The 144,179-nt window shown below is 41.2% G+C and overlaps 2 protein-coding genes and 2 non-coding genes across 10 annotated transcripts; 2 read left to right on the top strand and 2 right to left on the bottom strand.

Annotated features, from left to right (window-relative positions):
* The first annotated feature begins 36,312 nt into the window (after window positions 1-36,312).
* On the top strand, window positions 36,313-67,313 carry POC5 (POC5 centriolar protein). Of its 7 annotated transcripts, none has more exons than XM_005211205.4 (13): window positions 36,313-36,428; window positions 36,910-36,962; window positions 40,330-40,425; window positions 45,156-45,297; window positions 47,733-47,816; window positions 48,098-48,294; window positions 49,834-50,010; window positions 51,710-51,814; window positions 53,449-53,628; window positions 54,941-55,094; window positions 59,716-60,002; window positions 63,950-64,126; window positions 66,936-67,313. In XM_005211205.4, the coding sequence occupies exons 3-13, from the start codon at window positions 40,342-40,344 to the stop codon at window positions 67,077-67,079; spliced, it is 1,731 nt and encodes a 576-aa protein (XP_005211262.1). In that variant the 5' UTR covers window positions 36,313-36,428; window positions 36,910-36,962; window positions 40,330-40,341; the 3' UTR covers window positions 67,080-67,313.
* Window positions 67,314-69,929: 2,616 nt separating this feature from the next.
* Window positions 69,930-143,849, bottom strand: ANKDD1B (ankyrin repeat and death domain containing 1B). Its single transcript, XM_059890726.1, is given in 23 exon segments — window positions 69,930-70,167; window positions 70,541-70,609; window positions 71,133-71,304; window positions 72,787-73,002; window positions 74,430-74,535; window positions 92,932-93,031; window positions 93,928-94,089; window positions 94,251-94,317; window positions 96,999-97,085; window positions 99,568-99,656; window positions 99,659-99,677; window positions 104,453-104,551; window positions 109,580-109,622; window positions 109,624-109,668; window positions 110,382-110,389; window positions 110,427-110,525; window positions 125,993-126,097; window positions 126,195-126,293; window positions 130,995-131,093; window positions 133,529-133,632; window positions 138,328-138,405; window positions 138,408-138,620; window positions 143,795-143,849. Coding segments are annotated over 23 exon segments (2,196 nt in total). The 3' UTR covers window positions 69,930-70,105.
* Window positions 94,280-94,395, top strand: LOC112448639 (U5 spliceosomal RNA). The gene has a single exon (XR_003037015.1). It is a non-coding gene; the product is annotated as a U5 spliceosomal RNA (small nuclear RNA).
* Window positions 121,393-121,508, bottom strand: LOC112448640 (U5 spliceosomal RNA). Its single transcript, XR_003037016.1, has one exon. It is a non-coding gene; the product is annotated as a U5 spliceosomal RNA (small nuclear RNA).
* Window positions 143,850-144,179: the final 330 nt, after the last annotated feature.

The following is a 144,179-nucleotide window of genomic DNA, read 5'->3' as shown; positions in this document are numbered from 1 at the left end:
AGACAGTGGCATAGCATCATTAAGTAATTCCAGAAGCACCGAGGACTTCCCACATATAAATCAATCACTTGATGATAAAAGGATCTGCAATGTTCTATTTCCATTGCCAAGAAATGGATTCCGAAAGTATTTCCAAATTATTTATAAGAAACCTTTTTCAGTAAATCTTGTTTTCATCACTGTCCGCTGGCAGCCACTCACGCTGCACTAGCCTTGTTCAACTGGCAGCCACAAGTATTGCAAAGGTGAAAAATAAAGAGGAAACACTTTTTAATTCTGTGTAACCGTCCAGCTGCACTTCCACACAGTTTGTTCAGAATGCTTCTGGGTGAAGTATAATAAATACACTGTTCTCTTGTGCTTCCAGATATGCTCCCAGAGGATAGCTTTCCAAATAGCTTAGAACATCAGTGTGGCTCATGACACATCAGCATTACCCAGGAGCATGCAAGAAATGCAGAATCTCAGGCCCTACCCCTGCTATGCTCAACCAGAATCTGCATTTCAACAAGATCCCAGGTGATTCATATGTTCATTCACATTTCAGAAGCACTGCCTCAAAGTATCACATTCCTTTTCTGCTGGACAATTTCTGCTTCAAAGGTAAACTTCTCACCTAACAGTCTTTGGGGTCTTCTAATTTAGGTATACTGCCTTGGAATTGATCATTAAATGTAGAAGGGAACCAGGAAAACATCACCTGGAAGGTTTCTCTGAATAGACCAGCAAATGTGTGTTCCTCTCCATTGAGCTGAACCAAGAAGCCTTGATGAAAAAATAAATCTATTTCACAGGAACAATCTAGACTTTTGGAGTTTTTCTTAAAGTTCCAATCCTACCTACTTTACTGTAACCATCAAGACTCTGAACAGACATTGGCAACATCAAATCATTACTAGACACAGTTGTTTCTGACCATGGAATCATAATTTCTTAGCTAAGTTTAAAGAACCTATGGTCAGCACCAAAGAATTGATGCTTTGGAATTGTGGTGTTGGAGAAGACTCTTGAGAGTCCCTTGGATGGCAAGGAGATCAAATCAATCAATTCTAAAGGAAATCAACCCTGACTATTCATTGGAAGGACTGATGCTGAAGCTGAAGCTGCAGTACTTTGGCCACCTGATGCAAAGAGCCAACTCATTGGAAAAGACTCTGATGCTGGGAAAGATTGAAGGCAGGAGGAAAAGGGGATGACAGGATGAGACAGTTGGATGGCATCACCGATTCAATGGACATGAGTCTGAGCAAACCCCAGGAGACAGTGAAGGACAGGGAAGCCAGGCATGCTGCAGTCCATGGGGTGGCAAAGAGTTGGACATGACTCAGTGACTGAACAACAACCACAACCTTATGAGAACCATCACCATTCACGCTTCATCACCTTCAAGTAAACAGTCAAGCTAAGCCCTAAGGATGGTGCAGACGTCTACGGAAGAGCCTCAGGAGCAGACTGTTGGAGTAGATTCTGCAAGAAAGGTGGCCAGGTTTCTCTCCACTCAACTGTCACTCCATGTACAATCAGTGTCATTTCTACCAAAATACTAAAAGGGTAGTTTAGTCTGTTTATTTCCCTAGATTAAATCCTTCTATACTTGAATTGCAGATTCATAAAATTATTCTGTATGCTATCCTGTCATCTACCTTTCATTAAATTCCTTAAATAGCATTGTTTTTATTTAAAAATAAAAGGTAACACATTCAGAAAAACTAACTTTGTTAAAGTAGAAATCTGGAAGAAGAAAAATTACTGGGTTTTGCTTGCCTTGGGCACCAGAATTTGGGCTCTGAAGTACAGGTAGACTATATTCAGTTCAGTAAGTGAACAGCAGCAGCATATATAACACTACCTACATGGATTATCTGAGTTGATCTTCACAGAGCCAGCAAAAGCTTAACTGGAACACCCTGAGCCCATGGTGTCTAAAGGCTGATCCATAGAATGCTTCTGGACTGGCTCATAATTACTACCAGGGAAACATTTTCAAAGTACAGATCATAAGACCTGATCATCTGGATTCAGATTTCTTAGATTAAGGATGAGATCTGAAATGGGCATTTTTTACAAATTTCCAGATGACCCTGATGCACTAGAGTTGAGTACATTTATCGGAATTCTGGATTCTGATATCCAGTTCTCACGGCTCTACATTATATGGTGATAACCACTACCGTGGCATTTCCATAATGTATTCAACAGGACACACTTTCCATTAGATATAAACAGTCAATATCTAAATAAGGTTTTATATTCAAAAAGTTTGAGAAACACTGGGTTTAAATGAAGTTAGAATGCTTTTTTACTTCACACAACTCTACAGTGTATTATACACCTCCACCTGGGAGGGTATGATAGGAGGTATCTCCTAATTTATTTGATCATGGAATCCTCTTTTTGGTGTGTCCTATCTAAACAGAACTGGTATTCTGTAGAACACAGGAAACTACCTTAACCAGAGTGATCAGGAAATAGTATCTGGGATGCAGCTGTCTAGATCCTCTACTATGAGCCCAGTTGTTCCTGTCCCTTCTCCCCTCTTTCTCTTCAGTGTTGTGCTGTCTCCTTTCCCCAGAGCCCCTTGTGTCTGATCACAGACAGCCCTCATTCTTGTTCCATGGACTTCATGGTGAGGATTAAATCCACACCATTGATTAGCATGAAAGCATGAAAGTCTCTCTTCCTTCTAGTCAGCTCTGCAGTACTGCTGTGGCCATGATGGTTAGAGCTCACTGCATGTATGTGTGTGTCTATCTGTCCATCTCTGTCTCTCTTTCTGTGTGTGTGTGTGTGTGTGTGTGTGTGTGTGTTCCTGTTTCTCTGTGTGTCTCTCTCTCACTGGAGGGCACATTCTTTCTTCAGGTATCAGCATTCTTGCTGAAAGAGTAGTTGGAAAGGGGTCCTCCAGTTGAGATTCTCCATTGCAATTCTTGCTTGATACCATTAACACCCTCAAACAACCACAGGACATTACAGTTTTCCTTCTTCGTGGCAAATGTATGAGTAAAACTAAAACAGCATTACAAATGCAAGAACATATTCCCCATCAGCCACAATCTCTAAAGTCCTGAGAGGATGCAAAGGGACTTTTTTAGAAGATGGTATTCTTCACAGTTACAATAGGAATCAGCCAATGTCCAAGTCAGAAATAAATTTCACGTGGATTTTATAAGTTCTGGTCCTTTCCCAATTCTACTCCCTTCCTATCACCATGGCAATTCATGAAACAGAGATTAGAGAGGTTTCTGATCCTATCTTGACCAGCGGTCCTTATATTACTTTGATGATGAAAACAGGTGGTCACTATACATGAAAAATGTATATTCCTTGTATTTCCTAATCCTAATACTCTACAAGTATCTAATGTAAAGAATCAGAAGAGAAGAAAAAAAAATAAAGCGACCCAGAAAAACCACCATGAAAGTATACAGCCACTCAAAACCAAGTTGCCCTGGGGAGGGAAGGTCAGATAATGAGAGAGAGGAAATTTGAAAGCTTTTTACCCCTCAATGCTATTTCAATATCAGACCTCTGTATTATGACTATTAGTGCTCTATGTGATTGATTCATAATTACATATAAAGAGAGTACAAGCCTGGCCTAAAATCAAGGTCTGTGAAGTCTGGGTCACCTCAGAGTGAGAGTGAGTATTTACCCATGTGGCATCACCATGGTGACCACGCTTGAAACTGTTCCTCCAAGGGTGTCTTGACAAGGATAGCAACAGTGCCATTAACAAAACTCCTCTAGGGGAGAATGGAATTGATGATTTAATTGTAACTGCTGAGGACAGATGAAACTCCAAGGAGAAAACAGGAATTGATCTTCTCCAGCCTTTACAAGTGCTTATTATCCCTAGGTCTTTACATTTCTCCAAAGTAGAACTCACTGCCAAGTAATAGTGATTAGCCACTGGAACTGGAGGTGCTTTTATGATTAAATATTTCTGAATTTCTGTTCCTTTGAATTCTTACATGTTGCAATATTTTGGAAGTGGCTGTGCCTAAGAACTTTAACAACAGTGAGGACGGTTCACTAAAGTCCTATCTCTATTCCTCATTTTTTTAATTGTTCTTTAATCCAACATTGGAATAACCAAAGACCAACCTGTCAGTTCCAAGCAGTAAATGCTCATGAAGAAGTGAGATCCGTATTGTCTGGAATATTCAGTAAGCTGATGGCAAACACAAGTTAGGCCAAGAAGTTTGGTAGCATTATTGAATGAACTCAGTCAAATTCATGGAGGAACATATATGTCATTAATTACAAACTAGTCAATAAAAATAAAAAAATATGGGCCCTGCCCCCAGCACTGTGTATAGATAAACTACAGTATGTTGGACAGATGATACACTTCTAGATTTCTGGGTGTGAATGCCATGTGAATGCACCACTCAGCTCTCCTGCTGGCATGAGCACAATGGATCAACAGCCTCAACTGCATCCCTTGGGATCCACCACCATGTTTGCACCAAGGTCTCGCTTTCTTTCCCCTGGGCCCTCCCCAGTCTTGGTTCCACATGGCAGTGGTCCTAGTGTAGGTCCATCTTGCAGGATATGAAACTCCTCTAATGGGTAGCAGGCTGGAGAACTCTTCATTGATTTGCTTGGCACATTCTTAGACACATAATGAAGTCAGAGACTTTTCTGTCAAATTCTCCTTCCTTTTCGCTGTCCTTCAAAAGTGTCCTAATTGCCTCACAGTCTGAAGAATTCCCCACCTACTCCAGCTTTCTCCCCTTTATATTTAATATACATTTTCCTCAAAAAAATCTCCTGCAAATCTGAACCCATTCTGGTGACTGCATCTCAGAGAATTCAAAGTGTTGCAGAGAATTTACACGGACTAGCCAACATCTGAGTAATTATTTTAACACCTTGCAAGTCTCTTTATGTATGTAATCTTTATTGGATCCATGGAACTATTTGTGAAGTTTTCTTGAGATCTTTCATGAATATAGAATTTCTTCTTCCTTAAATGAGTAATAATACTCTACCAGTATCTGTGACACATGCAGATATTAAGAATAAGCTGTTGTTATTCAACAAATATTCACTTCAATAAACACTGAGTCACTTCTATGCACCCACTGACACAGAGTCTTTGCTTGACCAAACTTTAGTCAGGCTTCTAAACACTTCTCAAAGGCTCATCTGTGTACTCCTTGTAAAATTCAGTTTTAAGAAGAACTCTGCTAAGTCACTGAAACAAGAACACCCCACCCACCCAATATTTGATGATGCTCCTCATCGTCTGCCAACCACCAGGTGGTAACTGATCACCCTGGCCTATCTTCCATAAGACCCCTGTTATACAGGTGTAGCCAGAATTCCACCTTGCTCTTGGCATTTTCCTTAGGGATTTTTCATCCACTGACCCCCATCCTAAATTCCCACTTGCCCATGCTCTATTCAGAGCTGAGCCCAATCTCTGTTCCCACTGAAAAAGTCTATCAATGTGGTCCCTATATTTGTCACAACAAAACTAAATAAAATCTGCCTTATCATCTTTAACAAAAGCCATAAATAATTTCTTTTCACTGTCTTTAACACCATCTCTGTGCTGGACTCTCTTGGCAATACAGCAGTGAGCAAGATGGAACTGGTACTTGCCCTAAAGGACTCACAATAAATAAATAAATATATATATATTCAAATTTTAAAGTTCTAACTGGCATAAGAGATACTCAGGAAAAGATTAAGGTGTTAAGCTATTAAAGAGAAGTCTAGGGAACCTACTTTTGAGAAATGACTTAGAGAAGGCTTCTGTAAGACCTTACACTGGAGTTTGGTTCAGAAGGATGAGTGGACATCATCTGGCTAAGGGTAGTTGAATTAGTATTGGGGGCAGAGTGGTGCCATTAAGTAGATAAGGAAGGAGGAAAAATCCTTAGGCAGGAAGCAACTTGAAGCATCCAGAGAACTAAAAAAGAATCAGTGAGCTTTGGAAGAAGAAAGTAAACAAGAGGAAAGCACCTGATAAGGCTGGAGACAGGCAAATGCTATGACAGTCAGTGCTTCTTAGCCAGAGGAGTTTCCAAGATTTACTTATATTTCCCTTCAAAATAATTATGAAAAACTATGTACCATTCACCAGGTGTTAATTCACACCTAAGTTATTTCATTTTAAGTTTGCATGGTTGCTGTAATAGGGTAGTCAGGTATAGATTTTTTTAATATTATTTTAGCAAGAAATTGAGGTCAGAACACTTCAAATACTGGAGAATGAAATGGCAACCCACTCCAGTATTCTTGCCTGGGAAATCCCATGGACAGAGGAGTCTGGCAGGCTACGTCCATGAGGAGGTCACAAGAGTCAGGCATGACAGCAACTAAACCACCCCCATCACACATCAAATATAGACTTCTTCATCTTCTATATCTCCACAAAATGTATGTAATGAACTTTATAATTTAATCATTTAGAATAATGATGCAGAATTTCTACAGGATCTTAAATTATCAAACATTTCACCATGTTCACTTAAAGTGAATATAAACTTCAATTGAGAATTTCAGTCAAGACTGTAATAAAACAGAGTTTCTGGACAAAAAAAATTTACATGGTTGCAAAGGATTTGATTTTTGGTATGTTGTAAAGTTGACATTTTAAAATAATTGAATAATTAATATATCAAAAACATATAAATACCAAAGCTGCTGTATTAATACCCAAATACCATGCATTGAAATATATATATTTATATGAACAATCTGATCATCAACACTTGTTGATATTGTAGAAATGTTGTATCATTCTTTATTCTCCTTGAACTTGTGTTTCCATTCCAGCTTTCCTACAGAGTATCTTTATGTAAAATATTTTCATTCTTGAAAATCTTTTCCTGATGTGGTTTCATCTTTCCAGAATCTTTCCTCCTAGATTGAATCATAATTATCATTATTACTAATATAGAGTTTAACAAAAGCAATATAATATAGATTTTAAACATAAAAGAATTTAGAAATTCTTTCATTAATGGAGTAGATGAGGATTTTTTTTATCTCAATACACGTTTTAGTGGGTGAATATTACTTATTGCTACAATGAGACTGGGTTCAGTAACAATTATAAAGTGTTTTTTGTGAGCTCTGAGAATCTTTGTTCACATGTATAAATAAATGGAATTGGAGAAAAATTTGTTATGGAAATGTCATTCATCTCTGAACATCTTTTACTTTATATTCCAAAACCACACAATGGCACATCTTCAAATATTACTTTTGTGATCCACGAGTTAACAACTCAATTAGACATTCCTCAGTTTTGTTGAAAGCAAAGAAACAGAAATCATCCTGAATTGTGAAGAGATTTGTTACCTATCATTAGAGACACCAAAAAGTTTTTTCTAAGACTGATCAAATAACTATTAACTATATCTCTTAAGCTTTCATTTAGCATCATTTCCTATAGCCTAAGAACAAACTGGGAAAACTAAGACATTGTTAATTATATTCAATATTGTCAGTATTGTTAATATATATTGCTTTTGTTAAACTTTCAATAAACTGACTTAAGTCTTCAGCTTGCATATTTTTAAGAAAGGTATTAACAAAGTATATCAAAAATACTCATCACATAACCTAATTATCAAAACTATTTGTCATTGTCAAGCCAATAATCAATAAGCATCTGACTCTATTTTTCATTTCATAGAACTCTGCCTTCTGAATTTTAATTGTAGGTGTATAGGTAAACAAGTCCTGGAGTCCTGCCTGAGTCTGTCATCTGGATATGAGAGAGGTGTGGACAGCCTCTGCTCTAGGAGCAAATACGGCTTTTGATGTGAATCTTAATTTTTGAACAGGTATCATATTTATTGTACTATGTAAGTATAAAGACATTTACTGAGAACTTTTAAAATTGGCATTTGCAATAAAATATTTACATTATTACTGACATGTTATATTCAACTAGGAATGCTTAATGATTAGGTTGATGGCATAGTTACAGAGTATGATCAAATAGAAAATCTTTTTAGATTCAATTTTTTAAAGTGGGAAAGGACAAAGGATGAAATGGATGAAATATTTATCATCTGCTACATGAAAAAGGCTGCAGTAGATTCCTGTGTGGTGATCAAGAGCAGGGAGAATTTTTCATCACCTCAGTTCAATTTAATTCACTCATAAAATATAGTTGGTTCTCACCCAGCACTGCACCAGTATTGCATACAGAATAAGCTATGGTCCATGTCCTAGCAGAACTTACATTTTTACTGACTGGACAATACATATCCTTATCAATTTGAATTTTAAAAGCCAAAATAATGGTACAGAATACATGCTATCCTCCAAAAAAACAAAAGGAGTAACTATAAACCTGTATAGTTAGGACAGGCTTCAGGGATCTTGATCTGTGCCTTGAATGTTCAGTGGAAAGTCAGCATTCCAGGCAGAAGGGAATATATTAAAAAAAAAAAAAAAAAGACTTGGAGATAGTTCAATGATCAGTGAAGAAAGCAAACAGGCTGGCATTGTGGCTTTTGATTGGGAAACAATGTAAGTGGCTTATGAGAAGCCTGAAGTGAACCCATAAAGACTGGGGCTTGCTTGTATAGGCAGTGGAGAGCCATAGGAGCTTGCTGTACCAAGGAACACAAAATACCTTCTGTTCCGTAGATGAGGCTGTACAAGGGGAGAAATCAAAGACAGCTAAGAATGTATTGCAATAAGCCAGGTCTCTGGCGGCAATGGCACCCCACTCCAGTACTCTTGCCTGGAAAATCCCATGGATGGAGGAGGCTGGTAGACTGCAGTCCATGGGTGGCTAAGAGTCAGGTACGACTGAGCGACTTCACTTTCACTTTTCACTTTCATTCACTGAAGAAGGAAATGGCAATCCACCCCAGTGTTCTTGCCTGGAGAATCCCAGGGACGGGGGAGCCTGGTGGGCTGCCGTCTATGGGGTCGCACAGAGTCGGACACGACTGAAGTGACTTAGCAGCAGCTGGTGGTGATAGCAATAGTTATGGGTGATGGATCCAAAGGGCTCTAAATTGTAGCAACTTCTAGTCTCAGCTCTGCACTAGCTGTCTTAATGATCTTGGACAAGACACTTAATCTCTGGACCTTTGTTTAATAAAGTATCTTTGAAGGTGACAGCAAGCCAAGAAAAATGGACCAAACAGATAGAGGTCTATGACCTTCCTGTCTACCCTTACTTCAACCAAATCAGACTTAGCAGTAGTAACAGTGGTAACAGTAAATTGGGGGCTTCTAGGTATCATTCAGAGAAAAGGTTCTGTTACTTTAAACAAGTCTTGAAAAAACTGGACTACAGAAACTTCCTTCTAAGACATAAAAATCTGTGATTCTTTGAAGGTTTTTCTTTTTAAAAGAAAAAACTTAGAAAAAAATTAAAAAAAAAAGAGAAAACGTAGAACTATATTCAATATCTTGTAATAAACTATAATGGAAAAGAATCTGAAAAGAGCATATAAAAATATATTCATGTACATATAAATATATGAATCACTTTGCTGTATACCTGAAACTAACACAACACTGTAAACCAACTATACTTTTAAAAAAATAAAAAGACGACGACTTGGTAGGACATGGTAACTGATTACATAGAGAAGGAAAGTATAAAAGGTCTCAAAGAAGATCCAATAACCGGAATATATTAAGTAATAATGATCAAAAGGAGCAGGAGTCTGTTCCTGGGAGAAAACATTCAGTTTTGCTTAGAGCTTGAAGGAATAAACTAATATAAAAATATGTGTTTTCCCTTCAAATATGTTACATCTCAAAGTAGGTCTTTCTCTATAATATTCAACATCCAAAAAGAGAAAACTTATATTCTAAACATACTTTAATATACTAGATATGATGCATTTTATTATTAATTAAAAATCAATACAATCTCCAATTAAAGATAAATTTTCTTTATTGTGTATAGAGGCAAAATGCTTTTGCTTCAGTAATATAGGTATTTGCAGTAAACCTTTCGGGCTTAAATTATTGGCTCTGTTTCCCACATTTAAACAAACTCACACTCTCACAAAGTATTTTTCTCTTAAGATAATTCTGTTAACAAAGAAGGAATATTAATTTGCCATATCCTTTTTTGAAATGTTACCTTTGCCCTGGGTTTTCATACTATATTCTAGAAGGTATAATATAGTCAAGAATGCTTTGAACAAGTGAAACTATAATCCTTCCAAATGTAAAGTCAGCATATATTTTAAATTTTCTTTCATAATCAACAGTGTCACACGCAACTGGGAACAAAAGCTGCAGGGAACAAAGTGTAATGGATCGTGATGACTGTTTTAGAACAGCTTGAACCTCCTTACAGCCTACAAGACGGCTATGTGAGCTGAATTCTGAAGTGCTCAAAATGGATTTTACTGCAAGCTACACAGTTTCAGGGGCAAATATGCTTTTTTTCAAATATGCTTTTTTATAACTTATAACTATAGAAAGATTCTCAAGCAAAAGGATCATATCATGCCAACGAAAACATGTTTTATTCCCTCACATCCTTCCATTTTATGTATTTTTCCCTTAACACAAAGCACACACATAATTACTCACAGAATGATTTCTAAATCAATGTTTTGTTCCAATTGCTCACCATTAATGCAATAAATTGCATTTTACGTGCTATTGTTCCTGAGTCTTGTGAAGGGAATTATTACTGTTACAGCAAATAAATTAGATTTCAATGCTTTGAGGCAAAAGAGAGGTCAAAGAGTGATTTTTGATTCATTGTCTCCATCTTCTAAATGTATCATACTTACATTTGAAATAACTGTATTAAGCACAGAAAGAAGGAGGAAAGAAGAGAAATGTACCACACTTCCATCCTATTCCAGCTTTCAATATCCTCAAGGTATACTGCCCTTGTCCTATATCCTGGGAAGTGACTCCCACTGAGTTCAGGGTCATTATGTTCAGATTAAACTCATCAAGGTACACTCAGCTTCAGCTTAATGAACAGAAGGCTCCCACATCCTGGAAAATCATGTCTTTTCAGTGAGACTGGATGACATCCTTCAACTCCCCACTGAGGGATTAGACGAATATGTATATGGGGAAGACTATTGACCAAGGAGATGTGACATTTGGTAATGCTGTTCTGCCACTAAGGTGATCCTTCCCCCAGCCTACATCGCCTGCCTAAGAACCTGGTATGCTCGAACGGAATCTTCCATCAGGAGAGAATGCCACTGTTAAAAGCTATTTGGTTGTTTGAGAATTTTGACACACAGAGATTTCACAAACATTAGTTCATTATTTTTTTTCCTAGGAAAACAATGAAAAACTCTCTTAGTTAATCTCATTTCTACTAATCCAGCCTTTTCAGGCAGAATCCTCATACTCCCATTTTTCCCCCTGTGTCATGACTCTCCAAACTATTTCTTATAGGAAGACTCAAGCAAGCGTTTAATGGTGCAGAACAAGCAAGGCAGCTCTCTCTGCAGTGTACCCCATCACAGTGAGAGTGTGCTCCCCATGACTCAGAATGAATCAGATGGGGAGGGAAAAACAGCAGCACAAAACTGCAGCTTAAGAAATAAAGGGCAACCTGTGATCTTAAGAAAGAAGCCTGCACTGCCGATCACAGTTACCCAAGAGCTAGTTGCCCAGGCTTCGACATTCTTCAAAGAACAGGTCGAACATAGAGCAGGTTTCTCTTCCAGAGGAAATCAAAACTTCCTGTTGTTTTAAACACACTCTGGAAAAATCAATCATTTATCTCTGTTCTCCCCAACTATGTTGTATCAAGAGCAGAGATACATGTCAAAAACCTGTTCTTTACATTTGTATTTTTTATTGCCTCAATGTTCTGCTCTTTGTACTAGAAGTTTATTATGTATACACAGACATATACACACACTCAAATACAAAATGCATGTGTGTGTTGTATATATGTGTGTGTGTGTGTGTGTATTTGCATTTCAAAATATTGGAAAGGGTAAGTTCCTCAGGTTTTACACCTACTTTCCTTTTCATTATTTCTTTTTTTTAATTTTTTGTATTATTATTTTTTTTACTTTACAATATTGTATTGTATTAATACAATATAATATAATACAATACAATATTGTATTATTTCTAATTGAAACACATTATTTCTAATTGAAACACAGAAAGTTCTTCACCAGGAAGAGCCGGCAAATTTGCTTACGTGCAAAGCCTTTGACTGTGTGGATCACAATAAACTGTGGAAAATTCTGAAAGAGACGGGAAAACCAGACCACCTGACCTGCCTCTTGAGAAACCTATATGCAGGTCAGGAAGCAAAAGTTAGAACCGGACATGGAACAAAAGACTGGTTCCAAATAGGAAAAGGAGTACGTCAAGGCTATATATTGTCACCCTGCTTATTTAACTTATATGCAAAGTACATCATGCAAAATGCTGGGCTGAATGAAGCAACAAGCTGGAATCCAGATTCTGGAGAGAGATATCAACAACCTCAGATATGCAGATGACACTACCCTTATGGCAGAAACTGAAGAGGAATTAAAGAGCCTCTTGATAAAGGTGAAAGTGGAGAGTGAAAAAACTGGCTTAAAACTCAATATTCAAAAAACGAAGATCATAGCATGTGGTCCCATCACTTCACGGCAAATAGATGGGGAAACAATGGAAACAGTGACAGATTTTATTTTCTTGGGCTCCAAAATCACTGCAGATCCAAAATCACTGCAGATAGTCACTGGAGCCATGAAATTAAAAAATGCTTGCTCGCTGGAAGAAAAACTATGATAAACCTAGACAGCATATTAAAAAGTAGAGACGTCACTTTGCTGACAAAGGTCCATATAGTCAAAGCTATGGTTTTCCAGCTGTCATGTATGGATGTGAGAGCTGGACAATAAAAAAGGCTAAATGATGAAGAACTGATGCCTTCAAAATGTGCTGTTGGAGATGACACTTGAGAGTCCCTTGGAGTGCAAGGAGATCAAACCAGTCAAACCTAAAGGAAATCAGTTCTGAATATTTATTGGAAGGACTGATGTTGAAGCTGAAACTCCAATATTCTGGCCACATGATGCAAAGAACTGACTCACTGGAGAAGACCCTGATGCTGGGAAAGATTGAAGGCAGGAGGAGAAGTGGACGACAGAAGATGTGATGGTTCGATGGCATCACTGACTCAATGGACATGAGTTTGAGAAAACTAAGGGAGATGGTGAAGGACAGGAAAGCCTGGCATGCTGCAGTCCATGGGTTTGCAAAGAATCGGACATGACTGAGCAACTGAACAACAACAACAATCTCAAAATAAATTAGAATATTGGAAACTCATATTCTCTACCATGAGCTTGTCAGCTTCCCAATACTTAGATTTTTTTCTTATTTTACTTCTCAAATGGTAAATATAAATAGATATAACACACATAAGCAAAAGCTCTTTGGTTTGTTCGATAATTTTTTTTTTTTTAGTTTTAGTTTTTTAGTTTTTTTTTTTTAATTTTATTTTATTTTTAAACTTTACATAATTGTATTAGTTTTGCCAAATATCAAAACGAATCCACCACAGGTATACATGTGTTCCCCATCCTGAACCCTCCTCCCTCCTCCCTCCCCATACCATCCCTCTGGGTCGTCCCAGTGTACTAGCCCCAAGCATCCAGTATCGTGCATCCAACCTGGACTGGCATCTCGTTTCATACATGATATTTTACATGTTTCAATGCCATTCTCCCAAATCTTCCCACCCTCTCCCTCTCCCATAGAGTCCATAAGACTGTTCTATAATTTTTAAGAGGGTAAGGGGTCCTAAAAACAAAAAGTTTGAAAATGGATGATTTGTCCCAATTATTTTGTTACCGTTCTTCTGCTGTACAACCTTAACTACTCCCAAGAGTATGTGACACAAGAGAATACACTTAACCCTTGCACTTTCACACTAGGACCCACTGGCACTCTAAATCATTTATTTTTGTTGTACAACTAAGGGTTGTTTTTAAGGTAGGGCCTCTATAACTGAGATCATTGCTCAGTGGGAGGGGGAGGGGCTGGTGATCAGGAGAGACCAGGGATTTGCTCTAAGACTCACCAACCCCAAATGAACTTCTGAGGTTTCTAAGGCCAGACATTATCTGATACCTCATGATTTTCAGACAAATTCCCAAGGGAATACCAAGAACCACTTGATTTACTGTACAGAGTAAATATAGCAGATCAACAAGTGCTTTTCAAGCTTGAAGTTCACCTCAGACCCTAATTCCCCAACCCATGGAAGTAAAGTTGCATGTACAAAATAAAACAATAAAATTTTATATATATATATATATATCACACACATGTATATATACATTCGCAAACTAATTTCGAATTGGAGGCTAGGAGACAAAAATATCTGAATATCTGTCACCACTGAGCCCACTGAGTTTCCCTGGAAAAACAAGATGAAATCTAGATGATAAAGTTTAACCTCTTCTTTTGTGCTTAGACTAGTTCCACATACCTCTAGGGAGCCATATGCAGAGGCCTTAAGAGTTTCCGGTACAGAACTGCCACACCAACACCCCAAGTCCACGAACAGTGTGCTGAAGAGTTGCTGCCCGCACCTCAATACAACATGGCTGCGCCCGGCACCTCCGTCGGAAGTGCAGAGAGCAAAGCGCCTGCGCAGCAAGGGCAAAGGCCACGGCCCTCTCCGCTCCCGCCACCACAAGAGCGCCGCAGAGCAGCCCTGCGGAGGGCTTGTGTGGAGAGGCTGTGCTCAGGTACCAAGCTCCTGCCTCGCCAATACTAGAACTTTTCTTTGCTTCTGAACCAGACTCGATCTTATCTTACTGGAGTGAGTGACAATGGGCAGGAGGATTCTTGCTGGACTTCGACTCAAAACAGTCAGTGACATCCAGGAGTAATTTTCTTTCCTGAGTGCTTAGTCGCTCAGTCTTATCTGACTCTTGCAACTCATTGGACTGTAGCCAGCCAGGCTCTTCTGAACCTGGGGTTTTTCAGGCAAGAATACTGGTGTGGGTTGCCATTTCATTTTCCACGGGATTTTTCTGTCCCAGGGATCAAGCCCGCATCTTCTGTGTCTCCTGCATTGCAGGTGGATTCTTTACCTGCTGAGCCATCCAGTTAGTTAGCATAAATATTAACTATCCTTTCCTCTCAGGGGTGTTGTAATGCAAGAGCCATTGAAAGCATCTGTTATAAAAAGATGCGCCGACAAAAAGCTTCCCACCTCAACATGAGACAGAATTCCTGCTTATCTGTACTCACTGTTCCCACAGTTGAACATCATCTTATAAAGACAATAATGAAGTTTTTGTAAATCTAATGTGAAGAACTGACTCATTGGAAAAGACCCTGATGCTGGGAAAGATTAAAGGCGGGAGGAGAAGGGGATGACAGAGGATGAGATGGTTGGATGGCATCACCGACTCAATGGACATGAGTTAGAGCAAGCTCTGGGGAGTTGGTGATGGACAGGGAAGCCTGGCATCCTGCTCTCCATGGGGTTTCCAGGAGTCGGACACGATTAAGCAACTGAACTGAACTGAGTGTTTGACTTATAATATTTTTCAGAATTATTACTCTATAATTTTAAAAGTTGTCTGATTTGAAGAACTGGAGTAAACTCACACTAGAAAATAAATTTCCTCTTGCTTATCCTATCCTATCTGACTATTCAAAAGAGAAGAAATTCAAACTGGCAGTAAACTGTTACAAAAATGGAGACAAGGTTGAGTTAGACAATTCACTGGATAACTTATGTGAGAAATAAACCATAGGTAAGTAGAATGTAAGGGTTTCCCAGGTGGCACTAGTGGTAAAGAACCCACCTGCCAATGCAGGAAATGTAAGAAATGAGGGTTCGGTCCCTGGTTAGGAAAATCCTCTGGAGGAGGGCGTGGAAACCTACTCCAGTATTCTTGCCTGGAGAATCCTATGGACAGAGGAACCTGGTAGGCTATAGTCCATGTGTTTGCAAAGAGTGGGACACAACTGAAACGACTTAGCATGCACACACACAGGTGGAATGGGAATAGCAATTAGGTTTTTTTCCTCCAGAAACATTGTAGACTAATGTTTCCAGATGTTAGTATAGTTAAAGTCATAATTGTCTCTTAATTTTGTGAAAGGATTTCAATCCAAACTGGAACCAGAGTATGTGAAACGGAAAATCTCACGCATGGACCCTCAGGAAAATGAAACTTAATAACAGGAATAATGATTTCCCCTAGAAGCCTGATTTACAGAAGAATGGAAACTTATTTTCTGACCAATAAACATGCGCCACGAGTCTCTCCTCATACTTAAGCCAATGGACTTACTGCTTGGACTTTGGCTGGATGACCTGCTCTTTATATACCTTTTCCATAAATACAGTCTGTCCCAAATCCTCAACAGACATGCTTAAAGCTAGCTACAATTTGCATTTCCTAAATTACAATTCCTCTTCTATTCCAGAGTAAACTCTTTGGCCATTTAAACTTGCCTTGGTTTACCTCTTTATTTAGGTTGACAATTTGTTCTCAAATGCAAGTCTACAGATCATAGCATTCCCGTGTGATGGTCTCCAGCTGCAGTGGACACTGCTGGTGGCCCACCCACATCCCCCTGCCAGCGTCACTTCAGTGCATACAACCTGTTAAATTGATTAAGCAAGGAGGCCATTAGACTAAGGCTTTAATGCCATGGCAGCCGGCATAGGCAAACCAAAATCTAAGCCTGTAACCATCTCAAGGTTACGAAGTGGAAACCTACAGACAGCAGATCACAAACAGCTGAAAATGCTTTAAGCCATAGCCAATCAATAATGTCCTTAGTTAGCTTCTGCCTTTCTCCATAAAGGTCTCTCCTCCAGCTCCAGCTGGAGTGGTTAGAAAACCACTTGCATTGTCATTGCCATATCAATTTTTCGCTCAAACTCTTTAATTTTAACAGGGCTCAGTTTCTCTTTTAACATGACTTACTTCCACCTTACCAGGACCCCCATTTCTGTCCCTAAGGGCCTTCTCCCGCCACTTATGCACACAGTGCCCCACGTGGGCAAGTAGAAAGTACAGAGATGCTAGCATTTCATCAACTTCATCAGTAATGCTCGAGATTGCGGGGACTTTGCTGGCATGGGGTCAGCTGTGGACTGAAATTCAGCTGCCCAGGGCAGGGATGGGGAGGGTAACCAACTCAATAAACACACGCTCTTTTGATCACCTTCAGCTCCTTCTCTCAAGCCCATGTGGCCCTGCCTTCACCTGCCAATTAAACCGCAGTAAGTCCTCCTTCAATATGAGGGGATTGGTTTTAGGACCCTTGCAGATTCCAAAGTCCACAGATGCTCAAGTCCTTATGTAAAATGGCATAGTATTTGCATATAACCTATGCACACCCTCCTGAGTACTTTAATTCATCTTTAGACCACTTATAGTATCTAAAACAATGTGGGGGCTTCCCTTGTGGCTCAGCTGGTAAAGAATCTGCCTGCAATGCGGGAGACCTGGGTTCGATCCCTGGGTCGGGAAGATCCCCTGGAGAAGAAAATGGCTACCCACTCCAGTATTCTGGCCTAGAGAATTCCATGGGGGTCACAAAGAGTCGGACACAACTGAGCAACTTTCATACAAAAACTAAACTAAACAAACTTTTGGGGCTTCCCTAGTAGCTCAGATGGTAAAGCATCTGCCTGCAATGCAGGAGACCCAGGTTCAATCCCTAGGTGGTGAAGATCCCTGGAGAAGGAAATGGCAACCCACTCCAGTATCCTTGCCTGGAAATTCCCATGGACAGAGGAACCTGGTGGGCTACAGTCCACGGGGTCAGAAAGAGTCAGACACGACTGAGTGGCTGACACACAATACAGTGTGAATGGTATGTACGTCATTGGTGACCTGCAGCAGATTCAAGTTTTGCTCTTGGGAAGTATCTGAAATTTTTTTCACATATTTTCTATCTGAATCCATGGATACAGAGGACCAACTGTACTTTTATTGAGTCCTTAAATCTCAGGATCGGCTTCAAATACAAGAGACAAAAAGAAAAGAAATAAAATGCCAAATTTTGAGTTGGCCAACTAGGTTTTTCCTACACTTTTAAGTACACAGAACATGCCCCCACATCTTTATGAGGTATAGTTGAGAAACAAGTATATAAGGCGTGCAACATGATGATTTAATATTTGTACACACTGTGAGTTAATTACCAGAATCAAGTTATTTAACACATCCATCACCTCACACAGTTACCATTTATGTGTGTCTGTGTGGTGAGACCATGTAAGATCTACAGGTTCATCAAATTTCAAGTTTATAATACAGTATTATTAACTATTAGGGGCTTCCCAGTTGGCATGATGGGAAAGAATCTACCTGCCAATGCAGGAGACACAAGAGATGCAGGTTTGATCCCTGAGTTGGGAAGATCCCCTGGAGAAGGAAATGGCAACCCACTCCAGTATTCTTCCCTGAAAAATTTCACGGACCGAAGAGCCTGGCCAGCTACAATCCATGGGGGTGCAAAGAGTCGGACACAACTGAGCAACTGAGCACACACACATTATTAACTATAGTCACCATGTCACCATACTGTACATTCAGATCAGATCAGATCAGTCGCTCAGTCGTGTCCGACTCTTTGCAACCCCATGAATCACAGCACGCCAGGCCTCCCTGTCCATCACCAACTCCCAGAGTTCACTGAGACTCACATCCATAGAGTCAGTGATGCCATCCAGCCATCTCATCCTCTGTCATCCCCTTCTCCTCCTGCCCCCAATCCCTCCCAGCATCAGAGTCTTTTCCAATGAGTCAACTCTTTGCATGAGGTGGCCAAAATACTGGAGTTTCAGCTTCAGCATCATTCCTTCCAAAGAAATCCCAGGGCTGATGTCCTTCAGAATGGACTGGTTGGATCTCCTTGCAGTCCAAGGGACTCTCAAGAGTCTTCTCCAACACCACACTTCAAAAGCATCAATTCTTCGGCGCTCAGCCTTCTTCACAGTCCAACTCTCACATCCATATGTGACCACAGGAAAAACCATAGCCTTGACTAGACGAACCTTTGTTGGCAAAGTAATGTCTCTGCTTTTTAATATACTATCTAGGTTGGTCATAACTTTCCTTCCAAGGTTCCCAGAATTTATTCATCTCATAACTGCAAAAGTTTAAAGTACACAGATCTAATCCAGTAATGTACCCTGTCTCCAGCAGCTAGGCTTTTGCTATGTTTAATTAACTGGGAGACCTATAGGAACAAAATTGAGAAAACCTGTGATTATTATCACTTGACTCCTACATGAAAGCATTTAGGGTCTCCCTTGAGCCCCTCTTCAAAACCAAAATGTCAAAGAACGTAAAGTGAAGCTAGTAATGGGGTCACCAAGTCTATCAGGTTCCCTGAATCAACCCTCAATCTAACCTCAATGGATAGGTTAGAAGCAAATGGCTGTGGGAGGGCGGAGGACAGGAGGAAAAAGGAAGATTCGCCATTGAGAGTAGGGCCCTAAGTTACTATGTTGCTCCCTCCTCTGATCACCTTGGTCTCCATGAATTTTAACAAATTTCAAGGACAACATCTCTGGGTGAACTGATGTGCATGATTATCACTTGTAGGACATGTAGATTATATTCTATATGTTCTACTAAGATGGCAGGAAATCTAATATTACATTTTTGATTGAAGAATAATTGATTTATAATATTAGTTTCAAGTGTACTGGGCTGCCCGGTGGCTCAGACGATAAAGAATCCGCCTGCAATGCAGGAGACCTGAGTATGATCCTTGGCTTGGGAAGATCGTCTGGAAGAGGGCATGGCAACCCACTCCAGTATTCTTGCCTGGAGAATCCCTACAGACAGAGGTGGCTGGTGGGCTACAGTTCATGGGGTTGCAAAGAGTCAGACTTGACTAAGCAACTAAGTATATCAAGGGTACTACATAGTGATTCAATACTTTCATAGATTATACTCCATTTAAAGTTATTATAAAATATTGGCTATATTCTTTGTGCTGTGCAGTACCTCCCTCTAGCTTTTTAAATTTTATACATAGTAATTTGTACCTCTTAATCCCCTCCCCGATCTGGTCTCTCTCCCCAAGTTTTAAGTTTAAAAAGAGTATTGTATCACTTGTTAAAAGAAAAAAGGCAGCTCTTGAAGATATAACCTTGAGGTGTTCAGAAAACTTATTCTAACAGATTCTTCCCCCCAAAGTCATAGAAGATATTTATATTGTGCTCTAAGATCATATTCCCTCCATTTTTTATTTCCTCTTCTCAATTAAATATTTTAAAGCAAGTCATTAAAGCCCTTGTGTTTTACATATAATGTTACATCTAAGTGATGTTTGGCAAGTACTATTCTAAATGAGCTGTTCTAAAACAGAAGGTATTTTACTCACAGTTGCTCATAGATAATCAGTATAAATATACAAACAAAAGCCTAAAAATATTGTACCCCTGCCACAAATAATCACAGACTTTAAAATACCAATTTACCTTAATTGTCCAAGCAACTCATGAAAATTCATTGTTGGGGAGAAATGAAATGAGCCAAGAGAACAATGTGTTCTTTGTCTTTTACTTCAATTATCTTTATGTAATTTCTAATTTTGTTATGAGACATTTTGGAATCTTGATTGCTTTCTTAAAAATTTGCTGATTGACTCAGTACAGCTGAGTATTTAAGTATACAGGAAAGAGCGGTTCCAGTAAATTAATTATAAATCTTAACTCGGAAAGATGGCAATCTTCTATATCTTAATTTTGATTGTAATTACGTAAGCATTGTGTGTTCAGTCACTCTGTCATGTCCAACTTTTTGCAGCCCCGTGGACTATGGCCCATCTTCTGTCCATGGGATTCTCCAGGCAAGAATACTGGAGGAGGTTGCCATTTCCTCCTCCAGGGGATCTTCCCAACCCAGGGGTAGAACCCATGTCTCCTGCATCTCCTGCATTGGCAGGTGGATTCCTTACCACTGAGCCACTTGGCAATTACATAGGTGTATATATTGGCCAAGTCATCAACCCACATACTTAAGATATGTGAATTTTATTATAAGTTATATATATATATATTATTTAAAGAAAGAGTATTATTGAAAATGGATGAATAATATCTTTTTTTTACCAAAAAGCCTTTTTTTCATCTCAATGCCAGTGATTCCATTCTCTGACGACCACTTTCTCCCATTCACTTTGTATACTACCTGTGCACTGACACCAGTGGGCTTTCCAGCTTTTCATTCTCCCTCACCTACCTCGTGTCCTGCTTTTCTCCCTTATCACACTAAGAGTCCATTGTCTGTCTTTAGAATCCCTCTCTCGCATCCTTCACTATATTTGCCCTGCACTTCAACTGGCTAAACAGTATCCCACACTAAATTATTCTACCTGCTTCACACCCACACCTAATCAGCTGAGCATGATTGGACAGAAACCACATAACTAGAAGGACTGAATTCATTTTAAATTCATGACACTGTGCTGGCCCATGGTACTGCCTCATGGCCTTGGGTAATCCTTTGCCTCACTTTCTTCAACAGTTATTTCTTATCTTCTCATAAATAATCCCATGCCAAGCCTTTCCTATAATAAAGAGGGATTCTGTAACTAGAAGAAAAACGGGGTACTGGTCAAACAAAAGCAAGTCTTCTATTTTGCTCTGCTAAAAGACTGGTACTTTGCTAAATTACTCTTTGATATCAAGTTAGAGTGTTTCCTAGTACGAACATTAAAATTCTTAGTTCTGAACATTAGGGTTATTTCCCCCTTATTTTCTTTTCTTCAGGTAAATTTCTATTTGTTCAACTCCTCCCAAATCTACACTGAAACATCAGAAAAGAACATTTTTAAAGGACGCAAAACCACAAGGACAAAGAAAAAAAGGGACAATTGCAGCATAATTTTGAAAGCTAGATAAATGGGAAAGAATCTAAAGAAAGCTCAATCCTAAACCAGTCGTGGAGGAAGCCAGGAAGAAACTGAATAGATTTGCAGAATCCACAAAGATTCTGGAATTGGCAACATTAGGTCCTCTATTTCCTTCTTATTTATAAAAAGCATTTTACTTATAATTATAAATATTAAAATGACCTCTTGTTAACTCAGTTTTGGTTGCTCTATCTCACTTGTTAGATCTTTATCAGTTCCAGATTATAATATTATATTGTATTATATCATGATATTGTAGTCTTTCTGTTTTCCTTTCTTGGTTTCATATAAAACTTTCCCTGGACTTACAAAACAGTAAAGTTTTTACAACTTTTCCCAAAATTTATGTCTAGGAAAAAAATGAAAGTGTTGTCGTTCAGCCATGTCCGACTTTTTGCAACCCCATGAACTGTAGCCCACCAGGCTTCTCTGTCCATGGGATTTCCCAGGCAAAAATATAGGAGTGGGTTGCTATGCCCTCCTCCAGGGGATCTTCCTAACTCGGGATTGAACCCATGTCTCTTACATCTCCTGCATTAGCAGACAGGTTCTTTAAGACTAGTACCACCTGGCAAACCCCAAGAAAAAAAGAGTATGTTCTATCATTCCTTGTTTCTATCAGGATTTTTTAAGTGACAAACAACTTAAAAAAGGTCACCCTTTTTTAAGGGCCCTTAAAAAAAGCCCCTTCCAGGGTCCACCTTGGAAGGTTTAAGTGGAAAAAAATTAATTAAAGGCTGTATGAATCTCTCAGGCTTCGCAGGTGCTGCTAGTGGTAAAGAACACGCCTGCAATACAGGAGACATAATGAGACATGGGTTCAGTCCTTGGATTGGGACAATCTCCTGGAAGAAGGCATGGCAACCCACTCCAGTATTCTTGCCTGGAGAAGCCCATGGACAGAGGAGCCTGACAGGCTACAGTCCATAGGGTTGCAAAGAGTCGAACACAACTGAAACAACTCAGCACTCATGCATGTGAGCACAGGTAGCTCACAGAAGTGTCAAGAGGGTTTGAGAACCAAGTCTGGATGCTGAGCAGACAGGAACGATGTCCAGTTACTCTGCAGTGGCCCCTGCAGCTCAGACACCCCTGGTACCACTGGTTGGTGCCTCCACCTTGACTTGCACAGATGTCCAACTCATGCTGGTGATGCTCAGTAGATGCCAGAAATGGCAGCGATGCCCCTGTAGAACCCAATACTACTGTTGCCATACTTGCCAGATGACAAGTTCTACAAGCCTCCTTCTCCATTGCTTGCTGCTGATCAAAGTCATGTGCGAGACCATCCGATTGTTGGAATCCAGGCCATACGCACCAGTGCCGTTACAGCAAAGGAACCTGGCAAAGTTAGTTTTCTACTTCAACCTGGGCAAGGGGAACTCATAAGACAGGACGTTTTCCTAACATTAGAAGAATGCTCATAAGTGAAAGTGAAGTCACTCAGTCGTGTCCGACTCTTTGCAACCCCATGGACTGTAGCCTACCAGGCTCCTCTGTCCATGGGATTTTCCAGGCAATAGTACTGGAGTGGATCGCCATTTCCTTCTCCAGCGGATCTTCCCGACCCAGGGATAGAACACAGGTCTCCCGCATCGTAGACAGACGCTTTACCGTCTGAGCCACCAGATAGGTAATCTGAAATGCCCTACATAACAAATGTCCACGATAACACCTAATAACAAATGTCCACAATAACATCTAAAGGAGAGACTTCTCTCTGTTGGTGTGGCTTCCTATATCTTATAGTTGCAAAGAGTACTCAGAAAACCAACCGAAATGTAGACATGATAATAACTTGCCAAGCATTGCACACTCTGCTACTACATGGAGGAATATGGTAGATACCAAAATAATCCAATTATCCCTTATCCCACTATATCCCACATTCAGAGGGACTTCAGTTATAATCCCAACTTTAAGACAATAATACATGCATGGAAAACATTTTGCAGAAATCATTAACCTGCACCAGAACTCAACCATTTTATAACTTAAAAAAAAAAGACTTCTTGACAATCAGATTAATCTCTTAATTTTTGATAGGTAGCATAGTCCTGACAACTTGAATCCCAAAGAATAACTGTGCCTTTAACAGCTACTCTCATATTTAAAAAACCATAAAATAGCAATAAATTTCAATATGATCACTTTTATTCCCTTATGTAATACAAATATTTACTCTTGTTTGCTAGGATACATATTTATTAATTCTCTGTGTACCTGTTGGCAGCACAAATAACAAACTTCCTTTTTTCACTTTTCCCTGTCAGCAGCTATCATATAAATCACACACATCTTGGAAGCTCTGATAAAAATATAGAAAGTTGAGTTCAATTATCCCTTTTGTGTTATATTATTTTCAAACGTTTTCTTTGTGAAATCACTGCATTGTTTTTCCTCGTACATGAACCCTGATGGCCATGCAGCCGTGGCCCACACTGCCACCTGGCGTGGCTGGGACAAACTTCCTTCCGCTTTGTAGAAGCTACCAAGCCTGGACAGCTTTGCTGAGTCATGTCAAGCTACCAAGCCGGAACAGCTTTGCTGAGTCATGTCACAGGCTGAACTTCGCTCTGGAGTTTGTGGGTCTACATGAAATGAGGAGAGAGGTTTACATCAGTAGACACCACAAATCCTTTTATAGAGGAGGGGAAAACTGTACATATTCAGCATTTTTGATTCAGCAAGTGTTTATTTAGGTAAGATAAGGTATTTACGCAGGTAAGGTCTGTGCTTAATCCCACAGGTGACACAAAATTGAGGAAGGCACAAACACTCTTCCAGAGGATTTAGCAGCATATGACAGAATACAATATGAGTTAAGCGTACAAAGTGCACAAGTTGGGAAGAGATCACAAGAAATAATACAAAAACAAAAATGGACTTCTTAAAGAAGTGGTGTTTGGCATAGGCATTGAAAGAAATTTGGGTGTTTACGGGCTGCGACAGGAAACTGAGGAGAAAGGAAAAACACATACCCAAAGTAACAAAATGATAAATTAAAAGCCCTTTTTATGTATTCATTTTTTAAAAAAGACTCACTTAACTTTTATTTTGACATTCTATCATAGGCAAAGTATAGAAGACAAAATTTATAGTTTTCACAGACACTTGTGATTAGAATTTTATTATTAGAAGAGTGAGTTATTTAAATAGAAATACTGAAATATTTTGCTTTCCCTGAAAAGTAATTCTTAAATGATAGTGTTGGATAACAATACTTCCATTAAGTTTTCTTCAAATCTATTTTACATCAAAAAAAAAAAAAAGACAAAACCCTTCCCATACAAATGTTCCATAATTTTAAGACAAGGTTATTTAAAAAAATTTTTTTTAATTTAAATTATATACTTATCATATTTATAATATTATATATTCACTGACCATAAATGAATTAATAGTTATTTACTTTTAAAGCTTTTTAAGAAAACAGTGCTTAGGGGAATGACTTCCCTGGAGGTCCAGTGGTTAGGATTCAGTGTTTTCACTGGTGGGGTCCAGGTTCAATCTCTGGTCAGGGAGTTAAGATCCCACAAATCCAGCAGCTGTGGGGGGTTGTACTGGGTGGGGGTCAGGAGGCCTAGAAGATGTTTGAGTAGTCAATGTTACTTGACTTAAAATTCAGCATAACCATTTCATTCCCTCATTTACTTACATGGTAAAATTAATACTTTTATACTTCACACATTTCTTTCCACAGCTTCAGCTGAATTTCAATTATAAATTAGGCAGATCTATCATGATATTTAGCAATCTCGAATTTAAATTTTGATTTTATAGAACAGCATTTTCTTAACATTTTCCTTTTAGAATTCTGAGGTGTTTACAGAAATTTTGTAACTGTTCAGTGTCATAAAAATAAAAAATGACTTGAATTTTTACTAGAATAGTCTCTAAAGTCATGTCCTCTAATCTTGAAAAAAATGATTGAATAAAGTTGAATAATAACTAAAGCAAAATGATTTTAAATATAAAATTCTATCAACCATAACTTTTAATGTTTTATTTTATTATTTGTTTTATTTATTATTAATTTGGCTGCACTGGGTCTTCATTGCTGCCACCAGGCTTTCTCTAGTTGCAGCCCCAAGCAGGGGCAACTCTTTGTTTCCCCACGCGGGCTTCTCATTGCAGTGGCTTTTCTCATTGCAGAGCATGGGCTCCAGACACAGGGGCTTCAGCAGTTGCAGCACATGGGCTTCAGTAATTGTGGTTCATGAGCTTAGTTGATCAGCAGCATGTAGAATCTTCCCAGACCAGGGATCAAACCTCTTTCCCCTGCCCTGGCAGGCAGATTCTTATCCACTGTACCATCAGGGAAATTCCTCAACTCATAATTTTTAAAATGAACTTTCCATTTTTATATTAGCAGAATTATATATATATGTGTGTGTGTATATATATATGTATACACACATATTTTAAGGTATATGATAGAGCATGCTTTATATAATATTAGGATTACGTATCTTACATATCTCAAGTGGGTAAAAATGACACTTGAAGAATATTATAAAATCTCAGTTTTCAATATCATTTCTCTTCTAGGAAATAAACAATCTTTAATTGACCTGGTTTTATTCGTTTGCTTTTTTTTCTTACTAATAAAAATTCTAAAATGCAAATAGCATTCTAAAAAATAATTCTATACTTTAGGGATAAATATACAATACAATACTGTAAAATGTAATAGTGGTTAATATTGCATCACATTTCCCCATATATAATCAAATTAAATTTTCGGTTCTTCTCCCATGGCTTAATTATGCAGAATTTTATAACAACTAATAGCAAAATATACATTACATGGTCCAGCAAATTGCTTGATACATAACAATTACTCAAGTACTTTGGGGGTTGAGTACTCCAAAAGATAAGAATCTGCCCTTACTGTTTGAGTGGAAATTACATCTGTTATTAATGTAACATTTTCTATTTTGTAGTAAGAAGCTCATCTCAAACTTAAATTATCTACCCAAGAGTCGTCTATATGTGGGTAGGACTGGAGGTGCTATGAGGTATACTATCAGTAGTATCAGAGTTAAAACTTAGGTAGCAGCGATGTGTGCTCTAGCCAGGTGTGTGTACTGTCTCTTTTGGTCTACAGAACCCTCATAAGAACCTTTGAAAGTAAGTAATGCTATTGCCCCATTTAGAGGTTAAGACAACCAAGACACACAAAGGTTAAGTAACTTGCCCAAGGTGACACAGCTAGTAAGAGGAAGAGCTGGGTTCAAATCCAGGCACCTTGTCCTGGAGTCTTTGAGCCAAATCACTATTCCAGAATAACAGGAGTGTTTCTAGAAAGGTCTTTGAAGATGTGCTAAGGGAGTCCAGGCACAGAAAAACTTGCCAAGGACAAAAGGCCAATGTGAAAAAAGAAGTGAAACTTGGAGTGTTGCCCCTGATACATTCTGTGCGAGAGTTATACCACGGTTCTAGGAAATGAAGTCTCAAATAAAACAACTTTAGGGAGTTGAGAGTCAATTTGGGTAATGGTAGCTGCTGTACAAGTAAACATCAAATTTTCAATAACTTATCACAGTAGTAATGTATTTTTTAAATTGTGGTAAACTATGCATAACATGCAGTTTACCATTTTAAATGTTTTTATGTGTACAGAAAATATTGGGCTGGCCAAAAAGTTGGTTTGGATTTTTCTGTAACATCTCATGGAAAACTATTTTTCTTGCTTACAGCAGAGTCTGAGGCGGATGTCCTGTTTCCTTCCATCCTACACTGTGACATTCCCTGAGGTCTTAGAGCCAGCCCGAGGGAAAAGAAAGAAGAGAAAGGAGGCACGCCTACTTCTTAAACTCCTGGGCCTGAAAATGATGTACATCACACTCTGTTCACATTGTGGGCAACCAGTTCCATAACTCCACTGAATACAAAGGCGGAGCAGGGAGTTCAGGAAAGTTTTAAATTTCTATGCAGAGACTTCTTGGCACTAATTCTACACAGTGGAATTCTGGGAGGCGGACAGCCATCTCTTCCAAAGGCTCCTTCACTGAATTCTCTCCTGTCACAGGGCAACATCAGGAAGCACTACCTGGGAACCCAGGTAAAAGGCACTGGGCGATAGATACAAAAGGATCCTTCCCACTTTATGGGGACTTCCCTGGTTGTCCAGTGGCTGAGACTCTGAGCTCCCAATGCATGGGGACTGGGTTTGATCCTTTGTCAGGAAACTAGATCCTACAGGCCTGCCGCAACTCAGAGTTCTCATGCCACAACTAAAAAGGATCCGAAAGGACTCAGTGAAGATGCAAAATCCTGAGTGCTGCAGCTAAGACTGCAGCCGAATAAGCTAATTAAGAAATAATAAATATTAAGGCTCCTTTCCACTTTAGCAGAGAACCTATCGTCTTTATCACATGAAAGCCACCATCTTTTTTCGCATCAAAAAAGCAACTCTGGCCGCAAGAGGGCCAGTGCATTCAGCAGAGACGTTGGCAGTTTTGACCAGCGCTGTTTTGCCCCTGCTGTAGCAGAATGGCCAGCAGTGCCTCAGGGGTCTGAGAGAGCAGAGCCACCGTGGGAACAGATGGGTGTGGGGGGTGATGGCATGCTGGGCTGCAGCAGTGTCTCTGGGAAATGGGAGGTCTCAGCTGCAGGCCATTTGAGGACAGGGATGGTGGAGGCACGGGGAGAAATCCTGAGTGAGAAAGGAAGAAAATGGCAAAACCCTTCACAGGACCTGATGGGAGGCTGTTTGTGACTCACAGAAGGCAACTAAGAAGAAGGTTTTGTCATCAGGTTTGTGGGGACCAAACAAAAGTAATATTATTGAGATTTTGGCTTTACTCCAAGGCTGCTGTGGGCTTGAAACTACAGCTCTGAAAAACCACTTCTCTGAGAGAAAGGTCAACGAGTGAGTGATGAGACGTGGGAAGTATTTGAACTTATCAGGGAACCAAAGCTGTAGAACTAGTCTCCCCAGAAGCCAGTTCACAGCTTCTATTACAGCAGCTCTGAGGCAAGGGACAGAAGTCTGGCTAAAAGCTATTGGAGGGAAAAGAGGTGACATAAGCTGGCTTTCAGGATCACATATCTGTCACAGACAGGATGAATTAAGACCTGGTGCTACTTAGAAGAGGTGGCAAAAAGCTGCACTTCAGCAGAGCAGATTTGCTAGGGGTTGGATGTGCCACAGACAACTGAAAAGAGCAGAGGAAACTGGGGTGAAGAGAGAGTGAAACTTCCAAGATTCAGGACACCAGAGATCTCCTAGGTGAACAGCTATCAGAACTGGGGCTCCACAGTCTTTAGTCTGGAAAGGTATCTTTGGGACTTGGGAAGAAAATGACCTTCAACCTGCAGAGGATCAGATACAAAGCTTGGAAGGTCCAGGGCAGAGCCAAAGAAATGTCTGACTGTGACAGGCTGGGAAGGCTGAAACTTGTACCCAGAGAGCATGCGGCTCACAGGGAGGGGCAGGACAGGTCTGACCCAGGGCAAAGTGTGGCCCCCAGATCCGCAGCATCACGTCGTCACCTGCAAATGTGTTTGAAATGTGAATTCTTGCCTCCCCGCCCCCCTGCCCCTTAGCCCACTTAATCAGAAAATCTGAGAGTTAAAGCCCAGCAAACTGTGTTTAAGGAAACCATCAAGTGATTTTGATGCAGGCTAGGAGAAGGCAATGGCACCCCACTCCAGTACTCTTGTCTGGAAAATCCCATGGACGGAGGAGGCTAGCAGGCTACAGTCCTGGGGTTGCTGGGAGTTGGACATGACTGAGTGACTTCACTTTCACTTTTCACTTTCATGCATTGGAGAAGGAAGTGGCAACCCACTCCAGTGTTCTTGCCTGGAGAATCCCAGGGATGGGGGAGCCTGGTGAGCTGCCATCTATGGGGTCAACTCACGAAGTATTTTGTATGAGACCAGCACTCACAGATGCTCACAAGGGCTAGGAGCAGGGAAGCTTCCGGTATTATCTTAGAGCAGAAAACATACATCTGTTTCATGCTAATTTCACCATGTCTTCTCCTCTCCTGCCATCCCCCATCAATTCCCCAGGCCTTCAATAATATTTTCCTGTGGCCGTCTTCAAAAAAAGTGCATCCTCACATCCACCATATCACCCTTTTTCTTTCTCATCAGCATTCAATATAAGAACACAATAAAATTGTCATTTGGTATTATTTCTCCTCTTTATTACATCTACTAGTGTTGCAAAAATGTTGTTTTCTACTCTTTTTTTTTTTTGACTTCTGAACATTTCAGCCCTATTATGGACTCAAAATGGAGCTGACCTTGAAGTTAAAAAACAGTTTCATTTTTTTGGTAGAAAAATGCATTTCAACTACAAACAATAAATTTGCAGTTGAACTTTAGAACGTGTACATAGATAGAGGTGGACTGATTGGCATGACCCATCACATACAAACTGGAACAACAACAAAAATCTATTCAAATGGTACTATCAAGGAGATGAAACAAAGTCTATGACAACAGTGTTCAAATCTGCTTCGAAATGCTGGCTCTAGCTTCTCTCCCCTTCCCTTCATAAAAAAAAGGGGGGGTGGACAGGAAAGAAGGAAGGCAGGAGAGAGGGACAAAAGGAGAGAGTCATAATTTAGAATTGCATAGATTTTCATAAGATCTAAATAGACATATCTCCAAAGAAGACATACAGATAGCCAAGAGTAACATGAAAAGATGCTCAACATCACTGATTATTACAGAAATGCAAATCAAAACTGCGAGGTGTCACACCAGTCAAAATGGCCATTATCAAAAAGTCTACAGATAATAAATGCTGGAGAGGGCATGGAGCAAAGGGAACCCTTCTACATTGTTGGTATGAATGTAAATTGGTGCAGTCACTATGGAAAATAATATTGAGGTTACTTAACTACCAAAATAGAACTACCATATAATCCAGCAATCCCACTCCTGGGTATATATCAGCAAAAGATGAAAACTTTAATTTGCAAAGACATAGGGGCACTATTTACAATAGCCAAGACGTGGAAACAGCCAAAGTGTCCATTGACAGATGAATGGATAAAAAAGGTGTGATAGATACAGATTAAAATGGAATATTACTTACCATAAAAAAGAATGAAATAATTCCATTTGTAGCAATGTGGATGAACCTAGAGATTATCACACTAAGTGAAGTAGTCAAACACAAATGCTATATACACTTATATATGGAATCTAAAAAATAGTATAAATGAACTTATTTACAAAATAGAAACAGACTCACAGACACAGAAAACAAACATGGTTACCAAAGGTGTTGGGGGGTGGAAATTAAGAATATGGGATTAACAGGTACACACGACTATATATAAAATAGGTAAATAGTAAGAACCTACTGTATAGCACAGGGAGCTACATTCAATGTCTTATAATAACCTATGATGGAAAAGAATTTTAAATAAGAACATATATGTATAACCTTATCATTTTGCTGTATACCTAAAACTAACACAATACTGTGAATCACCAGAAGGTGAAAATGAACGTCGCTCAGTTGTGTCTGACCCTTTGAGACCCCATGGACTATACAGTCCATGGAATTCTCCAGGCCAGAATACTGCGGTGGGTAGTCATTCCCTTCTCCAGGGGATCTTCCCAACCCAGGGATCGAATCCGGATCTCCTGCATTATGCACTAACAAAAAAATTATGGATTGAAAAAAATAATTGCACAGATTCCTATCACTGAGCTGAATTACTCTCATCTGCAAACCTACCCTCAGAAGCCCTAATGACTCAAGAATACAGCATCTGTATAGTACTCAAAATACCAGTGGGACTCAGTAATACTGTGCTCTGAAAAACTAATTAATCTACCTCTCGCAGCTAGTTCTAGATTGTTTTATCAGAAGAAAGAAATGCTAAGGATAAAGAAGTTTTTATTTGACTAGAGAATGCTAACTGAGAGGTTCAAGGGCATGTCTTCATAATTAGGAAAAACAGAAGGCAGATAATGAGGGCTAAGAAACAAAAGGCCATTAAAAGGCCATGGAATGCTGTGTTGCAAAATGCAACTATGGATTCCAGGAAATAAGATATTCTGAATAAGCTCTTATTGCACTACAAATACCTGCCTTGCACAGCGCTGCCACAATGCCTCGTCGGCGCCCATGATGCCCACCACCTCCCTTCATCTTCGCTTATTGACAGTCTTTCTCCCTCTTCTCTCTCTCAGTTAAATGTGTTCAATAAATCCATCTTTTCGGCTTTCAGTGTGCACAGGCATTCTAAACAGATTGTGTAGTCCAACTACAGAACTTCTATGTGGGGACACGCACTGTAAGCCAACTGCCCAAAAATAGTCTACCATGTTTTTTGCAAACCTTCCTGAGGAAACTCAGATTTCACCAAGTCACGGTGTTTTAGAGCATTGTTTCCAGAAGGCCAGTACTCATAGTTCATAAGGAATGGACCTCTCTGGAGACGCCACAGATGGCCTCTCACATCTGTGGAAGTTAATTTGCTATGCCAGCCACTTATAACCTGAAGAAACAAAGCCCAGCCTGAGAGGCTGTGACAAAAGCAGGTTCATTTGAATGGAGGAGTAGATGATGAAAAAGAAGGGAGGGAAAATCTGTGAGCCAGCAGTCTTGTTGGAAAAAACATCCATTGGGCTATCTGTGATACATCAAGATCTCGGGGCACACCATGGCACTCTCACCCAGTATAACCCTAGCAAAGGTTCTAACCCTGAAACCTCTCCCATCTCCACCCCCTATTCGTTTTCCCTGGACTTCTCTTTATTTGCCTCTTTCTCCCTCTCTCTAGATTTGCAACTCAAAGAAAGCAATTCTTTAAATACTCATCCTTCAGGTCTCAGCTAAAATGTACTTTATCACACAGGCATTTCCTGATTTCTCCTCACTTCAAACATAATTCATAATTATTTATGCATTTGTGAGGGAGGTTTGTCGTTGTTAACTTTGTTTTTTCCAGTTAGACTAAGTTCCATGACAGCAGAGTATGTCTATTTTGCTTACCATTATATTCCTAGTACCAACAGAATGCTTTGTACATGATGACTGTTAGATAAATATTTGTTGAATGAATAAGCATACAGGGTTCAAGCTGGCAATTCAATTTTTATGGATTTGTGGGAGTACTAGTCTCCTCTCTTTGGCTCCCCCTGTAGGAACCTTGGAAAAGAGTCTGTTCTAAATTAATAACATAGAGACAGGTTTGTTCTCTTTTAAATGTGGCTTCATGGAAGAGTGGTGATGGCTTACCCATCAATTTTCTATGAAAATCTGCCCCTCAAAGAGATAGAGAAGAGAAACATGGAGCCAAGTACAAGAAGGCACAGGGATAATGAATCAGAAACAATTACCTTGTAAGGGGTCACCATATGGCAATCCAATTTAAAAACAGATTTTTGAACCAGTTGTGAATTTTTATCTATCAATAGGAATTTGTCCTTATAATAAGCATGGAAAAGATGGAGGGCGGGGAACAAATATAGCTTGTGCCAAAGAAACTGCTGGTGCTCTTCTTATTTCATTGCTTGCATAAATAGAAGTCTGGCTCTACTCACAGGTAAGTAGGTGAGATCCAGGTTATGCCACTTCTATCTACAGAAAAAGAAACGGATACTTCATCCTCTAGGTACCACAGGGAGCCTGAAAATTCACCAAGATCTCTTTACTTGCTCTTCAGCCTGGAACATTCCCTTTGCAATGTGGATCCTAACGTACCTCTAGCAGTTATGCCAATACAAGCTGAAAGGCTAGTTTTTTGATGTTTGTGTGATAGGTATTTTTAAATATAGTAAGTCATTTAATCCCCCTACAACCCTATATGTGGATAGCATTATCCAAGGTGACAGTAAGTAGGTGATACAACCAGGATGTACTTAACAATGACTCTACGGGCAACACTCGCTTCACCAGAAGGGCTTGCCTTGCAATCTGACACGTCTGAAGTCATTAATATAACCTAGTCTAGCAGTTTCGTAAAGTGTGGTCCGCAGACCCCTGCAATCATAATCACTGTTCAGTTCAGTTCAGTTGCTCAGTCGTGTCCGACTCTTTGCAACCCCATGAATTGCAGGACGCCAGGCCTCCCTGTCCATCACCAACTCCCAGAGTTCACTCAGACTCATGTCCATCGAGTCAGTGATGCCATCCAGCCATCTCATCCTCTGCTGTCCCTTTCTCCTCCTGCACCCAATCCCTCCCAGCGTCAGAGTCTTTTCCAATGAGTCCACTCTTCACATGAGGTGGCCAAAGTACTGGAGTTTCAGCCTTAGCATCATTCCTTCCAAAGAAATCCCAGGGCTGATCTCCTTCAGAATGGACTGGTTGGATCTTGCAGTCCAAGGGACTCTCAAGAGTCTTCTCCAACACCACACTTCAAAAGCATCAATTCTACATTTGAATCAGTTCTAATGAGGTGGATGAAACTGGAGCCTATTATACAGAGTGAAGTAAGCCAGAAAGAAAAACACCAATACAGTATACTAACGCATATATATGGAATTTAGAAAGATGCTAACAATAACCGTGTGTACAAGACAGCAAAAGAGACACTGATGTATAGAACAGTCTTGTGGACTCTGTTGCAGAGGGAGAGGGTGGGAAGATTTGGGAGAATGGCATTGAAACATGTATAATATCATGTATGAAATGAGTTGCCAGTCCAGGTTCGATGCACAATACTGGATGCTTGGGGCCAGTGCACTGGGACGACCCAGAGGGATGGTATGGGGAGGGAGGAGGGAGGAGGGTTCAGGATGGGTAACACATGTATACCTGTGGCGGATTCATTTTGATATTTGGCAAAACTAATACAATTTGTAAAGTTTAAAAATAAAATTTAAAAAAAGCATCAATTCTTTGGCACTCAGCCTTCTTCATAGTCCAACTCTCACAGCCATACATGACCACTGGAAAAACCATAGTCTTGACTAGACGAACCTTTGTTGGCAAAGTAATGTCTCTGCTTTTCAATATGCTATCTAGGTTGGTCATAATTTTCCTTCCAAGGAGTAAGCGTCTTTTAATTTCATGGCTGCAGTCACCATCTGCAGTGATTTTGGAGCCCCAAAAAATAAAGTCTGACACTGTTTCCACTGTTTCCCCATCTATTTGCCATGAAGTGATGGGACCAGATGCCATGATCTTCGTTTTCTGAATGTTGAGCTTTAAGCCAACTTTTTCACTCTCCACTTTCACTTTCATCAAGAGGCTTTTGAGTTCCTCTTCACTTTCTGCCATAAGGGTGGTATCATCTGCATATCTGAGATTATTGATATTTCTCCCAGCAATCTTGGTTCCAGCTTGTGCTTCTTCCAGCCCAGCGTTTCTCATGATGTACTCTGCATATAAGTTAAATAAGCAGGGTGACAATAAACAGCCTTGACGTACTCCTTTTCCTATTTGGAACCAGTCTGTTGTTCCATGTCCAGTTCTAACTGTTGCTTCCTAACCTGCATACAGATTTCTCAAGAGGCAGGTGAGGTGGTCTGGTATTCCCATCTCTTTCAGAATTTTCCACAGTTTATTGTGATCCACACAGTCAAAGGCTTTGGCATAGTCAATAAAGCAGAAATAGATGTTTTTCTGGAACTTGCTTTTTCCATGATCCAGCGGATGTTGGAAATTTGATCTCTGGTTCCTCTGCCTTTTCTAAAACCAGCTTGAACATCTGGAAGTTCATGGTTCATGTATTGCTGAAGCCTGGCTTGGAGAATTTTGAGCATTACTTTACTAGCATGTGAGATGAGTGCAATCATGCGGTAGTTTGAGCATTCTTTGGCATTGCCTTTCTTTGGGATTGGAATGAAAACTGACCTTTTCCAGTCCTGTGGCCACTGCTGAGTTTTCCAAATTTGCTGGCATATTGAGTGCAGCATTTTCACAGCATCATCTTTCAGGATTTGAAGTAGCTCAACTGGAATTCCATCACCTCCAATAGCTTTGTTCGTAGTGATGCTTTTTTTTTTTTTTTTTTTTTGTAGTGATGCTTTCTAAGGCCCACTTGACTTTACGTTCCAGGATGTCTGGCTCTAGGTGAATCACTGTTGGTCTTTGTTAAAAATTCAGTCTTGCCCAAGATTGAAGTAATCAGCAGGTGGCGGGGGTAGTGATTCTGTCGTGGTGCACCGGAGGGAGACAACTCATATGCCTGAGGACCACACGCATAGACTACGGGCATTTTCGAAAAGACAACAGTATTCCACTCTAGCTGACTTCAGTCCTGCTTGGCAGTCTAACCAAATCGGTTCTCAGGGTTGCCCGGTAACCCTCAGGCCAGAACCGCACTGATTTCGGGCTTCTGACAGCGGGGCGGAGCTACCTAAGACTGCGCCCTCTCCGAACCAGCCATAGCCAGGCTGCTTCTCTCCGGAAGCAACTTCACTCCGGCTTCACTCTCCCCCGGTCCGGAGCCCCGCCCCCGACGCCCGGACCAATCAGACGGCAGGTTGCTGAAGCTCGCGGCCAATGCCCAGGGCCGTCTTTACTTCCTCTTTGCAGTTTGAAACTGTCAGGTTGCTGCTGGGGAAGCTGTTGGACTCGCTGTTGTTGTAGCGGCGACGAGGGGAGAAGACACGGAGCGTGGAGTTGGGGTTTGCAGAGAGCCTCGGAGGTGGGTAAGCGGCGCCCCTGGCGGAGGCTCTGGAGTGGGATTTAAATAGCCTCGGCCGGGGTTGCAGCCCCTGGGGATCGGACACGACGGGGTTGGGGGCGTCTTCCTCAAAGTAGGGCCCTTGAGCTGCTGCGGGAGGGCAAGATCGAGAGATTTCCCCTCCTCCGCGTCGGGGAAGAGAGGGCAGGAAGGAAAGTTGCCTGAAGTGTAATAACGGTATTGCAGCTGTAGGTTCGGGTCATTTAAGACGTATGGGGTAAAATGACCGTGTGTGACACTTCATTGTATTTAAATAACAATTTGATGTGACACAGCGGTAAGAGAACTTGTAGCCCTGTGCTTGCTCGCAGCTGCCTTTTCCTCTGCCTGTAGTCCGTGGCGTGGGGAGGGGCTGGCGCACCCCCTTGCCTGCTTTTAGGACCGGTCAAGGCCGCAGAAACCTCACTCAGCTGCCAGCTTGCACGTTAATTCACTCTTCCAGTGCCTCCTGGGGATTAATTTGAATTCCTGGACCCCGCTTCCAGTAACAGCCAGGTAATTACCAAGATCTAATTTGATTTCTTTGGCCTTAGACAAATGCTCAGAACTTTTTATCTCGTGATTTCTGAGCTCTTGGGTTAGAGAATTCTGAAAATTTGATTGTCTGATGTCCATCTGCTTTCCATCAAAGCAAGTTTGATTTTCTCTTTTGTCTCAGAACTAGAAACAATAAGGAAATACTACTGTTGTAGGGTTTTAGATAAATTGTCATACTTTTGATGTCATCAAAGCAGGACAGATGGAAGATTTATAGCATATTTTCTAAAAGTATACTGTTTTGCATCTGCAGGATATATATATATATAAAGAAGCTCTTTTTGAGATGTGACCATGATTTTCAGCTTATTTGTGTACCCCCAATCCCAGCCCCCTTATTACCAGTCTTCAGACACATCCTAAAGGAAGACGTGAATGGAAATAGAAAGGACAAAGTTACCACAGTGGTGGATTTGAGTCCCTTAAAGCAGCCTTCCTTGCTGCAGATGCATGTGCTTATTTTATCCTCCCTAATTGGCTTAACTAAAGTCAGTCATGCTGAGATTTAGTTTACTTATCTTGTGTCTACACAGTAATGCTCATTGAATACAGTTAATATTTCCTTTCCATAGTCTAGCCTCAATCTGTATTTCCATTCTAATACTGCACTTCTACCTGGATCTGCCCTTTCTCCTTCAGTTTCTTCATCTGGTAATTTTCAGCCTACTTGATTAAGATTTGTTCTACTTTCCACTGAAATTGTTCAGGCAAATGCCCCAGCGACTTCTGATTACCAAACTCAAGGGATTCTGCCAGATTCTCATCTTCCTTTGGCATCTGTCTCTGACCATTCCCTCCTGGAAGTTTTTGTGATGCTGTTCTCAATGTTCTATTGTTCTGACTTCCTTTTCCATCATTTTTGGTTCCTCTTCACTTATCCTTTAAATATTAGCAGTTCTGATTTTAATTTTGCTCTTGTTAAAGTGGTGGTGGTGTAATCACTAAGTCATGTCCCACTCTTGCGACCCCATGGACTGTAGCCTGCCAGGCTCCTCTGTCCATGGAATTTTCCAGACAAGAATACTGGAGTGGGTTGCCATTTCCTTCTCCAGGCATCTTCCCGACCCAGAGATTGAACCAGTGTCTTCTGCATTTCAGGTGGATTCTTTACCTAGTGAACCACAAGGGAAGCCCATCCCAGCTACAGTAGTGGTCCTTAACTTTACTAAGGCTTTAGTACCCTCCGGACACATACTGGAAGATGAGGAGCCTCTTTCTAGAAAAAATGTGCATGCGCTAAAAAATACTGCACATGGTTTGGGTCTAGGGACCTCAGAATAAGAACTCACACTTCTTTTCCTAGGTGATCTTAACATCTACCTTTTATCAGCAGTTCCCATTATGCTGATTCCTCAAAATGAATTTCCAAACCTTTACCTCCAGTGTAAGGCTCCCACTTTGCTTAACTCCATGAAGCACCTTTCACCTTGTAGCCATTGTGAGTGGCAGTACTTGGAGTTGTGCGTCAAATAACTGGCATGGCCAGATACTGCATACATGCAGCCTCACTTCAGTGCCTTAGAGTCACCTCACCCCAGTAAGTCTGATAATGAGACCATATTACCCTTCCCCCAGCCTACTCATTCCTGTATTCCTTGCCTTGGAGAGTATCACTACCAACCATCGTTGCCAGCCAGAAATCTGGGCCAGACCAGCAATTCTTCCCTTTAACCCCTTAATCGATTATTGATCACAGTCTCGAATTTCCACTGCCACGACGCAACTTAGAGTCATACCTCTGACCCCGTTTATCTCCTCGGATTACTACCAGAAGGAACATATATGTCTTGGACTACTGCAGTTGGCTCTCAGTTGCTCTCTCTTTAGTATCCCACCTCTCAAATCCATCCTGAAAGCTGCCAGAGTGATCTTTCTAAAAGACAAGCCTGATCATGTTATCACTTGTTTAATTAAGAGTTTAATAACTTCTCCTAGAAAAAAGGCGAAACTTTTTAACATGATGTAATTGTGATCTTCCATGATCTGGCAGCTCCTCACCTTGCCTGTTTCATCCTTAGCCAAACCCTGATCTGTGCCCTTTGCTCCAGCCTCACAAAATAGTTGAAGTTCCTGGCATATATGTCTACATCTCTTTGTCTTTGCTTATGCTGCACTGTTGCCGCACATATCCTTTAATCTTTTATCTGTCTTTCAGGTCTCAACACCCCAGTCGGCTCTTCCCATTTCTTCACACCCTCACTGTCCTACCCCATGAAACAGGCTACTCCAACCTTTCTACTTTGTGCTTCTGTTGTTTTAGTATTTAACAGCACTTTTTTCAAAAGTAATTAAATTTACAACATCCTTAAAATCATACTGCTGCTCAAAGCAGAGAAGGCAGTGGCACCCCACTCCAGTACTCTTGCCTGGAAAATCCCATGGACAGAGGAGCCTGGTAGGCTGCAGTCCATGGGGTCACTAAGAGTCGGACACGACTGAGCGACTTCACTTTCACTTTTCACTTTCATGCATTGGAGAAGGAAATGGCAGCCCACTCCAGTGTTCTTACCTGGAGACTCCCAAGGACAGAGGAGCCTGTTGGGCTGCTGTCTATGGGGTCACACAGAGTCGGACATGACTGACGCGACTTAGCAGCAGCAGCAGTATATGCATGTCTAGCCCTTCTTCTAGATTGCAAAGTCCTTGAGGACAAGGACTTCTTCATCTTACCTTTCTCCCCAAGTCTTACATATAACTGGTATTCAGATCATTCTGAATAGTCATTATTTGCCTTTTAAATAATTTATGTACTTGTCACTAATAGTACTTATATCATTACTTATTTTTTGGTTAAGATCTTAAACAGTGTTTCTTTGCATGGTATTAGAATTTGTTGTTCTGTATAATCTTGCTTTTCTTAAAAGAGTATTCCCCAAAGGTCAGTTCCCCAAGCAGAGAATTTACACAAATCGTTCATTCTCTCTGGGTTCAGTGTCTCGTAGGAGAAGACACAGCATCTAGGTGCTCATGCGTTGTTCAACATCAGTCATACTCTATGATGATCCACAGCCCCCGCTGTGGCTGTTTCTGAGGAGCTTCCATTTTCCTTTAGTCTTTTCATGTGTTTACCTCATCTCCTTGACCACATCATAAGCTCCCTACTTGGGAGCTGAGTATTTTTTTCTTACCCAGTGATTTTTGCCTGTGGGTGTTCAGTATGTTGAATGATTTTAACATGTTGAATGATTATTGTTTCCAGGATAGGATGTTATTACACACAATACACACACACACACACACACACACACTCATATTTAGAAAGCATTTTATTTTAGTTTAAATATTGCAAAAAAATAAACTAAAGTTAGCTTTTACTGTTTTATAGTATTTATACAGAATGTCATCAGACGGGGAGATGTGCTCACCTCCGGTTTTGCAAAAAGAGTCCGACCGAGGCAGTTCTGTCTCCTCAGATCTTCAGGTAGGAAGACATGTCTAAATTTACTATGACTTTCTTATTTCAAATACATGACAGTATGAGGAAAAACTAAGAATACATTTCTCATTCGTTCATGCCATTTACATTCATAACTATAATATGTTTATAATGTGTGTAAAATTATAATGATATCAAAAGTTGGGAATTATTTTACACACTTGGAAAAATACCTTGCATTGTTTTAATTAACCTTTCAGAAAATAATCATGAACTCTTTTAGCATTCTCTGTACCAAAGCTCCAAAAAATAAAATGAGAGGAGAAGCTGAAAATCTGAAGAAACACTTTTTTGGTTGAAATTTTCTCTTTGTAGCTCTCTCTCATGAGTGTTGCTTTCACTTTAATGCAAATCAGCCTGATGTGGAAACTGTCCAGAGTTCTGGGGCCCTAGACTCCCCAGTGTTCCACTCTTGGTTCTGGCCCCTGTTGCCGCACCATCGAGCACCCGCTGGTGCCCAGGACCTGGGCAGTGACAGGTACACCGACTATGCAAGGTGTGGCTTTTATACGAAATGTTTTAAATTCCTGTTAATTCTAAACGTTTTACCATCAAAAATATGGATTAAGATTTCTAGAGTAGATTTTAAATGGGAGAATACTGACATGGTCTATCTTGGGTTTTCTCCCTCTTAAGAGGGGAAAAGCTGGATGGTATGTTTATGCCTAAGTAGAATAAGTGGCATTTGACACCATGGAAGATGACAGAAGCTTTAGGGAAATATTTTATGAAACAAATGTGTTCCTTTAATTGAAATTACAGGTTGAGGAATTGGGAAGCTATTGGAAAAGTATCCGTGAGTTTTTACTAGGGTAAAAGTGGTCTGAAATTGTGACATAGATGTTTCATCCTTGCCTTCCCTTTGAATGGTATCTCCCCCATTTCATGCTTTCTTTTTAGGTGACAGTGCTTTACTGCATCCTTCATCTTTTCTGTATTCCAACTTCTTCAAAAGAGAATGGTTTAACTTAGGCATACCAGTGATACTGTGATTTATAATAAAAATATTTGGTCATCCTCACATTTCTGGCACAGAGCTCCTAAAAATATTGGCATTTCCTAACTAGTGAGGAAATGAAGGTATTTTTTGTTACGTTGATGACATGACTTTTGGACTTCAGCCAAGGATGAAGACTGGTTGCCAGGAGAAGGCCAACCACATGATTAGCTGGTTGGAAATTGCCATCACACACACTCCCCCACTGTGAGGGAGGGGAGAGGGCCTGGAAGTTGAATCAGTCGCCAGTGGTCAGTGATTTAATCAGTTGTGCCTATTAATAAAGACCCATAAAAACCCAAAAGGACTGGATTTGGGGAACTTCACATTGGAGAACACGTGGAGGTGCGGAGTGACTGGCCTGTCAGGAGAGGGCATGGAAGCGCCACACCCCTTCCTCGTACCTTGCCCTATATATCCTTTCCCTCGGGCTGTTCCTGGAGTACAGCCTTTTATAATAAACTGGCGGTCTAGTATTATGTTTCTCTGTGTTCTGTGAACCCTCTAGCAAATGAGTCAAACCCACTCTGGTCCATAGCTGGTTGGTCTGAAGCACAGATGATAATCTGGCCTTGGACTGGCATCTGAAGTGTGGGGCAGGGAGGGCAGTCATGGGACTAACCCTCAACCTGTGGAATCTGATGCCGCCTCTGCTGGAAAGTGTCAGAATTGAGACACCCAAGTGGTGTCGGAGAATTGCTTACAAATCACACTTTGTAATTGTTGGGTCCAGAACCCTTATAAGACCTTATAATGTGAACACCTTGTAAGATCTCGTGTTGTCATTTTTGTCGAGAAACAAAGCTTTATGTCAAAAGAAATCTCTAGAGTAGAATTTTAAGAGATGGAGGGGGAAGAATCTTCTAGACATGCCAGAAATCATTTTGTGTTATTGGTTACCTGTGCTTAGAATGCTACCCTAACTGAGATTCTGTTTTTAGTAACCCTCAACTTATGACTCTACTGGTCCTTGACAACAATTGAAAGCCTTCCCATATTCCATTACTGGAAACATTTAAAAATATAAATGCCAAAAATAATGTTTAAAATAACATAAAGTAACTATATACTTTGACATATATAGTAAATATTTAACACCAGACACTTAGTACAAAAGCCCCTCATAAATCAGTATTCCCCGTAAGGGCATTTTCATTACTGTTTCCAACATGTGAATGCTTCATAAGACCGATGATGATAAATGCTGAAGGATGGGCAGCATCCGTAGTACTTATTGACTTATCATTTCCTCTAATCACAACTTTGAAGTGTCAGCCAGTTGCCCTGACCACACTTGGTAGGCATGGGTTTAGCTCTATTATAGGGTCACATCAGTCCAGCGATTGAGGGGGGAGGCAGAATTACAATTTTTGGTCATTAGGGTTCTTTTTTACCTTAAGGCAGGTTATCTTTGACAGTTAAGGAGAGATTATTAAGCTCAGCTCAGTGCTCTGTGATGACCTAGAGGTGTGGAACAGAGGGGTGGGTGGGAGGGAGGCTCCAGAGGGAAGGGATGTATGTATACCTATGGCTGATCCACGTTTCTGTACAGCGGAAACTAACACAGCATTGTAAAGCAGTTGTACTCCAATCTTAGACACAGACTTAGGGACATGGGGTTGGGGCAGGGAGGGAAGGAGAGGGTGGGTTGTATGAAAGAGTAACATGGAAATATACGTTACCACATGTAAAGCAGATAGCCAAATGGGAGTTTGCTGTATGACTCAGGAGCTCAGACTGGGGCTCTGTAACAACCTCGAGAGGTGGGATGGGGAGGGAGGTGGGAAGGAGGTATACGAGGGAGGGGACATGGGTATACCTGTGGCTCATTCCTGTTGATGTTTGGCAGAAACCAACACAATACTGTAAAGCAATTAACCTTCAATTAAAAATAAATAAATTCATAAAAATAAATTATACTCCAATTTTTTTTAAAGGTACGAAAAAGGAAGATGATATTATTTATATTTATCCTAAACTAAAAAATAACCCATTTGGCCTGTGTCTGCATATATGAAATGTAAATAATTGTTTAAATGACTAATTTTTCCATTTTTTCCCTTAAAGGCAGTTAAAATATATATGTATATTAAACATTATTAATGTATACGTATTTACATTCCCTTTAACTCATACTGATTGTTGTGGGAACTTAGAAATATGTGTTTGGATCTTTCTCCCTTTTCTGAGGTCAAACTAGGGAAGCCTCAAGTTAAAGTCATTGACTGTCCCTTCCCCTCCATTCCTTGAGGCACAGTTTATTCCTGTGGTAATAAGCTAACTGAGCAGAGCTGATGTGGCTGGCTAGTTGTTACTGCCTCCAGAGGAAGTAGATTCTAAAAAGTTAAAGATAGCAAAATACTTGGGTGTGTTTAGTTAAGTATTCTTACTCACAGAAACCCATAGGGAAACAATAAGGGTTACTAATTTTCAAACACCCATACTGTATCCTAATGTTCTTATTAAAGGTGGGGCTCTTTCTTTGATGTAGACAATCTCTGTTAATTCAATTCAGCACGTAGTTACTGTGACATTTCAAGGAGGTAATTTGGAGCATCACTTAACTCTTCATCCTGATGGTGAATCAAATAATAAGACACTTATGACTAATGATGATAATGGAATTTTCTGTATCTGAACTTTTTATGGAGAAAAATTAATATTAAATAATAGAGTAAGACACTTGATAGCTTTTAAACCTTCCCCCAATTCCTAATGCAAAGACGTTCTCTAGGTCCGTGCCATAAGACCCTTAGAGGGACTTCAGCTAGCTGCATGTGCAACTAAAAATCCTGCATGCCACAACTAAGACCCAACGCAGCCAAAATAAAGAAATTAATTAAAAAAAAAGACTCTTAGAAGTCCTTAATAGGAATATATGTGGCCTCAGTGACCAGCCCCTTTTGAACAGAGACTAAGTTCCAGTACTGAGAGAATTTTTTTTGACTTGGCTAAACAAATATCTATCTATCTGTATCAGGAAATTCCTTTTTGCTTTAACCTTGAGGAATATTCCTGTAGTGCCTACCCTTGGTGACCTGCCATTTTTTAATCCTCTTTTCTCATGTGCCATGATGTTGCCAGCAGGTAGAACTGAACAGGTTGGCATTCGTGTTCTCTTTTTCACCTTATTATTCTTTCTCTACCAGTATTTCTCTTAGACTCTTTCCATGCTTATATATGAAAAGAGACTCAGGGTGGTTGTAGAATTGGGTGGGGCAGGAGGCGATAAGAGCCAAAACTACTTTTCATCCCTAGACCCTCCCACTGTAGAGTCTTTGGGAACAGCATCATGGAACTAAATTCCAAACAGGCATGACTGGGTCTTTTTCTCCCCTGCAAGCAGTTGCCAGTTGAGAGAAGGTTCTTGTGTGTTGTAGCTGCTGATAGGCTTCAGGAAAATGCCCCAGTAATCTTTGTGTCACTGCTTTAAATTGACATGCTGAAAGCATATGGGTGCTAAAGCATTATCACCAGAAGAAATTGGGGTAGGTCTATTTGTTGAATTTCTTGCTTGTTTTTAAGAAATTTCACTTACTACAAGAGAGTAAGTAAATGATGAATGAAAAACATAAATCCCAAGTACACATTTCTTTCTGTTGTTTGGGCATACTGTTTTGGAAACTGGAGTAGAAAACACCTTTGTGACCATTCCTTTACCAGAATGTCCATTGTGACAGGGGTATAATGCATTTTTGTTGTTGCTGGCTTTTCATAGGAAGAGTATGAAGAACTGCTTCGTTACGCTATAGTGACTCCAAATATTGAAGCAGGTGTTTCACAGCCGTCTCATTCAAAGGCAGAAGCAGTGCCAGATATTAAAATTCCTGCTATAATTGATGATATTCTTCAAAATTCAGGTTATGTATATTTTTCAAGATGTCCCTTAATTTAAGATGTTTACTGAGCTTTTTAATTCTGTTGATTTATGATAGTGAAAATACTTCTGTAGTGCTTCTTCTCAATCAACAGTATATGTCTGTCATCTGGGGGAGAGTTTACATTTTAATATGTTTTTCTTGGCTCTTACATGACAGTTGAATTTTTATTTGAACTTCGTTTGACTGTCTTATGAAAAATCATAAAATTAAAGCAAACACTGTAGCAATTACATGTCTCTTAGTGTAGGGTGTTGCATCTCTTTCAATACAATGGTTTTATGCCGAGAAACACTGGAAATGAAATGCCCAAGCCCCCAAACTGGAGATAGTCCATAGATAGCCCGCAGAACCCCTTAAGTTCATGACCACGTGATCGGACTTTGTCAGCAGCATTTATCTGGGCCTGGAGGACTGTCTGGATTGTCACCACGAGGATGAACCCACTTGGGAACTGTGTTACTGAAAGAACTGAGAACTAATACAAACCAGGATGTGTGTTGATAGATGAGTGAGTGAAAGGTGGAGAAAGGAGGATGAAGCTCCTTTTACTGTCTGTTCCTTATTCAATACAAGATCCCAAACAGCTCACTCAAAATGAGTGTTTTTCAAGGGGCACAGACTACCCTCCTGAATCGGCCCTGATAATGATCAGTTATTAGCAGTAGGTAAACCCCAAAGACCCTCCTCCAAGCGCACAGCACAGCCAGCTCAGCCACAGGCTCTCGGGCGCCTCGGGGGCCACAGCCCTGCTGTCTGCCATTCCTCTCCCTCCGTAGTCGTGGAGTCTCATTGCTTCTCATCCTACAGCACAAGATCAACGAACAGGACCAGAACCTCAAAACATGTATTTCTTCTAACACTGAAACATACTAGCACTGAACAGTTTCTGCCCAAATTTTGTTGGTCTTCAAGAGATATGACCCTTGGATTTATTCATTCTCTATGAGTGATCTTGACCGTGTTTTAATTACGTGCATTTTCTACTGAGCAAACCCAAACCCAAATACTCTCCTACAGCAATCACTTGGGGCTTTCCAGGTGGCTCAGTGGCAAAAGAATTCGCCTGCCCATGCAGGAGACATGAGTTCAATCCCTGGGTCGGGAAATCCCCTGGAGGTGGGAATGACAACCCACTCCCATATTCTTGCTTGAAAAATCCCACGGACAGAGGACCCTTGCAGGCTGCAGTGCATGGGCTTGCAAAGAGTCAGACATAACTGAGTCCACATGCACATACACAGAGTCTTTGGGACCTAAGAATGCTGGTCTTTTCTAGCATCTACAATATAGTCAAAGCTATGGTTTTTCCAGTAGTCATGATGGATGTAAGAGTTGGACTGTAAAGAAAGCTGAATGCCAAAGAATTGATGCTTTTTACTGTGGTGTTGGAGAAGACTCTTGAGAGTCCCTTGGACTTCCAAGGAGACCAAACCAGTCAATCCTAAAAGAAATCAATCCTGAATATTCATTAGAAGGACTGATGCCAAAACTGAAGCTCCAGTACTTTGGCCACCTGATGTGAAGAGCCGACTCATTAGAAAAGACCCTGATGCTGAGAAAGATTGAAGGCAGGAGGAAAGGGGATGACAGAGGATGAGATGGTTGGATGGCATCACTGACTCAATGAACATGAGTTTCAGCACGCTCTGGGAGATGGTGAAGGACAGGGAAGCCTGGTGTGCTGCAGTCCATGAGGTTGCAAAGAGTTGGATGGGACTGAGTGACTGAGCAACAATGATAGTATTTGTATTTGCTCTGCCCTTTCCAAAAAGTATTTGAGATCAAAATGCATAAATTCAGTGAATTTAGACATTCTTATTCATACATAGACTTAGTTAGAGTGAACTTTGTAAATTTATCACCCCATTCTCTTTACTCTTGGTATTGCCATTGCTTGGTGTAAAGAAGGTTGTGTTGAAGCTGGCAAAGTATCTAAGCGTCTGACAAAGCCATCCTTGTGAGGTTCTTTTCCAGTTTCCTTTTTGCCATGTATTGACTAAAGGTTTCTGAGGTAGAAGTGAAGAAGTCCCTATTTGGAGGGAACCAGTGTCACTTAGGTTTTAGTAGAGCTAGTGAAAAGCAGCAGACCCTAGAAATGTCCAGTGTTGTAGGACATGACACTTACACTATATCAGTATGAACTGAATGCCACTAGTAAACTGAATTCTTTTTCATCCATATTTGTTGGGTGAATTAAACTTATTAATGATGCAATAAGACTTTTTTAAGTCTCACAGTTTTTCCTTCCTTCTTATTCTTTGTCTTAGTGTTCCTGTCCCTAACCTACTGTATTTTCCTTGTTCTAAAATCTTACTTACGCACAGCTACCTTCTTCTATTAGGTATGTGTGATTAGGTATTTTATATAAGACTGATTAGGTTTAATTAAAAGAAAAACCTCTTTCTTTTCATCAGGAAATAGCCCTGCAGTGAGAGAAACAAGGATGGAAGTTGGAAAAGGATGTGATTTAAATACTTCAAGTCATTCAAAGACAGATGGTATGACTTTTCCTTAGCTTGTTTTTGTTAATATACAACATTTTGTGCTTTGGTGAATATTATCCAGGTAGTGAGGGGAATAATTTCAGCATATTACTTACTGCAAGGATTTTTAAATGCTACTATGGATAATTTGTTAAGCAGTACTTTTAAAAATAATTATATAAGATGCACAGTACACTTAAGACAGATTTAATGCATTATAATGTGTGGCGTTTTTTCTTAAAACTGCTGGATTAGAACGCAGATTAGATTACTCCAACTTTCCTTTTCTTCACCAGCAGCAGCATCCCCAAGGAAGCCGCCTCACCCGGTCATGGATTTTTTCAGCTCAAATCTTTTAGTTGACTCTTCCTCACCAGGGTCTAATTCCAGTCCTGTCGATGCCCATGAAATAATTGTGACCGATTTTCTTATTTCTGATGAAAACCTTCAAAAGATGGAAAATGTGCTTGATCTCTGGAGTTCAGGTCTTAAGGTATTACAGTTGTTTAATATGTAATGTAGCAGTTTTGCTCGAGACCACTGTTTATTCTTCATTTCTTTGAATTAAAAAGTTCAAAACGTAACAAACTGTAGCTGCCAAAGGTCAGTCCAGTGTTGTAAATCTGTGCTTCTCAGTCGTTACTGTCCATATGAGTCACCTGGGGATTCTGATAAACTGCAACTTCTTAGTCAGTCCTGGTTCAAGATGGAGCACTGCCTAACAAGCTCCCGGGTGACAGTTCAGAAGCCATACTTGGAATAGCACAGTTTTAAATAGTTGCTGGAACAGCTCTGCATATTCCCCTGAACTTCTCCAATATTTTGAATGGCTCAGCCTATGTGTGACTGAGAGAGACACTTGTTGAACCTTTCCCACGTCATACCTATGACTAATGGAATTGTCTCGTTTTATATGAAGCACAAGACCCAATCTTAGCAACATATATTCATTTTATAGCCACTTACAGCAACCACAAGGTATAACTGATAAATTGATAAGAACTTATTTTTATTTTGGTGATGTTAGTAATCCCTAAGTAAAACAAAGTATTCCAGAAATGGCAGTTTTTCTGCAGCTTAAAATATAGTGGAGAAAATGACAGTTTTTTCTGAAACATAGTTTGAGAAAACTAAACTGAGTATTCACATACATGGAGAAATTATGATCATCAGAGTTTTGTGGCATCTATATTTTCTCCAATATTTGAAACCTTAAATTCTAGAAGTAAAATTTTGGTATAATTTTTCTCCATGGAACAGGTTTCATGCTTCTAACCATGGTGTAAGTCCACTGAGGTAGTACACCACCAACCATTTCAAGACTGTCACATGTTCAGTTAACCCTACTGTTATCCCTACTGTTTTTTGATAACATGATTATTTGGTCTTTTTACTTATGCCAGTCAGTAGGGTAAAAAGCGATCAGTCTTAGCAATTCATTGTAAGGTGCCCATTGTGATGAATGATTTGCAGGAAGAAAACATCAACTCTGATGGTCTCCACTGTTCATCTCTGTCTAAATACCATCCCAGTCCAGTGGCTTGACCTCAGCCATGGTCCTGCATTTCCTTTTTCTCTCATTCACCTAAATATGGATATTTAAGTCCTTGACTTTATTTGTCCTAGTTATTAATGAATGAGACCTAAAAAATTTTAATGACAGTTGAGTTCAGTCGCTCAGTCGTGTCCAACTCTTTGCGACCCCATGGGCCGCAGCACGCCAGGCCTCCCTGTCCATCACCAACTCCCGGAGTTTACCCAAACTCATGTCCATTGAGTCAGTGATGCCATCCAAGATTTCATAAAAGTAACTTAAAATGGGAGAAAAAAGTATGTACTTAGTATGGTGTGTGAACTAAGAAGAGCTGTGGCTTGTTGAACATGCAAACGTTTTCATTAGTGGATTTTTTTTTAATAGCTCTTATGTTGAATGCTTGTTTTGAGTTTTTTAACTTTTTTCCTAATTTCAGTGTCATTTTATGAGGAGCATTAAGGAGCAAACTACTTAATTGTCAGCATATTTATTTTTCAGACAAACATCATATCTGAACTAAGTAAATGGAGACTGAATTTTATTGACTGGCACCGAATGGAAATGAAAAAAGAGAGAGAGAAACATGCAGCAGATTTAAAACAACTGTACAGCCAGATCAACAGCTTGAAGGAGCTGCAGAAAACCTATGAGGTCTCCATTGGAAGAAAAGATGAGGTCTTCTTTTTCATACTGCTTTTTAAGTGAGAGTCAGTAAATGTCTTGTTAGGTAATAAATGCCAGGAACTGAGTGTTTAGATTGTACAAGATACAAAGGGAAGATCACTTCAGAAACTAGTAGAAAAGTAGATACATAAAAATAAGATTTATTCTTCATATTAAATGTGCTAGGATCATGTCATTTTATCTTGGCCACCACATTCAGTGTGCTCAAAGAGTGCTATATTGAGTGTGGGAACACTATTTTTTTCTTCCCCATCTTTTCTTCCTAACTGCCCTAAAGAGAATGTCAGGGACCCAGCATTACCCACCATCCTTTTAGAGGGGTATAGATATCCCACGTTCCATCTGTGATATTTCTTTATTCATTCATGAAGTCCTTTCTTCATTATGTTGATAAGCACAAGAGCGCTGTGTGTTTTGCTTTCTGTTAGCCTCTTAAAGAACTTGAGAGTAGGGTTCTGCTGCTGCTGCTGCTAAGTCGCTTCAGTCGTGTCCGACGCTGTGCGACCCCATAGATGGCAGCCCACCAGGCTCCGCCGTCCCTGGGATTCTCCAGGCAAGAACACTGAGTAGGGTTCAAGTCTGTGCTAATCTGGGGCTTCCCAACAGCACCTTGAACAAAGCAGATGGGCAGCAAACCTACAGCTCCCCTAGGAGGACGGTGGCTTTTGGAGAACAGCAGACAGCTCAGCTACTTGTCTGCAGATGCAGCCCTCACTGTTCTAGTGAACTAGATAAGACTGTGGTTATTTTTTAAATACATTTTTTGAGAGTGTCATAGGATGCAGTGTAGAATCAGTCATTTTACATAACTTGCTTGCTTTTTTGAAACAATGATACTAATGTCAGTCATTTTCTATATTACCCTCAAAACCCTGTCCTTGACAGTTTTAAAATATTTTGTTAAATTTTTTTGTTTCAAAGTGTATCACACAAAAAGAGTATACATGCATATCTAGTTTTTGAAAACAAAGTGAACAGCTATGTGCCACTACACAGCTTAATAGAATACTACTAGTATCTTAGAATGCCTGCCCTTTTCCACTTTTGGAAATTATTTAAAGAACCAGAATAAATATCTCTCAGCAAATATGCCTAATTTACTAAATCTCTTTTAATGGGCCCAGTTGTTCAGTTCTTTATAAGAGAGAATATTGTCTCAGGATTTAAAAGCCTTCATAGATTTTTTTTTTTAAGAGAACAGGAATACTATCGCCGAAAAAGTACACCAAAATGTAACTATTAATTATTTACTTTTATGAGTTTGTTGAATCCAGAAAATCATTAAACAGTTATTGAGGAACTTCTAATCCAAGCTATTAAAGGTACTTAGGGACTAGAAATATATTTTAAAACTGGTCTCTGCCCTCAAGTCTAGTGAATAAAAACATTTTGTATACGTAGCAAAACTCTCCAATGTATGATGGTTTTTCTTGAATTAAATGCCAGTGATCATATTAATTTTCATACACCTAAACATTTTATTGATTATTACTAGGATACACATAATGAAGATTTCTTTCCTCTTTTGTTCCCCTTCATTCATTGATAAGTAGTGTATTCACATGGGGAAGTTTTTTGGTCTTTTTAAAGATAATGAGGTTACCTAGATGAATACAGTAATGATCCGTAAGTATTCTTTCTAGCATTTTTTGATATATGAAAAAGTCATTTTACTCGTTGCTGTTTACAGGTGATTTCTAGCTTGTCTCATGCAATAGGCAAGCAAAAGGAAAGGATAGAGTTGATGAGAACATTCTTCCACTGGCGAATCAACCATGTCAAATCAAGGCAGGATGTAAGTGTGAAAAACAAAAGCTGATTGATATTTATTAGACTTCTGAACTCAGAAGCATTTAGAATCACGTATTAGAACTCTTGTTCAAGTCAGAGAAAGACTTGTTTTTTAATAAGTCAAAATTAATTAATTTAATGTTACTCTTATTTTAAACTTGATGTTGGTACAGTTTGGGGAAAAAATACTTCCTTATATTTTGTTGACTTGTTGATACACATTTTCTGCCTCATGGTAGGTTAAATACAGAGTGTACCTAAATTACATATGTCCTGGTTATGGAACCCCTTTAACTAATTCGACCTCAGATTTAATTACATGAATTTATCATCTTTAGCATATCATAAGCTTCCTATATTGTTTCTACTTCTAAAATGCCTGAATTATCATCTTTAAAGAGGCAGTACTATATTTATACATTATAAAGTTGCATAAATGTTTGTTGTGTAATTTGCCTCAATAAGAATTTTAAAAATCCATGTCCATAAAGATTTTTTAAAATTGTTCTGAGTTTATGTATAATTTAAACTTGAATATGTTTTGTTTTAATTGCGTGAATATGTTAAATTTTAATTAATTTATTAAATTTTAATTAATTTATTTTAATTAAGTATATCAGTGTAAATATAAATTGAAAATAGTAGATTATTGTATCAGAAGTAGAAAAGTATGAAAGTATATATGTATCCCACAAGAAGACAAAGACTCAAGAATGTAGGGGATGGAGATACATACGTATAGATGTATTTTATTTATGATAATCATGTGAGTCATGGAGTAATCTTTATGCATTTAGTTCCAAGAGAGTAATATTTAAGGAAAAGGCTGTTACTGTCATGGAGTACGATTTCTCCTTTAAGAGTGCTTCTTAGTGCTTTCCTTTATTTCCCAGTAGATTAAATCTACATTAACCATATTTAAAAGGGCTATTTAAAATTGAGTCCTATTTGGAAGGTTATTTATTGGGTGACATAATGGTAATATATTATATTCAAATGTTAGTTGAAAGAGTTTAAGTTGCCATCACTTTTTGAATAAAAATTTTTTTTAAGAAAATTGAAAATTGGAAATGCTTCTTCAGGAGACTTTAAATTCTTTGATAGAAGAATAGCATGTGTTCCTGCTAGGATCAATTTGCTATAAAATATGATGGCAAAAGTTTGCTGTAAAATATGATGGCAGAGTGTGTAAACTCATCTGCTTACGGTGGCTGCCAAGCTGGAGAGAAAGGGCCGTCTCGAGCCACACCGCCACCCTTTCTGCCATCCAGCTCCTAGTCCTGTTCTCAGCCAGAAGGTCATCAGATTCATAACCAAGATAGCATGGGCAAGTCACTCATTTTCTTCCATCGGGTGTTTTGTGTCTCCCCTACCTTGATGAGTTGCATGAAGCCGTGATGTAATGGATAGGAGCTTAGACTCTGGAATGAGGCAGGGCTGGCTCTGCACTTTCTGCCTGTGTGGGCTGGGCATGTCGCTTAACCTCCCGTCCCGTCTGCACATGAGAAGAGCGTGAGTACGCGCTGTGAAGTGGTAACGCAGGCACCCCGCTTACCCCACAGGCTATGTTCTGTATTGCTGCTGCCAGTGTATTTACCAGTCCACTGTGTTTTGGGTTTGTATATTACTTTCACTCAGGTTTATGAAAGTAAACTAGCTGACCAGTATTTTCAGCGAACTTTACTGAAGAAAGTCTGGAGAGGCTGGCGGGCCGTAGTACAGAAGCAGTGGAAAGAGGTGGTGGAACGAGCTTGTCAAGCCAGAGCTGAAGAAGTCTGTGTCCAGATTTCCAATGACTATGAAGCCAAAGTTGCTCTGGTAGACATTTTTTGCTTTATTTTCTCCTTTTTAAGTAAAAATTAAAAAGTTGAGTAGCCATCACTCAATGGCGAAGAAACCTGTTTCTCAAGTTTCATTCACTGTGGTGTGGGTTCAGATAGACTGTTGGGAAGGAGCAGCGCTGAGTCAGACTTACAGACTTTATTCTTTTAGCCAGTTATAATTTTGACCTCCAGACCTGTGTAAATCTCTTGTATGTACATTTCTCTTGGAAGTGTAAATCACCCACAGATCATTACCTCTCTAAGAAAGTGTACTTTATTAGGCTTCTTCTGGCCTTTATTTAGCTAAAAATGAAGACTAAAAACAAAAATGTTTACACCCATGGCAGATCCACGTCAGTATATGGCAGGAACCGCCATAATATTGTAAAGTAGAAAGTGAAGTCGCTTAGTCGTGTCTGACTCTTTGCAACCTCATGGACTGTAGCCTGCTAGGCTCCTGCATCCATGGGATTCTCCAGGCAAGAATACCGGAGTGGGTTGCCATTTACTTCTCCAATTGTAAAGTAATTAGCCTCCAATTAAATAAGTTAGTTAAAAAAAAAGTTTATCCTTATGTTATTTTAAATAAACTGTGTTTTTATAAGTTTGATAAAGCAGTTATATATAAATTGAAGTTATTTAGACTTATAACAATAATATAACATTGTTTCCAAGTGAAAACATTTGAGACACAAAATGAAAATAAGCACCATATTGAAGAATGCAGTAGGCCTCTTGAAATCAAATATTAAAAGGAAAATTTTTTTCATCATTATAATACTAAATTCTTAAAAGTTTTATTATGCAAATAACATTCTGTGATTGACAGTGACATGCAAAAAAACGTAGTCCCTTTAGATTTGGTCTGTGGGTAGGTGTTGTACCTAATGCCACTTTGCACTTTAAATTCTGTAGATAACACTTAGCTAAAAAAAAAAGAAAAGAAATCAGGTACTGTTGCTGGCAGGATATTTTACTATCCAACATAAAAGTATATGGTAAGAAATAACAGCCTTTTGTATAATTAGAATACACCAGTCCTGATTGAAGCCAGTATGAAATTCCCTTTGTTTAAACCTTGACCTTATAGTTAGGAATGAAAATGTTGTGTTGATGGAGACACTGGAGGTAAAATGCATCTTTTAAAATAATTTGAGACTCAGTGGAAGAAGTATGCTAAAGTGATTTTAGTATTTCATACGAAAATAACTTCACAGTATAAGAAGTCTCTTTTTTAAAACAATAAATGATATTCTTCCTTGTAGCTCAGTTTTTTTTCTTCTCTTTAAAAATTCTCCTGATTTTAGTTAACTGGAGCTTTGGAAAATGCAAAAGCTGAGATCCAAAGGATGCAGCATGAAAAAGAGCACTTTGAAGATTCCATGAAGAAAGCTTTCATGAGGGGTGTGTGTGCGTTAAATCTTGAGGCCATGACGATATTTCAGAACAGAGGTGATACAGGTTAGTGTTTTATTTAAGATTCTCTGCCTACTTTCAAAAAGGATTTGAGGAGATTTCAGTGATTGGTGTGGTCTGCAGCACTAATTTTCTTATCCAGTATCTTATCTAAACACTATTTTAAATATCATAATGTTATATCCAGTTTTAAATCTGCCATGAAAATTCTCTCTGTCATGGTTACTTACAGTATCTTATATCTGATCCAGTAAACTGTTAATATTTAGGCTCAGTGCTGTAATAATGCTTTGAATATATAACATTATTTTAAAGCTCTTTTAACTATAATGGTAATGCCTTTAAGTATAAAATTTCTGTTTTTTCCCTAAGTAGCCAAATGCCTTGAACTGTTTTGTTGATTAAATATTTCTTGTCTATTCATGGTTCCCCGTTTTTGCTTGTCTTCCAGTGTAAGAGAGGCCTCAACTAAAACTCATTTCAACAAATACAAATATAGGCCTATCTGTAGAAGTCAACTAAAATAATGCTTTGTCAAGAAAAGTCCATGTATTGGCTCAGATCTGAATGATTCTTATCATCCTCATGACATAGAACAGCTTTGCCACCAATTTACAATGGGGCCTATTTTGCTCACTGGGTTTTAGAAAACTAAAATTTCTTCTATGAACAAAGAAGATAATATAAATCTTCATTACCTGCTTTATAGCGGGTTCTTGTGAAAATGCAATGAAATACAATTGCAAGCACTTTAAAAGACAAAAAACACTTAACATGTAAGAGGCTAGTAATGATATAATTGTTGCAGTCTTAAGTTGGCCTCATAAACTTAATGTATATAAATATGTGAACATTTTTGCAGTATTTTTAAATCCTGCTTGAAAATCAGATTATTCATCAGTGACACAATTTTATTTTGTAACATCGTTAATATGATTTCAATCCTGTGAACAACTTGTCTGTGCTTGTTATGCCCTCATTTCAAAGCACCAGCAAATATTTTTTATTTCAAATGTGTGTGCTGTGGATGGTGGTGAGTTCAGGCAAGTTGTGTTCTTTCTAAAGCAGTCGTGGTCTGTGGCCCCCTGGCAAGTTAGAGCCTTAGACTCAGATAGACCCTCAAGACTGAGTCTTTATCTTGCTGATACCCAAATGAGTACTTGATTTCTCCAACAAGTGGTCTTTTAATTGAGTAGTAATGCTGGAAACAAATGTACCATGTCCAGTGATTGAAGAATCTGCTTTCAGTTTTAATTGTTAGCAAGTTGAATATATTAAATTGAAGAAGTTAACTATCTACTTATAAAAACATGTACTGGGTTTCACAAGTGCAGTGAGAACTTAGAATCATTAGAACTTGCTACATTCGATTACAAGAAGTCTATTTAACATAACCTACTTAAGGTTGTGAATTGACTTAGGATACAGTGTTTTACCACCTCAATATATTTGCCATCTTAAATTTTTAAATTCAAATACAGCAGTGTCTCCTACGGGCAAATATGCATAGTAGGATTTCTGATGTGTATTTTGATCGTTATACAATGTGACTTATTTTGCTCCTGTTGCCTTGAAGTCTATTGTCATCTGTAGCTAATGCCAGGTTCTGGAATCTGAGAGGTTTTGCGTGGCCGTGTGCTTTGTTTATTATAACAATGGAAGAAAAAGATGGCAGGAATAGTAAGACACACATCAGCAGTACACTCTAGTATTGATGAAGCTACCAAAGGCAAAAGCTCATTGTAATCTAATGCTGGGCTTGCTCTGTGATAATTAAGTCTTGTGGCATTTTAATAACAGCTATTAAAATAGAATTTTTAAAATTCTCAAGAGAAAAGAAAATTATTCCTGGTCCCCTGAAGATAATTGTTTTTTATAATTTTTTTAATTTCTTCCAATAATTTGCTAGCCATAATCCTCAGTGCATCATATTGTACAGTGTCCTAATAAATCTTATAGTTCAGATAGAAGTTTCTGCTGCTGCTGCTGCTGCTGAGTCGCTTCATTCGTGTCCGACTCTGGGACCCCATAGACAGCAGCCCACCAGGCTCCGCCGTCCCTGGGATTCTCCAGGCAAGAACACTGGAGTGGGTTGCCATTTCCTTCTCCAACACGTGAAAGTGAAGTCGCTCAGTCGTGTCTGACTCGTAGCAACCCATGGACTGCAGCCTACCAGGCTACTCCGTCCATGGGATTTTCCAGGCAAGAGTACTGGGGTGGGGTGCCATTGCCGTCTCCGAGAAGTTTCTGTGAGGTAGACAAATTGTGACAATACAAATGGCCTTTAAAAGGATTCCTGCCAATTTTTAAAGTAGTTTTAGGAACAGTATAAAAATACTTTCTAGCTGAAAAATGTGTCCAGTTAGAATAATTACGATACTGGTTCCATACCTGATAAGTCTGCCGCCCGCCTAAAAGTAGACAATCAGAGTCACGTTATGAAAAACATGTTAAAACTCAGTGTGTATGTGTGTTTTCAAAGCAAAAGCAGTCTTTTTATTTATTTTTATTTTTTTGGTTGGAAATAATATTTATTATTCCCTCCCGCCATGTGCAGATTACTTTTCAGAAACATGAACATATTATCCATGTCTTCATCAATAACAGTTTGTAGAAAATAAACTTAATTCATATCTTGTCAACAATATAGTTCTATCATTTTTTTGAAACAATAGCCATTTTATTTTTCCATGTTAGTTCAAGAATAGCTTCAAGTTTTACATTTCAGATCAAACCAAGACAATCTTTGTTTCTAGGTAATTGCCTCACAGAGCCCCCCCCCACCCCCTAAAAAATTCTATACCCTAAGTGATAAACTCTTCTTGTACATTCAGCAAACTTTATATTGGAAAAGAAAAAGAATAATTGAGATAGGTACTTACTCTCGTGCACAGTAATAAATCTAGCTGAGCTTCTACTCCTTGCTTTGCAATGATGTTTACATAAAATAAATCGTATCTTATCAAGTTACAATGGTAATTTCTTGAAATGTGTTTATGGAAGCTATACACTTAATCCACTGAAATTTCCTTCTGATTTTTGAATCTGCAATTAAACCATTGCCATAAGGAAAAGCTTCATCCCAAGAAGCTTTTCTCTCTAAAGGCTTGAATCGTCTCTCAGATCATGTAAAGAGATACGTTAAAAGCACAAGAAAAAAATGTTTAGCTTGCTGACATAATGCCCTTAAGTTTGCTGACATAATGCCCATGTCTTAACTTTTTATATTGAATTAGTCTCTCCAAATTATTTCAAAGGACCTAGGCATTATAATCCTCATTAAACTTTGTTAATGAAGTAACTGTTGCTCAATTTTATATAAAGATATTCTCAAGACAAGAACTTACATAGTAGCCCAAACTTCTAGATGGAAAGAGGACAACATAGAAAACCATTTAAACATAGGGTTACACAATGCCCTCTATTCAAATATTCTGAAACATCTCAGTGACTGAATATTGAAATCCTCACCTGATGTTTGATATCAGGTATATATGGATTTCCCTGGTGTCTCAGATGGTAAAGAATAAGATCTGGGTTCATTTCCTGAGTCAGGAAGATCCCCTGGAGAAGAGAATGGCTACCCACTCCAGTATCCTTGCCTAGAGAATCCATGCACTGAGGAGCCTGGCAGCCTACAGTTCATGGGGTCACAAAGAGTCAGATTTGACTGAGCGACTAAGCACGCGTGCATATACAGTCTCAAATGGAAATTTTAACCAAATCCTCATACTGAGAGGGGAAAATCTAGAATAGGACCCTTCATCCTAGCTTCTGGAAGCTGACATTTTATATTTCTTTAATCCAAGACTAAGTTTCAGTTCTGAGAAAAGGTTACTATATATGTGTCACTAAATCAGTTGTGTACAAATATGCTCTTAATTCATGACATATAATCTACCTGCAAGAATTCATTTCTTCTACAGTATCAAAAGTAAAGATTTTAGTGTTACAAACTGATCTATTACTGTTTGCTGAAAAAATCAAGAATTAAAAATACATTGGTTTTTAAACCACAAGTTGTGAGTGACAGTGATGTGTCAATGTTGGTTAATCGACTGTAACAAATGTATCACTGTGTGCATAATATCCATTGTAGGGGAGGTTGTGGGTATGTGGGAACAGGGAGTATATGGGAACTCCATACTTTGATTCAGTTTAGTTGTGAACCTAAAATGTCTCTAAAAAGTTTATTTTAAAAAAAATTCATTGGTCTTGTTAGAATAGCAGTGATAGATGGTAAATGAAGAGGGTAGGGTGATTATCAGAAAATTATTCTAAAGATCTAAATACCAGGCCATTTATCAGGGTAGTTGTATGAAATAATGGAAAGAACATAAATCCTTAGGCACAGTGTGACCATATTATTGTAGTGGTTGTAAGGTCCCAGGTGAGTACCTAACTTTTTTTTTCTTTTCACATAAAAGCAAATCACTCATTAACTGTCATGTGTCAAAGTGGTCTGAAGTCTTTAATGGTTAATGCTGACATTAACCAGTCAACACTGACATAGTGTATTCACTGAACCCTATTGACATATCCAGTGATAACACATTTCTGTATTTCTGTGGGACCAAATTTTAGCTAGGATGGATTTTCCTTGTTGGGAAGAGAAAAGTAATCTTAACTTGGAAACGTGTTAATGGAATTAATGTGTGGTTTCTAGGAACAGATTTCACAACCAATAAAAGGGAAGAGTATGGGCCTGGTGTTCAAGGGAAAGAGCCTCCTTCTGCTCATTTGGATGCTTCAGCCGCTCCGGTGCCCTCAGCGGGCGCAGTGCCGCCGTCCCCACCAGCAGCGGCCCTCGGAGCCACCTGCGCGGCTGCCTTTCCCTCGGCGGCTTCCGTCACCTCTGCCGGCGCCACTTCCTCTTCCTCAGCCCACGTCTCGGTCTCTGCCCCCCATGGCGCTGGGCTGATAGCTACAGCTTCTGCTGCACAGGAGGAAATGGTCAGTACAGTAATGTAGGTGCTTGTGCTGGGAAGAGGGTTCCAAACTTCTTTGTATAGTGGATATTTTGAACTCAGAACCTATTTTGCCATGGAGAAAAAAAAATCTAGATGGTCTTTAGGCCAATCCACAGAAAATATTTAATATACAAATTAACTGAAACATTAATTTATAGTGAAAATAATACCTGACAATTCTATTACAGGAGTGATAATTAAAAATGAAGAACGTTTTAATTTTAAAGGAAAGAAAGTTTCAAGGGTCTAGGAGGCTAATGGCTCTTCTGTACATTTTCTGTTCAACTGTCTGTGTTAGTCACTCAGTTGTGTTCGACTCTGTGATTCCCATGGACTGTAGCCCACCAGACTCCTATGTCCATGGGATTCTCCAGGCAAGAATACTGGAGTGGGTAGCCATGCCCTCCTCCAGGGAATCTTCCGGACCCAGGGATCAAACGTGGGTCTCCCACGTTGCAGGGAGATTTTTTACTGCCTGAGCTACCAGGGAGGCCTTCCCTCTTCATGGATGGCAGATACTAATGCTACTCTGTAGTGACTCCATCTTAATTTGATTAGGTTTTAAGTTTTCATTTATAATTGGAATGAAGATAGCAATTGTTTTTCCTAAAGTCACTAGCTGCTAATAGAGGGGTCCATAGAGGGGGAGGAGAAGGCAATGGCACCCTACTCCAGTGCTCTTGCCTGGAAAATCCCATGGACAGAGGAGCCTGGTGGGCTGCAGTCCATGGGGTTGCTACAAGTCAGACACGACTGAGCGACTTCACTTTCACTTTTCACTTTCATGCATTGGAGAAGGAAACAGCAACCCACTCCAGTATTCTTGCCTAGAGAATCCCAGGGACAGGGGAGCCTGGTGGGCTGCCGTCTATGGGGTCGCACAGAGTCGGACACGACTGAAGCGACTTAGCAGCATAGAGGGGGAAGAGTACTGAAGGAGGATGGAGTATTTGTGGGAGAATTTACCTGAAGTTCAATTAGTCAAACTATTTATCTGCATATCATGGTTCTGACTTCCTGGCCTCCTGTTGTGAAACCTGTATTCTTCAGTGTCTCTCAAAGGGCATAAGGATACTGGCAAAGTTTATCAAATTCAACTCTGCAGGGCTTTTTAAAAATAACCATATGCCCTTCTTCCCTACTCTGGCTTGGATCTGGCACAAAGCCTTCTATAAAGGCACTGGGATGATTCTTATTTGCTTGTCTCCCTCTCCTCCCTGACCCTAACCACTTACATGAAAGGAAGAAAGATGGCCGAGTAGGTTTTAGGTTTTAAAAGAGTTAGATTGGAGATGTGCTCTCATAGTGCTCGGCAGCTCTCTGTAGCTAAGGGAACATATTGAGTCAACTGGACGATTAGTCATCTGAAGTATTCCTGCTGACTTGAATTTCTGCCTTTGGAAAGCTACTAACTTTAGGGGGAAATTTTTAAAATCTATTTTTGCAAATCTCAACGTATTTTTGCTCCTCATTCAAAGAGGCTTAAAAAAAATATGACTTAAAAGAAATTTGAATGTGTCGGGGAGTTTTGATTTAGAAAGATACGACAGTTCTACTGCCATGTGTTCAGCTGTGTTTATTTCTCATGATTACACATTTTGAAGTGAGATCCTATACTAATGATCTCATTTAAATAAACATGGTGGTTTGTCATTCATATGCATATCCAGATAACACAGAGAGCTCGATTTTTCAAAATTCCCTTCTAAAATATGACTACACGTACATTTGTACATCTGGGTTTGTATCTGAATCTGAATGTGTGTAGGAAGAACCCAATGAATGAGTCTGTTTACCACCCTTTTTTATTACTTTTTGAAACAGTTTGGTTACCTGAGACAATTTTGAAGTCTTTGAAACCTAAAAAACACAATATTAGATAGGCCTTTTTCTTCCCCCATCCCTCCAACTACATTCTCCTTTAGAACAGTCACACATTCCATTTCATTGACGTAAGTACAGCCTTTAGAGAGAAAGGAGAATGACAAACTAATCTGTAGGTATCATGCTAGTTTTCTTCCTTTTCTATTTAATTAAATACTCAGTTCAGTCGCTCAGTCATGTCCGACTCTGAGACCCCATGGACTGCAGCACACCAGGCCTCCCTGTCCATCACCAACTCCTGGAGCTTACTCAAACTCATGTCCATCAAGTCAGTGATGCCATCCAACCATCTCATCCTCTAAATTAAATACTCAGATTTACCTCAAATATGTCTTCTTGCTTTTGGAAAGAACCATAATGACAAAAGCAGGAACAAATACACTACTTGGGTTACTTTCCTTACATGAAACCATTGTTGCTGGACACAGGAAAAGAAGAGAGATTTGTGATTCAGGACCGGCTGTCTTTCTCTTCATTTGAATCACAGAAACTTCCTTTCCTTCCAAAACGTTTTCTAGTCTTCCTCAATATTTCCAGGACCTGAAGGAGGTGTGTATAGAAAGTAAACTGCAGAGTATCAGGAGACAAATAACTGAGGAAGGGAGGTATACTGTTCTAGTGAAAGAACGTTTTCATCTGTAAAATTATTTCATTTCTGCAGACATCATCAGTGTGTTAAAATATCATAATTTCATGATGAAAATAATTTTCAAAAAATATATGTGCTCGCTTTGACAGCACGTGTACTGAACGTGTGCTGTTTAGCAAATGTACTATTGTAGTTCACAAAGTGGAACAGTAGATGGCACTTGACTTTTTATAACTCCAGTTGAAATAATTGGAAGAGTTGGAATTAGATTTTTAAGCTGTTCAGTAAGGTTTCTCTTCACTCTTCATCTGAACGGAAAGTGAAAGGCTAGCATTAGTCAGCTGGGGCTGCTCTCCCTGTTTCATAAATGAGGAGGCTGAGGGCTAGGGAGAATAACTTGCCAGTGGACACAGTTACTAATGCAGTTTGAATTCAGAGTTTGAAAATCTGGCTTCAGAGCCCTGTACTCTTGAGCAATAATCTGCATTGTTTCCATGTCAGATACTAAATACAAATATTAGAGTTGTCTAAATATGCCATTTCCCTTTTTTCTTACTCCTTTTAATTTTTGCCCAGCTGGAGTATTGTCCAACTGTAAGCAACAAAAGCTGTAAAACCTGGCATTACCTTTTGATATGATCATCCCATTTTTTTGCAATACACTGCAAATAGCTCTCAAAGGAAAAGGAAGGTCCAGTGGTTAGGATTCCGTGCTTTCACTGCTGAGGGACTGGGTTCCATCGTTGGTCGGGTAACTAAGATCCCACAAGCCACATAGTGCGACACCCCCCCCCACCACCACCAAAAAAGAAAAACCTATTTGTGAAGAAAAATTATATTAACAATGCCATAAGGAAAAGGGGAAGACAGAAAAGCATATGTGTACTGGTAATTTATCCATAAGGGTCGTTCATTAAACAGATTAGTGGTTCTGAAGAATAGGGATTGTTTGGGAAGGGAGACGGATATGACTCTAAAGAAAGGACAGTGTGAGGGAGAGCCTTGTGGTGATGGAACAGCTGTGTATCTTGATTGCAGTGATAGTTACGGAAGTCCACATGTGATAAAGTGGCATCCGTGCCAGTGCTGACTTGCCGGCTTTGCTGCTCTAAGTATGCAGTAATTGTCTAAGGTGCAGTCGTTGGAGGAGGCTGGGTGCTGCACACGTGGGGCCTCTCGTGCACTCTTTGCCGCTTCCCATGAATCTGTAGCTGTTTCAAAATAAAGCTTTAGAAGTTCCTAAAATCCTATAAAATAGCTGGAATACCAAGGTTAAAGGGGTATTTGAAATGGTTGGTTTTATGTTAGGTTTTTTGTCTTGTTTAAAAAATTTTCCCCATGTTAGAGTTGGTTGAATATACAATTATTTTAAGCGCCTGTGTATTTTCAAGTTACAGAAGCAAAAGTACCGTAGATTTTGCCATAGATTTTCTGCCAACCAGATATTTCTTTTACAGTATGGGCCCAGGGTGGTGACATCAGCGCAACAGAAAGCTGGGAGAACAATCACGGCCCGGGTCACAGGGAGGTGTGATTTTGCTTCAAAAAACAGAATCAGTAGCAGTTTGGCTATAATGGGAGTTTCTCCTCCCATGAGCTCCGTTGTTGTGGAAAAACATCATCCGGTCACAGTGGTGAGTCTGCTTTTGATAACTTTTGGTCACAAAACCTTTTTCCTGAGAGATGATAGACTAATAAGCACTTAAATGCCATGTTGAGGAGAAGATCAAAATCCATGATAACTGGTACTTGTTGTGCCTTTACGACCACAGTCTTTATATACTTAAATGGTCACATCTGCTTTATATGTGTACCTTTCCTATTTTAAGAGATGAATTTCAGAGACTTGTTTCTTGTCAGTTGTGTGCTGTGTGTGTGTCACTCGGTCGTGTCCGACTCTTTGCGGTCCCGTGGACTGTAGCCCCCCAGATTCCTCTGTCCATGCGATTCTCCAGGCAAGGATACTGGGGTGGGTTGCCATTCCTTCTCCAGAGCATCTTCCTGACCCAGGAATCGAACCCAGGTCTCCAGCGTTGTGGGCAGATGGTTTACCATCTGAGCCACTAGGGAATGAGGGTAGGGGCTCATCCGGGATAGTATAAAAATTATCAAATACAAAAAGTAATCCAGGGAGTTGATGGCCAAAAGGGTAAAATACATAAATGATTTCTCAATAATTTTTTTAAAAAGACAAAAACTGTTTACTCATTAACTGCTATCCATATAGCATATTTTTTACCCTAAGAAAAACTTATCTACTTTTATGGTGTTTAATTTTTGCTCCTTTTTTTTTTTTTGGAAGTCTTCTTCCAACTTTTTCAAATACAATTGTCAACATATTTCTAACTTGGGGAAAAAATCAGGTTGCAATAAATTCATGGGATATAAAGAAAAGTACATGGAATTTAAGCAAAAATAAATGAGAAAACCTGAGTTAATGCCTTAGTTTAGCTAATTACTTCCTTTGTGATCATATACAAATCAAAAAATATTAGAGCCTCCATTTTTTTGATGTGTAAAACAGGAGCAATAAGAGTACTTAGCTCCTAGAGTTACCTGTCAGGATGCAAGATTAAATGAGGTACTGTGAAAATTAAATGAGATGCATAAAGGCACTTTGTAAACTGTAAAGCCATAAACAAATTTAATTTAATAAAAATTACTAGAGAAGGACACATGGGATATCTCCTGTTATTTCTTACAATCATACATGAATCAACAATTATCTCAAAAAGTTTAATTTCTAAAAGTTATGAGAACACATCCCTAAAGAGAAATAAAGATTGATTTTATTATAACAGAGAATGCCCTCTATATAAACTTGCAGTCTTAAAAAACATTCCTGTCTACTTAATACGTCAAAAAGATGCAAGGAATGATTGTAAATGCTTTTTTTTGTGGATACTAGATTGTTGCTAGATGATTAAGTCAAAAGAAGCTGGATTGATTGTTTAAATTTAGCCTCAGGTAAAGTTCGACAGTGAGGCTGCAGACTGAGATGGAAGTACCGAGTCCAGACTGAACACGTGGCGGGTGGAGAATCATCTTAGCCTCTGTAGGTTGGACAGACTTTGAAAGTCCTTAGATGAGTTCTCTACGTATTTTTGAAAATGTGAGCTTAGTTATCAAAGATGAGAGGAAATGAACTCATTTCTGTTTTGATCAGCACATAGGATATTTATATAGAAATGGGGGAGAGAGACTGTCCATTTGTAAGATAAGATGTAAAGAGAGCACATGTGTTTATTTTTAATTCCGACAAACTGTGGTTTTGTACTGATTGGAGTGATACTTTACAGAAAAAGAACCAAGAAACTATAAAGACTTAAAACCCCTGTTTGATATTTATCTAACTGCCTTTTGTTTATTTAGTATGTCCAATGACTCTTCAGTAATTGGCCATGAATTAAATAGCCATAAACTGCTTCCATTATTACCTGCTTTGGATTGTGTAACAGGCACAGTGGCAGTCCTCTGTACTATTTTTCATTTTATTCCAGGATCCCAAGAACTAGAACTATTAGAAACAGTTACTTACTAATAAACCATTCTCCAGACTTCTGACACTGGAGCTCCGTCTGCTGGATAATTGCTTACCCCTAAGGCTACTTGGAGAGAAGGCAATGGCACCCCACTCTAGTACTCTTGCCTGGAAAATCCCATGGATGGAGGAGCCTGGTGGGCTGCAGTCCATGGGGTCGCGAAGAGTCGGACACAACTGAGCAACTTTACTTTCACTTTTCACTTTTATGCACTGGAGAAGGAAATGGCAACCCACTCCAGTGTTCTTGCCTGGAGAATCCCAGGGATGGTGGGACCTGATGGGCTGCCATCTAATGGGGTCGCACAGAGTCGGACACGACTGAAGCGACGCAGCAGCAGCAGCAGCAAGGCTACTTGGTTCTGTGCTATGTTTTGTAGACACGATGCCAGTGGTGCCATGGTCTGTTTCTGCAGTTCTCTTGCCTATCATCCCTAAGGAGAAATAGCTCTTTTTTTATGGTCAGATCAGGTGGTTAGCAACTAAAATTTCATACCATTTGCAAAAATCTCTTCCATTTGTAGCGGTTATCCAGTTATTTATGTACAAAGAAACATTTATATAAAATACTTCAAGAAAGGAGCTTATTTTTTATTTCTTTAAAGAGGAACTCTAATTAAATGGAATCTGACATGAGGATCTTTGTTTCAAGAGGTTTTGTCCATTTCCTAAGCAAAAGCTGTATCATAGAGCTTTTGAAATGCACAGTGAATGTTTTGATATGATATGTATAATTTTACGTCAAGTATTTTAAAGATGACTTTTCTAAATGGAAGACCCTAATAGGAATCTACATGTACTAATGTTTGTTGGGTTAAACTGTAGATAATGAAATAATATTGAAATAATATTTATTATGTATAATTTTATAGAATTGTTTAAAGTATATTTTTGCTTTTCAGCAAACCATTCCTCAAGCTACTGCAGCAAAATATCCGCGGACCATTCATCCTGAAGGTAGTACCTCAGCTTCCAGGTCTCTTGGAACCAGATCAACTCACACCCAGTCTCTCACAAGCATTCAGTCCATAAAAGTGGTTGACTAAAATGAATATGTTCATGTAGAGGACTTTTAATTCTGGCTTTACCAAGAATTAGAAGTCTTTAGTTTTTAAAATTTCATATTCTTAGAACATTATGGATATATCATGTTCATTTTTTCAAAGTTACAAGAGACTTTTTCAAGCTGTACCATCCTTTGTAACTATATGTAGAATTATTTTAATGTTATTTTTTATTTAAGCAATTAAGTAAAATGTTTTTTTTAATTAAAAAAGAAACTGGACTTAATTTTTTTAATAGGGTCAACGTGTCACTGATTATATCAAAGTGCATAAATCCTGTTTTTGTAAAAGGCTAAATCATTTCCAGTGTTACCAAGTAAACTTTGAAAGAGAACTTGATTTTTAAAAATTATTTATACTAATAGAGACTAAGGTATTATTTGAAAATTTAAAAGATAAAAGCCAAGAATAATAATACCACAGAGTTTTTTTGTGACTTTAGTATATTAGTCCTCATTTTTCTAGGATTCTAACAATTAAAAATAGGGGAAATAGCAATACCTATGAGTAAAATTTTTAATGTTAAAAGAGGAAAAACATTTTACTAGCACAAAAACAGAGTCACCGAAACATCAAAAAGCGGTTTCCTAGTAGAAGGATTCTATTTCTCATGTTCTTTCTCACCTTGTTGAAACTCTGTACCTTTGAACCCTTTTTTGCTCTGAACATGCAGACATTGTCCTGTGGTGGTATAGCCCTGGACAATTCGGCGAGACTTGTCCTTCCACGCCTGGCAGAGACTTGTCCATGGCTGGACTAAAGGAAGAAGCCATCTGGACAAACAGATTTGGGAGAACAGAGACCAGGCTTCTGATGGTTTTACTGCTGGCTGACTGGGCTGTCTTGAGCCAGATACTTAATGGCAGGATCCTCACCTCTGAAGTAATGAGATCTACCTACCCCACCACTTTCCCAAAGTTCTTAGGCTTACATAAAAATGAGCAGATTCCAAAGAACTTGTGTAGAGCCTAGGTTTCTGTATCTTTCATAGAAGTGGGTGGTTTCAGCCTCTTTCTGTCTGAACATGACCTAGCCCTGTGCTCTAATTTTACCACTGGAAATACAGTTTTTCTTACTGCCTCGTGTAGTAATAGGACTAGAGAATAAATGTGAGGTCAGTAAATATCCCATTTTCTAAAGGACACACCAAGGCTTTTTTGAACTATAAAAGCATCTGGCTGTGTCTTAAAGAGTGTTCACCAGGGAAACCCAGGAGAGTATTAGAGCCTTCTCACGCAATAGCATACGATCCTCCCTATACTTGCTGTGGGTTCTGGCTGACGACAGCCAGCTTCTGCTGTGGCAGGCGGCTCTTGGTCTCCAATGAGCACAAACCCACAGCACCTCCTCTCCCGCCGCCTGCACCACAGGCCTGTTCCTCCCAGGCCTTCCCTGCCCACCAGAGAGTCGAGACATCTGAAGTCTCTGCTCACCTGCAGCGTGGAGTCAGCACCCCACTGGGGCAAACATCCGTTCTTAACTTTCCAAACCCTGTATAAATTGTCCATCCTTGAGGTCAAACAGTCAGTTGTACTTGATACCAGGTGTTGGCCAGTTAGATAAATCACGCTGGTCTCAGCTCTCCCTCCTTCCCCATCTCACTTCCTTTTTCCTTCACTCCTGCTTCCCGGATTTCACTCCTGAGAAAAGCAGTTGCTCATTACTTTGGTCTTGGGCTCTGCTTTTTAAGGAACTTACATGACAGCTAGGGATGGTCTTCAGTATCAGAGCCGCAACCACATAGACAGACTAACGTCAATATTAAGAATACTGTAATTAAGAATATTATAAACATCTTTTAAAGCTTTAAACTCTAGAAATTGTATATTGTCTGCAGCACCAAGTAATTAGTATTAGCCCAATTCAACTGAAATTCAACAGTTAAAACACTTAAACAGTAAAAATATGTATTCATCTTTGTTTATGATTGCATAAAGAGGTGACCCAGATTTTGAAGCACGATCCGTGGAAACCATGGTCTCAGGCGGCAACAATGCTCTAAACTTTTTAGCATCATGTGAACATCGTACCTGTTTAAAACCTGTTTTAAAAGTTAAATGTACCATTTACAATCAGCATGAGATGAAATGTAGAACTATAAATTCATGATACAATAACTGGAATTGCTCACGATTTTATTTCTGGCCTTACAGACTTAGAGTCAGAATTTGATAATGGAGAGCCTTAAGTTATAATGAATAGGTACACATAAGCTGATAGAAATCAATACTTGATTTCATATTTCAGAACTGTCTCAGATTACAGAAATAATGCATGGTCATTATGAAAAAAAATGAAAAGTACTGAATCACCTGTAACTACATCACCAAGAGATTAAAAAACATTGGTGTATATACCTCTGGTTTTAAGTAAAATATTATATTACATATAGGTGTTATTTAAAGGCAACAGCTACAAAATTTCCAAAGCAAGTTTCTCTTGTGGACTAGAAATCAACAGTTCATTTCAGTACTATAGATACGAGGTTAGGCATTTCACAGGCATGGCACCCTCCATCATCACTCAGCTTTACAGAAGAGACAGCCCTTTCCCCCAACCTATGGAGAAGGAAATGAAAGATCTGCGAACTTGAATATTAGACCAAAGGCTCACAGCTAATAAATTGCAAAACCATGTCTGTCTGTTCTAAAACCCTTGGTTTTTTTCATATACCATAATGTTCCCACCATCATAATTTTTAAAACATGATATACAAAATCGTAGATTATTCTATCACTAGATAAGCTATCAGGTATTGCATCAAATGACAGAAATGGGAAAATCGTATACAACTTGCTTTAAGCAAAACCAAAATTTTTTTGACTTCAGTGGTTGGAAAGTATAATAATACCATTTCATCATCTGTTAGAGAATCCTGTCACTGCCATCTTCATAGTTGAAAGGAAAATGAATACTTCTGCTGAAGAACTTGATGACATTTAAAGAACTGAATTTAAGAGGATTGAATACTGAATGGAAAATCATTTTAGTTTCATTTCTTTAGGCATTTATGAAACTGCACATTTCTTGGGCCTTGAGTCAGCTTCACTTTTAAATTGACGAATCTTTTCTGGAAAAAATCAGATAGCATGATTAATAGCTGACCTTTATTAAGCACTTGCTACAAGTCAGGCACTATCACTCAATCCCACAACGGCCCTTTGACACAGACGCTTTTCTAGTTAACAGTTGAGAACACTGGTGGAGTGAGTTCTCTAGAGAACTTGCTCAAAATCACACAGCCCACTATCTGTCGGAGTTGAGCTATAAGCTCACACAGTCTCACCTAGAGTGCATGCCCTCACCCACTGCAGTGGGCCGCCTCTGAGGGCTCTTGCAGACACTCTTTCAAAGAAACCAAATTCAAAGCATAGGGAACAACCCGGAGCTAGGAGGATAAGACCATGGAAGGTAGACATCATCCATGCACTATTCCTTTGTACCTGCCACTGCTTGAAACAATACTGGATTCGTAACCTGATGTGCTTTTATGTTCTCAGTTTCAGGTAAAACTACACCAGCAAAAATAATGGCAGATGTCCCTATATTCTGCTTAAATGATTATTACATGAATTATAAATAACACCTCTAACATGCTGATAAGGTTTCAAACCATCTTCCCTGACAGTACGGTCCCTGGTAGAGTGCTTTTTAGCTGTTAATCCCAGCTGGCAAAATAATAGCCCATGAGCTCTCTTTTCTCAACGCAGAGAGAACTTCTTCAAACACGCGAACCTGTAGAGGTCCCAAGAGGAAGAGGCATTCTGAGTAAGACCATTCGTAGCTGTGGGGCACTGTCCTGTAACTGCATGAGACGGTTCAGCTCTCTTGCCCACCTCCCATCCCACACCCACCGTGCCCCTCACAAAAGTTCTACACTTTTCAAATGCTCAGCTGGGGAATGACACTGAACCGTCAGGCTGACAGTGGGACCAGAGTGACTAAGTCACCAAAGGAGAAGCTGCGTGTTCAGACACCTAGCTGGCACTGCCGTGGCTCAGGGGAGCACATCTGCCAACTGTCCTCGACCATTTTAAGGGAGCAGCGGTTTCCACCTGTTTGTTGAAAAGTCTAACTCATCAGCTGGTTCTGGAAAGTCTGTGCGCACCAGCTCCTTGTCTAGGTGTTTGACCGGCGTGGCCTGTGTCGCCAGGGCCCCATGCAGCCAAATAAGCAGAGCCCTGTGGCCGTGTTTGCAGAAGCTCTCCTTTCCAGAGCCAAGCACAAAGGGCAGATGCTGACGCCTCCTTCCTGGGAACTCAGTTCTAACTCAGTTTCCACATGGCTGTGGTTGCAAGTTCATTCCCCCTCTGGCAGCTGTGAGATAGGAAGCCCAGTGCATGAAAGCCCTTCCTTCACTGGTTCTTCTAGGGGGCACCAGAGTTTGGAGTTCTTGTCACACACCTACTGTGCTTAACACGGATCAAAGCTGAGGAGAAGGGAGGGAAAATCTTAAAGCAACGTGGAGCTTTTTCTTCAGCGTTCAGATGGCCCTGGGATAGGCTGGCGCTTCTGGTTCAGCCAGTCTGGAGTGAGGATCCGCAGGTCAGTAAGCTCCCAGGTCCTGCTGCTGCAGCACATTAACCACAACCTGAGCAGCCAGCATGCACCCACCTGCCAGGCCAGCTTCCAGAAAGCTCCTCGGATGGAATCTGCAGCTCCTGGCCAGGCAGGACTCCACTGGGCACGTCTCAGTAGACTTTCTACCCCTAAGAGGTGTGGGGGAAGTGCTGGGTGTAGAGATGAGAAGCCATGGGCACTTCTGCCTACAGGTCACAGTTACAAACCCCTGCCAGATGCTGAGGAATGGGGGGCCCGAGCTCTGGGGAGGAAGTCGACTGTTAGACGGACAGGCATTTCAGGGGGAGCAAACTGTACCCATAAAGAATGTACCCCTAGGTGAATCCGGTGCCCCTCCTTATCCTGCTGCCTCCAGACTAATTTTTCTTAAATACCATAATCAACATGTCATTCCTTTGCTCAAACGCCCACCGATTCCTGGGCTTCCCTAATAGCTTAGTAAAGAATCCACCTGCAGTGCAGGAGGTCGAGGTTCAATTTCTGGGTCAGGAAGTTCTCCTGGAGAAAGAAATGGCAACCCACTCCAGTAGGCTTGCCTGGGAAATCCCACGGACAGAGGCTACAGTCCATGGGGTCACAAGAGTCAGACATGACTGAACAACTAAGCCACCACCACCACTTCCTTCATGCCAGCTACAGTGTAACTGGATTGTGACTGTTACCATTGATACTGTCATGCCAACCTGATTATCAACTCCATCAAACACGCACCGCAACTGACAGAGCTGACGTATGGATCCCCTCACAGCACTAGACGCATTCTAGGCACCCTGTCATGTGTAAATGCAATACACCAAAACCTTTATCCTGACAGCAAGTACTCCGAAGGCATAATGCATTTCCAAATCAATTTTTTAGGTCGAGAGAAATTTCCAGAAGGCAATTCCATTTTTCTGAAGACTTTGCAGAACACTATATGACTAATTAGCAACAAGGAGAAATCTTAACAATACAAAAGAAATCTTTTTAGAAACTGTAATCAATATTCAACATTTTCAATGCATTATCTTCCTTTTTTTTCACATGAAAATGTATCCTTAGAATTAGCAATAAAAGTGCCATAATGTACTTGTATGTGGTGTAAGTGAACTGACTGCCTCTTGCCCACATGGCCTGGACCATGCTGACCTGACCACTGCTCCTCGATGGCTCTAATCTGGGCGTCCGTAAAGTTCTGCAAACGGGCAGCCTCTGCCGCTCGTTGGCCTTCAGCTGACATAACCAGGTGCCAGAGCAGACTGCGAATGTGCCTGGTCTCCGGGTTGTGAGCCTGCTTGATCTGGTAGAGCTGGTTGATGTATCCCTTCATGTTCTCGCTCTGCTCCTAGATTAAAAGGAACCATATCAGATGATTTCAGATGTTTTCTGCTGATTGCCTCATTTCAGAGTATATATGAATGTATTTTTTTCAGATGGAATCCATAAGGTGGTAACCAAGACTATGCTTTCAACATTAACTGGATTGATGTTTTTTGTCATCCAACATAGAGACAAATGTCTGAAACAAGCTGGGGTCTGTCTGACTCAGGAAGCGTGAGGGACTTTGCCACGCTGTGTCCCATGCCTCTACCCCAGCCTGCTTACCACTCCTAAGGAAACAGACGGGGATGCCTTGGCTATGGGAATGTCACCACAGCACATGCACCTTTAAATGCCTTACTTCCAGCCAGTATTGCTTTTTCTTCTTTGGGGTGTTTAATTTTCTCCTGTCAACATTTCCATGGGGCCCAGATAGGATATATTCTTTATGAAACCCCATAGTCGATGCTTCTATCCCTCCTGCTCTCTGATGACTGTGGGGAGAGTGAACGGGCACCCTGACTCTCAGGGCTGCAGAAGACAGGGCTCCTCCACGTTGTATGTAATACAGCTGCACAGTACATGACACAATCATGTATACAACACAACTGCACTCTATGTAGTACAATCACGTTGTGTGTAATACAACTGCACTGTACGTAATACAACCACATTGTGTGTAATACAACTGCACTCTATGTAATACAGTCACATTGTGTGTAATACAACTGCACTCTATGTAATACAATCACATTGTATGTAATACAACTGCACGGTATGTAATACAATCACATTGTATGTAATACAATCACATTGTATGTAATACAACTGCACGGTATGTAATACAATCACGTGTGTAATACAGCTGCACGGTATGTAATACGATCACATGTGTAATACAACTGCACTCTATGTAATACAATCATGTGTGTAATACAACATGTATTACAGCACTGCAGCCAGGCTGTCCAACAGTACCATGCCTGGATTGAGTCTTGTTTTCTGACTTGTCAAAGTTCCTTTTGTCCCTTTTAAGAATACACACACACACAAGAAGATTCCACCAGAGTCCTACAGAATCCAACCAGAACAACTGGAGGAAATCACAAAGTGGAAGCAGAGGTCATGGTTCCCTACGACTGCACCTGCCGTGCATGTGCCATCAGGGCTCCAGACAAGCCTCCCTCCGGAGGGAGGGAATACGGGACTCCCAGGACACACAGCCCACCAAGAGGCCTCCTTCCCTCTTTTATGTACAGTGACTTCTATTTTTGTCTTTCTTTTTAATAAAAGTGAATCTTAGTGAAAGATATTCTGAACAGCAATCTGGAAGTCAATGCTGGGGCAGGAAGTGGACTAAAGGGGTGCGGGAACCTGGTTTTCAAAACCTACGAGAAGAAAGTGGGGGGGCTTGTGCCCCAGCCTCCAGCATGGACCAGCCTGCACCCTCACAGCATCAGTAAACTCCTCTGGAAGGTCCACAAAACTCGCGGGAAACTTGACCTGGGGCACGGCAAGACCTTTTTCTAGCATCTGGACGCTGGCATCTGAACAGACGCTGGGATAAGAATGGGAGGAATGACTGTGCCATAATTGTTTAAGGTTTTAGAATGCAGGGTCTTTTTCACCCCAGCCTTTCTCTACCTAAAAGAGGTAAGGGTGGGGGTGGCGGACTCCAACAAACAGGAGTGGGGGCTGCCCTGTTCCTTTTCTTGTCATCCCATCTCCTGAAAATGGGAAATCGAAGATGAAAACCCCAAACACCACCAGTTAAAGAGAAGGCTACAAAACGCCTCTGCTCTCAACTCTGCACTACAGCACTTTCATTTCTCTGGAAGCATGCCTGCTGTGTGCATTCCAGGACTGGGCTGTCCTTCAGGCTTCCACAGAAAGGGCCAGGGATTTGGAAAGCCCAGGTCTTTTTCAACAGGCTGTAAAAGCATTAATAGCTCATCCATAAAGCACTGCACTATTTGCGGGAATAACATAAGCCAGAACTGGTGGAAATTAAAATAGCATAAGCCAGATGTTAGGAAGCTCCCATTTGAACCATTGAATTTAATGATGATGATTAGGTGGTTAGGTAGATGAGTAAATGGATATGAGACAGAGAGGAAATTTCAATGGTTTCTCTAATTTTCTCATTAGGAACCATTTTATATTAGGTCAGGATATAAACTTAATAACAAAAAGTTTAAAATAATAAAATAACAATAAATAACTTTGGTTTAAAAAAGGTTAAGGATATATATTAAAAAAAATAAGTCTTCCTCCAACTCCAGACTTCAGGATCCCAGTTGTCACCAGGGGTTAACAACTCTTAGCATTTTCTGTGGGTCTACATCACCAGCTATAGGCGTGCATTATTTATGATTTTCAAAGTTCATCTAATTCTCCAATCTTAAAGATTGGCAAGGAAAGAGGCCTTATTCTTCTGGTAGAAAAATGATTTATTCTCATCTAGGAGAAAGAATCTAAAAATGCTAACAGGAATTAAAAATAGAACCAGTGAATATTACTATTTTTGAAGAAAATGTGAAAACAACCATTTAAAAAACAAGCAAAAAGATGGAACCTGGGAAAGTCATCCTCAATTAAACATAGTGATGATCTAAGAAAGTGAGAGTGAGGCTAGACAAAGAGGGAGAGGAAAAAGAAGAGGGAATAGAAATCAGAGGAAAAAGAGCGATTAAACAGAATTCTAATTGTCAAGCGTTGTCAACTTTGTCAAGTTTGCTTTGTCTTAAAGGCAAATAAGAAAAGTCTGGGGAGGACAGAGTGGACTCTGAAATAATCCCAATGTACCAGGATTATTGAGCCAATTAAACAGTACTGTGAGCAAAAAGGCAAATCAGTGCATTCTGCCTTAAAAGGCCTTAAGGGGACATTTCTCAGCATTGGCAAATTAGACATCAATCCAGGCATGAGGTTCTTCAGGGGAAGAGGGACTAGGACCTAAATTCTGGCTCCAGCCTATTGGACCAGGGATTCAGTCTAGGACAGTGGAGGGTGGTTGTGGGTGGGGTGGGGGGGTGGGGGTGGGAATTCTATTGAGATGCTACATGAGTGGCAGCTATCGGAGGGAATACTGATGCAAGAAGGCAGAGGAATGTCCTGGAGACCAGTTTTTGTATTCTCAAGATGAATAAGGTTTGCATGACCATTGCAGAATACTTGAGTACTGAACAGCCAGCACAGTGGTATGTTGCAAACTGCAAAACTCTAAGTAGGAATAATACCTAATAAAAATATAAAGCAAAAGATTTGATTTTAACAACTTTTAACTTAGGATTCCTAAGGTATCTGAATAATCACTGGCTGCTATTTCAGCTCTTCTATCCCCACCTAACAAAAGCTTCACCATTTCTGTGCAGCACATAAAAATGTCAAACATTTGAGACGTGGATAGGACTGACCTTTACTAATGGTCACAATCATTTTCATTATTGGTTTCTTACTAGAATACATGTATCCTCAGTAGTATAGTTCATCAATGTATTTCTCTAAGATTGGCAGGGGTCACTCTGGCTCACTGCACTGGGAAGTCCTCAGCAAATAAATAATGTGATCACACACATTTCTCCTCCAAAAGCTAACTCCACCTGTGGCACAGACTTTAGCTAATATCCCATGCCTACTTCCCCCACCAAATTGCCTTTCCTCCTTTCTTCTAAAACAGATCTCCTGATTTTAGCTGGGCATTTGGCCACCCGAGTATTTCCGTATGTGAACTAAGTACTGGCCAGCGTCATGTAAATGAAGCAGCACATGCAACTTCTGGGAAGTATCCTTAAAGAGAAGAGGGGTGTCATTCCCCTTCCTTCCCTCCTCCTCCCCAAGTGGAATGCTGACATGATGCCAGGAGCCCAAAGAGCCACAGTAGATCAGCAAGTGAAGGCCATCTATTGAAGAGGCCATCTATTGAAGGAGTAATAAAACAGAAAAGGGATGAATTTTATTCAGAATAAATATCAATAATGGTAACACTAAAACAATGTAGAATTCAACTTCCTGGACTCCTATCCAGAGATTTTTCTATTCTATCATATCACCTTTAAACAAAGATGAGGGTTTGGAATCTTAACCAAATCATTCATGCATGCTCAGTTGCTCAGTCATGTTGGATCCTTAAAGACCCTATGGACTGTAACCTGCCAGTCTCTTCTGTCCATGGAGTTTTCCAGGCAAGAATATTGGAGTGGGTTGCCATGCCCTCCTCCAGGGGATCTTCCCAACGTAGGTATCAAACCCCCATCTCCTGTGTCTCCTGCATTGGCACGTGGATTCGTTACTACAGCGCCACCTGAGAAGCCCTTGGAATGAGCAATAAAGGATGTTTTAGACATAGTTTGGGGGCATAAATCCTTGGAGCCCATATGGCGCCTCATACAAATTACAAATGGCATACCTTTGTCAAGGTGGGTATAGTTCAAGTTCCCCTAGATTTTGTGCAGTGCACAAGCCACACATCTATACTGTTTACCCAAGCAAAAGATGCTGGTTCTCATTTGCTTTCCAAAGGACCCGTGGAAAGTCTGCTCAGAGACCCTGAAGATGATTAAAATGAATGGTCAGAAAGAATCTCAGAAGGCACTTCCCTGGATGTCCTGAGGCTAGGACTCCCCGTCCCCAATGCAAAAGGCCTAGGTTTGATCCCTGGTCAGGGAACTGGATCCCACATGCCACACAAAGACCCAGAACAGCCAAATAAACAAATAAATATTTTTCCTTAAAAAAAAGAAGAAGAAAGAAAGAAAAGAAATAACCTCGGAAGAAGTTCCAACCTCAGAAACCCATGTTTCTATGCTTAGAGATCCAAAAACTTATCCTGATAAGTCTCTCATACGGCTGAGTATTTGTGAAATGCAACTCCCACCAATTCAAATGATTTGTCTGCTAGTCCAGACACTGAGACCCAGGTGAACCTGAAAATTAGAGCTGAAAGTAATCAGCTTCTAATCAAAAGAGATAGTAATGAAATTAAGAAGAACTTCATTCTGCAGGCATTTAGCAAGCATCTAATTGTATGCTCTCTAAATTCTGGCTTGTAAAGCCGTCTGAATCACCATAATTAGCCTATTTGGGAAAGGCAGCATTCTGAGAGCCAGAGGTTTCAAGCTCATAGGAAAACCTTTGCAGGGAGCATGGCTGGAGTAGAAATGCAGATACTTGTGCTGTTGAGGGTGCGTGGCCCTCTTGGGAGCTTTGTGACACCAAAGGCTGAGAGGACAGGGAAAGTCAACTTTACCCCAAAACTTGGCTCCTTCTTTTCCATCCAGTGTGTGCATGTGTTAGTCACTCAGTCGTGTCTGACTCTTTGTGACCCCATGGACTATAGCCTACCAGGCTCCACAGGATAGACCAGGCAAGAACACTGGAATGGATAGCCATTATCTTCCCGACCCAGGGATCGAACCCAGGTCACCTGCATTGCAGGCAGATTCTTTACCATTTGAGCTCTAGGGCCAGTCCAGACCTTCATTCAGTCTTAGAAACAGTCACTTATCTTTGGTAAAAATCATGGGAACAGGGAGAAAAGAGAGTTTTTATCATTAATTATATACATCCTGGATGCCAACTAGGCACCAGACCTGATGAGAAAAGAGGGGGGAGGAGAAAGGAAACCTGGAAAACAGATCATGAGGCCCAGGAAACTGTGGCTTTTGTTTTGAAAAGAGAATCGAGCTGTAGCAGAGACATGTTCACTGCAATATTCAATCCACTTGCGTTAGGGGCCCAACGTAAGTTCCCTGCCCAATGCTATGGATTCTCTACTCACCAGACTGCCCTGGAGGTGTTGTTAACGAAAAAGTAGAACAAAGCACACAAAGAAAGCACGAGAAGCTACTAACGCTAAATGTTAATATCGGGCTGGACAAAAGTTCCTTTGGGTTTTCTGTAAGATATCGTGACAGAAGAACCTAATTGAACTCTTTGGCCAAACCAATACTAGCACTTAATGTTAATGGAAGTTAATGAGCCACCACTGGAATTTCACCTAAGTGATGGAAATATGGCTGGTTTTGTTTTCCTCCACAAACTGTAACAAACATGTTTTCCAAACTGTATTACTTTTATGTTCAGAAAAAGAAAACTGACATACAGAGACAAGCAAAATAACATTTCACCACTTCAGAATCCGCAAACATGAAATACGTGGTCCTGAAATGGACTAGGGAGGATGCAGGCTTGCAATGGGAATTAGGGATGCCCTGAGCTCATGACCAGTGAGGGTACAGATCTGGAAGGAAAAACTGCAACTTCTAGAAGTGCTGGGGAGCCAAGCAGCCAGTAGCTTTGGCTTTGATGCTCAGCCGTGCCTCTTACAATGGCCCTGATGTCATCAAAAACCTCCCAAGTCTTCTCTTAAAAACTGGGATAATTCCATCCACCTCACAGAAGAGATGCAAGAATTGAACAAAGATGTGATTGTGAGTGAGTGTGAGTACCTAGCAGAGCTGCCGCACAATGACTTCTTTATATCTTTTCAGGAAAGCTGGGGCCTAACAGGTGGTCACCCGAGCCCCTCCATGGTTGAGCCTGCAGAATTGCGTCACATGCAAGATATAAAGCTGGCCATCTTTAAAAACAAATATACAACACGGCTTAATGGTGCAAGCAACCCAAATGTCCACTCACGGATGAGCAAAAGGTGGTATATTTACAAGGGAAACTTCAGATCAGATCAGATCAGTCGCTCAGTCATGTCCAACTCTTTGCGACCCCATGAATCACAGCACGCCAGGCCTCCTTGTCCATCACCAACTCCCAGAGTTCACCCAGACTCATGTCCATCGAGTCAGTGATGCCATCCAGCCATCTCATCCTCTGTCGTCCCCTTCTCCTCCTGCCCCCAATCCCTCCCAGCATCAGAGTCTTTTCCAATGAGTCAACTCTTTGCATGAGGTGGCCAAAGTATTGGAGTTTCAGCTTCAGCATCAGTCCTTCCAAAGAAATCCCAGGGCTGATCTCCTTCAGAATGGACTGGTTGGATCTCCTTGCAGTCCAAGGGACTCTCAAGAGTCTTCTCCAACACCACAGTTCTAAAGCATCAATTCTTCGGTGCTCAGCTTTCTTCACAGTCCAACTCTCACATCCATACATGACCACAGGAAGAACCATAGCCTTGACTAGACAAACCTTTGTCGGCAAACTAATGTCTCTGGTTTTGAATATGCTATCTAGGTTGGTCATAACTTTCCTTCCAAGGAGGAAGCATCTTTTAATTTCATGGCTGCAGTCACCATCTGCAGTGATTTTGGAGCCCAGAAAAATAAAGTCTGACACTGTTTCCACTGTTTCCTCATCGATTTCCCATGAAGTGATGGGACTGGATGCCATGATCTTCATTTTCTGAATGTTGAGCTTTAAGCCAACTTTTTCACTCTCCTCTTTCACTTTCACCAAGAGGCTTTTTAGTTCCTCTTCACTTTCTGCCATAAGGGTGGTGTCATCTGCATATCTGAGGTTATTGATATTTCTCCCAACAATCTTGATTCCAGCTTGTGTTTCTTCCAGTCCAGCGTTTCTCATGATGTACTCTGCATATAAGTTAAATAAACAAGGTGACAATATACAGCCTTGACGTACTCCTTTTCCTATTTGGAACCAGTCTGTTGTTCCATGTCCAGTTCTAACTGTTGCTTCCTGACCTGCATACAAATTTCTCAAGAGGCAGAGTCGACCCTAAAAAGTAAGGAAATTCTGATACATGTTGCAACTTGGTTGAGCCTTGAGTACACAGTCACAAAAGGGACTATATCATATGATTCCACCTAGATGAGGTGCCCAGAGCCATCAAATTCAGAGACAGGAGGTAGAATGGGGCTAGGAGAGGAAGAAATGAATGTTATAGTTTATAGAGTTTCAGTTTTGTAAGATGAAAACGTTCTGGAGGTTGGCTATATAACAAAGTGAATATTCTTAACACTACAGAACTGGACATTTAAAAATGGTGAATGGGGACTTCCCTGGTGGTCTGGTGATTAAGATTCCATGCTACCAATGCAGGGAGTGTAGGTTCGATCCCTGTTCAGGGAACTAAGATCTGACATGCTGCACAGAGAGGCCAATAAATAGCTAAATAATTTTTTTTAATAAAATAAGAAAATCAAAATGGTTAAGATGTACATCTTATATTGAATATATTTTACAATTAAAATATCTAAATAAATTTAAAAAGCAAGTTTAGACACATATAAATTTATTCATTGTAGTTCTGTTTATAATAGCAAAGGGTTAAGAACAATTTGAGCTTCCCAGATAATGCTAGTGGTAAAGAACTCGCCTGCCAATGCAGGAGTCATAGGAGATATGAGTTCAGTCTCTGGGTGGATCGGGAAGATGCCCTGAGGAGGGTATGGCAACCCACTCTAGTACTGTTGCCTCGAGAATTCTACAGACAGAGGAGCCTGGTGGGCTATAGACGAAAGGGTTGCATTGAGTTGGACACAACTGAAGTGACTTATCATAAGCATATAAGGATAATTTAAATGCCCATTAGCTGGAAACTAAACAACTTGCGTTATGTTCCCACCACAGTCCATTATGTAACTGTAACAAAAGAAGAAACTCTCTCCATGTGCTTATATTCTTATACATAAAGTATACTGCTTTATACTGGTACGGGGAAAATGCTAAATATAGGACAATGTGTTGTTGTTCAGTCCCTCAGTCATGTCCAACTCTTTGCAACGAATGGACTGCAGCACGCCAGGCTTCCCTGTCCTTAACCATCTTCCAGAGCTTGCACAAACTCATGCCCATTGTGTCAGTGATACCACCAACCATCGCATCCTCTATCATCCCCTTCTCCTCCTGCCTTCAGTCTTCCCCAGCAACAGGGTCTTTTCCAATGAGTCAGCTCCTTGCATCAGGTGGCCGAAGTATTAGACTTCAGCCTCAGTATCAGTCCTTCCAACTAATATTCAGGTTGATTTCCTTTAGGATGGACTGGTTAGATCTCCTCACAGTCCAAGGGACTCTCAAGAGTCTTATCCAGCACCACAGTTTAAAAGCATCAATTCTTTGGTGCTCAGCCTTCTTTACAGTCCAACTTTCACATCCATACATGACTACTGGAAAAACCATAGCTTTGACAAGAAGGAACTTTGTAGGCAAAGTAATGTCTCTGCTTTTTAATATGCTGTCTAGGTTGGTCATAGCTTTTCTTCCAAGGAGCAAGTGTCTTTTAATTTCATGGCTGCAATCACCATCTGCAGTGATTTTGGAGCTCAAGAAAATAAACTCTGTCACTGTTTCCACTGTTTCCCCATCTATTTGCCATGAAGTGATGGGACCAGATGCCATGATCTTCATCTTTTGAACGTTGACTTTTAAGGCAACTTTTCCACTCTCCTTTTTCACTTTTATCAAGAGGCTCTTTAGTTCCTCTTTGCTGTCTGCCATAAGGGTGGTGTCATCTGCATATTTGAGGTTATTGACATTTCTCCTGGCAATCTTGACTCTAGCTTGTGCTTCATCCAGCCCAACATTTCACATGATGTGTCTGCATATAAGTTAAATAAATACTTATATTTATATATATATATTAAATAAATACTTATATTTAACAAATACAGCCTTGACGTACTCCTTTCCAGATTTTGAACCAGTCCATTGTTCCATGTCTGGTTCTAACTGTTGTTTCTTGACCTGCATACAGGTTTCTCAGGTGGCGGGTAAGGTGGTTGGTATTCCCATCTCAAAGAATTTTCCACAGTTTATTGTGATCCACACAGTCAATGACTTTGGCATAGTCAATAAAGCAGAAGTAGATGCTCTACTGGAACTCTCTTGCATTTTCTATGATCCAATGTATGTTGGCAATTTGATCTCTGGTCCCTCTGCTTTTTCTAAATTCAGCTTGAACATCTGGAAGTTCTCAGTTCACATGCTGTTGAAGCCTAGCTTGGAGAATTTTGAGCATTACTTTCCTAGCATGTGAGATGAGTGCAATTGTGTAGTAGTTTGAACATTCTTTGGCATTGTCCTTCTTTGGGATTGAAATGAAAACTGATGTTTTCCAATCCTGTGGCCACTGCTGAGTTTTCCAAATTTCCTGGCATATTGAGTGCAGCACTCAATATAGGACAATATATATATATACTATTGTAAAAAAAGGATGGAGGAATAGACTAAAGGTATAATATATTTATGTTTGCTGTTTATACATAAAGAAACTCTGGGAAGAAAAGAAGAAATTTATAATAATGGGTATGTATCGCAAGGATAGCATGAGAACCAGACAATAGAGGGTATGGGTGGATGGGAAATGTTTACTGGAAAACATTTACTAATTTGTAAATTCTTGGACCATGTGAATTTATCGTCTTTTCAAAAAAATAAATAATTTGCATTTTAAAATATATTTTTTATTGTTGGGAATAAACATTATTAACAACTTATCTCAATTAAAATTGGGATGTTAATATCAAGATACAGGTTTGTCCAATTTAGGTCCATTTCAGAAAGGATAGTCTACACAGAAGAACTGTACAAAAATGATCTTCATGATCCGGATAATCAAGATGGTGTGATCACTCACTCAGCCATCCTGGAATGCAAAGTGAAGTGGGCCTTAGAAAACATCACTATGAACAAAACTAGTGGAGGTGATGGAATTTCAGTTGAGCTATTTCAAATCCTAAAAGATGCTGCTGTGAAAGTGCTCAATATGCCACTCAATATGCCAGCAAATTTGGAAAACTCAGCGGTGGCCACAGGACTGGAAAAGGTCAGTTTTCATTCCAACCCCAAAGAAAGGCAATGCCAAAGAATGCTCAAACTACTGCACAATTGCACTCATCTTACAGGCTAGGAAAGTAATTCTCAAAATTCTCCAAGCTAGGCTTCAACAGCACATGAACCGTGAACTTCCAGATCTTCAAGCTGGATTTAGAAAAGGCATAGGAACCAGAATCAAATTGCCAACATCTGTTGGATCATAGAGAAACCAAGAGAGTTTCAGAAAAACATCTATTTCTGCTTTATTGACTATGTTATGTGTGAATATCCTGTTCATTATACATAGACATCCTAGAAAGAGTAGAAAAATGGCAAATTTTTACAGCAGAACAATTTTAGGAACAAAAAAGAGGAAAGGAAACAAGAAAGGAAGGGAGCAAAAGAAATAAGCAAGGATCTTTGAAGGTAATGCCTAGATTAACTGTTGAAAAAGTAAAGCAATAATCATTTTTCTAAACAGCAGGAAATAGATTTTCCAATGTACCTTTCATTGTACCTTTCAATAACCCTTTGAAAAATTTTCCATATAACTTTCTAATATTTTAAACCATACTTTTATATAAAAGTACTTAATACAGGGGCCTTGTTCACCGAAACTTGGTCTCACCATGTCGTTCTTTCTCTTACCTTCTGTCTGAATTATTCAGCCTCTTTTCTCCACTGAATTTCCTCACTGAGCTATCCTTATTCTATTACTCTTTATATCCTTAATTAAAGTTTAATTAAGCAGTTATTTCCTGATCCTCGCTGACGCCGTCACCACTTCGAATTCCCTGGATCCACTGGGGTGGACCCCGGCAAGTGGTGCCCGGAACAGGCTAATTCGAAGGATGCAGATTCTCCAATTTAGATCCAGGACAGGTTGATTCGCCATGTTGCAGACCCCCAGACATCCAGTTCCCCCATTGCTTCTATCACAAAAGAGGAGCCCACCGGAAGGGGAGGCAAGATAAACATCGAGATCCCAGCGAGACCGACGGGGCTGCTGCAGCGCGAACTCCAACCAGAAAATAATTCTACTTATTCTGTTTTGGCTCATCTACCCTCTCCTTATGTTTTTCTCTTTACCAATGATTCTGGAAAACTTAATGTACATGTGACTTTCACTGGTGGACCCAATGTAGTGACTTGTGAACAATGCATGCTCTCATCTTGTTTAAACCCTCAATATAATGTTTGCTCCTTTGTAGTGTTACAACGTCCACCTTATCTTATGATGTAACCACTTATTCATATAACTATAGTCTTGCTGTGTTACAACAACTACAAGATTAAATGTGATCATGACAATTTGTGGGTACTTATTTTAGGAATATCAGCTTTAATAGCAGCAATTACTTCTGTTACTGTGGCAGCAATATCATTGACTCAACAAGTGCATACTGCCCAATATGTTGATGCTATGTCTAAAAATGTCTCTTTAACTCTAGCAACACAGGAAGTTATAGATAGAAAATTGGAGATGAGAGTAGATGCCTTAGAAGAGGCAATAATGCATATTGGGACCGAGTTACAGGCTTTAAAAGTGAAAATGGCTCTGTCTTGCCACGCTGATTACCGGTGGATATGCGTGACATCTTTAAAGGTAAACGAGACAGATTATGAGTGGGAAAAAAATCAAAAATCATATCTCAGATGTTTGGAACAGCTCTGACATTGGCCTGGACTTAGGGAAACTTCATAATCAAATACAGACCCTGGAACACTCTCAACTGGATTTTACCGCCGCTGGAGCAGCTAATGACTTTTTTCACACTTTCTCTAACTTCATTTCAGGAAAAAACATTCTGTCTAATATCCTTGGATACATCGCTGCTGGCCCTTTAATTTTGCTTCTCATAATCATTCTTCCTTGTATTGTCAGGATTCTTCGGCAGAACATTCAGAAGCTCGCGACTGAGCTGCATCTGGCTCTTTTAAGAAATAAAAAAGGGGGAGATGCGGGGAGCGAGCTCTGCCCCTGGCAAAGGTCTTGAGGAAGGAGGCTTGGCATATGCAAAGGCGGGATCAAGCCTCAGGAGTCTCCCTGGAAATTCTCAAGCATCTACCCCCAAAACCAGAGTCTGCCTACTTTCTGCTTTGTGCTTTCACCTACACCTCTGACTTTACGGGGGGCTGTCCCCCACTACCTCTCTCTGAAAAAAGAGTTAGCTTACAGCTCCAGTTAATAATTCCTGGGTGTGACAGTGTTTCAACCTACAAACTCCTTTGGAAATCCTCTAGCCTGCCTGAATAGGTTTTTCCGGCCACATGTGATTGCTCAGAGCCTCCCAACTGTGAGAAGCATGAGATGTTCTAAACTGTCTAAATACAGATTCCTTTGAGCAGTTAAAAGATTGATTAGAAATTGTATTGGTGAAGGGATTTTCACTTGTTGGGCCAATGTTTGCTGCTAAGTTTCCATATCCCTTACCTGCTGTGTCCCTGGCAGTGTATTGATTAATATAATTGGTGTAAGTAGTAGCTTTAATGTTTGTAACCTGGGACCCTTGAGTTAATTCTTTTTCTTGTTATAGCCCACCACACCTTTGCTCTGTAGGAATGCAACTTTATCTAATGCTTTTGGAGGGTGGCTCCTGACCAATCACCTTTAGAGAAAAATAAGTTTTCTGAAGAAAGGGTCTTAAAATGTTAACAGGCCTCCGGGCCAGAAGATGATGCAAATCACCTAAGCTTTTGCATATGATAAGTTTGCAGGAAGAAAGCCTGGCTTGCTGCATGACTCTACCCCGTCTCCCATTATCCTCTATGCATAACTTAAAGTATAAAAACTACTTTGGAAAATAAAGTGCGGGCCTTGTTCACCGAAAAATAAATAAATAAATAAATAAAAGTACTTAATACACTAAAACTAACAGCCAGTGTAGCAAGTTATTATAAATTCCTGATGAATTTTATTATAGTTTCTAGTGACATCTTTTTTAGTCCTGTTTACAGCAGATTGCTGACATGGTTGCTTGTAGAGTTCTTTAAAATCGGTGATGACAAAGATGAAAAAAAAAATGGAAGTGGTTTTACTGACTTACCTTGGATGCTATTTTGGTTGTATCCTTATTCACAAATAAAGTTAAAGGGGAGTTTCTAAGCCCAAATTGGACATACTAGAATGTAGCTCTAGACTGCAAACTATAGCAAGGGTACCTCATGTTTTATCAAACCTAGTTTATCCATGATTTAGCTACTAAGGAAATCAGATGTTTAAATAATTCTCAATGGCTATATTTTTGCAATAATTTATTAATGAGAAGCAAAGGATAGTAAATTCTTTGGAAGCAAAATCAATGTCCAGAATGTGGGGAACATGACATGTGTTTTACTTAGAAGCCAAACGTCCTTTGTCCGAAGCACATCAGACCGTCCCCAGACATCCTGGGGGCACCAAGTTGGCTTTCTTTGCAGCAGAAGATAGTCATGCTTTTTCTTCTGCACGTGTCTTTCCTTCTTTCCTTCCTCTCTCCCTCCCTTCTTTCTTTTTGTTTCTTTCTTTCTCTTTCTTGATTTGTTTGATTCAATACAATTTACAGTCCAAAAAACTACAGGGGAAAGAGCCACATATGGACTGAACTTCTGGGAAAATTTTTTGTTATGCATTATGAGTATATCCTACCATTATTAATGATTGCATACAGGAAAAATACAGCTTTTACACTCTAGTTGAAATCTATTATATTGTTACAATCAGTCATAGGTTATGCAATGGATTTCAGCTTGATGTATACACTCCAGTTGGTTGCTAAATTCTCTGATGTTGTCTAATAGTACAAAAATGTAAGATTATGCTGGATACAATTCTCACTGCTTTTAAAGAAAAGGCAAAGAGTAGATAATTAAAACACAAACACCAGGTAAAAAAAAATTGTGGCCACTTCAAGAACCAGGAATCTTAAGAAGGAGAAATACTAATCAGATGACTGAAGACACAAATTATGTTTCCTCAGAAGAACCTCACAGTCTTGCATTTTGCAGTGGGACAAATCGTTTATCTGCTGTGGATTTCTTGCTTAATCACAAGGTCAGGGTGGTTATTGCTGATAAAGTAAGCCCATCATTTGGTAGAATGGATTCAGTTCAGTTCAGATCAGCTGCTCAGTCATGTCCAACTCTTTGCAACCCCATGGACAGTAGCACACCAGGCCTCCCAGAGTTTACTCAAAGTCATGTCCATTGAGTTGGTGATGCCATCCAACCATCTCATCCTCTGTCGTCCCCTTAACCCCCTGCCTTCAATCTTTTCCAGCATCAGGGTCCTTTCCAATGAGTCAGCTCTTTGCATCGGGTGGCCACAGTATTGGAGTTTCAGCTTCAGCATCAGTCCTTACAATGAACTCCCAGGACTGATTTCCTATAGGAAGGACTGGTTGGATCTTCTTGCAGTCCAAGGGACTCTCAAGAGTCTTCTCCAACACCAGAGTTCAAAAGCATCAATTCTTCGGGGCTCAGCTTTCTTCACAGTTCAACTCTCACATCCATACATGACCACTGGAAAGACCATACTCTTGACTAGACGGACCTTTGTTGGCAAAGTAATAGCTCTGCTTTTTAATATGCTATCTAGGTTGGTCATAATTTTCCTTCCAAGGAGTAAGCGTCTTTTAATTTCATGGCTACAGTCATCATCTGCAGTGATTTTGGATCCCCAAAAAATAGTCTGACACTGTTTCCACTGTTTCCCCATCTATTTCCCATGAAGTGATGGGACCAGATGCCATGGTCTTTATTTTCTGAATGTTGAGCTTTAAGCCAACTTTTTCACTCTCCTCTTTCACTTTCATCAAGAGGCTTTTTAGTTCCTCTTCACTTTCTGCCATAAGGGTGGTGTCATCTGCATATTTGAGGTTATTGATATTTCTCCCTGCAATCTTGATTCCAGCTTGTGCTTCTTCCAGCCCAGCATTTCTAAAGATGTACTCTGCATATAAGTTAAATAAGCAGGGTGACAATGTACAGCCTTGATGTACTGCTTTCCTATTTGGAACCAGTCCGTTGTTCAATGTCCAGTTCTAACTGTTGCTTCCTGACCTGCATACAGGTTTCTCAGAAGGCAGGTCAGGTGGTCTGGTATTCCCATCTCTTTCAGAATTTTCCACAGTTTATTATGATCCATACAGTCAAAGGCCTTGGCATAGTCAATAAAGCAGAAATAGATGTTTTTTCTGGAACTCTCTTGCTTTTTCCATGATTCAGCGGATGTTGGCCATTTGATCTCTGGTTCCTCTGCCTTTTCTAAAACCAGCTTGAAGATCTGGAAGTTCACGGTTCATGTGCTGTTGAAGCCTGGCTTGGAGAATTTTGAGCATTACTTTCCTAGCTTGTGAGATGAGTGCAATTGTGCAGTAGTCTGAGCATTCTTTGGCATTGCCTCTCTTTGGGATTGGAATGAAAACTGACCTTTTCCAGTCCTGTGGCCACTGCTGAGTTTTCCAAATTTCCTGGCATATTGAGTGCAGCACTTTCACAGCAGCATCTTTCAGGATTTGAAATAGCTCAACTGGAATTCCATCACCTCCACTAGCTTTGTTCATAGTGATGCTTTCTAAGGCCCACTTGACTTCACATTCCAGGATGTCTGGCTCTAGGTGAGTGATCACACCATCGTGATTATCTGAGATAACCCGTGTTAACTGCTAGCTGGTTCCTTTCACACTTGTCTGCCTGCTCCTCTGGTGCACAAGTCTGAGTCCCCCAGCATCACTGCAGGTCAGTAGGTCTTGAGCAGAATCTCAGCCTCTCTTACACACATGTATGTGTATACACACACTTATATGATTTTATATAGTGAGTGTATTTTAAATAATTTATATATAAGAAGAATTCTTTTTTGGAGAAGGCAATGGCACCCCACTCCAGTACTCTTGCCTGGAGAATCCCATGGACGGAGGAGCCTGGTAGGCTGCAGTCCATGGGATTGCGAAGAGTCGGACACGACTGAGCGACTTCACTTTCACTTTCATGCATTGGACAAGGAAATGGCAACCCACTCCAGTGTTCTTGCCTGGAGAATCCCAGGGATGGTGGAGCCTGGTGGGCTGCCGTCTGTGGGGTTGCACAGAGTCAGACACGACTGAAGTGACTTAGCAGCAGCAACAGAATTCTTTTTAGAACTTCAGTCTTCTCTGGTTTTTCTTTTTTTGTGTAGCCTCCTCTTCTCCAGTAACTTCATTTAGTAAGTAGGATCTGTGTGTTTATTTCTGTGCTTTTTCTCTTGCTCATATAATCATATCCACATTGCTATCTTTCCACCTACTTACCCACTTACAATAGATATAGATACATACATAAACACATTTGAGTTTTTTTGGTCATTGTTTGTTTTATAAAAAATGGGATTGTACTATATTTTATCTGCATCTTATTTTCCACATTTGGAAATCTCTCCAATTGTTATAGCCCTAATTAATTATTTTTAATGCTTACATGATGTTGTGTGACTGTTCCCTGATCTGTTCAGTGTTCCCATATTGATGCACATTTGCTTACCTTGCTGTCAGTTTTAAGGATTGCAATTAATAACCTCGTTTAAATAACATTCAGTTCAATTCAGTCGCTCAGTCGTGTCCAACTCTTTGTGACCCCATGAATCGCAGCACGCCAGGCCTCCCTGTCCATCACCAACTCCTGGAGTTCACTTAGACTCACGTCCATCGAGTTGGTGATGCTATCCAGCCATCTCATCCTCCGTCATCCCCTTCTCCTCCTGCCTCCAATCCTTCCCAGAATAAGAAACTTCTCCAATGAGTAGATCCAGAAATGCAGGAGACATAAGAGATGCGAAGGGTTGATCCCTGGGTCGGGAAGATCCCCTAGAGGAGGGCATGGCAACCCACTCCAGTATTCTTGCCTGGAGAATCCCCATGGACAGAGAAGCCTGGTGGGCTGCATACAGTCCATGGGGTCACAGAGCTGGGCATGACTGAAGCAACTACACACCACTTACTGAATGTGTATCAGTGGGCTTGGCCCAGAAGAAAGCTGTGTCCACACATTATTTCAGTGAGAGCTCTAGAGCTTGGCACATATGGATGCTTCACAAATCATTGCTGAAAGACTTAAACTGTTAATCCCCATAGTAATCCTATAATGAAGAAATACCTTTATTTATATTTGAGGAAGTCGAGGCTCAGAGACACTAAGTACCTGGTCTGAGGTCCCAAACTGGAAGGTGGCAGAGCCAGGCTTGAATTCTGATCTGGTGACTCCAGACACATTGCTGTACTGTCCCCCTTCTCAGAGGACCACAAGGCAGTGCCCTCTGTGGGGTGGGCATCTGGATTTCAAATGGGACCTCCTCTTCACTGTGCCTGTCGAACTTCATTCTCCATTGAAGACTCTCTAGAAGTTAATCAGTAATATTCATTTTATTTCATCTCTTTTAGGAAACTTTCACATTTTTTTTACCTCAATCTTAAAAATAATAACAAAAGCTTTTGACAAATGAAGTCTATACATTTCTTTTACTTCCTCTAAGTACGACTGAGCAACCATACATTTTATAGCCTGGAGCAGACAGACTTGGCTGAGGTCTGGGCGTATATTAAATATGAGGGTTGAGCAAGTCCTGCAACTGCTGAAGTCCTCAGTGCTTGCCTCTGGGCAATGGGAAGAATAAAACCTATTTCACGGTGGCACCAAGGCATGATTTTGAGGGATGTCTTGACCTGCATGTCTCTTTCGATCAGCAATATCTCCATTCTTTGATGTAAATGATTTTCATACTTCCTCAATCTTATGTACAGATACCTCTGCCTGTGAGCCAAATGGCAAGCCATTCTCCCACCCCTTTCCAATCCGACACCAACCCTAAGCCATTCCCATGTAGCAACATCAAAGCAGTCATTGCAGGGATGCTTAAATGAGTTAATGATGACAGAGCACTCAGCAAAGAGCCTGGCCCATGGTAAGTGCTCACTGAATGGTAGTTGTTATAACAATTATGATAGGGTGAAATGCTGTCTTGTTTCCTCAGACTGACAACCATCATCAAACAGCATTTAATGTCAGGATGAAGAAGTCAGACACTCCAGTTTGATCCATGCTAACTACGAGTGTGGCCTACGATTGAATTCCATTCAAATCAGCAGATGTGTGTTCACAGCTGGTTTTGTAAGAGACACAGGACTGTCTTCCTTTTCAGTGGGCTCTGGATGCTTTCATGGGAGACAGCTGTGTGTGGGGAGGATCAGACAGGCTGAGGGGGCTCAATGACCAAAGCAGGTTTACGGGGCGCCTTCCCCACTTCTGCAGCTTCTGCTGGGCTTCCTGTCTGTTATCTCTTTAGCTGGCTCTAAGTTTGCCCTGTCCCACTCCTCTCCCTCCAACTCTGACCATTTGCTGGGGAAAAGGCTGAAGAACCCTGACTATGCAGAGCCAGGTGTTCAGCTGAAAGATCCTAAAACGAAGCTGCAATGAGAACCATATGCAGAATGAGCAAATCATGAGTCCCCTGGGTCATCTAGGGAGCGGAGTCTCTGAGTCCCATTCCTAAAGAAACCTGGATTCATCCATGGGAGAGACAGTCTGTCCTTTTTCTGAGATCTGTGAATGGGGTCAAGGATATTAGCCAAAGCCAGTGGGAACTGGGATCCAGAGCTCAGGGTCCGCTAATTCATTGTTGGTACCACATTTGTATTTGCTTAAAGGTACTGTGGAGCTCATGAAATTCACTGAATGGAAAAGACTGCTCCACCTTCACAACTGCCTTTCTTGCCCAGTTTCTTATCCACAGAAAGTGACTGAGAGCCTGTACACCTGCCCAGAGTTACTAATTCTTCTCATTAGCCTTGGAGGGAACTCCAAAAGCTCACAAGAAAAGCCCAACAGGGAGGAGGTTTTTATTAATCAAATGGATGTAAGTAGGCCCAGAAGAGATTGGGTAGGACGGCAGAGATGGAGGGCACCGGGAAATATTTTGAGGTTTCTCCCAACTCTGTAGCTGTAAAAAATATGTGGCCCCTCCAGAGGAGAGAGATTAGAGCAGCCAGGAGAAGTTAAGCATTAAGTAGTCTAGATATTTTGACTCTATGTGTAACTTCCACCCAGTGATCAAAAATAAGTACTCAGACCAAAAAGTTTGGAGAGGGAGGGACACTGAAGGGAAGGGCCTCAGAGGCCACTCATGTATCTGGATATTTACAAAGTCTGGTGGTACAACATGAGGTTGGTTCCAGCTGTGTAAAGAGAGGAACTTCCATTGGTTTAAAGGACTCTTTACAGGAAATCTCTAGAGGTCCAAATGCAAAGAAACTCATCCTTGTTGAGAAGGCTGGAGATAATGGGCATGAGGGTCTGAGAAGACAGCTTCTTCTGTGGACCTGTGGGCCACACCTCACAGCCTTAGATTTCATCAGACCTGTTGCCTCTCGTCTGGGGAGAACTGACCCAGAGGCTCCCATTCACAGCATTTCCATGACTTCAGAAGCAATGTACTGCTCTTTCAAGCACTTTGTGCTGAATGTTCTTTTTCTCTCTCAAATATCCAGTTATGTAGGGACCCACTGCTTTCCCCTTTTGCTGAATTCAGCTGTGAATTCCTCATAGCAGGGTGAAGGGAAATTTCAGGAGGAAGATACGCCCAGGAGGCACCAAGCTCCTCGTGCTGCTCTCCACCGGCCTCCTCTCCTGGGAAGCCCTCCAGGACACCCTCTCTGGGATCCCTGTGGGAAGGGATGGTCAGGTTGGACTTTGGGTGCCCAATTAATGGCTGTTTGTGAAACTTTTACTCAACTTGGTAACTTGTCAAATAACCCTGCTGCTGCAAAGTCGTTTCAGTCGTGTCTGACTCTGTGCGACCCCATAAACGGCAGCCCACCACGCTCCCCCGCCATTTTTTTTTTTTTGGCCTGCGCAGTTTGAGGGATCTTAGGTCCCCTACCAGGAAAGGAACCAGCAGGGAGTGAAAGCTAGAGCCCAAAGCACTGGACCCCCTGGGGATATCCAAAGCTCCAATTTTAAACAGGACACGGCTATGAATTTTTCTCAAACGGCAGAATATTCCAGAGTGTACATCTTGGAGGTGCACGGTACAGACAGACAAAGCACCTGTGCGCCCACCACGCAGTTCAAGAAAAAGGAAACTGTCAAACTTTGATAACACTCAACCCACCGAAGGGAGGAACCACGGTCATGAATTTTGTGCCAGTCACTTGCTATTTTTTTTTTCTTTTTCAACTTAACAGCAAATTCTGTAACAAATCAAATTCACACATACACAAAACATCTGAAACCCGGGTCTCCGCTCGGTGCGGCGTGTGAACGCCAGCCAGCCAGCCCGCCGCTTCGCCCCCTAGTGCTGACACAGGGGCGCTGCGTGGAGACAGCTTTCCCAAGCGGAGAGGCCGCCCACTTGCCTTATTTGCATACCCACCGTGCTCTGCACACCATACACGATTAAAATTATAAAACTTCAAATTTTCTTTTACCTATGTGTTCTGAAATTAGACCCTTGTTTACAGAGTAATCTAGAAATTTTTGCTCAGCCACTGGCTCTCGGTGTTATCTAGTCACTCTCACTGTTCTAGGAGTTTCTGTTACCCGCGCTATGAATTGCAAGGCTGTAGGCCATGCTCTGGTTTCTCTTCAGACCGTATAAATCTTTCGCCTTTTACTAAAGATTTCCGTGGAGAGAAACAATTCTGAGTCTAAAACTAATTTTTTGAGGCCTTGCTTCGGCAAGGCTACTTATATTGGTTAATGAAAGACTTGTGATGGTTTATTAGAAAGGTGGCTCAAATAGTAAAGGGTCTGCCTACAATGTGTGAGACCTGTTGATCTCTGGGTGGAAAATACTCAACCCACTCCAATATTCTTGCATCTAAAGTCTCATGGAAGGATCCAGATAGGCTTTATATAGTCCATGAGGTGGCAAAGAGTCAGACACGATTGAGGCACTTCCTTTCTTTAGTGAAAGTGTTTTGTTTATCTTTTACGTTGGTTTTGGGGGGTTATTGTATAATCCCCGGTGGTTAAAGTAAAAATGTATGCATGTTATCTTTAACTTAGTTCGTTTTGTCAATGAGTCGGTTCTTCACATCAGGTGGCCAAATTATTGGAATTTCAGTTTCAGCACCGGTCCTTCCGATGAAAATTCAGGACTGATTTTCCGTAAGATGGACTAGTTAGATTTTCTTACTAAGAGACTCTGAAGAGCTTTTCCCGACACGTGAATTAAAAAGCATCAATTTTTCAGTGCTTAACCTCCTTATATAGTTCAATTCTCACATCCATACATGATTATTGGGAAAAGCATGTGTTTGACTAGTGGACCTTTGTTGGCAAGGTTAGTGTCTCTGCTTTGTCATATGTTGTCTAGGTTGCTTATATCTTTTCTTCCAAGGAGTGAGCGTCTTTTAATTTCATGGGTGCAGTCACCATCTGCAGTGATTTCAGAGCTCCCCCCGCCCCACCCATATATTTGCTCTGAAGTGATGGGACCAGATACCATGACCTTCGTTTTCTGAATGTTGAGCTTTAAGCCAACTTTTTCACTTTCACTTTCATCAAGAGGCTCTTTAATTCTTCATTTTCTGCCAGAAGTGTGGTCTCATCTGCATATCTGAGATTATTGATATTTCTCCCACAATCTTGATTCCAACTTGTGCTTCATCCAGTCCAGCATTTCTCATGATGTACTCTGCATATAAGTTAAATAAGCAGGGTGATAACATACATCCTTGACCTACTCCTTTCCCGTTTTGGAACCAGTCTGTTGCTCCATGTCAAACTGTTGCTTCTTGATCTGCATACAGATTTCTCAGGAGGCAGGGAAGGTGACTTCCCATCTCTTGAAGAATTTTTCCACAGTTTGTTGTGATCCCCACAGTCAAAGGCTTTGGCGTAGTCAATAAGGCAGAAGTAGATGTTTTTCTGAAACTCTCTTGCTTTTTTGATGATCCAATGGATGTGGGCAATTTGATCTCTGGTTCTTCTGCCTTTTCTAAATCCAGCTTTTCTAATCACAAGTGATTAATGAGAAAGCATATGTTTATTTTCCTTATTTGAATATCAGATCACCTGACCTGCCTCTTGAGAAACCTATATGCAGGTCAGGAAGCAACAGTTAGAACTGGACATGGAACAACAGACTGGTTCCAAATAGGAAAAGGAGTACGCCAAGGCTGTATATTGTCACCCTGCTTATTTAACTTATATGCAGAGTACATCATGAGAAATGCTGGGCTGGAAGAAGCACAAGCTGGAATCAAGATTGCCTTGGATGAAATATCAATAACCAATGCAGGTCAGGAAGCAACAGTTAGAACTGCACATGGAACAACAGACTGGTTCCAAATAGGAAAAGGAGTAAGCCAAGGCTGTATATTGTCACCCTGCTTATTTAACTTATATGCAGAGTACATCATGAGAAACGCTGGGCTGGAAGAAGCACAAGCTGGAATCAAGATTGCCTTGGAGAAATATCAATAACCTCAGATATGCAGATGACACCACCCTTATGGCAGAAAGTGAAGAGGAACTAAAAAGCCTCTTGATGAAAGTGAAAGTGGAGAGTGAAAACGTTGGCTTAAAGCTCAACATTCAGAAAACGAAGATCATGGCATCTGGTCCCATCACTTCATGGCAAATAGATGGGGAAACAGTGTCAGACTTTATTTTGGGGGGCAAAATCACTGCAGATGATGATTGCAGCCGTGAAATTAAAAGACGCTTACTCCTTGGAAGGAAAGTTATGACCAATCTAGATAGCATATTCAAAAGCAGAGACATTACTTTGCCAACGAAGGTCCGTCTAGTCAAAGCTATGGTTTTTCCAGTGGTCATGTATGGATGTGAGAGTTGGACTGTGAAGAAAGCTGAGCACCAAAGAATTGATGCTTTTGAACTGTGGTGTTGGAGAAGACTCTTGAGAGTCCCTTGGACTGCAAGGAGATCCAATCAGTCCATCCTAAAGGAGATCAGTCCTGGGTGTTCATTGGAAGGACTGATGCTAAAACTGAAACTCCAGTACTTTTCCACCTCATGCAAAGGGTTGACTCATTGGAAAAGACCCAGATGCTGTGAGGGATTGGGGACAGAAGAAGGGTCCGACAGAGGATGAGATGACTGGATGGAATCACCGACTCAATGGACATGAGTTTGAGTAAACTCTGGGAGTTGGTGATGGACAGGGAGGCCTGGTGTGCTGCAGTCCATGGGGTTGCAAAGAGTCCGACACGACTGAGTGACTAAACTGCACGAATTCTAATACTGCCTCTCAAGGCTTTCATCCAACAGGGAGGACTCAGCAACCAGCTCAGTTAAACAGAGTGAAATCCATGGACTGACCTTGTAAACAATCTTCAAGTTATAGCCAGCCTTCAGCACGGTTTCAAGTTCCATGTTTCCAAAATCAGCAGCTACATGCAAAGGAGTCTGCAAGCCTCTGCCATGAGAAATTTCAAAAATATAATTCAAGCATGTTAAAGAGAGAAGAAAGCTACATAATGAAAAGACACAGGAAAGCAAAGGTGTCCTCCACAGGCATAAGGGAAAACAGATAAGCTTATTTTTAAACAGGAACAGGAGACATTAATTGCTGTTTATTTATAACAATGAAAGATTGAAAGGAAGTTACATGCTTAATAAGGAGACTCATGAGATAAATTATGGTATATACACATATTGTAAAAGTAGGCAACCATCACAAACGACTTTTTAAAATAATTTCAATAAGGGATACCTACAGTAGTAAGTTCATAGAGATACAGCGAAATGGTGTGTCGAGGAGAAGGGAATAAGGAACTACTGTTTAAAGAGTATGGAGTTTCAGTTTGGAACGATAAAGCTCTGGAGACAGTGTGAGAGTTATGTACATGGTCAATATGCTTAATGCCACCAAACTGTACACTTAGAAATGGTTACAATAGTTAAGTTTTATGTTACATCTATTTTTCCAGAATAAAAAATAATTTCAGAGATTTGTAAAAATGAAAAAGTGCTTGTAACATTTAAAACCTTAGGAAAAAAACACTATCTAGCTGAGCTCAATTTATATATAAAAATAGAGAAAGAGAAGAAAATGCGTTGGTGATGTTAAGAATGATAACATCTAGATTGAGGGATTAGAGGTTGTTTTTATTGCCTTCTTGATGCTTTTCTCTATTTTGCAAATTCCCTACATTATAGTGTATAGAAGGAGTGTCAGCTTTTAATTCCTTTCTGAAGTAACTATTTTCCGACAAAAAGGACAAGAGTGTCTGAGAGAAATAGATGAAATCTCAAGAAAACCACCCATCTTATACCTCCCACCGAAAGAAATTCTGATGTGAAGACATTTCTAAAATATTAACACAGAAAGGGACACTGGTTGCGACCCAGCCCAACTACTAAACCGGAGGGAGGAAGCAACTCCCTCAGTGTCACACAGCTGGGCAGTGCCACCTGGTTCAGGACTCTTCCTCCTAGCGCACAAGGCCAACCTGCTTGGGATGTTAGCAGAATTAATATCAAAAGGCATTCACTAAAGACCCACTGTAGGTGGCAGTGTGCCCCTCTGGCGGCTCAGTACCTAAGACACGGAGCTTACACTGACAGACTGATCAAAAGTCTATACCAACATGGAACAGAGACTAGTGTCACACACCAAATACTCACAAAACCTCCCTATGGCAAAACTGCTAGAAGTCTAGAGGGCAGGAAATGCACCAAAATATTAAGAGAGCTCTCTTTTTGGGGGGGGATTAGAACCAAATTGTAAGTTTTTAGCTTATTTATGTTTTCTTACTTTTATACATTGTGTGTATTCTTAGTCTAACAAAAACCATCAATGATGAAGAGTTTGATACCCTGGGTGGCAGTCTAGTAAGCCTCATTCGCTGGAGTGGAGCTAGTGAAACCAGAACCACTTGTGAGTTCTGTCCATGTGGAGAGAAAGATGCTGCCCATAAGAAAAGATCTGGGGCATTAACATAGCTGAACACACATGTATGTTTAATAACAAGGGGGATTTTTCTTTCCCTCACTTTTGGGATAGTAAAAGACCAGGGAGGAGAATGGTCCCTGGGGAAGGAAGGGACAGACAGGGAGTTAAGTCCCCATTCACCTCAGGGCACCAGTGACCTCACAGGTTGGAGCTGGAGCAGAGATGGGCATCAGTGCTCTGGCTTCACAGATGAGGAAACCGAGGACTGCCCAGTGGGTAAGTTCAGGCATCCTCACCAATCATGGCTGCTCCTGACCTTGGAGGGGGCAGCCAGGAAGGAGGGAGAGGTCCCGAGGCTCATGGGTTAAGACCCCTCTCTCTGAGAGTTTTCCTTCCCACTCCTGGCCTCTGGAGGAGTGCAGCCCGTCCCACAGCAGGACGCAGTGCAGACAGCACCCACCCCCATCCTCTTAATTCTTCCGCCTCAACATTTCTATTTCTAGCCAGTGATGGATGCCTTCTATGGAGCATTTGGTTCTGCTCCAATGACTGAATTCATGGTGATTTAAAAAAGATTTTTTTTCAAGAGATCTCTTTTGCCTTTGGGCAAAAAGAAGATACATTCATTTACTGTCTGTCATACAGAAACAAAGCTTCCTTCTGGGGGAAAAGGGTTCTCTGCCAACTACAACATTTCACACTGGGGGAGTAGCTTTTGATTTAAAGAGGCTCTGGTGATTTACCGCCGAGCTACAGTTTATCTATCTGAAGCACTGGGCCTGTTAAACGTGAACAGTTTAATAATGCACTGGCTGAATCCCAGTTGTGCATTTGAAAAAGACAGAATATGTGTGTGCAAGTGGGAGTGAGGGTGAGAGGAGGAAAAGGATAAAAAATAAATGTGCCTGTTCCTCCCAGGAACCTTGAACTTGATCAAAACTACCCCTAAACACACTGAGTTGAAACAAGAAAATTGACTCTCCAGGTTCTGACTTGCTGGCTTACCTGATTTAAGATATCAGTGTCATGCTGTGCACTTAATAAGCTGTTCACCACTGTGACATGGTTATTGAGAACAGCTAATGAAGAGGGGACGCCTTAGGCTGCAGAAACAAATGACAATGTCAAATTCAAAAAATTCTGGCTTCAACATTCAGATCAAAAAGTGACTCATTTCAGCAGATAATCCCCTGAACACTGACACTGCCCAGCGTGGTGGTGAGTCCTTCATTAAGTCTTCAGCAATCATTTGCCTGCCAAGGCCGCACAGCTAACCTACTCACCAGCAACCCACCCTCCTGCATCATTTATTCTAGAACTTGATTCTGAGCACCTACTATTAGCCAGGCTCTTTTCAGGACGCTAGGGGTTCAGTCAGCATCCTGAAAAAGAGCCTGGCCTATGAATGAATGGAAACTATGGCTTTTCCAGTAGTCATGTATTGATGTGAGAGTTGGACCATAAAGAAGGTTGATCACTGAAGAATTGATACTTTCTAACTGGGGTGCTGTAGAAGGCTCTTGAGAGTCCCTTAGACAGCAAGATCAAATCTGTCAATCCTAAAGGAAATCAGACCTGAATTTTCATTGGAGGGACTGATGCTGAAGCTGAAGCTCTAATACTTTGGTCACCTGATATAAAGAGCTGACTCACTGGAAAAGACCTGATGCTGGGAAAGACTGAGGGCAGGAGGAGAAGGGGATGACAGAGGATGAGACAGTTGGATGGCATCACTCATTCAGTGGACATGAGTTTGAGAAAACTCTGGGAGATAGTGAAGGATAGGGAAGCCTGGTGTGCTGCAGGCAATGGGATCACAAAGAGTTGGACACGACTGAGCGACTGAAGAAGAGCAACACGGGGTTCAATGGTGAACGTGGCCCAGCCTCAGGAATCTTTCATTGAGTAGGGAAAGTAGACATTGATTTTTTTTAAGTCACAAAATAAATATACGGTTACTAATTGTGTTAAGTACCTTGGAGGAAAACTGCAGAGTAGTAAGATAACATATGTTGGGGTGGGCTGAGGGCCAAACTTTCTGGAGGGCAGAAAAAAACTTTCTTGAAGAACTGACGTCTGAGCTCAAATATGAAGACTAAGAAACTACTGAATACCTTAATTGCAGGACTTTGCAGAGCCTTCAAAGAGCTAAAGTGCAGTGGGAGTAACCACAAGGAGGAAATAGCAGTCATATTCCATATTTCCTAACTTGCCTTGAACTAGGGCTTTTTCTCCCTCGAGCGGGTTGTGGGACTAACACCCCCTCACCTAGGGTACGGTCCATGCTCAGCCCTCCCACCTATGTAGTCTGACCACTGTGTATTCACTAGGCCCGACAGTCTGCTTTCCTCCCACTTTTGTGGCTAAAATGCCTGTCTTCCGGCCACGCACTACTCACCTCCACCGCGGGCTCCTTACCAGCTCTGGCAAGCTCAGTGCCCGCCTCCACAGTCACACACAGCCTCTTGCTGCCTTACTCCCACCCAGCTGCCCCTGGTCCCGGGGGCTCAAGAGAAAACACCTCCCTGGGGGTGGACAAGGCAGCTGCAGGGAGGAAAAAAGGCGAGGAGAACACAGCTAAGGTGTGAGAGTGAGGTGAGGGGCATCTAGTGGGGAGGGGCGGGGTTGGGGCACAGGGAAGACAGAGCAGCAAAGGGGATGCAGTGAGACCCTGTGGACCACAGAAGCTGAGCTGAGAGGAGAGAGAGTGGAGAGAAGGGGTGCAGATGCCTCGAGGGTGGGTGCAGAGGACGGCGCAGGGTTGCTCAAGCAGAGACGATGTCGTTAGTCTGCATCAGGAAGGCACATAAAACACATCCTCCTAATGGCACCACTACACACTCACGGCCCCAACAGTTCAGTTCAGTTTAGTCACTCAGTCGTGTCCAACTATTTGGGACCCCATGGACTCCAGAATGGAGAAGGCAGTGGCACCCCACTCCAGTACTCTTGCCTGGAAAATCCCATGGACAGAGGAGCCTGGTAGGCTGCAGCCCATGGGGTCGCTAGTCGGACACGACTGAGCAACTTCACTTTCACTTTCCACTTTCATGCATTGGAGAAGGAAATGGCAAGCCACTCCAGTGTTCTTGCCTGGAGAATCCCAGGGACGGGGGAGCCTGGTGGGCTGCCGTCTATGACAACACGACTGAAGCGACTTAGCAGCAGCAGGACTCCAGAATGCCAGGCCTCCCTCCATCAGCAACTCCCAGAGCTTGCGCAAACTCATGTCCATTGAGTCAGTGATGCCATCCAACCGTCTCATCCTCTGTCATCCCCTGCCCCTCCCACCTTCAATCTTTCCCAGCATCAGAGTCTTTTCGAATGAGTCAGCTCTTCACATCAGGTGGCCAAAGTATTAGAGTTCAGCTTCAGCATCAGTGATTTCAATGAATATTCAGGACTGATTTCCTTTAGGATGGATTGGTTGGATCTCCTTGCAGTCCAAGGGACTCTCAAGAGTCTTCTTCAACACCACAGCTCAAAACCATCAATTCTTCAGTGCTCAGCTTTCTTTATAGCCAACTCTCACATCCATACAGTTAATACTCTCATATCCCCAACAGTTAATACTGTTTAAAAACACGAGGCTGACAGCTTTTCATTCACAACCACCCCAGCAGTTAGGTCTTCTATTCCACACTTTACATACTGAGAGAGTCAATTCCTAGGCAGGTTGATAAGAAGTCCAGGTCCCTGAGGAGGAGAGAAGGGCCTGGGGCTCTTGAAGAGGAGATAGGGGTCTGGAATTCTCAAGGAGGAGGAAAGGACAAAGTCTTTTTTTTTTTTTTTTCTCTCTCTCTCTCTCTACATTCCTTAGTCTTAGTCACATAAAACATTTTTTTCCTTAAGCCCAGAACTGATGATTACACAACAAACAACTCAGTTTAAACTCTGTACTAAGGATTATATCGGAGAAGGCAATGGTACCCCACTCCAGTACTTTTGCCTAGAAAATCCCGTGGACGGAGGAGCCTGGTAGGCTGCAGTCCATGGGGTTGCTAAGAGTCAGACACGACTGAGCGACTTCACTTTCACTTTCCACCTTCATGCATTGGAGAAGGAAATAGCAAGCCACTTCAGTGTTCTTGCCTGGAGAATCCCAGGGACGGGGAAGCCTGGTGGGCTGCCGTCTATGGGGTCGCACAGAATCGGACATGACTGAAGTGACTTAGCAGCAGCAGCAGCAAGGATTATATAACAACAATGTATCCTGCTTGAGGACAGTTTCTCCTTGAAAAACCTTCTGACTAATCCTGATACCTTAAAATGTATATCATGGGAGTGGGTCTGGTAAGATCTTTAGATTGTTAGTTCTAATCCTGTCATCTTAAAACGTACATTGTGGGAGTGGGTCTAGTAAGATCTTTACAACCTTGTATTCTTTTGATTCACTGTGAGTGAGTGAGTGAAGTCGCTCAGTCTGATTCTTTGCCACCCCATGGACTGTAGCCTGCCAGGCTTCTCCATCCATGGGATTCTCCAGGCAAGAATACTGGACTGGGTTGCCATTTCCTTCTCCAGGAGATCCTCCCAACCCAGGGATTGAACCCAGGTCTCCCACATTGTAGGCAGATGTTCTTAAAAAGTATATAACTCCCTTGCTGACACTAGCAAGGTGGTCACTCTCTGCCCCCTTCTGATGTCTATGTCAGAAGCTTTCTCTGTCCCTTTTTATACTTAAATAAAACTCTGCTACACAAAAGCTCTTGAGTGATCAAGCCTGGTACCTGGTCCAGAAGCTAAATCTTCTTCTTTGGAGATCCTGAATCACCTAAGCTATCAATTCAGAGGTTAAATCACCTCCTGAGGCATCTGAGCTAGGAAGTGGAAGAGACAGGATTCAAACCCAGATCTTCCTGACTCCGACATCAACACCAGCCTCCTTCCCACAGGGGTAGATGGATGGAAGAAAGGTGTAGTGATTGAGCAAAGAACACAGCAGTACTCAGAGGAGGAGGAAAGGAGGGGCAGATGGGACCTAAAGCTGTGTGCATCAGACTGTCCAAGGGTGAGCAAGGGCAGTCGGAGACAGATGGGGTGGAGGGGCAGGCTTTCCGTACAGACCTCTTCTGCTCTGGGAGGACCTGGTCTCTATGACACCAAGCATGAAAAAAAAAAAGAACAGATCCCTAATCCCAGTGACACAGGGAGGGCCCTTCCTGCTGGGACTACCAGCCTTGCTGTGGCCCCAAACCCTCCTGAGAAACAGGGGGCATCCTTGGATAGACCGGACAAATTCAGAGCCTCTCGTACCATTCTCCAAAAACTACCAATCCTGGTTTAAATCACATCCCTTCTCTCCAGTTAACACAATAAATAGCAATGGCTTAAACAAGAGCAGAGGAAAGAATATTCTCCCAGGAGAAATGAAAGTAGAGTGAAAAATAGCATCTAATTCCAGCACAGATGGCCTTTGTTAATTCTGCCAGGGCCAACTTCAGAAAACCTAAATCAGTACAAATGACTGACTTTCAAAAGAAAAACAAAATCGGTCAGCGAAGGGCGAAAAATAATCCTTCTCCTTCCTATTAACAGCAGTGTCATCATTTTCCCAGACTGATAAATTTAATACAAGAATGGCATCTCCAGACACTTGAGAAAGTTTAACTGCGGCAAATATAAATATTTAAAACACAAAGATTTCATTTTGTTCAGGAACTGCAACAACTTTCTAAAATTCAGCCCTCGGATTCTATTTCTCATGATTAAAACTCAGTCTGCAAAAGGAGTTGGTCAGCCCTCCCAGAAAGAATTCCTCCTTTGTGGTCACCTGTTCTTCCCTTCCCTCTCCCCAGCATATCTGCAGGCAGCATCTTACGGCACACAGAGCCTCACAGAGCTGGGATCAAAGTCCATGTTATCGTAATAGACTCACTTCCATCTTCTGGTGCAGATCAACGTTCTCATTGAGAAGAAAGCTGACCAATGATGCATGGCCATTCCGAGTTGCTGTCTGCAAAGCACTGATATTGATCTGTAACAGACAGGTGGAGAGAGAAGGCAGGGAGGGATTTCCATTAGAATCCAGCATGCTTTCTGGTGTTCTTCTCATGGTTATCAATGAATACAATGAAACCGTATGACTCTTTTAAAGAGAAAATCCAATGTGTTTCTTATTATTGGGTGGGGGGTGCTCTTTGCTGCTTCTAGGTAAAGAGTCAGGTCCTAGGCATGCCTCAGGCAAACATGAGCTAAAGCCAGGAAGTACCAAGTGAACTGGGGCCAGGTCTTCTCTCTATATACCCTGCTAACCCTCTCCTTGACCCAGAAGAAATGAACTTGCTCTTGGCCCCAGAAATGTCTCAACCCTCTTTCATTCTGTTTACTAGTAACTGTCCCCTTGCAGGTACCACCTCAAAACAGCATGAAAGTGTTAGTGGCTCAGCTGTGTCCAACTCTTTGCGATCCCACGGACTGTGGTTCACCAGGCTCTTCTGACCATGGAATTCTCCAGGCAAGAATACTGGAGTGGGTTGCCATTTCCTCCTCCAGGGGATATTCCTGACCCAGGGATCAAGCCCACGTCTCCTGTGTCTCCTGCTTTGCAGGGGGATTCTTTACCACTCGGCCACCTGGGAAGCCCCTGATTATCCCATCCTCTTGCAAAAGTCCTTGCAAGAAGAAAAGCTTAAAGATAATAGTGTATGGTTCTAAGCCGCTGTGCTTTGGGTTGGTTGGTTTTAAAGTGATAGGCAAGTGGAACAAATACTCACAGAACTGATACACACTCCAACCAATGGGAATCTAGCTTGAGCTGATACTAAATGCCTGAATGACCTTGAATAAATGGCCTCATAGAGGCTCAAGGATGGGCCTCTATGTCTTCCTCTGTGACAGTAACAGAACCACCTATATTATTAGTTTTCTATTGCTGCAAATAACAAATTACCACAAATGTAAGTGCCTTAAACAATACAGATGTATTATCTTACAGTTCTAGAGGTCAGAAGTCTGAAATGAGTCTCACTGAGTGAAGAGAAAGGCCTATAGGGAGGCTTTCAGGAGAATCCATTTCTTTGCCTTTTTCAGTCTGTGGAAGCCACACACACCCCTTGGCTCTCAGCCCCCTCCTTTACCTTCAAAGTCAGCAATGGGGTGCTCAGTCCTTCTCGTGTTACATCCCTCTGGCCTCCCTGCTGGCCTCATTGTTCTGCTTGAAAGGATCCTTGTGATTATATTAGGCTCACCTGGATAATCTCGTTGTAGGGTCAGATGATGATCAACCTTAATTCCCCTTCGCTCTGTAACTTCACAAACTTACAGGTTCCTAGGATCCTAATGTGGACCTCTTTGGGGGGCTGTTATTCTGGCAACCACAGCATCCTACCTCTTTTCCTGAAACCATCACAGTACTTGGGAAATACATGAGCTAGTAAAGGTGAGCAATGATCTTCAATATCATCTCAATAAAGCCACAAAAATTTATTGAGCACTTATTATGTATCAGACCCTATGTTAAATAGTGGGGGCGTGGATATGATTAGACTGACAATATCTCTGACATTACATTCCAGTAGGGGTGGACAATCGATATATAGATCAGTAGACTGGTAAATCAGTAAATCAACAGATTTAGAATAAATCCATCTATTAGATTCTAGATGTTATTAGAAGAATAATATCAGCTAGTGGTAATGAGCATGCTACAGTGAGAAGTGAAATAGTGTGACTGGATGATTATTTTCCAGTGAGTGATCAAGAAAACCTTCTTGGATTGGGTGACATCTAGACTGAGATCAGAATGGTAGGAAATGCCCCCTAGTGGAAGGATGTGATGCAGAAACAGGTTTGTAAAGAGCCCAAAGCCAGGAACCCAAAGAGCTGTAGGGGCCTGTGGCATCTCATCCACAAGACACAAGAGGCACAGAGTGTATGACCTTCAGACTTTTTAAGCACCAAAGAAATATTTGAAATCTTAACAACAACAACAACAAAAAAAACAGTTGGTTCCAAATGCCAAAAGAAAACCACCAAATTGAAGTGAATAAATATTTAATCAACATAGTCATACATCATTGATTGTTAAATGCAATATTCATAAAGTATTCAAACACTGTAAACAATTTGCAGGTTAAATTTTTTCACCTCCCTCAAATTTTCAAGTATGAGCAGAGTTCTAAGAAATCAATCATAAATTCAATTGAGTTCAGTCGCTCAGTCGTGTCCAACTCTTTGCGACCCCATGAATTGCAGCATACCAGGCCTCCCTGTCCATCACCAACTCCCAGAGTTCACTCAAACTCACATCCATCGAGTTGGTGATGCCATCCAATGATCTCATCCTCTGTTGTCCCTTCTCCTCCTGCCCCCAATCCCTCCCAGCATCAGAGTCTTTTCCAATGAGTCAGCTCTTCCCATGAGGTGGCCAAAGTATTGGAGTTTCAGCTTCAGCATCATTCCCTCCAAAGAAATTCCAGGGCTGATATCCTTCAGAATGGACTGGTTGGATCTCCTTGCAGTCCAAGGGATTCTCAAGAGTCTCCTCCAACACCAGAATTCAAAAGCATCAATTCTTTGGTGCTCAGCCTTCTTCACAGTCCAACTCTCACATCCATACATGACCACAGGAAAAACCATAGCCTTGACTAGATGGACCTTTGTTGGCAAAGTAATGTCTCTGCTTTTCAATATGCTATCTAGGTTGATCATAACTTTTCTTCCAAGGAGTAACAGTCTTTTAATTTCATGGCTGCAGTCACCATTTGCAGTGATTACTTCCTTATTTCCATAATGAAGAAAAACTGAACAAAACCTAAATGGCCAGGAGCTAAAGAAGGGTTAAAGGCATTTTGGAAAGACCCTAAAAATATGCATGCATCGGAACACAAAGAAAACTCAAAGGAAAACATATCAGATGTTTATAAGATAATCCTTTCAGTGTAGAGAAAATATGAAAATTGCTATTTATGTTTATTTTTATCTCAATCTTTAAAATTTATATTTCTGGCATATGTTTTATAATATATTGATTTAATGATAAATGCACCTGTGATAAGGCACATGCTCACATTTTCTTTACTGATATGAGTTTGCTACCTAGAATGTTTGGAGAGCACCACACTCAAGCCTAGTCCCATGAGTCACTCCATGGTCTGGCAAGGGCCTATGTCAGAAAACAGAGGCAGCCCAAGACCGTATGTACCTTATGGGCTTCATCCAAAGGATTAATAGTATCACTAGATACTTTGTGCAAATAAAATCTATCACAGTCTACAAGTACAGTTTGTTAGACTTAAAGACTTTTCTTCAATGTGCCCTGACTCAAAAATAGCTAAAATGTGGATTAAATCCAGGTGCACACATTCCAGTGGTAAAGTATTAGAATAGAAAAGGGCCAGCATGACTAAGACTTTAAATCCTATGACTATAGGACTGGATCTCTATATTTGTGAAGGCCAATCAGGGCTAAGATTTTTGCTGGGTGAATCCAGTTCTCCTTGAGTTTCTCACGCATCATTCATAACTTTTATTCAAGAAGATCACATTCCTAGGATCTTCATAAAGTTAAAGCACTTCAATCTGATCATCACTACTATGAAGTTCAAGAGGACTCAAATCACCTGGATCTCCAAACAGCCAGCTCCAAAGGCGTGGACCCAGAGGTTAAAAAGTGACCTCCCAGAGCAGATGACTCATGGTCTGCCTCCGCAGCCGCAGCCTCTCCGCTGAACCCAGGCCTGCTTTCTATCTCTCCGCTCCCCTCACCTGAGTTATCCCCTCCCACAGTGTCTCAGGGAGAGCCCGCCCACTCCCTGGTGACTGAGGCGCTCCCCCTCCTCCCCTCCTCTCACCCTCCACAGCTCAGGGATGGGCACCCCACCGTCCTGGGAGTGCAAGCCAGGGAGCTGCGGGGCAGAAAGTCTCCCCTCTCCCCAGCCCCTGCTCACAAGTCCTGTGACCTCTACCTCCTCCCACCTCAGGCTGTGTGCTGCCCCTGAGAGTCTGCCCAAGAGCCCTTGCCCCTGTCATTTCGGGTCACCTGAAGGGACGCCCCGCCTCCAGCTTTGCAGGCCCCAGTCCTCCCTTCAGAGCACAGCGTCAGTGTCCTGCCCCGCCTGCGAGGGCTCCCACCGCTCTGTGCCGCCTGAAACCCTCCCGGGTCTCTGCTCCCGGTAAGCGCGGCCTCCCATTGCTCCACCCCAGCTGTCCTCAGGTTCGGTGCTGTCGTTCCCAGTACTCACCGTGCTTTTTCATGCCTCAGTTCCCTCACTTGGGCTCCGTCTCCTGGTACCAGTGTTCACTAGAATGCCCAGAGCCACATAATATATCACCTCGTCTGTGTGAGGTATTTCTGAAACAGATTTTCCTTTGTGTTCCCATAGCACACTGCATATACATCTATTAGTGTATTTAACCCAATATAATATTTATTGTATGCCCATCTTGCCCTGTAGGCTTCCAGAATAAGAAAACACTCTACGTAGCAGGGTTCAGTCATGGTTCGGTCACTAAGTCTTGTCTGACTCTTTGGGACCCCAAGCACTGTAGGCTCCTCTGTCCACCATCCCCCAGAGCGTACTCAAATTCAGGTCCATTGAGTCAGTGATGCTCTCTGCCTCATACTGTAACCATTATCCAGAGTACACATTAAATATTTTTTGGTGAATAAGTGAATGGATTAACAAATGAACCGCTGTGAGTTCCTTTAAAGAAAAAGGGAGGAACCTTTCTGCATCACCTTTTACACCCTGTGGGCTTCCCTTATGGCTCAGCTGGTAAAGAACCCGCCTTCAATGCGGGGGACTTGGGTTCAATCCCTGGGTTGGGAAGATCCCCTGAAGAAGGCAAAGGCTACCCACTCCAGTATTCTGGCCTGGAGAATCCATGGACTGTGTAGTCCATGGGGTCGCAAACAGTTGGACACGACTGAGCGACTTGCACTTCACTTTGCAGCCTGTGGCACAAACACTTTTGTTTGCCCCCTATTCCTTTCTCGAAAGCTGTTCTTCTCACTCTTCCTCCTCTGCACCGCATGCTCACCTGTATGAGCCCCTGCACATACCTCATTGATCTCATGTATTTCTGGTGACTGGGTGAGCAGCACTGGCCACAGGGCTGTGACCACGCTTTTCTGCGAGGTGCAGGGCAGCGCTCTCCCCCCCTAGAACAGAGACCCCCTCAGGAGAGCTTCCCAGGAACATGCTGCACCCACAGGCAGGGCTGCAGAATGGCTTCCAGGGGCAGGGGTCACACTGGATAAAGCTGTGGCTCCAGTACTGGCCATGTTTTCCATAGTTTTAAGTGAAATTCATACTTTTAAAGTTTTAAATTGAAAATACATAGCTGTTTGAATGTGAAGGAAACAAACCATCCATGTTTCTTTTTTTACCTTCGCTGCTAATCTGCTAGTAAAAAATGGAATAATGCAAGTAATTGTATATAACTTTTGGGAAGGCAAACTGTCGCAAGACTTCTGGGAGGTAGTTTTAGCAATATTATCCCGAAGGGTTTTACAGTGTGTGGCACTCTTTGACCCACATCTAGGAATTGCTCCTTAAAAAAAGCATCAAAGACATGCACAAGCACATGGACATCCACTCGGTGTTTCCTTCCCTGGTCAGGTGGGACTGGAGTCCCCAGAAGATCTCAGGGCAAGAAAAGAGCAACTGGAGCTGACAGTAGAAAATTCCATGTAGTCCTCTGATTTCAGACATTTATGGAGCAAAATTGGTGATTCGGACAGTCCACTGAAAAAGTGGGTTGATTTCATTGGGATATCCCATGATCTTTCCGACTGTAGTAACAAGTGAAGAACTCAACTGCTCACCAGAATGCCATTGCCAAATCTATACCTCAACTGCCACTTCCCTTTCTCTAGTCCTTGGTGAAAAAATAAAATTCCATCTCACCTTGTCCTTTTCTGCAGTATGCAGATTAAGGAAGAGAAGTTTTCCTATCATTTCGACGTGGCCCCTCTCTGCCGCCAAAAGAAATGGTTTTCTTCCCTTCTGAAAATCAGTCACAAATGCCTGTATTATTACACACTTATTAAACACACAAGACAACTGGCCAAGTGGGGAGCATTTTGAAGAGGGCAAGAAGGCCAAGGTGGTGATTCTGGTCATGGCATTCTGGGCTCTTCTTAGGGGCAGGTCATAACAACCTCTCTCACTTCAAACCAGATCCAGTTCTGAGTTTTCGCCCCAAACTCCATCAGCACAGAATCATTTTCACGGGGGCAGGGAGGTACGTTCAGACATGGTCTTTCCAAAGCGTCTGGGGAAGGCCCCACCTCACAGCCAGACTATCTTCCCTTTCAAATGGAACATTTTTACCAACTTTCTGCATTTATGCAACAGGTCTTTCACTCAGCTATTTATTGAGAAGCTGATTTTGTGCCAGACCTCATCTGAGTCATTTGCATATCACTCAGTAAGCCTTGCCTTACTGATAAAAATGCTTGAAGCAGAAATCCTCCAGGGTTTAATATTTACATGACTCATTGAGACATGAAAGAAAGAAAGTGAAGTCACTCAGTCATGTCCGACTCTTTGCGACCCCATGGACTATAGCCTACCAGACTCCTCTGTCCATGGGATTTTCCAGGCAAGAATACTGGAGTGGGTTGCCACTTCCTTCTCCAGGAGATCTTCCCGACCCAGGGATTGAACCCGGGTCTTCTGCATTGTAGGCAGACACTTTACCATCTGAGCCACCAGGGAAGTCTTGACATGACAAGTGTTGTCTTGAGACATGACATTGTATCAACTGCTTCTTTCCAGGCCCTCCCTGCTTGTTAATGGGGTTTCCCTGGTGGCTCAGATGCCTGCTCATATACTTCTCTTTGACATTCACTAAGGATCAACAGGAAAACTCTTGAGAACAGGTCTGTATGATGTAGGATGGAGAAATTAGGAATTATCCAGAGAGTACAGCTTAAGAGAGATGTTTAGGTGTGATTTGTTAGGGAGGAAAGTTCAAGGGTAGAATCTTCTGATTATGGTAGTTTCTCCAAATCTTCACATTGCAAAGGGAGATTGCATTTTCGATAGCCAAAACGTCATTTGGCTATTGAAAGAACAGTGAAACACCTATAGAAAAACTCAATTTTCTAACCTGAGGTATTTAAAAGCAGGAAAACAAGTTGGGGTGGCCAACTTGGTGGGCAGCAGAAGTATTTTCGTCAACTAAAGAAAACATTCACCAATTGGCCTGCTATGTTGTTAACCAAAAGCTTAGCAAGATGTTTGAAATGTTAAAAGCAAGACACAAGACTCTTTATAAGAAGTTCCCTGAATCTGAGATTTGTTATCTGATCTCCTGCTAATGTAAGATAATAAAAAGTAATGCTTACTGTTTGCTTGAGATAATAGCTCATGATTCTCCAACAACTCAAAGAAAAAGGAAGGAAAAGTGCTAAAATAGTAAATGGCTTCCAGAAAAGTATGTATGGATCAGTCCTATGGGACTCTATACATGCCAGAGTAACAAACAGGCACCAAAAATTCACCTTATTTATATTTTTGAGCCAAATATGTTGCCAATTAGACCTATATCTCTAGCCCTTCAAAGTCTGAAATCCTGTCCTCATTGAATCACCAAGAAAGGACAAAGCAAAAAGACAGAGAATGCTTGGTGCCCACTTTTGCTGCTTGTGAGATTAGATCCATAATTGGAGATAAAGCTCTAGAGAGTCTTGAGCCACAAACTGGTGTTTAGTCAGTAAGTCATGGCCAACTCTGTTTGAATCCATGGACTATAGCCCACCAGGCTCCTCTATCCATGGGATTTCCCAGGCAATTATTGGAATAGGTTGCCATTTCTTCTCCAGGGGATCTTCCCCACCCAGGGTTCATCTCCTACTTGGCAGGTGGATTCTTTACCACTGAGCCACCTGGGAAGCCCCATGAGCCATCAACAGCTTTTGGGAAATGACAGAATGATTGTGTCCAGCTTATACAAATACCTGCAGAGAGCGCCAACAAAGGTCCATATAAACCAATCACAAAAAGAAAGATGAGAAACGCTGATTATATATTAGATGAAAACATTTAGTCACACATTCTTACAAATTAGTCACTCATTTATTCAACAACTGTTAACAATTATTAAGCATTTATATATATATATATATATATATATATATATCTTAGATATTGTCCTAAGCAAAAGTGGCCAAGATAAAAGAATATGACACCCTATCCTCAGGAAGCTCAGAGTCCATTAAGGAAGATGAGCAAATATGCAAGTGATTGTAATGAAATGCAATAACCAAATTGGTGATATGTGGGGGTACGTAACTCAGTTTGAGTTTGTGCCTGTGGTTGGGGAGGCAGGTGATAAGAAATGGTGGCTAATGCCCTGGAACAGAAGAAAAGAAGTCACTGAACTCAGAGATGCCCAAAGTATGGTTTCTCCTCTGGCATTCACAATTCATCTGTAGTTCCTCCAAGTCCAGATGCAGCTTACCGATCAGGAATCATTTTTATCATAAGCAATGCTGCTTAGTAAGAGTTAATATTGTACTTTTGTTTGTAGAGACACAGAGCCAGAAAGTTAACTAAGGTTTAAATTCTCATGCAGAAAGGAAAGGTGATTTGTTAGCCCTTTATGCACAAAGGGCATGAAGAACACGTGATGGTGTTCTGTCTGCGCGTGGACATTTGCTGCTTGTGTCTTTGCTTTTCCTTGGGAGAACCGCTCCCCTGCCCCTCTCCCTGCCAACACACACACACACACACACAACCATTAATTGAGCCCATTTACTGCTGTCAATGGCCAGGCTTTACCTGCCACGATCATATAACCCATGGTCACAGGAATTGGTTCAGGATTGGGCACATGTTTCAGGCAGGGCCAAACAGAATTATTGTGATTTATATATTTGATGATAAATATAAATATTTATATATTTGATGAATATTTGATGAGGGAGAAATTTTCTTTCTTATGAATCAAAATCCATAACACTATTCATAAGAATTTAGACTTGAGGCTGCTAGCAGCCATCCTTCCCACTATGTGGAGAGTATGCTTATCAGTAATGCCCACAGAGGGACTTCCCTTGTGGTCCAGTGACTAAGACTCCATGCTCCCAGTGCAGGGAGCCCGGGTTCCATCTCTGGTCAGGGAACTAGACCCCACATACCGCAACTAAGAGTTCACATGCTGCAAGTAAAGATCTCACATACTGCAAATAAGACCCGGCACAGCCAAATAAACAAATACTTTTGTAAAAATGCCAACAGAAACAGCCAAGAGTTGGGCGGGAGCTGAATCTAGCCATGCCTGCAGCCAGCGAGATACACCCTCAAACTCTTTAGTTAGGAGTTCATAAACTACCTTCAATGTTTTTTCCAGATTAAACTGGATTTTTGTCACTCATAACAGAAAGAATTCTCACTAATACATATTTAGCAATCTGGGGAAAAACACTGCTGGAAATATTAGGAGTCTGTTCAACCTTAAAATGGCCTTACTATGTTATCCTTGGTTGCTACAAAGTCTTGCATTTCTGCATGGTTAAACAAAGTGACAGAGGACCCACCCACAGAGAAAGTCTAGTCTGATAAGTGGGAGGTTATCAAAGATAAAACATTTTTCCTCCCTAACAAAACAGCCATTGCTTCGAACTTTGGATGCTCTTTAAAAAATGTTATCATCAAAAACAAAAAAAAAAAAAGTGAAAGCCAAATTACACAAAATAAGGACATTTAAAGTAGTCTGTATCTTATAAACGTATCAAAAGGTAGCATAAAGAAAGACCAGCTGACAGTAAAATGAGATACAAATCTTTTCTCCCATCTCTAGTACATATTCTAAGCAAAATAAGAAGTTTGAAAACGTGAGTTTTTTTTTTAATATAGTTTATTGTGTCTACTTTCATATTTTTAACCACCCAACCCTTTTAAATTATGTTCGAATGGGCCTCTACCCAGTGCAGCTGTCTCCAAGAACGGAGACGGTCCTCACTGTAAGGCAGGGAGATTTTCTGCCTGGAGGACTGTGGAGCCTGGTGTCAGCACCTCAGGCTTCAGACCCCAGACAACCACAACTCAGTATCCTAAATCCCTTTCTTAATTAGCAAAAATGAGAATGGTTCAGAGTTTCTGTTCCTTTTTTTTTTTCCTGTGTTAGCTTAATGTGTACTTAACCTAATATGTCTTAATTCAATGCATTTAAATTGTTTGCACATGAATAAGTCTAAGGTGTTGCAGTTATTCATTAAAATTATTTTTCATTTTTAAGTTTACTGCAGGGTTATTTGCGGAGAAGGCAATGGCACCCCACTCCAGTACTCTTGCCTGGAAAATCCCATGGACGGAGGAGCCTGGTAGGCTGCAGTCCATGGGGTCGCGAAGAGTTGGACACGACTGAGCAACTTCACTTTCACTTTTTACTTTCATGCATTGGAGAAGGAAATGGCAACCCACTCCTTGCCTGGAGAATCCCAGGGACGGGGGAGCCCGGTGGGCTGCCATCTACGGGGTAGCACAGAGTCGGACACGACTAAAGTGACTTAGCATCAGTAGCAGGGAAGCCTTGCGTGCTGCAGTCCATGGGGTCACAAAGAGTCAGACATAACTGAGCAACTGAACAACAAAAAAATATATATATATACACATGTATAGTGATTCCCTTTACTGTAGGGTAGAAACTAATACAACATTGTAAAGCAATAAAAATTAAATACAAATTTAAAAAGCAATAAAAATTAAAATAAATTAATAATATAACCAAGTTGGGTTTTCCAGTGGGCTGAAAGTCTGTGTCCCCTCCCACCAAGTTCATATGTTGAAACCCTAAACCCAGTGAGATGAATTAGGAGACAGGGACTTTGAGAGTAATTAGGCCATGAGGGTAGAGTCCTCACGGATGGGATTAGTGCCCTTATAAATAAGAGGAGGCCAGAGCGCTAGCTGGCTCTCTTTTCTGCCCTGTGAGGATACAAGAAGTCAACAGTCTGCAACCTGGAGGACGACCCTTACCAGAACCAGCCCCGTGCTGGCATCCTGATTCCGGACTTACAACCTCCCAAGCTGTGAGAAAGAAGTCTCAGCTGTCACCCGGTTTATAGTGTTTTGTCATAGCAGCCTAAGACAAATTTATCCCAGAAATGCAAAATTGGCTCAACATTTGGAAATCAATGTCACTCACCACATTAACAATTTAAAAGAAGAAAGCACATGATCATCCTAATAGATGCAGCAAAACTTAAGTAAACAGAGAGTATAAGCAAATACTCGATAAAAGTTATCTAATACTTAAAATAAACATCATATTCAATGCAGAAATATTTAAAAGCATTTCTTTAAGATCAGGCGTAAGAAAAAGAGGTCCACTATCATTTCTACTTCATATTATATAAGATCAACGTTGTATATGTTAACTGTTCAATAATAAAAGAGAAAAAATATCAGAAAAGGAGTTTTAAAAAAATTATGTAGTTAGATAGTAAATTCAAATTATGAAAACTCCTGGGTGGTCCAGTGGTTAGGACTCCATGCTTTCACTGCCAAGGGCTGGGGCTTCGTCCCTGGTTGGGGAACTAAGATCTCACATGCCAGGCAGTATGGCCAAAAATAAATAACGTATTTAATTAAATAAATAAATTCAGATCCCATAGGATTTTCTTTTTTTTTTTTAAGATTTTTTTTTAATGTTGACCATTTTTTGTCTTTATTGAATTTGTTATAATATGGCTTCTGTTTTACCTTTTTTTTTTTTTTGCCATGAGGTATGTGGGATCTTAGCTTACGGCCAAGGATAGAAACCTGCATCCCTTCCTTGCATTGGCAGAAGTCTTAACCATGGGACCACCAGGGAAATCCCCAGTAGGAATTTTCATGGAAATCAGAAGGCTATTCTAAACATATTTGGAAGAACAAAGGATAGCCAAGTTACTCCTGAAAAGAAAACCAAAGAGAGGGATTAAGCCTACCACTTTCACGTCTTATTATAAATCCACAGGAATTAAGATGTGTGATATTAGCTCAGGGATAGATAAGTTGGACCCACGGAACAGAATGGAGAGCCCAGAGTGTTTACAACGTTGATTGTGGTAACGATTTCACGGGTCTGTACTTAACTCCAGACTCATCAGGTTGTACACCTTAAACATGTGCAGCTTTTTGTAGGTCAATCACACCACAGTAGAGTGGTTTGAAGAAAAAAACAGTGAGCACAGAAACATTCCCACTCTTGCAAGGAAAGCTGATGTCTGTCAGAGCTGTCACTGCAGATCAGTGGGGAAGAGACAGCAATAAATAAACAGTGCTGGGTGATTGTCAGAAATAAAAGTGACCCGCACTTCACACCATATAAGTCCCTCACATACAAATGAGTTCCATTCTGAGAGCACATTCGTTTAAGTCCAGTTTGTTCATAAGTCCCGCAAAGTTAGCCTAGGTACCCAATAACACAGTTGGCTATATAGTACTGTACAACTGAAGTGACTTAGCAGCAGCAGTAGCATATAGGTTTATAACATTTTTCACATGAATAATACATAACAAAACAAAAAATAAAGAAAACATTTTTAATCTCACAATATAGTACCATGAAAAGTATACTAGTTTCGGCTACATCACCACTGCTGTTACATTTGCTTCTGGACATCCTGGGCTGAAATAAAGCTACCGTACTACTGTACTCTACATAGCACTATTCAGTAAGGTACACAAAAGCACAACCATTTGTAGAGGATGCACACACATGACAATGTACGCCAGACACGTGAGTCAGCGTATGTGACTGGACATGTGAACACACATTTGCCTCTTTGAGAGTTCACAATGTGAAGGTTCATATGTAGAGGACTTACTGCACAAAAATTCAGTTCCAGATGAATCAAGAACTTAAATATGAAAAGCATAACTTTAAAAGATACAGAACTTCCTTGGTGGTCCAGCGGTTGACTCCCCACCTCCACTGCAGGGGGCACAGGTTTAATTCCTGGTAGAGAAAGTTCTGTACTGCCCTGGTGGCTCAGATGGTAAAGAATCTGCCTGCACTGCGGGAGGCCTGGGTTCAATCCCTGGGTTGGGATGATCCCCTGGAGGAGGGCATGGCAAACTACTCCAGTATTCTTGCCTGGAGAATCTCTATGGACAGAGGAGTCTGGCGGGCTATAGCCCATGGGTCACAAGGCTCTGGACATGACTGAGCAACGAAGCACAGCACACAGAGGAAGTTCTGCATACTGTGCAGTATGGCCAAAAAGAAAAGAGAAAAAAATTATATATATATATATATATATATAATATGAAGATATAGAATTTAATAACGAGGCAAAGAATTATTAAACACACACAAAAGCACAAAATCAGAATACAATTTTTTAAAATAAGATCAATCTGACAATATTAAAATTTAGACCAGTTCGCCAGAAGAGACTAAAAAAGTTGGACAGGGAAGCCTTAAACTGGGAGAAGGAAATTGCACCACATAACCAGCAAAGAGTATGTATTTAGACTCTGGAGGACGTCCCTGGTGACCCAGTGGTTAAGAATGTGCAGGGGCTCAGGTTCCATCCCTGGTCTGGGAAGATCCCACCTGCCATGGGGCAACTAAGCTTGTGTGCCACAACTACTGAGTCTGTGCTCTAGAGCCTGCAATTCACAACATCTGAAGCCAGCGTGCCTGAAGTCAGTGCTCTGCAACGAGAGAAGCCACCGCAATCAGAAGCTGCAACAGGAGAGTAGCCCGCTGCTCGCAGCAACTAGGGAAAGCCCGAGTGGCAATGAAGACCCAGTGCAGCCATAAATAAATAAAAACCAAAGTCTTACTTAAAAAATAAAGTCTCTAGAGTCTGTATCAAAAACTACAACCACTTAGAAAATGACATTGCAGCAAAAGACAAGCACATGCATTTCATGGAAGAGATACCATGAATGCCCAAAACGTCTTTAAAAAGATGTTCAACCTCATTAGTAATTAAAGAAATGTACCTTAAAACTAAGATATAATAACTTTTTGACTACCAGATGGCGAAATTTAAAACCTGAATATACCAAGGCCCAGTAAGGCTGAGAAACAATGGGAATATGCATAGGTGATTGGCAGAAGTATAAATGGGTACACTCGCTTTGGGGACAAATTATTACACCTGCCTGCCCTAAGAAATCTGTGACTCCATTTCATTCTTAGGGAAAGAAAGCCTTACACAGTCTCAACAAGAAAAACATTATTCTAATAACCAAACCTGTAATAAGTAAAACAGACAATCCAGCCCTAAAGCCATGAAGGGAGAATAAGATCTATAGTCTATTATACTTTGAGCTGGCTTCTTTTTAGTTACAATCTGGTTGAGCATTTTAAAAACAAAACAGTCCCAATTAAAGCATTTCAATCATAAAATACACCCTGGACTTCAAACTTGATACAAAAAAAAAAAAACAATAACCACGTTTTCTTTCTGAAATTATTTAACTAACCAGCCCCTAAAATAATCAAAATCCCCATCAACTTCACACATAACTAACTGCTCATCAAGAAAGATTGAGTTCAGCTCAGTTCAGTCGCTCAGTCATGTCCGACTCTTTACGACCCCATGAATCACAGCACACCAGGCCTCCCTGTCTATCACCGACTCCCGGAGTTTACTCAGACTCATGTCCATCGAGTTGGTGATGCCATCCAGCCATCTGTCATCCCCTTCTTCTCCTGACCCCAATCCCCATCAGGATCTTTCCCAATGAGTCAACTCTTTGTATGAGGTAGCCAAAGTATTGGAGTTTCCGCTTTAGCATCAGACCTCCCAATGAACACCCAGGACTGATCTCCTTTAGGATGGACTGGTTGGATCTCCTTGCAGTCCAAGGTACTCTCAAGACTCTTCTCCAACACCAGAGTTCAAAAGCATCAATTCTTCAGCGTTTAGCTTTCTTCACAGTCCAACTCTCACATCCATACATGACCACTGGAAAAACCACAGCCTTGACTAGACGGACCTTTGTCGGCAAAGTAATGTCTCTGCTTTTCAATATGCTATCTAGGTTGGTCATAACTTTCCTTCCAAGGAGTAAGAGTCTTTTAATTTCACGGCTGCAATCACCATCTGCAGTGATTTTGGAGCCCCCAAAAATAGTCTGGCACTGTTTCCCCATCTATTTGCCATGAAGTGATGGGACCAGATGCCATGATCTTCGTTTTCTGAATGTTGAGCTTTAAGCCAACTTTTTCACTCTTCTCTTTCACTTTCATCAAGAGGCTTTTGAGTTCCTCTTCGCTTTCTGCCATAAGGGTGGTGTCATCTGCATATCTGAGGTTATTGATATTTCTCCCAGCAATCTTGATTCCAGCTTGTGCTTCTTCCAGCCCAGCGTTTCTCATGATGTACTCTGCATATAAGTTAAATAAGCAGGGTGACAATATACAGCCTTGACGTACTCCTTTTCCTATTTGGAACCAGTCTGTTGTTCCACGTCCAGTTCTAACTGTTGCTTCTTGACCTGCATATAGATTTCTCAAGAGGCAGGTCAGGTGGTCTGGTATTCAAATAAGGAAAACAAACATACACTTTCTCATTAATCACTTGTGATTAGAAAAGCTGGATTTAGAAAAGGCAGAGGAACCAGAGATCAAATTGCCCACATCCATTGGATCATCGAAAAAGCAAGAGAGTTCCAGAAAAACATCTACTTCGACCTTATTGACTATGCCAAAGCCTTTGACTGTGGATCACAATGAACTATGGAAAAATTCATCAAGAGATGGGAATACCAGACCACCTTACCTGCCTCCTGAGAAATCTGTATGCAGGTCAAGAGGCACCAGTTAGACATGGAGCAACAGACTGTTTCCAAATCAGGAAAGGAGTAGGTCAAGGATGTATGTTATCACCCTGCTTATTTAACTTATATGCAGAGTACATCATGAGAAACGCTGGGCTGGAAGAAGCACAAGCTGGAATCAAGATTGCCGGGAGAAATATCAATAACCTCAGATATGCAGATGACACCACCCTTATGGCAGAAAGTGAGGAAGAATTAAAGAGCCTCTTGATGAAAGTGAAAGAGGAGAGTGAAAAAGTTGGCTTAAAACAACATTCAGAAAAAAAAAAAAAAAAAAAAACATTCACAAAACTAAGATCATGGCTTCTGGTCCCATCACTTCAGAGCAAATATATGGGGAAGCAGTCCAAAAATGTTGGGGTGCGGGGGGTGGGCTCCAAATTCGCTGCAGATGGTGACTGCAGCCATGAAATTAAAAGACGCTCGCTCCTTGGAAGAAAACATATAACATATTACAAAGCAGAGACACTAACCTTGCCAACAAAGGTCCATCTAGTCAAACATATGCTTTTCCCAATAATCATGTATGGATGTGAGAACTAAACTATATAAGAAAGCTAAGCACTGGAAAACTGATGTTTTTTAACTAATGTGTTGAGAAAGGCTCTTGAGAGTCTGTTAATAAGAAAATCTAACCATTCAATGTTAAAAAAAATCAGTCCTGAATTTACCCTGGAAGGACTGGCGCTAAAACTGAAATTCCAATAATTTGGCCACTTGATGCGAAGTACTAACTCATCGACAAAACAAACTGACTGAGTTAAAGATAACATGTATACAATTCTCACTTTAATAACCGGGGATTACACTATACTCCCCCAAAACCAACAGAAAAATATACAGTTTAACAGCCTTACTTCCATAAGCGGCTCAGTGGTGTTTTACTCTTTGCTTGCAACCCCGTGGATTGTAACCTACAAGAATTTTCACTTGGGATTTTCAGATAAGAGTACTGAAGTGACTTAGCATTTTTTTCTCCAGCAGATTTTTCCCCTTGAGATATCAAATCTGGATTGCACCATCATAGGTACAAACACTTTTCTAACCAAACCCAACAAGCCTTTCATTAACCAATATAAGTAGCCTTGTGAAAACAAGGCCTCAAAAAATTAGTTTTAGACTCAGAGTTGTTTCTCTCCACGAAAATCTTTAGTAAAAGGCGAAAGATTTATACGGTCTGAAGAGAAACCAGAGTATAACCTACAGCCTTGCAATTCACAGCACGAGTAACAGAAACTCCTAGAACAGTGAGAGTGACTAGCTAACACCGAGAGCCAGTGCCTGAACAAAAATTTCTAGATTACTCTGTAAAGAACGGTCTAATTTCAGAACACATAGGTAAAAGAAAATTTGAAGTTTTATAATTTTAAACGTGTATGGTGTGCAGCGCACGGTGGGTATGCAAATAAGGCAAGTGGGCGGCCTCTCCGCTTGGGAAAGCTGTCTCCACGCAGCGCCCCTGTGTCAGCACTAGGGGGCGAAGCGGCGGGCTGGCAGGCTGGCGTTCACACGCCGCACCGAGCGGAGACCCGGGTTTCAGATGTTTTGTGTATGTCTGAGTTTGATTTCTGTTACAGACTTTGCTGTTAAGTTGAAAAAGAAAAAAAAATAGCAAGTGACTGGCACAAAATTCATGACCGTGGTTCCTCCCTTCGGTGGGTTGAGGGTTTTCAAAGTTTGACAGTTTCCTTTTTCTTTCTTTTTTTTTTTGGGGGGGGCAGCACAGAGGCTGCTGGCTGCTCCGCGCTTCTGCGAGTCTCAGTGGTCTCCTTACAAAGACTAGTTTCCTTTTTCTTGAACTGCGTGGTGGGCGCACAGGTGTTTTGTCTGTCTGTACCGTGCACCTCCAAGATGTACACTCTGGAATATTCTGCCGTTTGAGAAAAATTCATAGCCGTGTCCTGTTTAAAATTGGAGCTTTGGCTATTCCCAGGGGGTCCAGTGGTTTGGGCTCTAGCTTTCAGTCCCTGCTGGTTCCTTTTCTGGTAGGGGACCTAAGATCCTCAAACTGCGCAGGCCAAAAAAAAAAAAAAAATGGCGCGGGAGCCTGGTGGGCTGCCGTCTATGGGGTCGCACAGAATCAGACACGACTGAAGCGACTTAGCAGCAGCAGGGTTATTTGACAAGTTACCAAGTTGAGTAAAAGTTTCACAAACAGCCCAAAGTCCAACCTGCTATGAGGAATTCGCAGCTGAATTCAGCAAAAGGGGAAAGCAGTGGGTCCCTACATAACTGGATATTTGAGAGAGAAAGAGAACATTCAGCAGAAAGTGCTGGAAGAGCAGTGCGTTGCTTCTGAAGTCATGGAACTGCTGTGAATGGGAGCCGCTGGGTCAGTTCTCCCCAGACGAGAGGCAACAGGTTTGATGAAATCTTGGTGGGGCCTTTCTGCCTAGTTAGAAGAGAAACACTTGAGCTTCCCTGGTGGCTCAGATGGTAAAGCGTCTGCCTGCAATGCGGGAGACCCGGGCTTGATCCCTGTGTTGGGAAGATCTCCTGGAGAAGGAAATGGCAACCCACTCCAGTATTCTTGCCTGGAGAATCCCATGGATGGAGGAGTCTAGTAGGCTATAGTCCACGAGGTCGCAAAGAGTCGGAAACGACTGAGCGACTTCACTTTCAAGGCTGTGAGGTGTGGCCCACAGGTCCACAGAAGAAGCTGTCTTCTCAGACCCTCATGCTCATTATCTCCAGCCTTCTCAACAAGGATGAGTTTCTTTGCGTTTGGACCTCTAGAGACTTCCTGTAAGATTCCTTTAAACCAATGGAAGGTCCTCTCTTTACACAGCTGGAACCAACCTCATGTTGTACCACCAGACTTTGTAAATATCCAGATACATGAGTGGCCTCTGAGGCCCTTCCCTTCAGTGTCCCTCCCTCTCCAAACTTTTTGGTCTGAGTACTTATTTTTGATCACTGGGTGGAAGTTACACATAGAGTCCAAATATCTAGACTACTTAATGCTTAACTTCTCCTGGCTGCTCTAATCTCTCTCCTCTGGAGGGGCCACATATTTTTTAGAGCTACAGAGTTGGGAGAAACCTCAAAATATTTTCCGGTGCTTTCCATCTCTGCCATCCTACCCAATCTCTTCTGGGCCTACTTACATACATTTGATTAATAAAAACCTCCTCCCTGTTGGGCTTTCCTTGTGAGCTTTTGGAGTTCCCTCCAAGGCTAATGAGAAGAATTAGTAACTCTGGGCAGGTGTACAGGCTCTCAGTCACTTTCTGTGGATAAGAAACTGGGCAAGAAAGGCAGTTGTGAAGGTGGAGCAGTCTTTTCCATTCAGTGAATTTCATGAGCTCCACAGTACCTTTAAGCAAATACAAATGTGGTACCAACAATGAATTAGCGGACCCTGAGCTCTGGATCCCAGTTCCCACTGGCTTTGGCTAATATCCTTGACCCCATTCACAGATCTCAGAAAAAGGACAGACTGTCTCTCCCATGGATGAATCCAGGTTTCTTTAGGAATGGGACTCAGAGACTCCGCTCCCTAGATGACCCAGGGGACTCATGATTTGTTCATTCTGCATATGGTTCTCATTGCAGCTTCGTTTTAGGATCTTTCAGCTGAACACCTGGCTCTGCATAGTCGGGGTTCTTCAGCCTTTTCCCCAACAAATGGTCAGAGTTGGAGGGAGAGGAGTGGGACAGGGCAAACTTAGAGCCAGCTAAAGAGATAACAGACAGGAAGCCCAGCAGAAGCTGCAGAAGTGGGGAAGGCGCACCGTAAACCTGCTTTGGTCATTGAGCCCCCTCAACCTGTCTGATCTTCCCCACACACAGCTGTCTCCAGAGCCCACTGAAAAGGAAGACAGTCCTGTGTCTCTTACAAAACCAGCTGTGAACACACATCTGCTGATTTGAATGGAATTCAATCGTAGGCCACACTCCTAGTTAGCATGGATCAAACTGGAGTGTCTGACTTCTTCATCCTGACATCAAATGCTGTTTGATGATGGTTGTCAGTCTGAGGAAACAAGACACCCTATAATAATTGTTATAACAACTACCATTCAGTGAGCACTTACCATGGGCCAGGCTCTTTGCTGAGTGCTCTGTCATCATTAACTCATTTAAGCATCCCGGCAATGGCTACTTTGATGTTGCTACATGGGAATGGCTTAGGGTTGGTGTCGGATTGGAAAGGGGTGGGAGAATGGCTTGCCATTTGGCTCACAGGCAGAGGTATCTGTACATAAGACTGAGGAAGTATGAAAATCATTTACATCAAAGAATGGAGATATTGCTGATCGAAAGAGACATGGAGGTCAAGACGTCCCTCAAAATCCTGCCTTGGTGCCACTGTGAAATAGGTTTTATTCTCCCCATTGCCCAGAGGCAAGCACTGAGGACTTCAGCAGTTGCAGGACTTGCTCAACCCTCATATTTAATATACGCCCAGACCTCAGCCAAGTCTGTCTGCTCCAGGCTATAAAATGTATGGTTGCTCAGTCATACTTAGAGGAAGTAAAGAAAGGTATAGACTTCATTTGTCAAAAGTTTTTGTTATTATTTTTAAGATTGAGGTAAAAAAAATGTGAAAGTTTCCTAAAAGAGATGAAATAAAATGAATGTTACTGATTAACTTCTAGAGAGTCTTCAATGGAGAATGAAGTTCAACAGGCACAGTGAAGAGGAGGTCCCATTTGAAATCCAAATGCCCACCCCACAGAGGGCACTGCCTTGTGAGAAAGCCTGGAAAGGGCTGCTCCCTAGTGCATGGGCAGTGCCCACGGTCCTCTGAGAAGGGGGACAGTACAGCACGGTGGCTGGACTCACCAGAGCGGAATTCAAGCCTGGCTCTGCCACCTTCCAGTTTGGGGACCTCAGACCAGGTAGTTAGTGTCTCTGAGCCTTGACTTCCTCAAATATAAATAAAGATATTTCTTCATTATAGGATTACTATGGGGATTAACAGTTTAAGTCATTCAGCAATGATTTGTTAAGCATCCATATGTGCTGAGCTCTAGAGCTCTCACTGAAATAATGTGTGGACATAGCTTTCCTCTGGGCCAAGCACACTGATAAACATTCAATAAGTGGTGCGTAGTTGCTTCAGTCATGCCCAGCTCTGCGACCCCATGGACTCTATGCAGCCCACCAGGCTCCTCTGTCCATGGAGATTCTCCAGGCAAGAATACTGGAGTGGGTTGCCATGCCCTCCTCTAGGGGATCTTCCCGACCCAGGGCTCAAACCCCCACATTTCTTATGTCTCCTGCATTGTAGGCAGGTTCTTTACCACTAGAGCCACTGTAGCTGTTATTATTATTACCATACTTCTTATGAAAAGAAAAAAATAGAGACAAGTATGGTGCAATTGCTGTATACTCCATGGCTCATCACAGCACCGCCTTGGGTCAAGTACATTCCCAAAAGGCCAGGCATCACAGAGTAAGATACAGACACCCACACAGGGTGGATGCTGTCCATCCCATGGCCAGGATGAGGGAGTAGAGAGTGCTTCTTCATTACTTCCTGCCTTGCCCACATGCAGGGGCCAAGGCCACCACCAGCACCGATAACTGCCTTCTGCTCTGTGGTCTGCCAGAGTGCGGGAGGAGTCAGCTACAGGGCCGGGTCCATCTGCGCCGGCTGCTCTGGCAGTTCCAGCAGGGACAGGAAGACAGTGCAATTTAGTGGGGGTTATTTGAGACCCACAGTGATAACACACCTCGTCAGGCTGGTCCAGGTCCTCCAGGCCCAGATCTTGAATGAGGTGGTCCACGGTGCGCACGCCATTGCTCTGAGCTGCAGAGTGGAGGGCATTCACTCCATCCTAAAGAGAGCCAGGGGAGGGGAGTAATTACTCTGTAACCTTCCCCCTCCTGCACTGCGAGAGAGGGCTTATGTCCGGGTGTGATCCACACACCTACCTGCCTCTTGGCTCTCTGCTCCGCTCCAGCTCTAATCAACATGAGTATGCTCTCGAGACTTCCAGACCAGGCTGCACGGTGAAGTACTGTCAAGCCATGCTTCCTCAAGAAAAGGGAAGAAAGGAACCCATCACTTGAGCGAGCCACCACACTATCTCAACCAACAAAAGCCAGGTTAATACCTAACTGCTGAAGATCAAGAAATGAGAGAGCCCAGTATTCAGCAAAAGTGATATTTCAATTCTGTGGGGAAAATGAATACATTTAAAAGTAATACAGGTACAAGCGATTCATCATCTGGAAAAAAAAAACAAAATTAAATCCTGTATCATATCATACATACGCAAAAATCACACAAACAATATACATACTAGAAGAAAGTTTAGATTATAATGTACAGTGTTTTGATTCAAAAGTTATAGAAGGAACAAGTTGATAAATAAAGTCAGTAAACAAAAGATAGATTTTTTAAATGTAACTTAATACGGATACATGGTTACCTTCTATAATATATGAAGTATCCTTACAAATCAACAAGGACCAAAAAAAGTACTCTATTAAGATATTAGTGGAAATGAAACCATTTCAGTTTAAACAATCTGGAAATATCTATTAAAATTTTAAATACAACCAGCAATCCCACTCCTGGGACTCTATCCCGTGAAAATAAATTTCTGGACTTAATGTTACATACACAAGGTTATTAATTGCAACCCTTAAAACCGACAGCAAGATAAATAAATGTCCATCAATATGGGAGCACTGAACAAATCAGGAACAGTCACACCACATCATGTAGGCATTAAAAATAATTAATTAGGGCTATAACAGTTGGAGAAATTTCCATTAGGTAGCTATGAAATGTGGAAAATAAGATGCAGAGAAAATACAATACAATCCCATTTTTTATAAAACAAGCAATGACCGAAAAAACTCATATGTGCTTATGTATGTATCTATATCTATTGTAAGTGGGTAAGTAGGTGGAAAGCTAGCAATGTGGATATGATTTCATGAGCAAGAGGAAAAGTACAGAAATAAACACACAGATCCTACTTACTAAATGCAGTTACTGGAGAAGAGGAAGCTACGCAAAAAAAGGAAAACCAGAGAAGACTGAAGTTATAAAAAGAATTCTACTTATGTATAAATTATTTAAAATACACTCTCTGTATAAAATCATGTAAGTGTGTGTATACACATACACGTGCATAAGAGAGGCTGAGATTCTGCTCAAGACCTACTGACCCGCAGCGATGCTGGGGGACTCAGACTTGTGCACCAGAGGAGCAGGCAGACAAGTGTGAAAGGAACCAGCTAGCAGTTAACACTGGTTATCTCAGGGAGGTGGGAATGAAGGGTTGTGACTTGGGGAAAATCGAGACCTGAGCCCTAGGCTCCAAGTTAAAGAAGTCTACAGAGCAGACATTACGAGCATGATCTGTAGACTCAAACAAATTGACCTCAAACTCTGTCTCTACCACTTCCAAAGGTTGCAGTCTTGCTCAGCTTAGCTAACCCTAAGCCTCAGGATCCTTATCTGTAAGTTCATGTGTCTGCTTTTCTATTTCCTTTTATCTCTGTCAAAAAATCTATGAATAAGGTCTAAGGATCTAATGTATAACATGGTGACTCTAGTTGAGAAGACTTTTATACAAGTGAAATTTGCTAAGTGCCTAGAATTTACATGTTCTCACCAAAAAAAGAAAGGAGATGATGAGTGTGTTAATTATCTAGATGGGAGGAATCTTTTCACAATGTATACACACACTGGATCGTCACTATGTACATTTTAAATGTATCACAATTTCATTTTTCACCTATACCTCAACAAAGCTGAAAAAAATTCTTAAATAAATCTCTTTTAAAATGAAGGCAAACAACAATAAAAACAAGAAAACCCACAGGGTTTATAGGGGAAATGAGACAGGTACCCAACACTCCAAAACTCTGTCATTGATACATTTTCATTTTTTAAAAATATAGGACCCTGCTCTGGACTGAATGTTTGTGTCCCTCAATAACTCATATGTTAAGTCTAGTCTCCAGTGTGATGGATTTGAAAATCACGCCTTTGGGAGCTAACTAAGTCAGGAGAGTGGAGCCCTGATGAATGGGATTAGTGCCCTTATAAACAGACACAGAGCTTGACTCCTCACTCTGCTCTCCACTGAGAGTGAAGAAAACCAGAAATGGCTCTCATGAGACACTGGAAGTGCTACCGTCTTGATCTTGGACTCTGCAGTTTCCAGGTCTGTGAGAAACAAATGTTTGTTGTAGAAACCACCCAGCCTATGGTATATTTCTTACATCAGTCCAAACTAAGACCCTAATAAAAACAGTAGTACAATTGTACATTAAATGGTTAAGTATTTAATCCAATAAACATGGTACTACATTAAAAAAGTCATCTATAACTTCTGTAAATGTGCCTTCCAAAAAGTAAGCCTTCTCAGAACATCTTATTTGCCTCTTGTGATCAATTGTATTTGTAAACCTGGAAGACAGTTTGATAAATGTATAGCATACAAATCAGTAAACAAGGAATGAGGTTCTGTGGGGGCCTTCCATTTTGAAGTGTATAAGCCTTTAGCAGTAATTTGGGCTACCACTGAAACTGCATTATGTCTTCTCTTATTTTCAGTAAAGTTCAGGTATGGAAAAGCAAAAAAAAAAAAAAAAAAGAACACGCCCCAGATTACTGAGACATATGCTGGGAAATAAGCAGGGTGACAATGCACAGCCTTGACGGACTCCTTTTCCTATTTGGAACCAGTCTGTTGTTCCATGTCCAGTTCTAACTGTTGCTTCCTGACCTGCATATAGGTTTCTCAAGAGGCAGGTCAGGTGGTCTGGTATTCCCATCTCTTTCAGAATTTTCCACAGTTTGTGGTGATCCACACAGTCCAAGGCTTTGGCATAGTCAATAAAGCAGAAATAGATGTTTTTCTGGAACTCTCTTGCTTTTTTGATGATCCAACGGATGTTGGCAATTTGATCTCTGGTTCCTCTGCCTTTTCTAAATCCAGCTTGAACATCTAGAAGTTCATGGTTCACCTACTGTTGAAGCCTGACTTGAAGAATTTTGAGCATTACTTTACTAGAGTGTGAGATGAGTGCAATTGTGTGGTAGTTTAAGCACAAGCTGGAATCAAGATTGCTGGGAGAAATATCAATAACCTCAGACATGCAGATGACACCACCCTTATGTCAGAAAGCAAGGAAGAACTAAAGAGCCTCTTTATGAAAGTGAAAGAGGAGAGTGAAAAAGTTAGCCTAAAGCTCAACATTTTGAAAAGTAAGATCATGGCATCCGGTCCCATCACCTCGTGACAAATAGATGGGGACATAGTGGAAACAGTGGTTGACTTTATTTTGGGGGGCTCCAAAATCACTGCAGATGGTGATTGCAGCCATGAAATTAAAAGATGCTTGCTGCTTGGAAGAAAAGTTATGAGCAACCTAGACAGCATATTAAAAAGCAGAGACATTACTTTGCCAACAAAGGTTTGTCTAGTCAAGGCTATGGTTTTTTCAGTAGTCATGTACTGATGTGAGATTTGGATGATAAAGAAAGCTGAACGCCGAAGAATTGATGCTTTTGAACTGTAGTGTTGGAGAAGACTCTTGAGAGTCCCTTGGATTGAAAGGAGATCCAACCAGTCAATCCTAAAAGAAATCAGCCCTGAATATTCACTGGAAGGAATGATGTTGAGGCTGGAGCTCCAATATTTTGGCCACCTGATGTGAAGAACTGACTCACTGCAAAGATCCTCATGTTGGGAAAGATTGAAGGCAGGAGGAAAAGGGGATGACAGAGGATGAGATGGTTGGATGGCATCAGCAATTTGATGGACATGAGTTTGAGCAAGCTTCAGGGTTGGTGATGGACAGAGAGGCCTGGCATGCTGCCGTCCACAGGGTCACAAAGAATCAGACACAACTGAGCGACCGAACTGAACTGAAAGCAGCTTTGAGAGTAGATGTTTGTATTATCCTCTGAGCACCACCTGCCCTCCACCTGGGAGCCTTTGTCTACATCTGGAGTAAGAACTTCCATTTACCTCGTCGGCCTCTTCCCCAGACTTGGAGGTGCTGCCCACATTGAACCAGAGTCCTCACCTCTGGGTTATGCAACTGATCCTCTGGGCAACTATTTTATCCTTACAAATGCATGCTACTGGACATAAGGTCAACATGGGAAATAAGCAAAAGCCTAAGTCCTATTGGTAATGAAGAAACAGTTTTGTCACCAAATACAAAGAGCACATGACATGCATATTCTTTAAAGAGATCTTTCCAAAATGAATACTGTCAATGGAAACAGTTTGTGTGTATGTGGAGAAAAGATAACCCAAGTGACCAGATTTTCCCCTTACAATAGTTATGCTCTAATCTGAGTGCTGAAGAATTGATGCTTTTGAACTGTGGTGTTGGAGAAGACTCTTGAGAGTCCCTTGGACTGCAAGGAGATCCAACCAGTCCATCCTAAAGGAAATCAGTCCTGAATATTCATTGGAAGGACTGATGCTGAAGCTGAAACTCCAATACTTTGGCCACCCGATGCAAAGAGCTGACTCATTTGAAAAGACCCTGATGCTTGGAAAGATTGACGGCAGGAGGAGAAGGGGGCGAAATAGGATGAGATGGTTGGATGGCATCACCAACTCAATGGACATGACTTTGAGTAAACTCTTGGAGGCCTGGCGTGCTACAGTCCATGGGGTCGCAAAGAGTCGGACATGACTGAGCAGCTGATCTGAACTGAACTGAATCCATTCTACCAAATGATGGGCTTACTTTATCAGCAATATCTACCCTGACCTTGTGATTAAGCAAGAAATCCACAGCAGATAAACGATTTGTCCCCACTGCAAAATGCAAGACTGTGAGGTTCATCTGAGGAAACATAATTTGTGTCTTCAGTCATCTGATTAGTATTTCGCCTTTTTAAGATTCCTGGTTCTTGAAATGGCCACAATTTTTTTTTAAACCAGGTGTTTGTGTTTTGATTATCTACTCTTTGCCTTCTCTTTAAAAGCAATGAGAACTGTATCCAGCATAATCTTACATTTCTCTACTATTAGATAACATCAGAGAATTTAGCAACCAACTGGAGTGCATACATCAATCTGAAATCCACTGCATAACCTATGACTGATTGTAACAATATAATAGATTTCAACTAGAGTGTAAAAGCTGTATTTTTCCTGTATGCAATCATTAATAATGGTAGGATGTATTGATAATGCATAACAAAAAATTTTCCCAGAAGTTCAGTCCATATGTGGCTCATTCCCCTGTAGTTTTTTGGACTGTAAATTGTATTGAATCAAACAAATCAAGAAAGAGAAAGAAAGAAACAAAAAGAAAGAAGGGAGGGAGAGAGGAAGGAAAGAAGGAAAGACACGTGCAGAAGAAAAAGCATGACTATCTTTTGCTGCAAAGAAAAGCCAACCTGGTGCCCCCAGGACATCTGGAGACAGTCTGATGTGCTTCAGACAAAGGATGTTGGGCTTGTAAGTAAAACACATGTCATATTCCCCACATTCTGGACATTGATTTTGCTTCCAAAGAATTTACTATCCTTTGCTTCTCATTAATAAATTATTGCAAAAATATGGCCATTGAGAACTGTTTAAACATCTGATTTCCTTAGTAGCTAAATCGGTGATAAACTAGGTTTGATAAAACATGAGTTACCCTTGCTATTGTTTGCAGTCTAGAGCTACATTCTAGTATGTCCAATTTGGGCTTAGAAACTCCCCTTTAACTTTATTTGTGAATAAGGATACAACCAAAATAGCATCCAAGGTAAGTCAGTAAAACCACTTCCATTTTTTTTTTTTCATCTTTGCCATCACTGATTTTAAAGAACTCTACAAGCAACCATGTCAGCAATCTGCTGTAAACAGGACTAAAAAAGATGTCACTAGAAACTATAATATAATTCACCAGCAGTTTATGATAACTTGCTACACTGGCTGTTAGTTTTAGTGTATTAAGTACTTTTATATAAAAGTATGGTTTAAAATATTAGAAAGTTCTATGGAAAAATTTTCAAAGGGTTATTGAAAGGTATATTGGAAGATCTATTTCCTGCTGTTTAGATAAATTATTATTGCTTTACTTATTCAACAGTTAATCTAGATATTACTTTCAAAGGCCCTTATTTCTTTTGCTCCCTTCCTTTCTTGTTTCCTTTCCTCTTTTTTGTTCCTAAAATTGTTCTGCTGCAAAAATTTGCCATTTTTCTACTCTTTCTAGGATGTCTATGTATAATGAACAGGATATTCACACATAACATATCAGACATGCACACAATATACACAGACAGACAAATGCCCTCACATACACCCATGCACAACTGCTAAGCATCCTTCCACTGCACACCTCAGCTTCTATGACTTACTGCCTGGAACAGATCCAGGTTTTGCGGAACGTGAAGTTTACACTTTTCAGGAGCCCTCTTTAAGGCCAGAGTCAGAAAGCTTAACTGATGGCAGTTTAAATTTCTTCCTTTTTCAGATTTTACAAAATCATATAGCAATGGAACACACTGCCAGAGCCCTCCACGTTCCTTGGAAGGAGTCTGTACAAGCAGGTCTCTTAAAGTTTACGCTTCATTTAGCATCCAACCCACCTCTGCCATCCCCACCTTGAACCACTCTCCACAAATCGTCCTAAACAACAGAGACAGCCTCCAGTCTGTTCACTCTGATGAACCCTGCCTTGTGGGGCTGTCAGGAAATCCACAAAACCAAGCAGTAAGCAATCCATTTTTCTGGCAGTGAGACTTCTCCCCTAAACCAGGCACGGAAGAACAAGTGAGAGCTGGGTCTCTGGAGAGGCCTCACTGCCCAACAGGCAGATGTATTATATTCCACAAGCAGTAAAAAGCAAACCCGTACTTTCCTTTGGATTTTACATTTGGAAGGCTCCAACCACAAAGCACATCACTGATGAGAAAACAGTGATGCACTGTATAGCAAAAGATGTTCTGCCTTTCCAGAATGTGTGAGGCCAAAGTGATCCACAGGCTGTGATCCAGAACCAAGTCCAGGCCCATAACCTCGACACCTGGCTACACTGCCCACCCATAGGCTTAGCACAGCTGCACATAAAGACCCTGGGCACGTCCCCTCAGATTAGAACAACGAAAACACCCAGAGCCTCTTCTACAGCTTGATTCCACTATCAGCTTAAACATTCTGGAATTGCCAACAAAAGAGCTCCCCCTCATCTCATTTAGCAGACTCGATTTTGTTTTTATTTCAGTTGCACTGTGTAAACCCACACTGCTACCACTTGTCACATCTGTGATTTCTACTCACATTGTTCACAGCACTAATAGTAACCTTCTTTTCAAACAGCTTCTCCATAAGATACAAATCATTGCTTTTAGCAGCATTCTGGAAGCTTCTCTCATTTGGCAGCTCTGAAAGCAAGCAAGCAAGCATGACTGTGGGAATCGAAGAGGGTTGAAGAGAAAGCAAACCTCATGTGGCAAACCTTGGGGCTAAAAACCTGAAACAACAGCCTTGAGCCTTTCACAGTCTGCTATTTTGGGTGTGGGAACTTTGCTTCAATATTTTATAAAGCTGTATTATCAAGATTCCACATTCTCCTCACACTGCAAGTGTTTTCACAGCCTTAAACATCTTCCTATCCCAAACAAAACATTATTCTCAAGGACCACCCTGAAGTCAGCAATGCAGAATATAGCTCTAGGAGGTTGGAGGGTGGCCACTGACTTCTCAAGGGGCGTTGTTTATAAAATGTTTGTACAAGATTAGGCAGGGAGGAGCCCAAATACTCTATACAAGCTTACAGAGATAAAATTGTTGTCGGCAGAACCCTGTGGGATGCCAGATCTGCAGAAACAAAACCATGAAACACAGCACATCATATAAATAGTCACGAATGAAGGTTAAAAGTGGTAAACATGTTTTATTTTCATTTACATGAAAGGAGATTTGACTTTTACTAGAAACATTAATATTACTGTACAGTACGAACATCACAGGTCACATGAAGTGAAGTGGCTCAGTCGTGTCCGACTCTTTGCGACCCCACGGACTGTAGCCTACCGGGCTCATCCGTCCATGGGATTTTCCAGGCAAGAATACTGGAGTGGGTTGCCATTTCCTTCTCCAGGGGAACTTCCTGACCCAGAACCCGGGTCTCCCGCATTGTAGGCAGACGCTTTACCGCCTGAGCCACAAGGGAAGCTTCTAGGTCCTGTATGTACAGGTCACATACATAATACATATTCAGATGGCAGGTTTTATTAAATAGCTTAGAGAAGACTCCAGGATTTACTGAGTTGTTTTTTGTTTGTTTGCTTCTTTGTTGATGTTTGTTGTTATTTTGGAATATAAAGGAGCTGAAAAGGGACTTCCCTGGCAGTCCAGTGGTTAAGACTTCCTGTTCCCACGGCAGGGGGCCCTCCCTGGTCAGGGAACTAGATCCCACATGCCACAATAAAGATCGAAGATCTTGCTTGCTACAACTAAGAGCTGGTGAAGCCAAAGAAATAAGTTTTTTTTTTTTTTGTAAATCATAAAACTTTTAGAAGAAAACACAGGAGAAAAGCTTCATAAACTGGGATTAGGCAAAGAGTTCTGTCTTACACATGACTCCAACTGCATGACTGTAAACGAAAACAAAAGTGGACCTTAGAAAAATTTCAAACTTTGCTCTGTGAAAAATACTGTTAAGAGAATAAAAAAGACAACCTATAGACTGGGGGAACATATATGCAAATCACACATCTGACAAATGACTCAACAGTAAGAAAACAAAATCCAATTTAAAAATAGGGAAAGACTTCAATGGAACAAAGAGGAACCAAAGAGGATATATAGATGGCAATAAGCACATGAGAAGATGTTCAGCATCAGTATCTATTAGGGAAACATAACTTAAAACCACAAGGAGATACCAATATGCACCTGTTAGAATGGCTAAACTTTTAAAACACCAACAATACCAAATTTAAGTTCCTCTCTCAGGGCATCAAGGCCTTGCCTGAACTGGTTCTGTGTACCACACCAATATCATCCGCTCTCCCCTGCAATACCTAATATTCAAATAGTCTGCTCTTACTCCTCTTTCTTTTTCTTAAAATATTTATTTAACTGCACTTGGTCTTAGTTGCTGCACGCAGGATCTTCCCTTGCAGGGCACAAAATCTCAGTACTAGTTGCAGAACACCAAGATGTTGGATCTTAGCTCCCCCACCAGGGATCGAACTCAGAATCTCCCACATTGTCAGGTGGAGTCTTAACCACCGGCCCACAGGGAAGTCCGCTTCCTCCTTTTTCAACAATAGATCAGTTTCACTCCTGCCTTGCATTTGCTATTCCTCTTAATTATAATGCTTTTCCCCCCAAACTTCCCATAGTTCAGTTCAGTCGCTCAGTCGTGTCAACCCCATGGACTGCAGCACACCAGGCCTTCCAGTCCCCCACCAACTCCCAGAGTTTACTCAAACTCATGTCCATCGAGTCGGTGATGCCATCCAACCATCTCATCCTCTGTCGTCCCCTTCTCCTCCCACCTTCAATCTTTCCCAGCATCAGGGTTTTTCAAATGAGTCAGCTCTTCACATCAGGTGGCCAAAGTATCGGAGCTTCAGCTTCAGCATCAGTCCTCCAGTGAATATTCAGGACTCCTTTCCTTTAGGATGGACTGGTTGGATCTCCTTGCAGTCCAAAGGACTCTCAAGAGTCTCCTCCAACACCACAGTTCAAAAGCATCAATTCTTCAGCGCTCAGCTTTCTTTATAGTCCAACTCTCACATCCATACATGACTACTGGAAAAACCACAGCCTTGACTAGACAGACCTTTGTTGGCAAAGTAACATCTCTGCTTTTTAATATGCTGCCTAGGTTGGTTATAACTTTTCTTCCAAGGAGTGTCTTTTAATTTCATGGCTGCAATCACCATCTGCAGTGATTTTGGACCACCCAAAAATAAAATCAGCCTCTGTTTTCACTGTTTCAACGTCTATTTGCCATGAAGTGATGGGATCAGATGCCATGATCTTAGTTTTCTGAATGTTGAGTTTTAAGCCAACTTTTTCACTCTCCTCTTTCACTTTCATCAAGAGGCTCTTTAGTTCTTTTTCACCCTGCCATAGGGTGATGTCATCTGCATATCTCAGGTTATTGATATTTCTCCTGGCAATCTTGATTCCAGCTTGTGCTTCATCCAGCCCAGCATTTCACATGATGTACTCTGCGTATAAGTTAAATAAGCAGGGTGACAATATACAGCCTTGACGGACTCCTTCCCTATTTGGAACCAGTCTGTTGTTTCATGTCCAGTTCTAACTGTTGCTTCCTGACCTGCATACAGATTTCTCAAGAGGCAGCTCAGGTGGTCTGGTATTCCCATCTCTTTCAGAATTTTCCAGAGTTTGTTGTGGTCCACACAATCAAAGGCTTTGGCATAGTCAATAAAACAGAAATAGATGTTTTTCTGGAACTCTCTTGCTTTTTTGATGATCCAGCGGATGTTGGCAATTTGATCTCTGGTTCCTCTGCTTTTTCTAAATCCAGCTTGTACATCTGGAAGTTCACAGTTCACGTACTGCTGAAGCCTGGCTTGGAGAATTTTGACCACTACTTTCCTAGTGTGTGAGATGAGTGCAATTGTGCAATAGTTTGAGCATTCTTTGGCATTGCCTTTCTTTGGGATTGGAATGAAAACTGACCTTTTCCAGTCCTGTGGCCACTGCTGAGTTTTCCAAATTTGCTGGCATATTGAGTGCAGCACTTTCACAGCATCATCTTTTACGATTCGAAATAGCTCAGCTGGAATTCCATCACCTCCACTAGCTTTGTTCATAGTGATGCTTCCTAAGGCTCACTTGACTTCACATTCCAGGATGTCTGGCTCTAGGTTGGTGATCACACCATAGTGATTATCTGGGTCATGAAGATCTTTTTTGTACAGTTCTTCTGTGTATTCTTGCCACCTCTTCTTAATATCTTCTGCTTCTGTTAGGTCCATACCATTTCTGTTCTTTATTGTGTCCATCTTTGCATGAAATGTTCCCTTGGTATCTCTAATTTCCTTGAAGAGCTCTCTAGACTTTCCCATTCTATTGTTTTCCTCTATTTCTTTGCATTGATCGCTGAGGAAGGTCCCATGGTTGATTCCTTCCTATCATTCAGAGATTTGGCTCAAATATCCTGTCTGCCCTGATCACCACATCTCCTGTTCCCCTGTCACAATCACATCACTCTATTCCATAGTCTCCATAGCATTTACCACTACCTTAAAATATCTCATTCATTTATTTGCTTACTTATTTCATTATCTATCAACCCCTTACAACAAGAAATTGAGCTTGGGCCAGAATATGCTCTGTCTGTATCTCTACATCTAGAATGTTCATTTACATATTACTTTCTGCATCTTTATGCCGTGCTCTGTCTGCTTCTCTACATCTAAAATATGCATTTACATAGTACTTTCTTGAAAATATTTCTAGAAAGAACAGCTGGCTAGCTGGATGGATGGATGGATGAACTAACTGAAGACTATCTTAAGAAACTGATGTTCTGCACCCAAGGCTGGTCTTTGGGAAATGAGGCCATCGCAGCGAGCTGACATGGATGGTGTGCCTGTTAAGAGACTCGACGTCATGCTTAACTTTAAAGACTCTTAAACAGCATCTCTCAGTTTATGCTGGAAATTTATTCCCAAGGCACAGAGGAACCCCTCCATGCTTTAAAAACTAAAGTACAGAAAAATGAGGTGACTTATTTGAGGTCACACAATAAATTAGTGAAGGCTCAGGCAGTAGGAGATAACAGCACATAAAACTCTTTCCTTATTTGTAAAAGGGCTGAATCATTTCTTGGAAAATCCTCTTCCTTAATTTGAAAGAGGAACACTTTCCTTCCACCTACAGTGCAGGGTTAACCTGAAATAAAACGTCCTGAGAAACGTGAGCCAACCCTTGGGAGGGTGTGGATCCCAAAGCTGAAACCCAGTCCACCTAGGCCGCAGGGGTGAGGATGGGCTCTGGTCCCTGGGGCACACGCAGCTGCTCAACCAGTTCCCCAGGCCCGCCCCGCGCCGCCGCCGAGGGAGTTCCAGGCCTGTATCCGGACTCACGGAACTCGTTTCCGGCCGCCGCCGCCACCTCCTGAGGCCGCTCTTGCTTGCAGCCCCGGGACAGGCCCCTCTAGGGCCGGCCGCCGCGCCCTTCAGGTCCTCCCGCAGCCCCCTCGCTGCCGCCCTGCGCCCTGGGGCGAGCGGACCGGGTTCCACGTCCGACCCCGAGGCCCGCCACGCGCGGGCACCGTGCACACCAGGGCCCGCTCTCCGCTGCGGGCGCCTAGCCCGGGGCTGCAGTCCTGCCCCGGCGCGGCCGCCTTCAGGTGTGGCGCGCGCTGTGCTGGAAGCACCTTTGGTGAGAAATTAAGAGCAAAGTCCCGGCCACATTAGGTGGTTCTGTGTACAATTTGGAGAAGACTCTTGAGAGTCCCTTGGACTGCAGGGAGATCCAACCAGTCCATCCTGAAGGAAATCAGTCCAGAATGTTCATTGGAAGGACTGATGCTGAAACTCCAATACTTTGGCCACCTGATGTGAAGAACTGACCCATTGGAAAAGACCCTGATGCTGGGAAAGATTGAAGGCGGGAGGAGGACAGACGATGAGATGGTTGGATGGCATCACCGAGTCAATGGACATGAGTTTGAGCAAGCTCCGGGAGTTGGTGAAGGACAGGGAAGCCTGGAATGCTGCAGTCCATGGGGTCACAAAGAGTCGGACACGACTGAGCGACTGAACTGAACTGAATAGAATACAATTCGGAGTTGTCGAGGTTAGCTTTATAAAACCAACACTATTGGATCTTCAGTACTGAATTAATTCTAAATGGGCTTCCAGAATTTTCTTTTGAATAAAGTACGACTCAGTTCCCTCTTTGAAAATGGAAAACCTTGGTATCCCATTTTAACTGCGGTGGTAACCTACTGGCCTCCCCATCTTGGGTATTCTTTCTTTCTTGAAAGTGAAAGTGTTAGCGGCTCAGTGGTGTCCAACTCCTCGCGACCCCACAGACTGTAGTGGCTTAGAAAGTAAAGAATTAATGAAATATAGTAAACTATGCTGGGCAATCGTATGCCTAGCTAAAATTCAAATAATAAGGAAGAAATGTAGAATAGTGAACAGCCAGGATATCGCCACCGAATCCCTACTATACATAAACACAGTGTGCTTGAATTAGGAGTTTCAAAGTTTAACATATTCTGAGAGTGAAAAAAAAGCCTCATAAAACAGAACTAGATTTGACCCCAGAACTGACCCACCTCTTGTTCACACACACACACACACACAGAAATAAGAGTGATGTTAGGAAAGCATTGTCTGTGGTTTAGTGAAAGGAAAGAAACTGGTGAAAGCTGAGACATAAATTGGAAGACTAAAGATTAGGCAGCTGTTGAAGACTTGACAAAAGGAATAAAAAGAAATGGTGTAACAAGGGCTGACAGAATTAATAACAGATATAGGTTTGGCAGAGGTCATGTGTGTGTGTTTAGTAGGTATCAGTTCAGTTCAGTCACTCAGTGGTCACCAACTCTGCGACCCCATGGACTGCAGCACTCCAGGCCTCCCTGTCCATCACCAGCTCCTGGAGTTTACTCAAACTCATGTCCATTGAGTCGGTGATGCCATCCAACCATCTCATCCTCTGTCGTCCCCTTCTTCCTGCCCCCAATCCCTCCCAGCATCAAAGTCTTTTCCAATGAGTCAGTTCTTCGCAACAGTTGACCAAAGTATTGGAGTTTCAGCTTCAGCATCAGTCCTTCCAATGAATATTCAGGACTGATTTCCTTTAGGATGGACTGGTTGGATCTCCTTGCAGTCCAAGGGACTCTCAAGAGTCTTCTCTAACACCACAGTTCAGAAGCATCAATTCTTCAGCACTCAGCTTTCTTTATAGTCCAACTGTCACAACTGTACATGACTATTGGAAAAACCATAGCCTTGACTAGACGGACCTTTGTCAGCAAAGTAATGTCTCTGTTTTTTAATATGCTGTCTAGGTTGGTCATAACTTTTCTTCCAAGGAGCAAGCGTTTTCATGGCTGCAGTCACCATCTGCAGTGATTTTGGAGTCCCCCAAAACAAAGTAGGTATATACACACATATTCATGTGGTGTATGTACATCTATGCATATGTACACGTAGGTATATATGAGTTTGCAATAATGACAAACTTAAGAGACTGCGATTAGATGGAAAGGGTGAAAACTATTTGCCTCTGAATTATCTTCTGTCTCCCTGAGCCTTCTGTAGATAGCAACAATTTTAGAAAATAAATTACCTCACACTTGTAAGGGGAACAGTCCAATATTATGATTTAATAAATGTGATCATGTTTTCAATACTCCTTATAATATCACTTGAGTTTTTCTTGAACACTGGTAATTCAACTGTGTATTACAAAGCAAAGGTGATTATCCCTTAATGATCCAACAAAAAAAAACCAGTTTTTGCTCCAGGGGTATAAACACCACCTCTCTGTGAAGTTCACGGACATCCTACCAGCACCGGGGATGCTCTAACATATAATTGTTTTTCAAAATGGGAGAAAAAAATCAGCACCAGATACACTTTTCAAAATGAGAAATTTCCTCAAAAAGCATTTTTTTAAAGCCCTAAGTTAATGGTCATAATTTGAGCCTTTTACCAAATATTTCCAAGCTACCTTGAAAGAACAGAGTAATAAACCATTTCTAAAACAAGCCACTACCCAATAAAGGGGAAGAAGTGCAGTTCTCTGTTCCTGGAATGTCCATCCCTATGACCCAGCTTGAGTGCAGCCATCTATGTCAGCCATCACCCTGTCTTTCCAAAGAAAATATGGTAAGATAGAAGAGACATCAGTCTTTGGACAAATATTATTTATTCATTTATATGTCAACAAATAATAGTTAACGTCTGCTAAGTGCCAGGCTTTGTACTTCATGCTTAGTGTTCAGAGATCAGAGAAAGACAGCATCTCTAGCAGCCTACAACCCAGTAGAGAGAGACCACAGCAAAGTCACAGCAAAGAACATTTCAGAAACAGGGGCACAAAGGAGTGACTGATCAGTTTTCCTAGAGCGCAGGGACCATTTCCTGAAAGTGGTCCCTGGGCTGAACGGTGATCCTTGGGCTAATTGTCTTTTGATGAATGGTCATGTATGTTTACTGTGTATGCAGAGGGCAAAGGGGCATTCAGGAAGCACATTCTGGACAGAGGGAGCAACTGACATTAAACCAGAAGGGAGAAGCAGCTTGGCTTATTGAGGAAACTACAAGCTATGCTGTGTGACTTCAGTGTCCTTGAACGTCAAACCTGAGTTTAGTGTGCGCCAGGGACAGTGATTTGTAGGAGCTCATTTGTACTGGCAACCAAAAGCTGATTGTTAAATTTTTAGGAATTTTGTGAACTGATTGACATCATGTCAATAGCTTGAAATCTGTCATGGTATTTGCACATGCATGCGTGCTCAGTCACTTCAGTCGTGTCCGACTCTATGCCTGCCAGGCTCCTCTGTCCATGAGATTCTCCAGGCAAGAATACTGGAGTGGGTTGCCATGTTCTCCTCCCCAGGGGATCTTCCTGACCCAGGGATCGAACCAGTGTCTCCTGCACTGCGGGTGTTTTATCGCCGAGCCACCAGGGAAGCCCGTTTGCACCACAGAAATTATCATATGCTGAAAATTCTTTCTTCTCAACTCCCGCTGATCCTGGACAGAGCTGAGAGCTTTTGACATCTTTTGTGTCTAACATAATGGTGACATTATGAAAACGTCATTTGTGGCTAATGTGCAATAATTGCACAAAATGGTTTAGAGCAGGAAAAGCCGAGCAATCAGTCGGAAGGTCAGAGTTTAGGCAGTTTGTTTGTTCAGTCGCTAAGTTGTGTCTGACTGTTTGCAACCACATGGACAGCAGCACCTCAGGCACGGTTCATTAAATAGCAGATACTTTTTGTACTGAGTTGTCTAAAACGTATATATCCATGCCAATACTACTCTATTGTTGCTGTTGTTAAGTCACCAAGTTGTGTCCAACTCTTTGCAACTCCATGCACATCAGGCTTCCCCGTCCTTCACTGTCCCCTGGAGTTTGCTCAAGCTCATGTCCATGGAGTCAGTGATGCTATCTAACCATCTCATCCTCTGCCACCCCCTTCTCCTCCTGCCCTCAATCTTTCCCAACATCAGGGTCTTTTCCAATGAGTCAGCTCTTCGCATCAATTGGCCAAAATATTGGCACTTCAGCTTCAGCATCAGTCTTTCCAATTTAGTAGTAGCAGTACTACTCTATTAGTATGTGGTATTAATTACAACAGCTTTTTAATAAATGTTGATATGTACTAGGGCCTGTCGTTCTACCTTGTTATTCTTGGGCCTTTGCTCTTCCACATAAAATTTAGGACCTACTTAACAACTTCCAAGAAAAAACATGAGAAGTTTTGAGTTTTACTGAACTTACAGAATTAGGGGAGAATAGCCTGGAAGGCTGCAGTCCATGGGGTCGCTGAGGGTCGACACGACTGAGCGACTTCACTTTCCCTTTTCACTTTCATGCATTGGAGAAGGAAATGGCAACCCACTTCAGTGTTCTTGCCTGGAGAATCCCAGGGACGGGGGAGCCTGGTGGGCTGCCGTCTATGGGGTTGCACAGAGTCGGACACGACTGAAGTGACTTGGCAGCAGCAGCAGCAGCAATGTGTCTTGCTAAAAATTACATTTCCAGGTTCCCTTTAGTATGAGGAAGCCATGTGACAGTTTGGCCAATGAGATGGAGTGGAAATTGTTACATAGGGCTTCCAGGAAAGCTCCTTAAAGTGGGAGTCCTTTATCATTGCCCTTTTATCCTTTTCACTTCCTTGTCTTCCTACCTGAACTCATGTGTAAGGCTGGACATGGAAAAGCCCACCCATTTTGTGACCAGAAGCTGGCCATGTGAGGCCAAGAAAATTAGACTGTGAACCCATCTTTGAACTACTGAGCTAATGCTAACCAATGAAATTCATGTTTCATGGGAAAACTAGAACTGATTTTTTTAAGAGACAGATTGGGTTTCTATAACTCACAGCTGAAATGAAATTCTGAAGTGATGCTAAAAAGTAGGGTGCTGAAATAAAACCCAATATACAGAACTGACTTAGTGTTTAAAGGAGGGACTTTGAGGAACGGGGACGCATATCATAGGCTGGAAAGATGGTGATTTGTTTGGAGATGATAAAATATTTGGCCAACTTTGACAATTTGACACTGGAGAGTAGACCAAATGCTGCTGTGGCTGTAGCATTGGGGGAAATGTTAGGAGAAAAAGTGAAAATGTTGACAAGGGATGGCTCTTTCTTGCTGTGTTCAGCACAGTCCTAGCAGAGAGAAATGTACCTTTTCTTGATCGAGGCAAATACCTGCAGAGATGGAGGAAAATTTCACCTCAATAAAGAAAGAAGTTTCTGACTTTTTTTAAAAAACTTGTGATATAGGTCATTTATGAACAAGAGTGTATAAAATATATATGTACAATTTAAATAATATTTTAGAAGTAAACACCCACAGTCACCACCTAAGACAAGAGAGCGCTGACAGCGTTTCAGCAGCTCCACGTGCATTGCTCAATCACATCCCCTTTTCTCCCCACAGAAAGTCACTATTCTATCTCGGGGACAATAATGTACCTAGTTCTCTTTATAGTTTGATTTATATGAATACATTCTTAAAGCGCTAGACACTGTTTTTAGCTACATGCCTGGAATCTTGCTGACGGCATCCTTCTATGACTCGCTTCTGTTGCTGCACATTACGTTTGTGATGTCCACCCACCTTCTGATTACCTGTTCTTTCACTTTCACTAATGTGTAGAATTCTATTGTTTGAATATACATGAAAATGCAATGGTAGAATTTAGCCTTTCTACCAATGTTGACCATTAGGCTTATTTC

Source organism: Bos taurus, chromosome 10 (genome assembly GCF_002263795.3).
Source record: "Bos taurus isolate L1 Dominette 01449 registration number 42190680 breed Hereford chromosome 10, ARS-UCD2.0, whole genome shotgun sequence".
Taxonomy (NCBI): Eukaryota; Metazoa; Chordata; class Mammalia; order Artiodactyla; family Bovidae; genus Bos; species Bos taurus.
The sequence above is the reverse complement of the archived record's forward strand: the minus strand, read 5'-3'. Positions and strand labels throughout refer to the sequence as shown.

Coding starts and splice junctions, on each gene's coding strand:
- POC5 (XM_005211204.4), top strand. CDS start 40,342: ATGTCATCAGACGGGGAGATGTGCTCACCTCCGGTTTTGCAAAAAGAG. Junction 47,817..48,097: donor AAGTCATTCAAAGACAGATG/GTATGACTTTTC, acceptor TTTCTTCACCAG/CAGCAGCATCCCCAAGGAAG. Junction 50,011..51,709: donor CCATTGGAAGAAAAGATGAG/GTCTTCTTTTTC, acceptor TGCTGTTTACAG/GTGATTTCTAGCTTGTCTCA.